At 40.6% G+C, this 108,151-nt stretch overlaps 3 protein-coding genes and 1 long non-coding RNA gene across 4 annotated transcripts; 2 read left to right on the top strand and 2 right to left on the bottom strand.

Annotated features, from left to right (window-relative positions):
- Positions 1-364: 364 nt before the first annotated feature.
- LOC143850681 (uncharacterized) lies at positions 365-1,440 on the top strand. The gene is made up of 3 exons (XM_077359905.1): positions 365-570; positions 843-1,133; positions 1,209-1,440. Exons 1-3 carry the CDS (start codon positions 365-367, stop codon positions 1,438-1,440), a joined length of 729 nt encoding a protein of 242 aa, XP_077216020.1.
- Positions 1,441-17,374: 15,934 nt separating this feature from the next.
- Positions 17,375-53,854, bottom strand: LOC143851530 (flavodoxin family protein / radical SAM domain-containing protein). Its single transcript, XM_077360992.1, has 8 exons — positions 52,775-53,854; positions 52,531-52,646; positions 39,572-39,747; positions 38,294-38,484; positions 38,087-38,173; positions 18,322-18,479; positions 18,024-18,234; positions 17,375-17,943 (listed from the first exon to the last, which is right to left on the bottom strand). The coding sequence occupies exons 1-8, from the start codon at positions 53,705-53,707 to the stop codon at positions 17,794-17,796; spliced, it is 2,022 nt and encodes a 673-aa protein (XP_077217107.1). The 5' UTR covers positions 53,708-53,854; the 3' UTR covers positions 17,375-17,793.
- Positions 53,855-54,784: 930 nt separating this feature from the next.
- LOC143849298 (uncharacterized) lies at positions 54,785-58,474 on the top strand. The gene is made up of 2 exons (XR_013235637.1): positions 54,785-55,025; positions 57,951-58,474. It is a non-coding gene; the product is annotated as an uncharacterized LOC143849298 (long non-coding RNA).
- A 16,493-nt stretch (positions 58,475-74,967) lies between these two features.
- LOC143850682 (uncharacterized) lies at positions 74,968-92,705 on the bottom strand. The gene is made up of 8 exons (XM_077359907.1): positions 89,652-92,705; positions 77,196-77,406; positions 76,343-77,079; positions 75,956-76,189; positions 75,809-75,893; positions 75,459-75,688; positions 75,143-75,373; positions 74,968-75,060 (listed from the first exon to the last, which is right to left on the bottom strand). Exons 1-8 carry the CDS (start codon positions 92,703-92,705, stop codon positions 74,968-74,970), a joined length of 4,875 nt encoding a protein of 1,624 aa, XP_077216022.1.
- Positions 92,706-108,151: the final 15,446 nt, after the last annotated feature.

Below are 108,151 nucleotides of genomic sequence, written 5' to 3' on the forward strand. Positions count from 1 at the left end.
CCTTTCACTTGGGCGATGTTTCTCACCGAGTTTCTTGTGAAATTCTTCCATCGTAGTACTCTGTACCACATGCATCAAGAGTTCACCCAATTGGTGCAAGGAGATATGACTGTAGAAGATTATGAAGCAGAATTTGACAGACTAGCTCGGTATGTACCTTCTTTGGTACTCGACGAAGAAGCAAAAATGAATAAAATTGAGTTTGGATTAGCCATGTATATGAAGAAAGGGATAGTTGGGCGGAGTGGTATGACGACTTGGTGGAAAGGGCAAAGAAACTTGAGGCAGTTCATCAGGAAGCTAGAGCTCTTGCTCAAGCCAATCAGAAGAAAAGAAAGTGTGGAAAGTGAGATCAAATGAGGACATGCTTCGAGGGGATAAGCCCCGAATCAGCAAGCACCCAAACCTCCTGCTTTTAGAGAGCCCCGTGGAAAGCAAGGGAATCAAGGGGGTTATCAGAATAAGCCAACATCGGATAAATCATTTGCCTCCAAATGTGAACATTGTGGAAAGAACCACCATACTGAGACTTGCAGATGGAAAACTGGGGCTTATTTTCGATGTGGCAAGGTAGGCCACATAATTGCAAAGTGCTCACATGCAACGGGCGATGCCCAATCAGTTCAGAGGACGCCTACTGTTTGAGTTCAGACATTACAGACTCAGACCATTCAAAGTAGAGCTGCACCAGTTAATTCTCAAGGGCAGCAAAGGACTGACATGCCTCGTGTTCCTACACGAGCTTATGCCGTCACTCATTAGGACGCTCAGGCTGCTGGCACTGTAGTATTAGGTACTCTGCCTATCATGTCTTCTTATGGTTATGCATTATTCGATTCTAGTGTGAATCACTCGTTTGTTTCATCAACTTTTGCTACACTACATTCTTTGCCTAATTCACCTCTTGACTATGACTTGTGTGTTAGTACACCAGTAGGAAGAGAAATTGTGACTAATGAAATTAGTAAGATGTGTTCTGTTAAGATTGGAAATAGAGAATTATTAGCAGACTTCATCTTGTTGGAATTGTCCAATTTTGATGTGATTTTGGGCATGGACTGGTTGTCAACCCATTATGCTTTGGTGGATTGCAATAAGAAGATAGTAAACTTTGAAATCCCTGGAGAGGAGAAGTTTTGTTTTGAAGAGAGTGGAGCTCACTCTACTCATGTAGTTTTGTTTGCAATGTAAGCTTTTCGACTTCTTAGACAAGATTGTGAAGCATTCTTGGCATCAATAGTTGAGGTAAATGATAATGAAGTGAAGATTGAGAATATCCCTGTGGTTAGGGAGTTTACAGACGTATTTCTTGAAGACCTCCCAGGTCTGCCACCAAATAGAGAAGTTGAGTTTACTGTTGATTTAGCTTCTGGAACAACACCTATCTCTAAGGCCCCGTATCATATGGCACCTATGGAGATGGAAGAATTAAAAAGTTAGTTGGAGGAACTGTTAGAGAAGGGTTTTGTGCGACACAATGTTTCACCCTGGGGAGCACCAGTGTTGTTCGTTAAGAAGGAAGATGGAAGTATGAGGTTGTGTACAAACTATAGAGAATTAAACAAAGTCACCATAAAAAACAAATATCCGCTTCCGCGGATAGATGACTTGTTTGATCAGTTGCAAGGGGCATGTGTGTTTTCAAAGATTGACCTTCAATCTGGTTACCATCAGCTGATTAAATCAGAAGATGTTCCAAAGACAGCCTTCCGAACTCGGTATGGCCATTACGAGTTTCTTGTCATGCCGTTTGCACTAACCAATGCCTCGAAAACTTTTATGTACCTGATGAATAGGATATTTAGACCATTGTTAGATCAGTTTGTGGTTGTATTCATCAATGATATTTTGGTATACTCTAAAAGTCGGCCAGACCACGAGCATCATCTGAGGGTTTAGAGACAGAGAAAAGAGAAACTATTTGGGAAACTGAAGAAGTGCGAATTCTATCTTGAATCAATTTCTTTCTTGGGTCATGTGGTTTCTAAAGACAATGCGTCTGTGGACCCAAAGAAAATTGAGGCGGTGATATTGTGGAATAGACCGAATAATGTTGTTCTTAGTTTTCTAGGTTTGGCGGGATACTACCGTCGTTTTGTTGAAGACTTTTCTCCTATTACTGCCCCTTTGACCCTTTTGACACGGAAGGGAACAAAGTTTGTTTGGTCTGAGGATTGTGAGAAGAGCTTTCAGGAATTGAAGCAAAGGCTAGTCTCAGCTCCCACCCTAACTTTACCTATTAGCGGAATGGGATTCACAATCTATAATGATGCTTCGAAAAAAGGTTTAGGTTTGTGTTAATGCAAAATGGAAAGTGATTGCGTATGCTTCATGTCAGCTAAGACCTTACGAGGAGAACTATCCAACCCATGATTTGGGATTAGCACCCGTCGTGTTCGCTTTGAAAATTTAGAGACATTACTTGTATGGAGAACCATGTGAAATTTTTACCGATCATAAGAGTCTGAAATATCTTTTCACTCAGAAAGAACTGAAAATGAGACAGAAGCATTGGTTAGAATTGTTAAATGACTACGACCTAACCGTAAGCTATCATCCTGGAAAGGCTAATGCGGTAGCTGATGCTCTAAGTCAGAAGTCGTCTGTGAACTTGTCAACTTTGATAACTTCTCAAAAGCATATTCTGGAAGACCTCCGAAGAGTAGAAATAAGAATTCGTGCTCCAAACTTTAGGGCAATAATGTTAGCACTCCAAGTTCGGCCCACATTACAAGAAAGAATCTGAATAGTTCAAGAATCTGACTCAGAATTTTGTAAAATCAGAAGTAAGTTAGAAGAAGGATTTGAATCCAAATTTTGAATCCACAACGATGACACTTTAAGATTTGGAAATCGTATATGTATTTCGAATGACCCTTTATTTAAAAAATAAAAATTTGAAAGAAGCACACAGTTGTCGTTACTCTGTACACCATGGAGGTACAAAAATGTATAAGGACTTGAAAGAAAATTTCTGGTGGAACAATATGAAAAGGGAGATAGCCCAATATGTATCTCAGTACTTAACTTGTCAGGTAATTAAGGCAGAACATCAAAGACCACCCGGAATACTGCAACCACTTCCCATCCTAGAATGGAAGTGGGAGGAGATTGCGATGGACTTTGTGTAGGCTTTACCTCGTACTCCCCCGGGCAATGATTTCGCGTGCGTAATTGTGGATAGATTGACAAAGACCGCTCATTTCATACCCATTAGAACATGCCTGACGGAGGATTAGATATATTTCAAACTCGATCTATTGTCTATGTTTCATCTATCTAACCCATTTCCTAAGACATACCCAAGACTCGTGCAACCAGGTTCCTCACAGACTAAATCTAGTGGCTCTGATATTGTCTGGTTCTAGACTGCAGCCTTCATGCTTTTGTTTTTCCGCAGAAGATGTCTCTACACAGGGAAGGTGGGGATCTACACAAATAGCCCGAGAACTTTTTCTCTCCGCTTCTGGTGTGGGACCAACACACCCTGCTAAAGGAGATATAGCTTTGATACCAACTGTAACGACCCGAATTTTTACTGCACAAATTGTTACGGGCAACAAAACATAATTATTCCTGTAATTACACAGTGGAAGGTTAAAGTACATCCCGAATTTACAAAAATCCTAAGTATGACATATTTAAAATCTTTTTACATCTGAGGAGATTGACTAGGTTCATCATTTATGTATTTCCTCAAGTTGCTTTCTCACTTCTCATAACTAAGGTTCCTCATTGACAAATATTCCTGCATCCAAATTTTTAAATCCTGGTAGGAAAAAGTGGGTTAGGAGAGCCGGTATATAGAAGCTTCGACAAGTAGCTGAAATCAATAATAAGCGACAGTTCTATAAAAAATATGCAGTATTTGTATATAACATAATGTGAATTTAAAACTAATAATAATAGAATTTTTTATAGAAACAATTTAACAAGATAGTAAAACAAACAAACCATTTAAAGCCCAATAGTTTCCAACTCTTTCTATTTCTGAAGTTTCCTGTAACGATCTGTCTCACCCTCGTATTGTCCGTTTTGGACTTAGCCCGCTTCCTCTTTTGGGTAAGTCGACGGCTAAGAGATACAAATACGTCACACGAGAGAGACTATCTCATATTTACGTCTTTCATTTCTTTCATTTCTCATTTTCGTTCAAACTTTTCGTGCATATGAAATCCAACATTTTATTTCATTTTCCAGAATGAAACACATTTCATCATTTTGAAACAAATATGATTTGATATTTTCCAAATGTAAACGATGAATATTTGAAGTAAAACGGATAAGAAATATATGAATAAAACAACATATAATCATATCTCTATCACTTTCATTGAGAAAAGATACCAGTCGAGTTTAGCTATCACCTGCCTTATCAAACCTGAGAAGTGGAAATTTGAAGATGCTTGACCTTGAAGATGACAACGATCAGGGAGAAGTGATTCTCTTAGCCTTTTCCTTCTTCTCCCTCTCTTCGTCCCTTTTATTTTCTTTTCTTCCTTTTCTCTTCCTGGCTGCTCTATTTATAGGAAAAACTGAGGGGAATAGTAACATGTGAATAATTTTGTGCATACTAACTGTTATTTTTACCGGGTATTACATTATGCTTCAAGTGGGGTTACATCTGGAAGAACTCTAGTGATGCTCCTGTTTTGAAGATAGACAGCTGCAAAAATCGCTTATGCCCAAAACTTATTGGGCATGCCTTTGTCTTTGATCATAGATCTCGCCATCTCCATGACCTTTCTGTTCTTTCTTTCAGAAACACCGTTCTGCTGCAGTGTGTACGAAACAGTAAGTTGGCGATGCACACCTTCTTCACAAAAATTATTGAATTGAGAAGAAGTGTACCCGGTGCCATTGTCACTGCGCAGAGTCTGAATTTGACAGCCACTTTGATTTTCCACCAACTTCTTGAATTTTTGGAATGTTCTGAACACCTCAGATCTTTCTTTTAGAAAGTAGGCCCAAGTCATGCTAGAAAAGTCATCAATGAAGAGGATGAAATATCGGCTGTTGTCCAATGATGAGGATTTCATCAGACCACATACGTCGGTGTGCACCAGTTGAAATTTCTGTGAGGCAGCCATGCCTCGCTTGTAAAGAATGATTGTCAGTGCATCTTTTCGAGTTGGCGGCCTTCGCAGACACCGTTGAAATCGCAGATGGTTGGTAGATCCTTCACCATGGCCTTTTAGGACAACAACTTCAAACTTAATATTGCAGTGCCCAAATCTTTTGTGCCAGAGTGAAGTTTCCACACCAGCTTGTGAAGTCAATGACATTTCAGTGGTGTAGTTCCATTGAATAGGAAATGTCTTGTTCACCATATTGACACTGTTTATCTGTTTCTTGTGGGGATCAAGAATTGCACACGCGTTGCCTTCAAATAATAAAGAATAACCATTTGTCATCATTTGAGGCACACTAAGCAAATTCTGGGCTAGATCTGGAACATAAAGAACAACCTTGATGAATCTTTTGCCTTTGTTGGTATGAATAGCAACAGTTCCTTTCCCTTTGGATTCTACCAGACCTCCATTGCCCATAGTAACCGGTGCTTTGACAGTAGGATCTAAGTGGGTGAAGTAATTCTGGTTCTTCCCCATATGATTTGTGCAGTCAATAAGCCATACATCTTCTCTTTTTGCTGTCACTGCTTGACAAGCATAAAAGAGCTGGTTTCTTTTTTGTTGGTCTCAGAGACGCCGGCTTGTTGTGTTTGCTTAAATCTGCAAGTTTGGTCGATATGACCGAACTTCTTATAGATTTTGCATTGAGGCTTCCCTTTGTACCAACAGTTCTTGTCTTGATGATTGGTCTTTTTACAAACGCTACAAGGTGGGAATTTTCCTTTAATTTCTCCCTCATTGAAGCTGCTTGCATTGCCTTGCTTGTGAGCACCTCCTCTTTGATTTTTTTCCTCCTTTGTTGAGTGGAAATTTATTTTTGTGACTGATAGCTGAGTGAGATCTCGATTCTTCGATTATGTTGACCATTGCATCAAATTTTTCGGTTAGAGAAATTAGAAATTTCTCTACCACTCTTCGTCCCGTGATGTTGTCACCATAAGCCTTGATTTGGTTAACAACTTGAATAACTCTAGAGGACAAATCTTTGATGCTCTCTCCTTCTTTCATTCTAAGATTTTCGAATTCTCTTCTAAGAGTTTGAAGTTTAATGGCTCGAACTCTGACAGTGCCTTGAAATTCGTCTCGTAATGTGTCTCAAGCGTGCTTCGCCGTAGATGAATTCATGATTCTTGTAAAAATTCAATCTGAGATAGCTACGTAAATTTTCGCTAGTGCATCGGCATCCTTTTTGTGCCAATCCTTAATCGAAACCGTCACAGAAATTGGGGAGCTTTCCGACGATGTGGTCGTAGTGGTCGTGCTTTCCACAGTTTCCGTTTTTTCTTTTGACGCATCTGCGGCTTTTGGAATGTCGTTTTCCACTACGTCCCACAAATCGTAAGCTCGCAGGATAGTTTTGATTTTTATGCTCCAAAAATCATAGTTTTCGCCGGTGAAGACGAGGATGAGGTGAGTTGAGCTCGAGAAAGCCATTGAGATGTAATAGTGCTGGAGTAGTGCCGAAATCGTGCTAGGATAGTGCCAGAATTGTGCCTGTCGTGATCAACTTGTGCTTTGATACCACTTTTTGGAGATTTAGTGCATAATAGGACTTTAGGGAAGATGCACTAACAAGTAAATACTAGAAGAAATATAGAGATGAGAGAAATGAGAGAAGCAGCTAATGTATTGGAATTGTAATGAGGATGTAATGAATTTTCCATTTGGTTACAATGCCTATTTATAGCAAAAGAGAAATAATATTCTAATAAAATGCAAAACATGTGAAGCCATTCTTTTTGACAATTCACAAGTGAACACAGCAGCCCCTTTTGATTAAATGATCCGGCAGTATGCATGGAATGCATGAGCAGCCATGATTAACACATGGCCTGCTATGCTTTAGTCTATTTGGGTGCTAAGAGTTAATTTCAACAGAGGTATGGAAGGATATAAATACATGTATGCCGTAATCTATAAATATGGGTTGCATTTGATGGGAACAACACTAATATGTTATAGCTAAAGTTTCATCATAAAAAGAGGGTCCCTAATCTGAGAGGAAAGACGGCGCTTGCAATTCCATCAATCGAGCCATAAGGTCTTCTTAAGATTAGAAAATCTCTCTTGTTCGTGTGCAGTGGAGATCGTGTTTGTGTTCGTGGTTCGCCAAAGCTAGAGGAATTCATGATCTTTGATTCTAATCGTCATGGCCGGAGGTAAGTCCCGCATTAATTTTAATTAAATAAAAATTAGCAAAACAATTTAAACATATAGATAGATTAAATATGAGGTATCATGAGTTTGCAGTTACATTAAATTCAATTGATATTTCCATTTTCCAAATGCCATTGTCACCTCCTCACGGCCTCTCTAAATAATTACTATTGAAATAAGGCCCTCCTAAAACTGAGAAAACCCAATGTGAAGAAAAGCTACCCACTTCATAATAGCTTGCAACGGGGTAGCTTTCTAACTAAAATGGATGAATGGCCACCGACTCCAAAAGTCCACACTACAAGAGAAATTGGGTAGATATTTGCTCCACCTATAATGGCCGACCAGCATTAGTAGTACTTTTTAATGATTTTTGGCAAATCAGGTTGTTAGTTAGTTTCGAGACATAAAGACTAGAAGAAAGCAAGTCAAAACTTCAAACCGAATAACTTCTGATTTCTAGGGGTGCAATTCAGGCGGGCTCAACCCGAACCCGGCTGGTACCCCCGAAAAAACTCGGGTTGGGTTGAGTTCAAGTCGGGTTCGGGTTCGGGTTCGGGTTCGGGTTGAGTTCGGGCCAGGTTCAGGTTGAGGGCTTGGGCATCCCGACTTGAGTTCAACCCGAAATTTTTAATAATTTTTTTAGTTTTTAAGCTTAAAATCTCGGATTGGGTCAGGTTGGGTCAGGTTGAACTTGGGTTGGTCTGATTCGGGTTGGCAAAAAGGGCTGCTCAGGTCGGGTCGGGTTGAACCTCGTCGGGTTGGAACTCGGGTCGGGTTGAGGCCAACCCGACTCGCCCGAGTTGCACCCCTACTGATTTCACCATTGGATTGGGCTTATAATATACAGTCGTATTTGTCTCGTCTCAACCAGCTCCATGAAAGACCCAAACTCCTATTATTTTTTTCCTTTATCTAACAATTTGTCTAAATTCCATTCTATACCATGTTAGAAGATTTTGCATATTTTCATTTAGGGAAGTCTTCTTTTAGCATGCGGAGTGAAACAAAGTGTTTAAATCATTTTAGGGAAATCATTTTAGCACTCCACTCTTTTGATATGTAGGGAAAGCTTCTTGTCATTTAGTATTTAAAGGTTGTCAAAAGGTTATTTACATTTCCCAAAAAGCTACAACACCAATTAAAAACTAAAAGACAAGAAGCTTTCGCTACATATCACGGAGTGCTAAAATCATTTCCCTCATTTTAATATTTTACTATTTTACCAAGTCTAAAGCTTTAAGGCGAGCCTTGCCTTAATGGAAAGGTTGCTCCATTGCGACCTGGTAGTCAAGGATTCGAGTCACAGAAATTGCCTCTCTGCAAAGCAGGGGTAAGGTAGGCTGAGTACATCTAACCCTGCTTAGACCCCGCAATGGCGGGAGCCTCGTGCACTAGGCTGCCCTTTACCAAGTCTAAAATTTTGGAGGGTTTGAGACATATTCCAAAATAAGGTGTGAAATGGTGGGCCCTACTCTGCAAATGACTTGGGTGGAGATGGTGGGCTCCACCACATCAAAACATTGGTCCAAAAAGGGGGGCCCACCCTAATGCATGGGTTTGGGTGAAGATGGTGGGACCCACCCATCAAAATATGGAGTTTTTATATGGTGGCCGACCGTCAAGTACCGTCAAAACGGTACCCCCCTTGATATTTGATCCAACAGCTACCCACTTTTTAAGAGGCTGCTGTTGGATCAAATATTGAAGTACCACCATCGCGTGACTCGACGGTCGGGCATCATATATATATATATATATATATATATATATATATATATATATATATATATATATATATATATTTTGGTGGGTAAGATGGGGTTAGGCAGGATCCCTACCAGATATATAGATATGAAAAAAGATTACATCTAGGAGGGCTCAAAAGCCAACAAAAAGGGAACAAGCTCCGACTTACAACCCACACACCCAAAATAGGCAAAGTAGACAAGATAAAAGCTACAAGCTACAAGCGAGGGTATATAGTCCCATTAGAATCAGCGACAATGATGTCCAGCAAATCTATATCCGCTCCCTCAATGCAACAGGTGGGTTTAGAGAGAAAATCAACAGCAGCGTTAGCTTCCCTCCACACATGGGATAACTTCCAATTATTCAGACAGAAAAGAGCATCCCGAATATCAGCAAGAACCGGGATGGCTTTCTAGAGACAGGTCCAAACTTCATTGATAACATTCACAGCAGTTAGAGAATCAGATTCAAGCAAAGTGAGACCCTTCTCCGCTGCAAGTCTAGCCCCCAGAAGGATAGCCTTCATTTCCAGCACATGTAAGGGGAGGGAAAAAGAGATTTGTGGTCATTGAAAACCTAATTCAGATTAAAACTGAATTAAAAGCGGCAAAAGACAAAACCGAATTTGTAGCCGCCAAAACCTAATTAGTAAATGTAAAACCAAATTAGTAGCAGTAAAACCGACTTTCTAGGGGGAAAAGTTTTTCCAATAAAAAGGTTTCTTGAAAAAAAAAAAACAAATGACAAATGGAAAGAAAAATGCTTAGTATATATTATAGCGAGTTTTTATATGGTGGCCGACCATCCTACGTAAAGGGTAAAGAGAGAGAGAGAGAGAGAGAGAGAGAGAGAGAGAGAGAGAGCTATCCCCTTGATTTTTGATCCAGGTCAAACCTCCTTTTTGACTTTTGAGTTGATAAAAAATCAAACGCGGTGGATATTTTCTCTCTCCGCCCTTTACATATAAAGGGCGGCCACCGTATAATTTCTCATATTATAGATAGATAGATAGATAACCCAAAATGATATTATACGTTTGATAATTCTCCTCGTGGATTCAAGGTTTTTATCTAAAGAACAAGATAAAGAGGAAGACGTGACCTTCTTCAATTGTTCTTGCAAATTTTGCTATACTTTTATTCTTAGAGGGAGGTTTTCCCAAGTTTGATGGTGAATAGCAAATATGATCGTTACAACTATACATATTTGTTCCCAGGGATCACCGCAAGTAGAAACGAGAAATGCAAGCTAGTATCTCACGATTAGTGGAATCCATGGAGAGCGCCAAAGTCCACGACAATTCCAGGTCTCAAATTGTCGAAGAGCGATGTTCTTGTTTGCGGTAACAGACCTAAACCACGATGTAGGTAACAAACCTAAACAAAAGATTCAATGACGAAAAGATCAAAGAGATTATTCTTGGAGGGCTAGACAACATCAATAAAGAACGGGATTCTAGAAACTACATGATAAGAGTAGCTCTCTTAACCCGTACAGGTGTGGCTCTTTGGCTTAAAGTCTTGGGTATGCTCCCAGAGACGAGAGTTCGAATCCCCCTGGGCTTACCCGATGCGCGTGGTTTACGGGTGATTGCGCGGATCCGGAGGGAATTAGTCCCACTCTACAAAGTGGGGTGGGGACACCCTACGTCTCAAAAAAAGAAGAAGAGAGTAGCTCTCTAAAACTTTAATGACCAACGCCACGCATAAGATTTCCTCAATTGCCTTTTGAAGTTTTTTTTTTCTTTTAATGGTTAATTTGCTTTTGAAGGTTATACGATTTTTTTAGGGAAATGATATATCCGCCCCTTTTGATCACCAGGAACACCTCGTTCTCAGTGTAGTTGTACTTATGTCAGAAGAATTCAATGCCCCTGATTGCCACATACACTAAAAGGGGGGGTGTTCCTGGGGATCAAAATGGGCAGATATATCACTTCCCTTTTTTTATTATATTAAAACTCAGTTCGAAAGGTGGTGTTCTATCAATTCCAAAATTGTAGACAGAGGAGTTTGTCGATACGAAAATATGTGGACAGATTTTCCTCACACCAATTTAACGGAAACCAAGGTTCAAGGGCGAATTAATTTTGGTAATCCCAGATCGGCCAGCGACACAATGGATAAATTAGCTTCGGGAAGTGGTTTCAATAGGGTCAATTCATCTCGATCCACAATCCACAGTCGAGGAAAGGTTCCCATGAGGAATCAGTCCAGACCCACAAATTTAGATTCGGGAAGTGGTCACCCTAGCAAAGTAGAGGGCACCCTTTTCAAAGAAAATCAATATGCCAAGCAAGTGCTGCAGGCGTGGAGAACCTGGGCATAGATCTAATTAGTGACTTATAGGAGGATGATAAATCTTGCCGAGGGTTGGCGAAGAAAGAGAACAATAGAAATCCTCAATATGAAAAAGAAGATGAGGAGGTGACATATGTAGATGAAGGAATCTCCCTTGTCTTGCCAAGGGCCCATGGCTGATGTATGCACCAAAGCAAGAAAATTTTAATTCGGAAGGCATCCAATACCATACAAGATTAGTTGGATGAAGAAAGTCAATGAGACAAAGGTACGTAAGCAATGCAGAATTTATTTTTTAACTTATAAATATGATAAGGATGAGATAGTATGTGATGTTCTCGACATAAATGTATGTCACATGTTACTTGGGAGGTCATGCTAATGTGACATGGATATTACTAACAGAGATGGGGTCAATGAATACTCCTTTGTTAAAAATGGATGAAAAACCTCCTAGCCTCAATGAGGGAAGAATCAACCCAAGAGTCAGTGCTTCCTAATTGCGGGTAATGTTTTAGAGTAATCAAACGTGATTAGATTAATATGCCCTAAGACCTAAGGCTCTGTTCACTTCTTTTCCCCGGAAAGGAAAGGAAAGGAAAGGATTTCGTTTTCCTTTCCATTCCAGGTGACATGGCAGAAGGAAAAGGAATCCAGGGAAACTGTCATGGAAAATGTTTCGTTTTCCTTGGAAAGCCTCTTTCCGATATATTTAATCGGAAACCAAATCTCGAGTAACAGGGAAAAAGTCAATTTCCATGTTATTTTCAGCTTTTAAATAAGAAATTCCACATCTGATAATATTTTTCCCTAGAAAAGAAGTGAACACAGAAATTCTGTCTTGTAAAGGTCTTGTCAGGGAAAAAAAAAGGCAGCACCAAGGAAAATAAGTGAACAGTGCGATGGCCACAAACTCACCTGATAAGTCAAACATGTTGATGATAAGGCTTGAGGAGATCATGTGGATTACATCCTATGAGGGACCTCCAACATCACATTGATCTTATCCTGAGTATTAGTTTGTCAAACCTTTCACATTACCGCATGAGCTCAAATGAGAGCAAAATTTTATAGGATAAGGTGAAAGAATTGACCCAGAATGAGATGATTAGGAAGAATATGAGCCCATGTGCATAAACATTTTTTTATGCTAAAGAATGATCGAAGTTGGCATATGCGCATTGTACCTCAGTTAGACGATATGTTGGACACCTAGGAAGGATTTCTAAAATCCATTTGATGATTAGGTAGCACCGGCTCAAATGAGTGGAAAATGACCTTCTAACTAAACAAGGATTGTGTGAGTGGTTAGTGATGCCCTTTAGGCTTTCTAGTACCCCGATTACTTTGACACGAGATGAATCAAGTAGTCAAACCTTTTTTTACCGGTTGGTCCATTGCAGTATATTTTAATGAAGGGATTTGCTAGCGTGTCGATTGCAGAAGGCATTTCGCAGATGGTCTGTTGCATCTGACAGCAGCCACGGAGGCTCACTTTTCAGCAGATTTTGTCTTCATTCACGAGGTGGCTGCTGTCAGATTTCAGCAGATTTTGTCTTCATTCACGAGGTGGCTGCTGTCAGATGCAACAGAACATCTGCTAGATGCCTTCTGCAAAATACTAATTTATGGCCGCAGCGAAGATTACACGTCAGTCACCTGAGAGAAGAGCTTACGGTGTTGAAGGAAAAATAAATTCTTCATAAATCTGAAGAAATTCAGTTGTGCGGAGAATTGTTTTTCTTGGTTATAGTGTGAGCGCGGTGAAGGCTATCAACATTCAAAAAAAAAGAAAAAAACCAAGAAGGTGAAGACTATCAGTGTGTGGCTGACACATAAGAATGTTACTGAGGTGAGAAGCTTTCATAAATTGATGACCTTTAACATATTTGTGCAGAATTTCATTACCATGTCACACACTATTGAGGGTATGAATAAAAGTTTAATTGGTCAGAGGAGATTCATTACTATAATGTCACACATTATGGAGTGTATGAATAAGAGTTTCATTATTCAGAGGAGACTGAGAAGAGCTCTACATTAATCAAAGAAAAATTATCCATGGCGTGTATCCTAGCATTGTTTAACCTTTAAGAAGTTCGTCACAGTAGAGTGAAATGTCGTACATCTAAATAAGAGTTGTCCTATCCCAAGGGAACATGGCAATCGCCTTTTCAGTGAGAATATGAGTGATGCTTGCAAGAAATGGCCAATTTATGAGTTTTATGCTATGCATCTAGCCTTGCAGAACTAGAATAATTATTTGATTTAGACAAAGTATGTTCGTTTCATGAACCATCATCAAGCTTTAAAACATTCACTAAACGTAAGTGAAACTATCGTGAATCGAATACATGCTAGATGGATTTCTTCTCAACATGAATTTACCTTTGTGATGAATCATAATTCAAGGTAACAGAACAAAGTAACATATGCGTTGAGTCGAATGACATTTTATTAGTCATCATGATTAATGAAGTCGCTGACTTTGACTGCTTAAAGACTGCTCATTGTTGGTATACAGGCCGGCTAATAGACTAGTATTGGGAAATCTGGGAAGGAGTAGACAATCTGGGAGGTACAGGCTCGGCACACGAAGCAGTTCAGCAACATAAGAAAGGTTGAAGTGCCTGAACAACTCGAGACCAAGCAAAACGATAATGAACCTGTCACGGAGTTCATTGAAAGGTAGTGAGCCCTTACTTCTGCCTGTCCCTAAAAGTTTACTCAGAAAGAGCTCCTCAAGATGCACATGAACAACTTCGTACACATCTTGTCATTGATACTCTTGCCCCAAACCTTTATGGGATTCGACGACTTGGGCACTACAGCCCACGATGTGAAAGCACATCTTAGCAAATGGCGGCGTCCTCGAGGCGTATAAAGGTTCGAGTCTTCGACAACGGCGGTCGTTGAAACAAATAAGTCTCCTGTGGTCGTTGGAGGAAAGAAGTCAAAAGACACCAAGAAAATGAACCTAAAGGAGCGAAAAGAGAAAAAGAACATAAAGTAGGAAAAAAAGAAGAAACATTCTTTCTCCGATGACATGATCGAAGATATATTCGACGACCTCTTACAACAAAATTGGATCACACTTCAAGAGATTAAGACACTACACGGCGACCTCTTACAACAAAATTGGATCATACTTCAAGAGATTAAGATAGTACACGAGGTTGGGAAAGTTGATGATCCGAAATACACTCGGTTCCATCGCTTGATCAGTCACACACTTAAGGATGGCTTTATCCTAAAGGATAAAAGAGCTGCCTGATCGAGTTAATCAACATGATGGAACTATGACTCGCTCCAACTACGGCAGTAACCCACCCAAAAGAATGTCGTGAACCTTGGAATTGGGCGAGATACTGCTACCTCTCATCAGATGGAGTAATAATAAGAAATTTCTATGGTGTGTGAGAATTCTAGTTTAAAGAGCTTTCTTTTCTCCGTGAGCTTTGCCCCTTCTATATGATTCCATCCGTAAATTCGAGCGTGGTAGTGCAGGGGTGCTTCGGATGCTTCCCCCATCCCTTCACACGGATCGGAATCTGGATGCAGATGGGTTGCATATCGCCCCCCCAATTGTTTAGAGAGAGAGGACATACTATGGTTCAACCCACACAGGTACACCAAAGAGGGGCACACACTAGAGGGTACCTACGAATCTTGAACTGGCACTGGTATTGGAGCTGGCACAAACACTGGATAGAAATCGCACCAGTTCCTAATTAATAGTTACTGCTTGCTCGATCCCCACATACAATACGGATTGTGGTTATACGGGTCCAACTACTTCTTGGTGGCGAAACAGCCCTTCGGAGAGTATGAAACACGGTCAACTACGCAAACTATTGATTCTGGTGCTCGGGCTTATCATATAGTTGGTGATGCTTCCACTCTGGCTAAGGATCTAGTGCAACAGTGGGTCTCCGAGTGGAAAGATAGTTTATTGTGTGGGTTGGGGATAGAAATATCCAGTGGGTTTTTTTAGTTGAGATACTGCAGCCTGCCCAAGTTCATCATCTTCCAATGGTTTTTGCGATGGGCTCATTCTCACCTCGTTAAAGTTAGAGCAGGTTTGTAGTTGCTCTCTCGCCCATGTCAACAGAGAATTGTTGGGCATTTCAGCCAAAGACAAAGTATTTTAGAAAAAATGGGTATTCAATAGAACCATTCCCATCGCTAGGCCTACTAGGCCTTTAGGAAATCGCTTTAGTGACGGAAGATGCAGCCGAAGTTGCCATGATTTCCAAAAAAAAGAAAGAGGATAAGTTACAAATGGAACACACTAAAGAGTTGCACATTCAAGTAAACTAACTTTTCAAAAGAAATCAGCTATGTAGCCCAAGCTGTTGACTCAGAGAGCAGATTCCACAATCTGCAAGTTGACGACTCAAGAGGACACTTGAGATGTGATAAGAGCATTTGCTGTTATGGAGGAGAAATATTCCTGACCCATTTGACGCGAGATATGGGCAAATTTGTGTAGAGGGGTCACGTGTGTCAAGTTGCTAAAGGCCAAGCTCAAAATATTGATATTTACACCCCCTCGACCTCTGCCTAATGTCTCGCGGGAAGGTTTATCCATAGACTTTGTGTTGGGTCTTCTGCGGCTCAATGCGGTATGCATTTCGTGTTTGTAGCGGTTGGCAGATTTTTGAAAATGGCTCATTTCATCTTGTACAAGAAGACTATGGAGTATGGAGTATGGACACATCACATGTATCCAAACTCTTCTTCCCAGGGTTGTTAGACTACATGGGATGATAAAGACTATTAATTCGGATAGTGATAATAAGTTCCTGAGTCACGCTTGGAAGACATTGTGTAGGGGATTGATATATCTTTAAAGTACAACAGTGCATACCATCCACAGACATATCTTCAACAATTTGGAGAACAGGTCCAGGAGAAATTCTCTCTTTGAGCGTGTATGGCTATTTGAGGCATATACTACACTTAATGTACTGGCCAATGCTTTTAGGTGAATACTGCAGAGAACATGGATGATAGAACCAAGTTGTGCATATTGATGTCAAGAAGAATCTTTAAGAGTTTGACACCAAATACAAAGAAGATGCAAACAAACACAACTCGGTGTTGTTCTAGGAGGGCGACTATGTAATAATTCATCTACAAAATGAACTATTCATAGTTAGTACATATAATAAACTAAAGAATTAGAAGTATGGATGATATCAATTAATCATAAGATCAATGAGAATGCTTATGTCCTTGAACATCTTCAGGACATGACTATATCTCCAAGATTCAATGTTGCTGACTTGATTGAATACTGTGTGCCTGAAGATCCAGTTTATCAAGAGATTGACTCGAGGTTGAGTTTTTCTTCTTCTTTTTTTCAAGTGGGGGATACTAAAGAAGAATAGGTTGCTGGAGAGTTTCTAAACATGAAAGATCAAAAGAAGGCAACCAAGAGGGTCAAAGCTTCAAACGAATATAACTAGTTACTATATGAACATTGGATCAGGGGTTATAACATATCATTGAATTTGTCTCGGAGAGCTCTACAGGGGCCCGAACGGACAGAGTTTATCATAACAAAAAAAAAGCCAGGAAGATGGACATACCTTTTTCTATTTATTTTACCATTTATGATAAATTCTGTTCTTAGCCAATTTAGAAGATTTTGAATCTGTTCCTTTTAGGGAAGCATTCTTTTAGAATTTAGTCTGTTCTTTTTAGGGAAACATTCTTTTAGAATTTAGAGTCAAATGATTTAAATGAATAATTTTTTGGGTTCCATACACAAAAAAAAAAATACTACTATGACACAAGTTTAGAATTTTGAGTCTACAACTTGGCCTATTTTTAACGACGACTTCTCAAATATAGAAGATGTGATCTTACTTTTTGCTTGATTCTCCTTGCGGATTCAAAGTTCTTATCTAATGTAAAGATGTGATCTTATTTTATGCTTCTTGCGAATTCCATTCTCTACTCAACTTCCCTTATTCCTATAATTGTGGGAAGGTAAGGGACTTTTATTCGTCAATGAAGAGGCTGAACTACAAAAGGCAATGTACAACTGCCCAATTAAACATTCACTAATGATAATATAGGTATTATATACAAATTATACAGCAAGGTATAAGAACTCAATCGAGAATATTTCAAAAATTCACCGACTTGATTCATCTCAATCAAAATTCTAGTCGAGCTAAGACAATGACTCCATTCATGTAAAACACAGGACTACAAAACCTGCTGGAGTATTAAAAAATTAAGACGAGAAAAACTTGGTTAAGTATTATAAAACAAGTTCCTATTGGACTAGCCCTAAACTCCTCACTGGCGCAAGTTGGCTTCTGAAGGAAAGCAAGGAAAGAAAGAAAAACCTGGATGCTCCATTTTAATCTGCATTTCTTCATTTAGGCCAGCAATTGGTTGTTGGGCTTGGCATGCTGGATATTTGAAAATAAATTCATCTAGCTCTGAATGTTGGCTACTCCATGGCGTCGCTCCTTCCTAAAACGAGACTGATCTGGATCAAAGCCACCCTCCTCTGAACCGTAGACAGCCCAGGAAGGTGTTGCGGCCATGTAATCTCCACTGTTAAATGGCTTTCCTGAAGCTACCTGCACTCCAAATCAAGATATATTTATCATGGAATGGAAGTCATAGACTAGCATCTAGACCATAGGAACATGGAGATTACCAGGTCCTGGAACTTTTCATAATCTATCCATGTGAACCATTGGTTGTTTACTTTAAACTTGCTAACTTTTGCCAGGAGGACACAACAGGAGTGGACATGCTCGCATGCAACTTCATACTCCGCATTGCTTTGCAAGGCCAAACCCTCAGCAAAAGCTTTCACATCAGAATGCCATGGGACGTTCTCCATTGTCAACTTTGAAGTGGCAGACCTGTCAGCATGCCAGAGTATATATTGTATTGGGAGTTTCTAGAAAAGCAAGAAATGAAACTCGATACTAGACAATGAAGAAACTTACGAGCCACAATAGGTGACACCCTTGATTTCAATGAAATCAGGTGCACCAACACTGAGTAAGTTTGAGTATGCATCTACATCTTCTGCATTCCATCCTTTAACCAATGTCAAACGATAAACAGTCCTCTGCTGTTTTTCACGGAGAGCCTTGAGCGAATCCTGAAACATTATTGAAATTATCAGAAGTCAGTATTAAGCTATGATTTGTGGACACGGCAAACCCCAGAATTTAGAAATGGAGACACGGCTAAAATAGAAAGAGTATACAATCATGATTTGTGGATATAGATTCGTGTGATGAGTTTCGACACGAATGCGAGGTGTCAAACATGGCAACACCTAAAAATCTAGAAATGGTAATGTGCCCATACACGTACATACATATAAACTTATTAATTACTATCATAATTTGCAACAATAGCCAATTTTATTGAAAAAAAAAAACAACCGAGATGGTCAAGATACAAAGCATTAAAAGCCAAAAAGAAAAAAAGATACAGGAACTGAAGAACAGGATTAAGGATTAAACAAGATACATATAATTTGCAACAATATAAATACAATATTCATTTAGCAAACTAATAAATCTTAGGATTAATCAACTTTAATAAAAAACAAACATGAGATAATCAAATAACAACACACTCATCAATTTTTTTTTGAAAAATGACAGATATATTCATACTAGTAAAAACTACAATGGGGACCGGTAGTCCCACTAGATTTGCATAGTATGAATTGCCCAGGAGCGATCTCCTTGGCTCAAAAGAAGACCCATTACCCCTTACATTACCCAATAGCCCTAACTGAGAAAAAGCCAACCAAAAATTGCCAATCTATAGTTAAAAAACCTTAGAAGAATATCTACCCTAGCATCAACCCCTTCTAAGACTGTTAGGAGCCTCTCCAAAGTCCTTTATTTCTTGAGGTCCCGCTCCCATTTCTGCAAAACGGGAGGAAGCCAAGGCGATCATCAAAACAGACTTGTCATCACCATCTAGATAGTCATTCAGTTTGTACTTCTAAACAAGTTGCCTAAGCCAAGCACTTTTCCAACTCCTCCATGATATGCTGGATTTGGAAATCTGGCAGATCAAGAAGGTCCTCCGGATTCCGACCCAAAATCCAAGAATTTTTCTAGTCGCAATCCTTTCTTCCTCTAGCCGGATACCCACCGCCTTAGTAGCTTCCCAGTTTTGCCTCCTCTCAACCCTTTCTTCAATCGCAAGTAGCTTAAAGAAAAGGTGGTTGTGCAATGGTGAATGGGTATCTTTGAATGGGGTAAAACCATAGAGGGTATACCAAGTGAACGGCCTGTTTTGAGAGTCTAGCATGAGTAATTTCCAGTACACGCTAAGAAGCTCTTTCGACAATTCTTGTGGGTTGGGGGATTGATGGAAGCCCGCTCTTCATTATAGATCATCGATCTCAACCTCTTAAGGAGGTTTTCTAAAACCATGATCTCCGTGAGAAGCCATCTGCAACGTCCTCCAGAACAAGAAGATTCTCTTGAATCACCGATATTAGTCATTCCTCCTTTGATAATGATAGAGGGAAATAGAACTAGGAGAAATCGATGAAGTCTTTCCTATGGCTTTGTGCCTCCTCAAAAAACTGGACTAAAGGTACCTATTAATACCAATTTCAAAGCCTTGGAACATCCGCTCCTAGGACAGGGCTCAGAAACAGAGAATAAATGAAAAGACGCGTAATGAATAAGTAGAAATCTAACCCACTTCCCAACAACCGAGACGAGATAAGATAGTAGAGACACCCACAAATGCTTTAGTCAATATGGCCTCTCATCTAAGGTAGATATTCGAAACACGGCCCCCCCAACCCATAAAGCCAATATCTATAATCGTCCAGGGGCCAAAATTACTGGCTTAGCCGAAAACGGAGCCAAACCAGTAGATTTGGAGCAAAATTTTAAGAGATTTACCAGCTTGCTGCTTTTCTTTCTTGATCCTAAGTTGTGACCCGAATATTCTCCAAAATCTTCAAAAGAAGATTTTCTTTTGAACTTGGCCCCATGACCAAGAAATTTAAACCATCATGGAAGCCACCAGAGGCTCGATAATCAGGGATTTTCCTAACTTTTGGATGGAGGCCACTTGCCTTGGCAGCTTTGATTGGCAGGTCCATCCAGGCTACTTTTCGTCTAGGGGTAGGATATTTTGGCCTGGCTGTCTCGGGACCCGCCAAGAAAGGACAGGATTGACCTAAATTCCTATTTTCAGGTTCCATCACACCTTTTTCAAGTTGAACCTTAGGATCATCCTTGGGCGGCAAAACCGGAACCTTTGATTGGTTAGATTTGATATTTGAAATCAACACGGGTTCCGAAGGCTAGCCAGGAAACCGCCCCTGGCTCGCCTGGGATCGTTCAGCCGGCGAATGGATGCCGGATCCAAAAGGGCCCAAAAAGATAGAGGGCTCAAGAGAGGACACGCAAGTTTTATTGTCCTAAAGAACAACCTCAATTGTGTAGGTGAGGCCAAAAATCCTGATTTTAAAGCAGGAGTTAAGAAAGTGCCAGCGGGGGCAAGGATTTTGGCCGAGACAAAACTCATACAATTCTGATGGTTACCTTCCATCTTAGTTTCTACTACCTTGCCAAAAAGGCCCCCTATAGCCTCCATTGTTGACACGGCCCAAGCATGCAAGGGGATGCCATAAAAGTGAACCTAATGAGCTTCCCCACCTTGAATAAATTACTTTTTCCACGGCGGGAGGAAGAGCAAGGGATTACCCAAGACCTCAGGCCCCTTAGCAAGGGTCTGTGATGCCTGGGCTTCCGAATCGAACATAAAAAGAATTTCATTTTTTGTCAATATAGGACATTGTAAAGATGGAGTATCCCAGACCTTTTGAGCCCATTTTCAGAGCTCTTGCAAGGTCCCATTAAGATTTTTCTTTATCCCTATCAGGCAAGATTTTAGGGTATCCAATCGCACATCCACTTTGCTACCCGAGATAGATAAAGATGGATTCCCTAAACTCTTGTGATAGTGAATCTTGCCTGAATCAGGCCAACAACCGTCCTCGTCACGATTGGACTCTAGTCGAGAAGTTGAGCTAGCACGAGGTACCCATTTTGAGGGGTTTCTGGCCCGATGACACCAACGGTATCCCGCCATCTGAAATTAAGGTATTGACAAGGAGAGCAAGACCAGACTTTAGGTCTATTATCTTTACTTGTCTTAGATCTCCCTTTGGATCCCCCCCCCCCCTCCAACTCGCATAAAAGATGAGGGGATCGAATTCTCTCCGACTTGTGAGCACCTTCTGCATCTTTTTCGCCATCCAAAGTTGTGGTAGAGACAGTAGGGGCATTGCCAATCCTCTGGCACCAAACCCGCCATTGTTGATTGTTGAAAAATGTTTAGTCTTGCTGCTCAAATCCGGTCGAGTGAGCAAAAGGTTAGGGACACTCGAAGTGGTGGATTGGGTATGTGACCTGCGCCCCCCTCCAACACGCTCATCAATTTAATCTTGTTGAGAATGGCCATGTGATACACCTCACGTTGGAGGGGGTATTTATGTCTTTTTACTTTGAAAGTTGACATATTTTCATTGATATTTGAATTACATTGGGGACCAGGAGTCTCATCCTGTATTATAAAATATCAAAAGACTGGTCTGGACATACCCTGGACCACGAAGTAGTAAGATAGCAACAAAATAAAATAACTGCGGCATGTCTTCCTTCATCATGTCAGTGGCGAAATATATACTTGAGGCTCCAAGGGTGCTTCTCTGTACCAAGCTCTTCCATCAGTCATTTTACAAGCTAACCTCCAATTAAACCTATTAACACTGTTACTAACAAACACCAGGGTTTCAACATGTCTATCATGACCATACCTCTAGCACATAGAGTAGCAAAGCAAAAATATTCAGACAAAAAGCCAGTCTGAGCGAAAGGCATAGTCTCTCAAGCCAAAATTGGTCGGATTATAGCCCATCTGAATACAAACAATAGGTAGATACTTTTGCTATCTATTAGTGGCACCTTTATCCTGGACGATCACAAATGCTACTGACATCCTCCCAAAAGCCTTTCCCCGATCCAGATACACACCCCTAAGAACTATCTTTCCAAACTTCTTAGGGCAAGAACAATTTCGAGGGAAGGATTACACCCTCAGCGAATGACCCTAAAGTCTCTCAAGCCTAGGGGAATCAACTTCCAAACAAATGCTCCATAGTTTCCATTTAAGCGAATCCTGAAACATTATTGAAATTATCAGAAGTCAGTATTAAGCTATGATTTGTGGACACGGCAAACCCCAGAATTTAGAAATGGGGACACGGCTAAAATAGAAAGTATATACAATCATGATTTGTGGATATAGATTCGTGTGATGAGTTTCGACACGAATGCGAGGTGTCAAACATGGCAACACCTAAATATCTAGAAATGGTAATGTGCCCATACACGTACATACATATAAACTTATTAATTACTATCATAATTTGCAACAATAGCCAATTTTATTGGAAAAAAAAAACGACCGAGATGGTCAAGATACAAAGCATTAAAAGCCAAAAAGAAAAAAAGATACAGGAACTGAAGGACAGGATTAAGGATTAAACAAGATACATATAATTTGCAACAATATAAATACAATATTCATTTAGCAAACTAATAAATCTTAGGATTAATCAACTTTAATAAAAAACAAACATGAGATAATCAAATAACAACACACTCATCAATTTTTTTTTGAAAAATGACAGATATATTCATACTAGTAAAACTACAATGGGGACCGGTAGTCCCACTAGATTTGCATAGTATGAATTGCCCAAGAGCGATCTCCTTGGCTCAAAAGAAGACCCATTACCCCTTACATTACCCAATAGCCCTAACTGAGAAAAAGCCAACCAAAAATTGCCAATCTATAGTTAAAAAACCTTAGAAGAATATCTACCCCTAGCATCAACCCCTTCTAAGACTGTTAGGAGCCTCTCCAAAGTCCTTTATTTCTTGAGGTCCCGCTCCCATTTCTGCAAAACGGGAGGAAGCCAAGGCGATCATCAAAACAGAGTTGTCATCACCATCTAGATAGTCATTCAGTTTGTACTTCTAAACAAGTTGCCTAAGCCAAGCACTTTTCCAACTCCTCCATGATATGCTGGATTTGGAAATCTGGCAGATCAAGAAGAAGGTCCTCCGGATTCCGACCCAAAATCCAAGAATTTTTCTAGTCGCAATCCTTTCTTCCACTAGCCGAATACCCACCGCCTTAGTAGCTTCCCAGTTTTGCCTCCTCCCAACCCTTTCTTCAATCGCAAGTAGCTTAAAGAAAAGGTGGTTGTGCAATGGTGAATGGGTATCTTTGAATGGGGTAAAACCATAGAGGCTATACCAAGTGAACGGCCTGTTTTGAGAGTCTAGCATGAGTAATTTCCAGTACACGCTAAGAAGCTCTTTCGACAATTCTTGTGGGTTGGGGGATTGATGGAAGCCCGCTCTTCATTATAGATCATCGATCTCAACCTCTTAAGGAGGTTTTCTAAAACCATGATCTCCGTGAGAAGCCATCTGCAACGTCCTCCAGAACAAGAAGATTCTCTTGAATCACCGATATTAGTCATTCCTCCTTTGATAATGATAGAGGGAAATAGAACTAGGAGAAATCGATGAAGTCTTTCCTATGGCTTTGTGCCTCCTCAAAATACTGGACTAAAGGTACCTATTAATACCAATTTCAAAGCCAAGGAACATCCGCTCCTAGGAAAGGGCTCAGAAACAGAGAATAAATGAAAAGACGCGTAATGAATAAGTAGAAATCTAACCCACTTCCCAACAACCGAGACGAGATAAGATAGTAGAGACACCCACAAATGCTTTAGTCAATATGGCCTCTCATCTAAGGTAGATATTCGAAACACAGCCCCCCCAACCCATAAAGCCAATATCTATAATCGTCCAGGGGCCAAAATTACTGGCTTAGCTGAAAACGGAGCCAAACCAGTAGATTTGGAGTAAAATTTTAAGAGATTTACCAGCTTGCTGCTTTTCTTTCTTGATCCTAAGTTGTGACCCGAATATTCTCCAAAATCTTCAAAAGAAGATTTTCTTTTGAACTTGGCCCCCTGACCAAGAAATTTAAACCATCATGGAAGCCACCAGGGGCTCGATAATCAGGGATTTTCCTAACTTTTGGATGGAGGCCACCTGCCTTGGCAGCTTTGATTGGCAGGTCCATCCAGGCTACTTTTCGTCTAGGGGTAGGATATTTTGGCCTGGCTGTCTAGGGACCCGCCAAGAAAGGACAGGATTGACCTAAATTCCTATTTTCAGGTTCCATCACACCTTTTTCAAGTTGAACCTTAGGATCATCCTTGGGCGGCAAAACCGGAACCTTTGATTGGTTAGATTTGAAATTTGAAATCAACACGGGTTCCGAAGGCTAACCAGGAAACCGCCCCTGGCTCGCCTGGGATCGTTCAGCCGGCGAATGAATGCCGGATCCAAAAGGGTCCAAAAAGATAGAGGGCTCAAGAGAGGACACGCAAGTTTTATTGTCCTAAAGAACAACCTCAATTGTGTAGGTGAGGCCAAAAATCCTGATTTTAAAGCAGGAGTTAAGAAAGTGCCAGCGGGGGCAAGGATTTTGGCCGAGACAAAACTCATACAATTCTGATGGTTACCTTCCATCTTAGTTTCTACTACCTTGCCAAAAAGGCCCCCTATAGCCTCCATTGTTGACACGGCCCAAGCATGCAAGGGGATGCCATAAAAGTGAACCTAATGAGCTTCCTCACCTTGAATAAATTACTTTTTCCACGGCGAGAGGGAGAGCAAGTGATTACCCAAGACCTCAGGCCCCTTAGCAAGGGTCTATGATGCCTGGGCTTCCGAATCGAACATAAAAAGAATTTCATTTTTTGTCAATATTGGACATTGTAAAGATGGAGTATCCCAGACCTTTTGAGCCCATTTTCAGAGCTCTTGCAAGGTCCCATTAAGATTTTTCTTTATCCCTATCAGGCAAGATTTTAGGGTATCCAATCGCACATCCACTTCGCTACCCGAGATAGATAAAGATGGATTCCCTAAACTCTTGTGATAGTGAATCTTGCCTTAATCAGGCCAACAACCGTCCTCGTCACGATTGGAATCTAGTCGAGAAGTTGAGCTAGCACGAGGTACCCATTTTGAGGGGTTTCTGGCCTGATGACACCAACGGTATCCCGCCATCTGAAATTAAGGTATTGACAAGGAGAGCAAGACCAGACTTTAGGTCTATTATCTTTACTTGTCTTAGATCTCCCTTTGGATCCCCCCCCCCCTCCAACTCGCATAAAAGATGAGGGGATCGAATTCGCTCCGACTTGTGAGCACCTTCTGCATCTTTTTCGCCATCCAAAGTTGTGGTAGAGACAGTAGGGGCATTGCCAATCCTCTGGCACCAAACCCGCCATTGTTGATTGTTGAAAAATGTTTAGTCTTGCTGCTCAAATCCGGTCGAGTGAGCAAAAGGTTAGGGACACTCGAAGTGGTGGATTGGGTATGTGACCTGCGCCCCCCTCCAACACGCTCATCAATTTAATCTTGTTGAGAATGGCCATGTGATACACCTCACGTTGGAGGGGGTATTTATATCTTTTTACTTTGAAAGTTGACATATTTTCATTGATATTTGAATTACATTGGGGACCAGGAGTCTCATCCTGTATTATAAAATATCAAAAGACTGGTCTGGACATACCCTGGACCACAAAGTAGTAAGATAGCAATAAAATAAAATAACTGGGACATGTCTTCCTTCATCATGTCAGTGGCGAAATATATACTTGAGGCTCCAAGGGTGCTTCTCTGTACCAAGCTCTTCCATCAGTCATTTTACAAGCTAACCTCCAATTAAACCTATTAACACTGTTACTAACAAACACCAGGGTTTCAACATGTCTATCATGACCATACCTCTAGCACATAGAGTAGCAAAGCAAAAATATTCAAACAAAAAGCCAGTCTGAGCGAAAGGCATAGTCTCTCAAGCCAAAATTGGTCGGATTATAGCCCATCTGAATACAAACAATAGGTAGATACTTTTGCTATCTATTAGTGGCACCTTTATCCTGGACGATCACAAATGCTACTGACATCCTCCCAAAAGCCTTTCCCCGATCCAGATACACACCCCTAAGAACTATCTTTCCAAACTTCTTAGGGCAAGAACAATTTCGAGGGAAGGATTACACCCTCAGCGAATGACCCTAAAGTCTCTCAAGCCTAGGGGAATCAACTTCCAAACAAATGCTCCATAGTTTCCATTTAAGCTTTAAGCCTAAGGTGGCCATAAATAGTGGAGATCTTCAACGTATTTTCCGCTAACTTACATCCTCCAGAAAACTAAGATCCATCTTCTTTAGAATTTAACTACCTTATGGACTGTCTAACCACCTTCTTTTAGAAGTTAAAAAACTAACTATCTACAGGGGCCGGAAGATTCTTCCTTTAGGGTTTACAACCCTCGGCCCCCCAAAACTTCCGCCTGCTTCCCAGACTTATGATCCTTACAGACCTCCCTTTTTTCCTTCAAATCTCTTATCGCCTTTGTCATAAACATTTTTTTTTAAAGCTTCAAGGTCATCATCATATCCTATTCCAAAGACATCTCCTATAGCCAGCATCTCATCAAACTCCTCAGAAGAATAACCATTATTTTCTGCTTCCCCTGAACATTCCCCAATCATTTTTCTTTTCCTTTGTCTTCATTTTCCTTTCCCATCTGTTCCTGAATTTCTTGACTTCTCTATCTAACAAGTCCCAAGATTGTTTAGATTCCTCTACTGAAGCTGCTACCAGTTTTTCTAATCTCTCTATCTCAGGCGCTTTCTCCTCTTCCCACCGTCGACGAAGAATCCTTCTGTCCTTTTCTAAAGCTTCCTTATAGAAAGGGAGCTAATAGATCTGAACATATACATCCTTCGGATCTATTGACCCTGAAACTTTTTTGAGTTCCTCCATTTTTGCTTTGCATCCTTTTTGAACTGCTTCCACTGTTTCTTCCAAATCCCCATCGAGATTTCTCGCGGAGTTGGGAATTCCTCCGAAGCCATTTGCTCATCGTACTCCAACTCCTTAAGACATCTAAGGTCTTCAGCATCAAAGGAGATGTCCTTCCTCTTCCTGATCTTGGATCCGCCTTCATCCGACATATTAGGGGAAAGCGGTTTATCAAAATCTTTCAAGAGAAACTTAACTTTGGAGGCTAAATTTTTCTTATTACTTTCTTCTCTTTTAAGATGACCCAGGAGCCTCCTTTTAAAGAGGGAAAGACCGCCCCTAGTGGCCAATAAGTGTGATTCGATGCGCGCGACTCTACCAGCTTGACCGAGTTTCCCAACACAGTTTGAGTTACCTATCTGATGAGTATTGACACGAATCCCACTGCCCTGCCATTTATAGGATTTCAAACCCCTTGACCTTCCTTTGTTCTTTTGCTGCTATTGAAAAAACGATTTTAAATTTTACAGCCTTTCCATCTATCGCCGTCTGCAGGTTGAAATTGTCAATGATATCTTTCCTGATGGCTTTTCCCGTTATGGCACGTGTCCCAACCTTAAACGATTTTTGCATCGCTCCTTTCCCATGGCCGTCTACCTTCCCTTTCGATGATGATTTCTTGTTAAAAAAAAAAAAAAAAATCTGACAATTTTTCCATTCCCAAGATAGAAGACAATTCAAAAAACGATACGGGTTCATCCAACGGCTCCCCTTTACCAATGGAATTGACAGTTTTACGCTCAGGATTTTCTAGAATCGGTCCTTCCATTTCCATGGAAAAATCTTTCTTCGGCAACTTTGTTTTCGAAACCCTTTTGGCTGGGACCGATGAATCCCCTACCACCGACAGATCCATAAAGGAATTAAACTCCTCAGCTACCGCTTTAACTCCCACTGGATTGATGTTGGAATCTACCTTAAGGTTTATAAATGAGGGTATGCATTTCTACATCGTTGTGAAAATCTTGGTGGATGTGAATTCCAGACAGTGGTCATGGGTACCAAACATCTGGGTTTCAAGGACATGACCGAAGTGCTGACCCAAGGCCTCTACCGTGGAAGCAGACCAGGCGTGAAGCGGGATATCATAAATCTAAACCTCAAAGTTCTCACACCAGAATTAAGAGCAGGAAACTAGGGTTGAAGAGAGACAAGGTATCCTCCCAAAGCATCACCACAACGCCTGAGGATGGACGAGGCTTGACCTTGCAACTCAAAGCAAAATAGCACCATCGAAGGGCTGATACAAAACGGCTTGTTAAGCAAGGGAAGATCCCAATGTCTTTGAGCCCATCCCCAAACCTCTTCCAACACTGAACAATTGTTTCTTAAAGTGTCAACAAGACAGCTTTTGAGAGTCCTCTTCCTATCAGAAACTAGGTCTATTGGGACATTGATCACCGGATTGTCGACCTTCTTATCAGAACAAGAAGGATGAACATCCTTCGGAATTTCCTTAGGCTCCCAGGCTTTTGCTACCTCAATTCTTTCTTTTGGTCTAGAGCATTTTCTACAAACATTGCGCGAGCCAAAAATTTTATATTTGCACCTCAAACACATCCAGTCACTTTCATGTTGATTTGAGAGGTTTACCCTTTTAGGATTTGAATTTCTTCTTCCACGTGATTTTCTAGTTCCAAATTCAAATCTTCGAACCATCGTGTCCATATCCTCCTAGCTTCCCAGGGAACAGGGGAGGGATCTTGGGGGGACCCCAAATGATCCCTCCCGGATCCCCCTTGACTCAACAAGATCAAGGATCTACGGCAACAACTGTTGAAAACTCCTAGAGAATGGAATACTTTCTGGGCTGAATACTTTCTACAGAAGCTAGAAAGGGGTCAGCCAACCGGTCAATATTGAAACCACAACTACAAATGACCGGACTGGGAGGATTATCAAAGCAAGGCAGGGGATTATCCCGACGGTGACTGTAATATTGCCTAATGGTCATCGCCTCCCCTCGCCACCCCCACTTCTCTTTTTATGTTCTTTTTTTTTTCATGGAAGCCATGACATTTTTTTCCTGTGCTTGCATGGTTTTTCAGCCAAGCATCATCTGCTTTTGTCTTTTTATGTCTCTCACATATATAAAGATATATTTATGCATGAGAGTGAGATAGAGAACTCTCTAACGCATTCTCCATCCCTTCTCTCCTATTCTCTATTCTACTTTCATCTCCATTTAATGTAACATGGTATCAGAGCATAAGGCTGAGGATCAAAAGCATCCACCTTGAAGATTACTCCTTCACCAACACTAACCCTAACCAAAACTCATATCCATTCAAATCTATCCTAACCTTAACAGTACCCTAACCCTAACCAAAACCCAAATCCTATCTTGCGCATATCCCTAACCCTGACCAGATCCATTCCAATCAACCCTAACCCTAATAGTACTCTAACCCTAACCAATACCCAAATCCTACCTTGCGCATATCCCTAACCCTAGCCGTTCACACTACGAAACTCAAAACCCATACTATTCCCATCCTAGACCTAGCTGACACGCCTAAACCCTAAATCGCACTCCATAAAACAGCTGCACATCGTATTTTCCCTTTTACCTTTTAGGTTGATTCTTTGATGACATAAATCAAGACTATTACCTCTTCTTCTTATGTTGATGGCACGGATGGAGATTATCATGGATTCCCTATTGTTGGAATGCAATTTCTTCGTTATTATGGTCTCTCTCTTTTCATGGGCCTTCTGATGGTCTTCGAGAATATTGATGGTTGCTGATTTTAGGTGGTATGTTGCTGATTTGTTGGTGTAGTTATGTCATTTAATGGTTATTGACTAATCGAATTGATCATATATGCTGGTAGCCCATGTTGGTTGTTAATGGTGTTGGGTTGAATCGATTTGATGTTGTTCTTGTGGGTGGTTCAATTGATATTGTTGGTTGATGTCGATGGATCAGTTGATGTCGTGGGTTGATGTTGGTGGATCCGTGTGAGATAATTTATGTTCTTGTGTTGATTGGGTGATTTGTTGGAGGCGTGATTCTGTATCAGTGATTGTTCTGTTTATAGTGGTTTGTGTGTGGCATTTTGTGGATTGTGGATTGTTATGTGATCACTGTTTAGGATGTTAGTGGATGCTAGTTATGTTGTTGGAGCTGACTAAGACTGTTCATGGTATCTCGTTGATTGGGTGAGTCGTTGGTGGATCATTGGTGTGTGTTTGTGCCATTACCACTTTTTGCAGTTCCTTGGTGATGCGGTTTCGTGTAGATATTCACAACAATGACCACCCCCTCCAATTCATCTATTGTTTTTAGCCTTTCCCTATCACTTCTATGACTTACATTAAGCTTGATGGATCAAATTACCCTGCATGGAGTGAATCTGTTAAACTTTCTCTGTCGCCAGGGCAAGTTGAGTTACATAACTTCGGATCCACCATCACCTAAGGACTCCACCTATGACAAGTGGAGCCAGGACGATGCTCTTATTCAGTCCCTGTTATACCAGAGTATGGAGCCCAAGATTGCTAGTCATATGTTGCTCCTGGGGTCTTCGAGAGTTGTCTGGCTACGTGCAGAGACACTCTACTTAGGAACCAACAACCTTACAAAGATTTGTGATGTTTATTCAGACCTTCTCAAGTCGAAGTGGGGCGAGCAGTCTGTTTCTGATTACTACTCTGAGTTCGTTGGTTTGTGTGAGCAGCTGGACTCTTACTTGCCACCCTCTACAGATTTTGCTGTGCTGGCCAAACAGAAAGAGGAGTTATGTGTTGTTCCCTCGTGTTTACTTGCCCTTACAGATTTTGCTGTGCTGGCCAAACAGAAAGAGGAGTTACGTGTTGTTCCCTCGTTTCTGGATGGCCTAGGAAGAGAGTTTCTTCCTATTCAGCAACTGATAATGGGTAAGGGCAGTTTACCATTTCTTGATGTGGTTTTCCCTTGTGTTTAGCGAGCACTTCGAGTTGATGTTCCTGATGATTCTGTTGGTGAGCGATTTGCTCTAGCTGTTCAGTCTCGTTATGGCCGCGGTACCCGTGGTGGTCATGGTCGTTGCGAATCTGATCGAGGTTTTGGTCGTGACTTAGGGGGAGGCCGTGGTAATGGTGGCCATGGATTCCGTTATTGTACACATTATGGCATGGAGGGTCACGCTGCAGATTTCTGTTATGATTTGCATCCAGAGTTACGGCCCCCATGGGCTGCACATTACATTTATGGGACTCCCACAGCGAGTTCGACTGTTGTCTCTTCCGCGCCTAGTTCTTCTAATACATTGGTTGTTTCCCATACCGAGTACGAGTCTCTACCGTGCCTACTGGAGAAAGGGAAACAACCCACTGCCACTCTCGCGACAGAAGGTAGCAACCCATCCTGTTCTCTCAGTCGCTCCAGTTCATGGCTCATTGACTCTGGAGCCTCCCATCATATGACTGGTAAGAGTAGTCTTCTTAGTCCCTTTAAGCCTACATCCACTTCTACATTAGTCACTTTGGCTAATGGGGCTATGTGATGTATCTCTAGTGTAGGGGACACATCTCTTAGTTCTCATTTGTCTATCTCATTTATTTTACGTGTTACTAGTTTCCCTTGTAATCTACTTTCCGTTAGTCAATTTACTCGTCGCCTTAACTGTTATGTGGCCTTCTTTCCATCTTATTGTTATTTTCAGGATCTTGCGATTGGGAGGAGGACTGGAACGGGCCATGAGGTAGATGGACTCTACTACTTTGACGGTGATACTCCACCCACTGCGTTGCGCACTTCGGTTGATTCGTTAATGTGGCATTGTCGTCTTAGTCACCCCCCCAGTGGATCGTTTGCAGTATTCTTTAGTTATGTCAAGTCCTGTTAGTCAGTTTCCTTATGAGTCTTGTCAGTATGGAAAACACCATCGTGTTTCCTTTCAGTCACGTTCAGTTAGTCGTGTTTCGAGTCCGTTTGAGTTGGTCCATTCTGATATTTGGGGTCCATGTAGAACTCCTTTTATATTGGATATCGATATTTTATTGTATTTGTGGACGATTATTCAAGGATGTGGTGGTTATATGTAATAAAAGATCGTTCAGAAGTTTTTTCTGTGTTTAGTTCTTTTTATGCTAAGATAACTAACAAGTGCTCATGTTCCTCTTAAATACTTGCGTACTGACAATGCATGCGAATATTTCTCGGTTTCTAATGGGTTTCAGGAGTTTCTATCTAGCCGTGGAATCATTCATCAGTCATCTTGTGCTCATACCTCTCAGTAAAATGGTGTTGCAGAAAGGAAACTTAGGTACCTTGTAGACATGGCTAGGAATCTCTTTTATCATATGCGTGTCCCAAAGTCATATTAGGCCGATGCCATTCTCACATCTTGCTTCCTAGCCAATTGTCTTCCATCATCAATTCTCTAAAATCGTTCACCAATTTCAGTTTTACATCCATCAGGGAATCCCTTTCCATTCTTCCTAGAGTATTTGGTTGCACATGCTTTGTTCATGATCTTACTCTTGGACTCGACAAGTTGGATCCCCGTGTTATCAAATGTGTTTTCTTGGGCTATTCTCGTACTCAGAAGGGCTATAGATGCTATAGTCCTCAACTTCGTCGTGTCTACGTGTCCGTTGATGTTTCGTTCTTTGAGGATACCCCTTATTTTACTGAGTCTGTTCCTATACCAGTTCCTATTTCTCAGGTTTTGCTGCCATTGCCCATTCCAGTTTCATCCTTGTCACTTGTGGAACAATCGAAGCCATTGCAGGTTTATTTTCGACATCGTCAGCAGTCTCTATTGCCTTCATGTCCAGACGACACCTCATGCCCACAAGCTCCCCCACAGCTCCCCCACCAGCTCCCTCACTCCCCACTACTCCAGAGGTAATTGTTTCTATTGACGAAGCTCCTATTTCATCTCGTACACGTTCTTGATCTACACATCATCCCATTTCTGATGTGGTTTCTTATGCTCATCTGTCACCCTCTTATAGTTCATTTCTATCATTTGCGTCCTCTATTTCTGTTCCTCGTTCTATTGCAGATGCTATGGCTCATCCGGGTTGGCGAGCAGCAATGGATGCAGAGATGGGTGCTATGGAGTCAAATCTTACATGGCAGTTGGTCCATCTTCCTCCAGGGGCACAGGTAGTAGGCTGTAAGTGGGTGTTTACAGTAAAATACCTACTAGATGGGACAATAGAAAGAATGAAGGCTCGATTGGTTGCAAAGGGATATACACAGACTGACGACATTGATTACACGAAAACTTTTTCACCAATGGAAAAAATCCCTTTAGTACGTGTTTTGATATCCCTTGCAGTAAACATGTCATGGCCTCTTTATTAGCTAGATGTCAAGAATGTCTTCCTGCATGGTGATTTGCAAGAAGACGTATACATGGAGCAACCTCTTGGATATGCTGCTCAGAGGGAGATGAAGGATGCAGTCTGCAAGTTACAGAAGGCAATATATGGTCTTAAGCAATCCCCTCATGCTTGGTTTGGAAGATTTAGTGAGGCAGTGATACGATTTGGATTGAAACAGTGTGTCGTAGACCATTCAGTGTTCAGCTCTCAGGGTAAAGATGGTAGGATTTGCCTGATTGTGTATGTTGATGATATCATAATTACAAGGAGTGACAGTGTGTATACAGAGATTGAAGGATTTTCTTCATAAAGAATTTTGTACCAAAGGCCTTGGTCGTCTGAGATACTTTCTAGGGACAGAGGTAGCACATTCATGTGGAGGGCTATCTTTTTTAAAGAAAAAAAAAAGGTAACAAAATTTTATTCCAAAAGACCGGAAAAACCGGAAGGGGACAAGATGTCCCCGAGTACAATCAAAGACCAAAATCCCCAATGGGATTACAAGTAAAATTATAAGCAGATCTGAGGAGATAGAAATCCTCGCAAAGAGTATCCCGATTACACCCTCTTTTGCAAGCGCATCCGCCGAAGAATTCACAGATCTTTATCACAAAGAAAGTACGCACTGGATATATTGGAGGAGATTGATCTTCTTGGAGCAAAGCCAGCTGAGACACCCATGGACCCAAATATCAAGATTTCACTTGATCAGGGGGAGTTACTAGAGGATCCATGTAGATATAGATGTTTAGTTGGAAAGTTGATTTACCTCACGGTCACACGCCCAAATATTTCTTATGCAATCAGCGTGGTTAGTTAGTATATGAGTGCACCACAGACACCTCATTGGTCGGCAATTGTCCAGATAGTGAAATTTCTAAAGAAAGCTTCTGGTAAAGGTCTCCTCTTCAGAAAACAGTCATATGAGGATTGAGGGATATTCAGATGCAGATTGGGCAGGATATCCTGCAGATAGGAGGTCTACAAATGGCTATTGTACTTTTGTTTGAGGCATCTTGGTGTCTTGAAAAAGTAAGAAACAAGAGGTTGTATCAAGGACAAGTGTAGAGTCAGAGTATAGAGCCATGGCACATACAGGCTGTGAGTTGATCTGGTTGAGGTCATTTATGTCAAAGATTGGTTTGCCCTACTCATCACCTGCTTCACTCCACTGTGACAACAAGTCCACCATTCATATAGCCATGAATCAAGTGTTTCATGAGAGGGCAAAACACATAGAGGTGGATTGTCATTTTATTCGTCATAGGATTCAAAAAAGGGAGATTTGCACAGTGTTCACAAGGTCAAACGACCAGATAGCAAATATGTTTACGAAACCCCTAAACTGGGCCATATTAAGTGACTTATGTAACAAGCTCGGAATGTATGGCATACATACTCCAGCTTGAAGGGGAGTGTTGAGAATGGTCGTGTGATACACCTCACGTTGGAGGGGTATTTATGTCTTTTTATGTATCTCACATATATAAATATATATTTATGCGTGAGAGTGAGACAGAGAACTCTAACGCATTTCCATCCCCTTTCTCTCCTATTCTCTATTCTACTTTCATCTCCATTTAATGTAACAGATCTAATCTCTTCAGTCTCTAATATTCAGCAAGAAAGGGACACCAATATGATACAGCGAATATAATATTGGAAAAAGAGTTTGTTTAGGGTTTTTAGGTTTAGGGGATGAGATATAACAACAAATTTTAGTTAAATAAGAGTTAAAAGAAGAGTTCATAATAAAAAAAAAGAGATAAAAGAGGTAAACATAATATTTAAAACATAATGACACACTTATCATGGCACAAAAAACGTGTCGACACGCCTACAGTAAGTCTGACCTAGCAGAATATTTAAAAGTGTCGAAAGGAGTGTCGACACATGCGGACACATGCGCCGTGTCTTAAACTACACAACACATGTGTCAGCAATAAATTTAAATTCAAAGTGTCAGCTAAATCATAGGTATTGAGCTTTGGGGATCAACAACTCAACAGTCAAGATCATTGGCTAGAGTCACAAGGGACATTGATTCATCAGAGAAATCATGAATAGCAAATGCCATGTCAATCGGAAAACTTCCCATGAAAGACATTTTAAGTCAGGCAGCTCATATACGAGTGACTCACATGCTTAAAAATAAAAGTTCCTATCAGTAAATAAAAAAACAATCAAGTACTCAAAGTATTCACTCAGAATTCAATTCAGTCGAAACTCGGGTCAACTAAGAAGATTCAATTTCTTAGAACACCAAAAAAAAAAATCTAACACCTATAAATCTTAAGCCAGTGCCCATGAAAACTAATTACTCAAAAAATTTAATATTATATTGTATCATATGATTTTCAAAATCCAAAACTTGATCAAATGCTTGGAAGAATTTTGATGTGGTTGCGTCCAAGCGAAATTCTGAGTTCTTAAACCTTGGCTTTTAAATTTTTAATCCACATTTAGCAAGGGCCTCATATTGCATTCCTTGTTCTGATAATGGCACTCCCCTCTTTATTTTAAAGTTATGTAATTGGTTGATATAGGTTGTTCCAATTCCCAAAAAGCTCTCAACCGTAAATCAATTAAGTATAAAACAAGGAGAGAGTGTACATATTATGAATATCACTTCCTGCAAGAAGGTAACGGTGTTTAATTGAACCCTACATCCTAAACTTCAAATTTAGAAGTGCAAATTTCAGAATCGTAGCAATGATCCAGAACTCCCATTATAAACTGCAAAGGGCAAAAATGTCTAAATAATAAATTGCCATTATTTGGAACTAGTCCACTTTCTGTAAAATAGAAGGAAGAAACAAATGGAAAGAATGGAAGCTTGAGAATGTCTCGTATGCTTGGAGACATCTCTCTTTCATTAGTTATGCTTCTAGATATCTCTCTTTCATTAGTATTCAATATAAAACTTAAAGAGTTACAAGAATGACTTTAATGAGGGACCTTAGTGAAAACATAAAGAAAAGAAATTGCAAGATTTAACTATGGTGGAGAAGCAGAGGCCCGCTTGTTAGTTTATTGGTATTTGGAAGGCACAGCTTCCCTACGGAAACTGATTTTAAATTAACTCTTATCTAAGACAAACGAAAACAGAAAAGAAAAAAGACTCCTTTTTCTCAAATTCCAGTCAGTCTTTTTATCTTTTCAGGGATAAGATTGATCTTTTAGTCACACACCGTCCAAACCCTACCTCACGCAACCTCAACCACACTCCTACCACATTATTGAACCTTGGATCTAAGTCGTCTCATCATGTTTTTCTACCCTTGTAAGAGGAAACTGCAAAAGATTCTTTTTTTCCAAATTTCTCAACTTTTTCTCTATAACTCTTTTGAGCATTAGGGGAACTTTATTTTATTTTTTTTCTTAAGTGTTTACATTAACTTTATAAAAAACAGAAAACAAAAAATAAATTGCAAAAATAAAGTATAAACACAATTCACGCCACAAAAGGGTTTTTTATTATTGATTTGTAAGGGAATCCCACCTATGTGACAAATATCGTTCTCGGAAATTTCTCAGCAAGGGAAAATCTCGGGATGTATTAATTTTATTTTATTTTTCTGGGTTTATATCGGAAAAACTATAAAAATAAAATTATTTAAAAATAGATAAAAAATATATAAATTAACAAAAAAAATCGTGATATTATCGCGATAAATGAAAATATCACTATGTTTTTTAAGTTCTCGAGATTATTTCGGGATTTTGGTATTTCATCAAAATAACGCGATAAAATCGCTATATTATGAAAATATCGGAGATATTTGTGACATAGAATGCCACTCCAAATGCGACTACAATCTTAATTACATAGCTCGTTAGTGGAGACAAGACCTTATTTTAATCTCAAAGAGCTACCATTTTAATCAGATAACTTCTCCATAAGAAGGTTCTTCAAAGGTTTAACACCCCTTTTGATGCCTACTTTTCAGTTAGGGAGAAAGCATGAAATCCCTTCAGATGATTATTTCCCATCTAGGGAGATTAAATCCCTACTACAAGCTTAATCTCTTGACTCTTAGGAAGAAGGGAAGAAAGGAACAAGTCTCATTTAATTACTTTATCTCATTTAGCGTGAATGCATGAATTCTCATGAAATTTCTTCTATTTAATAATTTCTTTCAATAGATTAAATGAAGAAAAGAAGTAAAAGTTTTAGCCCAATCAGAAGAACCAATAAAGTAGCCAAAATAAATCATTTAACCATTAATCTCATCCAGGTAGAAAAAATAAACCATTAACCTGGAGGCATTATAAAACAATTTATCATTGGTCTTGTTTTCTCATGAATATGAGCCTTTACATCTACATGCTTAATAAGAACCAATTGGCCATAAGTATGCTCACAAGTAAATAGACATCTGAAAGAGAGAAGTAAATGCATGGAGAATTAGAGAGTACTTACAATGAAACGCTCCCAGAAATCCCCAAATAGTGGTCTATCAATTGCCTTCAAGTGCTCCTTTGTTGCAGCATCTACACTCACGTATAGCTGTGATTATCAGAAATATGTCAATGAACTATATTATCTGAAGGGCTGGAAATTCTAAAGCTTTCATTCAGAACCTGACTGCATGTATCAATATACAAAGAAGAAAATGAACTTCCTAACCTGGGTGATAGGCTTCAACATCCTAATTCTTTCAGGGAACTGGGCATTAGTAACAAGGAAAGTAGAAATGCGCCTCCTGTGCAGCTCATCGACGAGTGAATTTATCTCCGGATACATGATCGGTTCACCAACAAGGGATAACGCACAATGCCTAGGAGAAAGACCTTCTGACAGACGTTCCTGCTTTACTCCTGCAGACGATAGAAAGTCCATATCAACCAATTAGTGGGACCTTGACCGATCGTCTCTATTTCATTATTCATTAATCATTAGAACATCACAGTTCATCACCAATATGGAACTACAAATGTGCAAGAATATGTTTAAGAAACTGATAGGAGAAAAAAAATCTCTGGTCATGCTTCCTTGTGTTCAGAAATTTTCCGGCGATCAATTTCTGGCTATCGGGCCAGCCAGGCAAGCCAGCCAAACAGCCTATGACTAAGTCCGGCAATCATCAAGCAAAAGTCTCTCTGGTCACGCACTTAGGCGTCCGACAATCTGCCGGTGATGATACCATCAAGCAAAAGTCTCTCTAATCACGCACGTGTGCACGTTTCCTTGAGTGTGGGTTGATACCACCAAAACCAATCTCGATGACCTATGAGTCAAACTGTATGCCTCTGCAGTCTACCAATTCATCCTTGCACCCAAACAAAAGCCTTTTTGAGGTTTTAACATGTGCTCTACACCAGACAGTACAGACCGTGCAGTCCTCATCTTCATCTATTAGATTTTTCTATTCATGACACCAACATAACGGTGAGTTCCAAAACAAATGACCATGGGGGCAGTGATACATCATTACATCAACGGTCCTGGATTGATCTCCTGGTCATCGTATCAAAGGTTTGAAGTTATCACTCATTTTATCTTTATATATATTTATAACTGCACATTTTTTAACCTAAGGCTGTATTAAAACAAGTGCTTATCACCTGTCATTTATTCCCGGCCTTGTTTATTTAGATGTCTTTTTTCTAACTTATTTGGCGCCTTCCATGTTAGACTTATGCTTTTGGCTCTGCATATTTCTGGTATCACAAATAATTTCCTGAGAAGTGAATAAATGTCCAATCCTTGAATGCTTTAGACAGTGTGAGATGTGCAAACTAAGTACTTGACTCAGCTAGTCACCAATTCCCTCAGAAGTGGAACTGTACCATTCTAGCTATTCATTAGTGGGCTCACAAGCACTTATTAAACTAAAATGCAGAGTAGTGCTAAATTGGCACATAAACACACTTACTAGAAGTACTAGTTTATACATGAGCCTACCTGGAACTCCTTTCATTTGCTTAATCATTTTTGTATGCTGGTCTATGGCAGCACTCACTATCTCTAAAGGATCATCCATCTTCCAGCGCCAGCTCTTCCCTACAGGGTTTGTATGATGCCTCCAACAGAACACACATTTATTTGCACATGCCAAACTCGGGGTTGTTTCCATACACCTGTTTCATAGGAAAAGTATACAATCTTAGGAAAATAAAATAAAATAAAAATCATAAAAACAAAGCAAATGATGATGCGAAGTCAACAACAAATGATGATGCAAAGTCAATAACAAAGAAAGGCATTAGAACCAATGACTAGGAATGGATTCGTTCTTCGTAGATGAATCCTAAGCTTAAATTTGGCTGACGTGGAAAAGTAGTCTATATTTCTCTGTTATTCGACTAATGCAACAGGTTGTCAAAGTTTCTGTATTGTATAATGGCTATCAGATGTTTACTACTTACACTTTTGTGCATGTCAATTGTTCCATGACCCACCAATCAAAAAAAAAAATTGTTCCATGACCTTAGTTGTAAATATCATTCCAGTGACCATTTCGTTTTGGCCACCGGAACGAAATGTATTGGTCATACCAGTCATTTCGTCCAAATTTTTTAACGAAATGTACCCGGCCAGAGAAAAAAATTAGTAAAAAATTCCAAAAAATCTGAAATTGCTAGAAAAATATAAAAAACAAGTAAATGAATGAAAATATGTAAAAAAAAAAAAGGCATCTTTAACTTAAACACTAAATTGTCTTCCATAAGTGCAAGTGATACATAGAAAAAAGAAAATACATCTAAAAATAAAAAGATATCATATCTCATACATAATAGCTCTCAAGAGCAACTCTCATTTATACCCTAGATGACCATACTCAATGTCTTTGTTGTCGTCGTCGTCGCCGCCACTACTAGAAGTAGGAGGAACATCTTCTTCAGGAAGTATGTCATCGTCGGCCAAAACCATAGTAGGAGCTTGAAGATTTTCCAAACCAATAACTTCTGGTGTGAAATTAACATTATCCTCTTCTGCAACTCAATGCATCATAACATCCATATGACCTACACTCAAAGGGTCGCTAGTGGTATCACTAGTGGTAGAAGATTGTCTCAACAAGTCCTTAAAAACATTAAGTTTAATGTTTAACTTAAAGTCTAAAGTTATGAGTTGAGAGTTGAAAACATTAATTTCAATTTCAATTTAAATTAAATTGTATATCTTTGCCGAAACTGGAGGTTGTAATGGACAAACACCAGGTCATTCAACCTCTGGTGCTCCAACATGTATCTCTTTGCGGAGTGGATGTGTTCGAAGGTGCTCCAGTTCCTTTCACATCAAGTTGCACTACAGGTCTAATTGTGTCACCTTCGAACTGATTCCACCATGCAATTGAAAAGTAACCAATAGTTAAGCATTTATTGGTTGAAAGTTTAAATGAAATAAAGTTAATTAAGCGAACAAATCAAATATACATGGTCCCAACTTCGATCGATTGCGGATTGCAAGCTTCATTCCAAACATACAGGTAGCATCTCGATAACTCTCAAGTTGATTGCTGGTTAGGTCTTATGTAGCTTCAGACACTAATTGAGTGACGCATTCCAACAATCCTTTGGGGTAAGAGTGAAAAGAAAGCAGGGTTAATAAAGTATCCTGCTCCATAGAGGGAACTGTGAAGTTGTTTATCCTATCTTTGGTCGATAATCCTCCAGATGGGCATATAATCTGTTTTTTTCTTTAACCTCTCATTTATGTTCTCTTTGACCCTATCCATGGCCTCATATGGGTAAACCATCGCCGATTTGTCTAGGCGGTCTACCAAACGTAGCACTCTCACTAAAGGCTCGTTGACGTTTAAAATATACCTGCACTGGTACCAAAAAGATTTGTCCAACATAGTATGATACCTCTTCACTAAATGGGTGTTGGACAAACCTATTGGTACTATACTCGTCAAACACGAACATTTGTTGAAGTGCTTTCTTAATGAACACCAGACTTTGTATGCTTATGAAATTTGTAGCAAATCTAGTCCAAGCTGGACGACAAAAGTCCCTCCCACCTGTGAACCTCCTCATCAAATTCAAGAGGGCTATGTGGTTGTAGATAAACTTTGTAATCTTTTGAGCCCTTTTAATTGTGTTTCCCATGTGAGGAAATACAGTCGGTTTGCCCAGGTGCTCTAAGATTAGATCTAAGCAATGAGTTGCACACGTTGTCCAGAAGAATGTGCCATATTTGGCTTCTAATCTTTTCCCAGCAGCTTTATAACTTCTGCGACAATCTGATCAAAGATATTGAATAATTCATCGGCATTCTTCACTATGCCAGATGCATCGGTATATTTTAGGAATATTACTCATCTAGGGCAGTACACAAAAAAGTTGATTAAGGAACATTGTTTGGTGTCTGTCCATCCATCGGTCATAATGCTACAGTTAGTGGATCTCAATGACATCTTAGTCTCCTTCAAGTAGCTGTCTACTTCATCCACTGTATTCTTTAATATGGTCCCTCTCAAATCGTGATAAGCATGTGCCTTATAACCCGAACCTACAGCATTCACAGCATCAAACATAGGTTGCCAGAAAGGTCAATTGACAACATTGAAAGGGAGGTTGGCATCATAGCAAAGCATGCCAACCTCCATGTTTGCCCAATCTATGGTTTCTTTTGTTAACAAAACACTTCTAATGCTTGGCTGAGATCCGGGGGTTGTTCGTGGTGGAAAAAAAAATTCGGATCCCTCTAGTGATTCCCTTCTTTTTCCTCTTTGTACCACTTGGTTCTACAACAACTTCCTTTTCCTTTTGCCGACTCACAGGTGGAGGTGGTCTACTGCCAATGTTTTCTTCCTCCTACCCATCCTCCTCTTCTTCTTCTTCTGGCGTGCCATAAAAACTCTCAACCTCTATTCTATATAAGTTCTTCCTAGCCATTTCTTTTCTCTTTGTTTCTAAGAGTGTCTTCATTCTCCATTTTACATCTTCAGACACTTTTTTACATCCCGCTACTTCACTAGGAACACCCGCTAGATATTCTTTCAAACGGGTTATACCTCCACCCGCTATGACTTTCCCATAACATGTGCAAACTATTTTGCTTTTTTACCCGGAATCAATGATACGTAAGCCCATGCCGGGTCATCCGATCTAGCGGGTGCCGACCCAATAGAGGATGCTCCTCCATAAGGTCCCGAACTCATATTGTATTTTAAAATGAAGTAGAATAGGGGGAGAATAAATGGAATATAATGAAAGAAAGGAAACGGAAACAAATAAAGCTTTAACTCTCATGGACTTGAAGCCTTTGGAGGAGAATAGAAGCCTTTGAGTTGAAGAGTAAGCCTTTGAACTTGTGTTGAAGCCTTTGAATCGGAGCCTTAGGAGTTGAAGAGTAAGCCTTCCCTTTATTTGAGAATCCAAACAAAAGTGCTGAAGAAGAGTGTAGTAGACTTAGAAGAGTGTACAAACTTGAAGTGTGTAAGAAGAAAAGAGAAGGAATGAAAGATGTAAGTGAAGGCGGAGGAGAAGTTTGTGGGAAAAGGGGTATATATAGAGGTTTAATGGCTTGTATATGTAAAAATGATGAAAATACCCTTCCCAACAGCCATAAAACGGCTATAAACGATCACAAAATGGGGCTAAAACAGTTTAAAAAAAACCCAAAAATAGTCGTTGGGTGGCAGTCATAATTTCTGGGAAAAAGGTAAAAACTACTCGCTTGGAACAATTTCGGGCGAAATTGTCAATTTCAGCAATTTCATCCGAAATTTCTGGTTTAGACAGAAATTTAGAACGAAACAAAATATTTCGAGTTTCGTTCGGGTTTCTGAATGAATCCGGTACGTACATGCAATTTCATTCGGAACAAAACGAAATTTACAACCAAGGACATGACTGATCAAAGAGCCCTTTGGGAGAATTTGCTTGACATTAGTAATAATATTAACTCTAAATGGCTGGTTGGAGTCGATTTTAATACTCTCCTTAGCATTGAGGAGAAGGCTGGAGGTAGATCCCCTTGTCTCATATCTATCAGTGATTTCCAGGGTGCTATTGCTGTAGCTGGAATTTGACGCAGGCCGAAACTGACAAAGTTGGCTAAGATCAAAGTGATCTCAACCAAAGGAAAGAGGGATAGATTCGGGAATCCTCAACCGGAGGCAACGGATGTCACTCAACGTTGCTAATCGCGGAATCACTCGATGCGACCAAGCCACAAGCTTGATTCGTAGGAGGAATCAGTCAACTCCAAAGAAAGAAAACTCGTAGAGAATATTTTTAAAGCAAATCAAAAGTCCCTCCCCTTCTATTCCCATTCATGTTTATGGAAATTACATCAAAAGACTTGTAGTCAAAGACTCCATAAATGTTAAACACATCTCCTAGACACATACAAGTTACTAGCTACTCAAAGCACTCTTTCAAGGTAATTAAACAAACCACAACTTACTAAGATACTATTAAACACAAGGACTAAATATTAAAGACTCAAAGACCAAGTGATAGATGTGTAGCATGTGACTTAATTATGCTCCTGCATCATTCTCCTTTGCTTGAGAAAAAAACTCGGCATCAAGTTTGAAGTCAAGTCTTGCTAAAGTTGCTCATCCATCTTCTTTAATTCTTCAACTGAGACCCATGCGTCCTCCGTGCTAGGCTTTCCCTTTCAATGAACTAAATATTGAATATAAGTTCCACGGCAAGTAGTAATGGAACGTGTATCCAACACATCAAATGCTTCACACGAAGAATTCACGGGTGCAGCAGAAAAATCATCAACTTCAAGTGAAGTTCTGTCTGAATCACCATGATATGAATACAAATCACTCACATTGAAAACGGGACTGATTGATACCCATCTGGCAGCTCTATACGATAAGCAATTGGTCCCAACTTCTTGAGTATTCGACACGGCCCAAATTTCCTTTGCTTGAGCTTATTATAAGTTCCAGTAGGAAATCTTTCTTTCCAAAGATAAACCATGACAAGATCACCATCTTGAAACTCCTTATTTCTCCTATGAACATCAGGACTAGATTTATAAAGTTGAGAAGATTGATTTAACTTCTCACGAACCTGATGTGGACAGCAAATTCTTCAGCATCCATGCTCACTCGGGACTAATTTGGCAATGGCAATAAGTCCAAAACTTGACGAGGATTTCTGCCATAAGTTACTTCAAATGGACGCTTCTTAGTAGACTAATGACGAGATCTATTATATGTGAATCCGGCTTGAGGGATGACAAAGTCTCATTCTCTTTGGATTCTCTCTAACCAAACTTTGCAACAAATTACCAAGTGATCTATCCACAACTTCAGTTTGGCCATCAGTTTGTAGATGGTAGGCAATAGAAAATTGCAATCGAGTTCCCAAAAGCTTACAAAGTGTTCTAAAAAAATGACTCATAAACCGTACATCACGATCAGAAGTAATGGACCTTGGAATTCCACATAAATGAACCACTTCATAGAAGAATAAAGTAGATATATGAGAGGCATCAATAGTCCTTGCATCGTATGAAGTGTGCCATTTTTGGGAGAACCAATCAACAATAACAAAAATACAATCATTCTCATGCTGTGTTTTAGGTAAACCAAAAACAAAATCCATAGATATATATCTTCCCAAGGTGCTTCTGAAGTAGGAAAAGGCTGATATAAACTTGTATTTTGAGAACTTCCCTTGGCCTTTTGATAAACAAAACACCTTTGCACAAACCGAGCAACATCACGCTTCAAGGTAGGCCAAAAGTAACTCTCCTTTACAAGTGCTTCTATTTTATCCCTCTCAAAATATCCACCAAGTCCGCTACCATGCAACTCATTAATTGCAAACAACCTTAGTGAACCCTCTTGTAAGCATTATTGGTTTCCTTTAAAAAAATAGCCATTAATGATCATGAAATCACTTTTGTTCCCTTCATTCAATCCCTACAAAACTTTAGAAAAGAATGGATCTGCAACATAATGTTTCGGTAAGAGATCAAACCCAACAATTTCATAAGATAAAGTGACCAATAAAATGTGTTTTCGGCTTAGTGCATCAGCAACCTTGTTAGAAAAACCAGCTTTATGATTTAAAACAAAACTGAAATTTTAAAAGTAGGAAACCCAGCCCGCACGACGAGAATTCAACTTCTTTTGTGCATTAAGAAACCGCAATGCCTCATGGCCAGAATAAAGAACAAACTCCCCTCCAATGAGGTAATGTTCCCAATGCTTCAAAGCTTGCACCACTGCATACAACTCCTTGTCATAGGTTGACTATTTCAGCGTGGTATCACTTAGCTTCTCACTAAAATAAGCATTCGGCCTTCCATCTTGCATTAAGACAACACCTATGCCCACATTAGAAGCATCAAATTCCATTGAAATGTTTTTTTTGTAAAATCGGGCAAGGCTAACACTGGAGCTTCAACAAGCTTTGATTTGAGAAGTTGGAAACTCTTTTTCACTTCACTAGTTTAATGGAACTCCTTTCTTTTCAAAACATCCATCATAGGCACGACAATAGTACTGAAACTTTTGATGAACCGACGACAAAATGAAGCTAGGCCATGAAAGCTTCGCACATCAGTAATATTTTTAGGGGTAGGCCAATCAAGAATTGCTTGAACTTTCTCTTCATCCAATTGAATTCCTCCCGCAGTCACAACATAACCTAAAAACACAATTTTGTCAACCATAAAACAACACTTTTTAAGGTTGATATACAGTTGGTTCTCATGAAGAACTTGAAACACATTCGTCAAATGCTTTTTGTCCCGGCTGTAAATCAAGATGTCGTCAAAATAAACAACAAATTTCCCCAAAAATTTCTTCAAGACCTGAGTCATAAGCCTAATGAAAGTATTTGGGGCATTAGACAATCCAAATGGCATAACAAGCCACTCATAAAGGCCTTCTTTTGTTTTAAAAGCTTTTTCCCACTCATCACTCATTCGAATTCAAATTTGGTGGTAGCCACTACATAGGTCAATTTTAGAAAAGACCTTCGCACCGGCAAGCATATCAAACATATTATCAAGGTGAGGGAATGGAAACCTATACTTCACAGTTATTTTATTCACAGCCCTACTATCAATTAGGGATGGACATGGTTCGGGTCCAACCCAAAGAACCGAACCGGCCTATTTGGTTAGGTTCATTCGGTTCTGAAAATATGTGGTTTGGTTCTAGGTCCAAAATTTTGGAACCGTCAATTTTCAGTTCATATATATATATATACTAGTTAAAAACCTCGTGCGATGCACGGGCCGACAAAGAACTATACGGACCACATCATGGGTTGATCCAAACCGTCCATGTGATGGAACACTACATAAATAGATTGTGCCCCAAAAATCATTTCCATAGGCTGATCCTAGCCCTTCAATCTATAGAGGTTTCCATAATATGTTGTTCCTCTTAAATCGGATGGTCAAGATCACCCTATAGATTTTTTATTAAAAAAGCATAAAGGAGAGGGGTAGGATTGAAATTATTTGGCTTTAATGGGTGCCTTTGTTAAAAAGCATAAAGGAGGGGGTAGGATTGAAAATATGTGTGTTGAATGAGTGCCTTTGTTAAAAAAAGTCAAAAAGAGTGATGTGTAATTCTACAAAAAATTCTCTTATTTTCTCTTCTACTATATAAATATAGACTAGTAAAAAACCCCGTGCGATGTACGGGCCGACAAAGAACTGTACGAACCACATCACGGGTTGATCCAAACCGTCCATGTGATGGAACACAACATAAATAGGTTGTGCCCCAAAAATTATTTCCATACGCTGATCCTAGCCCTCCAATCTATAGAGGTTTCCATAATATGTTGTTCCTCTTAAATCGGATGGTTAAGATCACCCTATAGATTTTTTATTAAAAAACCATAAAGGAGGGGGGTAGGATTGAAATTATTTGGCTTTAATGGGTGCCTTTCTTAAAAAGCATAAAGGAGAGGGTAGGATTGAAAATATGTGTGTTGAATGGGTGCATTTGTTAAAAAAAGTAAAAAAGAGTGATGTGTAATTCTACAAAAAATTCTCTTATTTTCTCTTCTACTATATATATATATATATATATATGAGAAAATGGTTCCTACACATATGTGTAGATAAGTTATCTACACACTAGCTTAAAATACAGTGGGGGCCACATTATTTGGGTGATCCAAACCATTCATTTTTAAGGCCCTCACATAGATAGGGTGTCCATAAAAAATCAGATCCATAGGATCATCCTAACCATTCGAACTGTGGAGGCAAAAAATGGACTAATTTGTGAAGGTTTAAAGACATCCATTTTACCTCCACAAATCATAGGGTTGGGATGATCCTATGTATCTGATTTTTTGTAGACAACCTATCTATGTGAGGGCCTTTAAAATGGATGGCTTGGATCACCCAAACAATGTGGGCCCCCACTGTATTTTTTAAGCTAGTGTGTAGAGAACTCTCTACACATATGTGTAGGAACCGTTTTCTCTCTCTCTCTCTCTCTCTCTCTCTCTCTCTCTCTATATATATATATATAGAGAGAGAGAGAGAGAGAGAGTTAAGTGAGGAAGCTACACATACGTGTAGCTAACTTAGCTACACCGATGGCTTAAAATACAGTGGGCCCACATTGTTTGGGTGATCCAAACCATTCATTTGATAGGCCCTCACATTGATAGGGTGTGCCCAAAAAATCAGCTCCATTGGATGATCCCAACCCTTCAAACTGTGGAGGAAAAAATGGACAGATTTGTGAAGGTTTTTACACGTCCATTTTTGCCTCCACAAATCGTAGGGTTCGGATGATCCTATGGAGCTGATTTTCTGGGCACACCCTATCTATTTGAGGACCCATCAAGTGAATGGTTTGCATCACCCAAACAATGTGGGGCCCACTTAATTTTACGCCGTCAGTGTAGCTAAGTTAGCTACACGTATGTGTAGCTACACTTTTCTCATATATATATATATATACTAGTAAAAAACCCCGTGCGATGCACGGGCCGACAAAGAACTATACGGACCACGTCATAGGTTGATCCAAACCGTCCATGTGATAGAACACAACATAAATAGGTTGTGCCCCAAAAATCATTTCCATAGGCTGATCCTAGCCGTCCATCTATAGAGTTTTCCATAATTCCTCTTAAATCAGACGGTTAAGATCATCCTATAGATTTTTTATTAAAAAACCATAAAGGAGGGGGGTAAGATTGAAATTATGTGGCTTTAATGGGTGCATTTGTTAAAAAGCATAAAGGAGGGGGAAGGATTGAAAATATGTGAGTTGAATGGGTGCATTTGTTAAAAAAAGTCAAAAAAAGTGATGTGTAATTCTCATAGAATTTTCCAAAAATTCAAAAAATTCTCTTCTTTTCTCTTCTCCTATATGGTATATAGATATATGGGATTTGCTATTCTCCTTCGTAGAAGCACCTTCGTGCTCCGTCCTCCTTTGCAAGTGATGACAGCCATGTAAAATGAATTAAATGAATAAAGCAAAAGTCAACATATGCGGTTGTCATCACTTGCAAAGGACGGAGTGCGAAGGTGCTTCTGCGAAGGAGGCTAGCAAATCCCATATCAAATTTTATATTTTCAAACTTAAGCAAGTATAGGCCATTGGATTGAGCGAGGCTGGAACGGAGTGTTAAAACTAAGTCTTTTTTTTATTTTCACTAAAAATAAGAGAAGAAGGGCTGAATTTGGAAGAAAAGGGAGGCTGAAAATAAATAAATAAAAAGTTGGGTAAACCCAGAACTGAACCGAACCAACCCGATCAAGATCGGTTATGGTTCGGTTCCAAGGTTCCAAGGCTCCATGGTTCAGTTCCGATTCCCAATATTGGGAACCGATAGGGATTGGCTCGGTTCTGGGTTTACCGCATAACCGAAAGAAGGCATAAGCCACCTTTTCTTTCATACAACCATGCTCAAAAGCTTTGACAGCAAGCTTACTTGATTTTCAGAGTGCAAAGTGGTAGGTATATCCTTCAACGGATTCAGCACATACTTTACCCCATGCTTGACAAGAAAGTAGGTGTTCTTCCTTCCATCATGATGAGCATTCCAATCAAAGTGCCTCATCCTCCCAAGGAGTAGATGACAAGCATCCATAGGAAGAACATCAAAGTAGATCTCATCTTCACTTTTTGATTGAGAACTTAATTCGGCACCTTTGTGTTATTATTATCTCACCTCCCTTCTTGAACCATGACATTTTGTGGGGCTAGGGATGACGTTCACATTTGAGCTTCAACCTATCAAACAGTGTCTTTGAACCATGTTTTCACAACTTCTAGAGTCAATCATAAAAATATATTTCTTCCCATAAGACAAGCCATAACTCCGAAAAATATTATGCAATAGCCACTGGTCATCTTCTTGAACCGTCATCACCCGAAGAATTACCAGACTTTCAGCATCACAATCTGGTTCACAATACTCCTCTCCTACTTCTCCATCGAGTTCCTCATCATAAATTGGTTCTTTTTCCTCTTCTTCAATTTCCTCTTCAACAAGGTTCACTTCAGCCTTCTTTGTTGAGCACTCATAAGATCAATGGCCTGGTTCAAAAGTAGGTCCTCTTTCCTTGTGCAACTGTCTTTTTCCTTCAAAACTTTAGAACTTTCACCTCTTTTGAAAGAACTCCATTTAATCTTATCTTCTGCTTTGAGTGTCGTTTGATATGCCTCTTCAAGAGATTGAATTGAGTGCGTCATTAGTTCACCACGAAGACTAAATTTCAAACAACTTCTATAACGAGCTATAAGCTGGTCATCACTTTAATTCAGATTAATTCGACTCATTAGCTTGTAGGCATGTATAATAAGCCAGTGATTGATCATTACGCTAATGCAGTTGATAAACTTACGATGAAGTGTTTATAGTCCAGTGGAAGAAACTTCTCATCTAAGACGAGCAATAACTCCGAAAAATATTATGCAATAGCCACTGGTCATCTTCTTGAACCATCATCACCCAAAGAATTGCCAGAATTTCAGCAACACAATCTGGTTCACAATACTCCTCTCCTACTTCTCCATCGAGTTCTTCATCATAAATTGGTTCTTTTTCCTCTTCCTCAATTTCCTCTTCAACAAGGTTCACTTCAGCCTTCTTTGTTGGGCACTCATAAGATCGATGGCCTGGTTCTCCACACCTAAAACATTTACTTGAGGAAGAGACACCCTTCCCACGATCCCTGTTTCCTCCCCCATCAAGTGGGTTTGGATGTTCAAAGTAGGTGTAGAATTTTTCTTTCCTTGCACAACTGTCTTTTTCCTTCAAAACTGTAGAACTTTCACGTCTTCTGAAAGAACTCCATTTAATCTTATCCTCTGCTTTGAGTGCCATTTGATGTGCCTCTTCAAGATATTGAATTGAGTGCATCATTAGTTCACCACGAAGACTAAATTTCAAACAACTTCTATATCGAGCTATAAGCTGGTCATCACTTTCATTCAAATTAATTCGACTCATTAGCTTGTAGGCGTGTATAATCAGCCAGTGATTGATCATAACGCTAATGCAATTGATAAACTTACGATAAAGTGTTTATAGTCCTGGAAGAAACTTCTCATCTAACTTCAATTTCATTTCTGCCCATGACCTAATCCTTGGAACACCTCTTCGATCTCGATTTCGCTGGTATTGTTGCCACCAAAAAAGAGCACGTCCTTTCAATCTTATAGCCACAAATTGCACCTTCCTCTTGTCCGAGAGATCCTTCCACACAGAATGCTTCCAGAGATGCTATCCAATCACGGTACTCATCCGGATTGAGTTTTCCTTCAAAATCAGAGACGTTAAGTTGAATGCTTCTATCTGATCCTTCAAGTTTTCTAGGCAAGCGTTCCACATTCCATCAATCATTTGGTTCATTTGGTGGAGCTGCTGGAGCTTCAATAGAACTAGAGTCACCATCTTCATTCGTAATCACCCTTTCATGACCAAATGATGGACTTCTCCTACTTTGGGGAGAAGAGGGGGCCGGGCTCTTTCTAAAAGTTCATTCACCATTTGTCGAAGCTCTTGATTAGATTGATGGAGTTCAGCAAGTTCAGCTCACACATCGTCATCATATATTTCGGTCATAGGTCGTCCACGAGGCATTTTATAAGTTTGAAAAATCAAGGAAACTCGGATTTGCAGTCCCCTCTGTCGGCCTTTTGTAAAACACAAATATCTCAATGTAGAAAACTCCGATTTATGATTCGTTTGTTGCGTTGGAAACTAGACTCGAAGATCTTTTCATTGGTATATCATTTGCTCAGATCGGATACCGGTAACCCTTTTAAATACAGTATGAAACAGACCTCAACTTTCTGGACTGGTAAAATTATGGGTCGTGTTGATGAACAAAGTGCTCAACAGGTTCTTGTAGCTCAGATACCACTTTGATGTAGGCCGGAGCCTACAAAGATGGCCAAGATCAAAATGATCTCAACCAAAGAAGAGGGATAGTTCTTGGAATCCTAAACCGGGGGCAACAGACGCCACTCAACGTTGCTAATCGCGGAATCGCTCGACGCGACCAAGCCACAAGCTTGACTCAGAGGAGGAATAACTCAACTCCAAAGCAAGGAAACTTGCAGAGAATGTTTTTACCGCAAATCAAAAGTCCCTCTCCTTCTATTCTCATTCGTGTTTATAGAGATTGCATCAAAAGACTTGTAGTCAAAGGCTCCATAAACGTTAAAACAAATTTTCTAAACACACACAAGTTACTAGCTAGTCAAAGCACTCTTTCAAGGTGATTAACCAAAGCACAACTTACTAAGAAACTATTAAACACCAAAGACTAAATATTAAAGTTATATGGTCAAGATGCAAAAAACAAGCCAAGTAAACAAAGAAGAACAAATATTAAATATCATATCCATCTAATAAATAACAATCCAGAAACAAAACTCAATCATTCAGTGGGCAAAGAATAATAGAAAACAGAGATATGAGATTAACAACAATCACCTATGACTTTCTATGCCATAAAATGAGTGCTTGTAGCAACCCCCCCGGCCTCGGAGCTGTGACTTTGTCCACCTACAAAGTTTAACACCACTATGTGAACCAATAATTTTATATCCCTGCACATCACCCGAAGTAGAGAATTTATTTGTTAGCTACCCATTATGAAGCTTATTAATAATGAAATTCAAATGCGGGCCAAAATTAGAAACAGAAGCAAAAGATAAAGTGAGAGACATAGAATTACCTGCTTCACTAGGCTCGCGCGAATAATGGGAGTAACCATCTCTCTCTTGCCATTCTCCTCTCCATTGGTTGAGGAAATACCATTAGACTTGGGCAGCTTTGCAGAAGAAGATCTCCTCGATGGAGCTTTACCAGCAATATCTTCCAGATCAACAACAACATCAACAGATTCAGAGCCAATGTCTTCTTCTTCTTCTTCTTCTTCTTCTTCTTCTTCTTCAGAGCCTTCAAAGCTCTCACTTTCACTCACACCTCCGCCGTTGTTCTCTGACCTAGATACTCCTAAAAATCCCTCTCCCGAATGTCCTCCTCCTTTCAATACTCCTACTAATTTATGACTCCACTGATCGAAGACATCATCCAGATCACCATGGTCAGTGTCACCCTCGCAGAGAGGTAAGATCTCGGAGGCTCCGAGTGCCCTCATCTGCCGTGAGAAATCGCGGCCAACCCTGTTGAAGGTGGGACCATAGGAACGGCTTCCGACACCGAAGACTGCGAAAGAAGTAGAGCGGGAGAGAAGCAGAGAGCCGACTCTGAAGTCTTCCGCGCTCTCGGAGAGCCAGCGTGCCAGGAATTGGGCGTTGGAAGGGGGTTTGCCATCTTCCCAAGTGGAAGCGACGATGAGGACGATATTTTCTTTGGGAAGATCTTCGGGCTCGTAGTTGTTGGGATCGACCAGATCGAAGGGTAGGTTGTTGGAGGCGAGGAGGCGGGAGAGACGTAGAGCCAGGATCTTGGAGGTGCCTGTTTGGGAAGCGAAGAAGAGTTTGCATCTCAATGAGGAGGGTTTATTATTAGGGTTTAGGGAAGAGGAGTGGGAGAGGAGCCTCTGCTTTCGGAGGCGTCGAGATTTCCAGAGGCAGAAGGCAGAGGCAGATACAAGGGCAACCACTAGGGCGATTCGAACGCCAATAACCGACTTCTCCCCCATACTAACAACGCTTTTCTACTCTCTATCTCTCTATTTTGAATCTTTATCATCTAAATTCTAAACCTACGGAACTCTCGAAGAAGGTTACGGGTTAGCGTACATTTCGCATGGAGCTCATTTCAAGGGACAGTGGCCACCGTACCAATCTGTGGCTCTGTGCTACTATAACATTTCCCTAACTAAATAAATATACAAGTTAGCAAGTTACATAAATCGGCCCCTAGTATCTTAAATCGACCCCAATATCTCTCTCCTCTCTTGTCTGTCTAATAATAGGTCAATTTATCACTGTCCATGAAGAATAATTAGAGAGAACAAAAAAAAAACAACTCTTATTTGTTGGATTTTTTTTATTTTTTTCCTGCAAGTAGATTTACATCCTTCAATTTACTGAAATTTTTTGTTGGTCCGCAGTTTTATGAAAATTTATGGGAAGTGATATTTACACCCCTTTTTTATCACAGGGACACCCGGCGAAAGTGTATCAATGACTATAAGGGCGCTAATATACTTGACATCAGAAGAATATAGTGGGCTTGACTGCCACATACACTGGCATTGGGTGTCCCCGGTGATGAAAAGGGGCTTAAATATCACTTCCCAAAATTATCTAAAATAAATGGTAGAGTGAAGCAAACCTTGCAAAAAGCCCGAGGACAAGCGAGCCTCATTGAATCAGCATCACTCACTGCAACCAGCTGTAGACACCCACATTTTGCTTTACTTTAACCAACAATAACCTAATATATGTTTTAGGTCATTAATATCTTGATCTGACTTTACGGATCATCAATCGGGACAAAATAAGATAGGGTCACTTCATAGCCCGAACCCTGATTCCATTCCGAGACCCGATTTCCGTAAATCGTTAGATCAATGGCAGATCTTGACCTGGGTCTAACCATCCAAAACCACCTAACCTCTCCTCTCATCCTAACCATCCAAACCTCACCTAACCTCACCTAACCTCTCCTCTCATCCTAACCATCCAAACCTCACCTAACCTCACCTAACCTCACCTAACCACCTAACCTCACCTAACCTTACCTAACCTCACCTAACCTCACCTAACCTCCTATCCCATTCTCCTATAAATACCCTCTCATCCCACCATCCAACAGAAAAGAAGAAAAAGAACCCCTCTCTTAGAAAATTCATCCCTCTCCCTCATCTCTTCAAGGGTTCGGCCATCCTTGCCGGATCGGGTGATTTTATACGTTGGGTGATATATATCAAAAGCAGTCATTATCAAGCAAGGAATCATCTTCAAGGAATTACCATCAAAGAAAAATCAAACACAAAGTGGGTTTCCAAAGAGGTAGGCATTTATTTCAATTCTATGTAGGGTCTGTTTTCATGCATATCTTTTACTTTAAAAGAAAAACCATGTTAGGAAGCATGTAGGGTCTGTTTTCCCCCTGGTTAGCCTCTGGTTAGACCCTGGTTGCACCCAGGTTCGCTGCTGGTTGCACCCAGGTTCGATGCTGGTTGCACCCTGGTTCCCTACTGATTCGCACCCTGGTTCCCTGCTGGTTGCACCCTGGTTCCCTACTGGTTCGCACCCTGGTTCCCTACTGGTTCGCACCCTGCTTCCCTGCTGGTTGCACCCTGGTTCCCTACTGGTTCGCACCCTGGTTCGATATTGGTTCGCACCCTGGTTCCCTGCTGGTTCGCACTCTGGTTAGACCCTGGTTGCACCCAGGTTCGCTGCTGGTTGCACCCAGGTTCCCTGCTGGTTGCACCCTGGTTCCCCTGCTGGTTCGCACCCTGGTTCCCTGCTGGTTCGCACCCTGGTTCCCTGCTGGTTCGCACCCTGGTGCACCCTGGTCCGCACCCTGGTTTGTACCCTGCTTCCTCCTAGTTAGACCATGGCTAGTCTCGGGTTTGCTCCTAACTTAGACCCGACTCACTTGACCCTAACCATTAACCCAATCCAACCAAGTCATATCCCAACACAATCCGAGTCGCATGTCTGAATCCATTTGGCCGAATCTCATAAGCCCGCCCACTTTGAATTCCGAAAATTCAAACCCTTGATGATTCCAATATGCTCAATTCTTTGATGCAAATTCCCAATTCCAAAATCCCATTGCTATATCAATGTTTTTGAATCTCAAGTCCAATGCTCAAATACAAACCCGATTCCTGATCCAAATACCAAACCTGTTTTCCAAAATCCAAGCAACCTCCCCAGTGGAACTACGTGTGGCTTGATCCCCATCACGGGGTACGTAGGCAATTTGGCACTCCCAAGTTCAGTCGCACCTTTCTCTATCTTTCCCATTCCCTCACACTATTCATCATCTCGATTCATCTCGTGTCTCTCGGAACCATTGGATTATGGTTTCCGTCGTAAGAACCTTTAGAGCCCAATTTAGGAACAATGGTGTCGTGTCGTGTTGTGTCCTAAGTTTTAGGGAGTCCTAGAGTTAGGAGTCCAGCCTCATCACGGACGCTTGCTATGTATAGCAACCGTGCCATAGGTCAAGTTACACTAGTCATCCAGTTTTTTCCTAGGACAAGCCTAGTAAACTAGGATGTAGGCTAACCTGCATTAGTCTAAGGGACAACTTGCATTTAGATAGGATCATATAGCATCTTTGATGAAATCCTAAGATAATAAAATCCTCAACTTGAATTAAATAACTTCTCTTAAAACTGTTGAAACAGTCAATCCCGTCTAGATCGGTGTCCTAGTTGAGTTAGGCATATGTAGCTTAGCTTAGGTGCACCGAACTACGTCGACTCTGATCCCAGTGAGGCTTGGGTACGTAGGCAGCTTGGATGTCTGACGGCATACCACCCGCGAGTCGGCACCACAACAAATTGTGGTGTTTTGGATATTAATTTTCTTGTAAATGCTTAATCAAATCATTTAGGGCTTTCCATGAAATTAGAATTCTAGGAGAACTTTCACTTAGAATGAATCCAGACAAATTAATAAATCAAGATACACATCTAGGATTCACATTGAAATTAGATCATAGGATGCATGTCACTTAGTTCGCACATTAACATAGAGTTGAATGAGCCATTTAAAATAAATTTAAAAGAGTTAGCTTTTGGAATCGAAGACCGATTATCGGGCAGGAATGGTGCATGTGGCGGATAACTCCCCATACCTTCCATTCTCGTAACCAGGTAGCGAGTCTAGATTTCTGGTTAATTTCGGGTCCTAGATCCCACATCTAGGTGGCGACTCTGTCAGTCTCTTTCGTGTGGAATTCGGATTGCCTTAGTGATCCCAAGTTCACATGAAAGACGAATTCAAATCAATAATTAAATGCACACGCCAATCGCGTGGATACAGGAGACCAAGAGAGAGAGCGCGGCGGCTCGCGCCCCACCCCTCTCGCGGGATTCGGGTACCACAGTTTGGCGACTCTGCTGGGGATCACCTAACTTCATTAAAATTTCAAAAGATAATTCATTTGAATTTAATTTAACTGGCTCATAAAAACTCTATACTTGTTAGATTAGTTTGTCTTGTTTTATTTTCTCTCATCACATTTTACTCGAACTTAATTTAACAAAACCTGAAGGCATCATAGATTGCGCGAACTTATTGCACACACTTACATCACTTGCATCTAAACCCTTGCATCTCACGTGCACACACGTCCTATTTTAGGAACCCGGAGTGTTATCTAGCATGGTTGACTGGGATTTCATCACCTGGTGCCTCTGTGCTAGAGAAACATTCCACCCTTAGCCTAGTACCTTTATGGTACGTAAACGGATCTCTTGTTCACGTACTGATACGCCGGACACTGGTACAGTATATCGAACAGGGATTCGCGCTAAGGGAACTCTTGGCCTTACCCCTAGATTAACCCACACATGCATGTAGTATACGAACACATGTGCATCACGTGTGTGAGCCTAGTTTAGGATATCCTACCTATTTGTGTCTAGATTAGGCCGTAGACCATCTTCCAATGGCTACGATCGGTCCTAGGTACACAAACAAAGTCATGAGTCGAGATCCTCTCTCCACTCCGATAGATTAGGATTAGGGTTGATGCCTTCAGGTAACACTGTTAAAATGTGTGAAGATTAAAAACTTTCCCTTTGGGGTTAGGATATAAATCCCATCATTTCCAAAGATCTCATAGGATTAGTCATTCATGATCTATCCGTTGAAAGCAATCTTATGCTATCTCATCTAATCTCTTGATCGTGCGTCTTTTATTCTTCTATCATACAATTCAATCGTATCTTCATGCCATCCCCTAACTGGCAGGAGCAGAATCTCACAATCTTTCGATTATGCAATCTCATGATCTGATCATGCCTGGTCCAGATGATCTGATCATGCCTGGTCCAGATGATCCAATCTTGCTTGTACCCTTGGTCTTTTCTTACTCTAAGGGCAACCTTTTTCAAGAATATTTTGCTAAGTCCTTCAGAGTTCACTCTCAGAATCATTGAGCTAGGGGCATTTCCCTATGCGAATCAGTCATCATTGTCCAAAATTGAAAGTATCAGCCATGATGATGTTCAGAACGAACCAGCCTTCGCCGAGCCTTCAACGCCAAACAGTTGCAGCAGTTAAAGTTTTAGTCACTTACTATTTTATGTTGAGTCAGTCATCATGGTCAGTATAATTGTTGAGTCCGGTCTTACAGTTAAAGGTCAATGCCTAGTCCAGGCAAGTTATCTTCTGTTTCCCTTTCTTATTTAGAGTTGTGAATCCTGAGCATGTTCAGGATAGGTCGTCTGATGTAATAGCTTTTGTTTAAATAAAATTTCAGTCAGTTCCAAAAAGTTCACTTGTGTCTGTTCTTAAGTGTGCTTCTGATCTTAAAATAAGACTCCCTCTTCAAATGAGGACAAAATTGACGAAACTCCACTTGAGTCACAGCAATTACTTGAACGAGAGGAGGAGCGCCAATCCCAACCTTTCAAAGATGAAATTGAAATGATAAACACTGGCACTGAAACTTTGATTCAGTGAATGCCGATTGAAAATACATTACCCTCTAAAGAGTGTGAAGAATTGATAAAATTATTTCAAGAATAAGAAGATTGTCTAGAAAAGCTACAACCGATACCAGGGGCAAGACATAGATGGAAAGCTCAAAGAAAATGAAGAAAGTGAGAAGATATATGCTATACAAGGGGCATAGAGTGGAAACAACTTTCATATTTCCAATTAATGACCTTGGTTCTCAAATTCATAACATAAAGCCAACAAATTCAAGATAAGAAGTTCAAGAGCAAGCATTAAAAAGTGATCATCAGAACGAATCCATAGATGGAGGATGTCAAAGAACAAGTTTCGCTCTATGAAAGTCGAAAGCACACTTTAGAATCTTGGAAGAAGAAGATCCATTATCTCTTACCTGGAAATGCCGTCAAACTCCGTAAAAAAAAAAAAAAAAAACAAAACAAAACAAAAAAGAAAAAAATAATCAGTACCAGACGGACTCTAGCCAATCTGAACATCGGAAGGCCCCCTTTGGCCGAATAAATCCCAAAATTAGAACCAATGTCAAAAGAATACCGGTTTGCAAACCCTTCGAGCCTGAATAAAATTTTCTTGAAAACCCATCAAACCAGGGGCATTTCCCCGAACTACGCGAGACCTGATCCCTACACTGGGGTACGTAGGCAGCTCGGTTAAACCGAGTTCGGTCGATTCAAAAAAAAAAGAAAAAGAAAAATCAATCGTTCCAGAAAAAAAAAGATGGACAAGTTCCAAAAGAAGAGAAGTTAATTGTTCCAGAAAGAAAAGAAAAAAGAAAAAAAATCAATTAACCTTCAAACAATTGATCTTCAAACTAGGGGCATTCGCCTTGACCTACACACGACCTGATTCCTACCTTGGGATATGTAGGCAACCTGTTCACAGGTTCGGTCGAAATCTTTGTTGAACCTTAAGCCATTCTTTGAAAAGCCCTATCCTACCTATAAAGTCCTTCTGGTGTTCAGAACTAATGAGCTAGGTCCCGAGACACAATAAAAAAAAATGATGAATAAGAAAACGAACGGAGTTTGAAGATCTGCTAGACTGAAAACCTGAAAGGGCGGTCTAGGCAAAATTTAAGATCATTCCCCTGCTAAGTTGAAAACCCGAAAGGGCGGCTTAGGCAAAAGCTAAGGGGATAGCCTGCTGGATCGAAAACCTAGAATGGTGGTTCAGGCAAAAGTTAAGGCTAGCGCGGTCCGCCAAGTTAAAAACCCCGAAGAGGTGACTTGGTCACGGTAAGAGAATCAGTATAAGAAGGCAACAGCCGGTATCAAGACTGAAGATCAACTGAAGTTCAAGCAAATTCAAGTGATATCCTCAAAACTGGGGGCATTGAAGCTAAGCAATCTTAGGGGGCGTAATTAAATCCTTGAGGCATTACTGTTTTAAGGAAGAAGTCCAGTGTTTACCAATTGAAAAACTATTCCTCGAAAGGATAGACTTACCAAACAAAATATTAACTAAGTCAGAAGCATCACTGTGTTTGTCAGTATAGTCAGTCAATCTTTGTTATTCTAAGTTCACTCCTTCAGGGCTGCTCAATCCTTTGAGTAGTGCCTTTCATCTAAGTTTTCTCTTTAGAAAGAGTCAATCGTCGTTCCTATGTCCAAATGATGTAACTGTCTTGGTGAAGGAGGCCCGGCCTAGGCAGCTCCCTGCAATTATACCTGAAAGGGTTCGAGAATATAGTCAAACAGCTACATTTCAAAGAAGATCAACTCAGAAGAGTTCAGAAGTAGAAACATCAGAAAGCCCAGCTTCCGTAAAAAGATCATACCCCAGGAAGGCACCTTAAGCTTGGAAGAGCCCCAGATGCAATGGTGGTTGAGCCAATTTCTCAGAAAGATGAACCATTAAAATTCAGAATTTCCTTCCGGTTAGTTAAATACTATCCTGGTCAAGAAATGTTCATCTAAGCACCTGTCAAAAAACAGATCCCGCTTTTCCATGTTAGAGAGCCGTTGTTCTAAATTACCAATTTCAAGTATCTTGTTCAAGGTTTCAGTTATCAAAATCCCCAGAAGACAAGACCAACAGTCTCATTGAGAAAAATCTTGTTGAAGTTTCATAAAAGTGTTCCTAATCCATTCTTGTTACTAATGGTTCTTCGTTCATAAGGTTGGTCGTCTCATCATTCGTCAAAGTCTTGGTTTCCAATATCTTTACTGGGCACGATCTATAATGTCCCCGATTTCATTAAGTTCAAATCCAAAATTCATCAAATCCAATTCTACGTCAAATTCAAATTCATGAAAACCTCTAAATTCTTCGAGCCCGTTTGTGAACGGTGCCTCTTTTCTCGAGGCCATTTGTGAATGGTCTCGTCTTCTCCTTGAGCCCGTTTGTGAACGGTGTCTCATTCTCTGAGTCCATTTGTGAATGGTCTCATCTTCTCCTTGAGCCCGTTTGTGAACGGTGCCTCATTTTCTGAGTCCATTTGTGAATGGTCTCGTGTCCTCTTTGAGCCCGTTTGTGAAGGGTGCCTCATTTCTCGAGTCCATTTGTGAATGGTCTCATCTTCTCCTTGAGCCCGTTTGCGGACGGTACCTCATTTTCCAAAAATAAAAAATTTATCAAATCCAAATCCTTAATTAAAAAAAAAAAAAAATCCAATCCTACGTCAAATTCAAGTTCATAAAAAATATCTAAATTCTTCGAGCCCGTTTGTGAACGGGGCCTCATTTCTCGAGTCCATTTGTGAATGGTCTCGTCTTCTCCTTGAACCCGTTTGTGAACGGTGTCTCATTCTCTGAGTCCATTTGTGAATGGTCTCATCTTCTCCTTGAGCCCGTTTGTGAACGGTGCCTCATTTTCTGAGTCCATTTGTGAATGGTCTCGTGTCCTCTTTGAGCCCGTTTGTGAACGGTGCCTCATTTCTCGAGTCCATTTGTGAATGGTCTTGTCTTCTCCTTGAGCCCGTTTGTGAACGGTGCCTCATTTCTCGAATCCATTTGTGAATGGTCTCGTCTTCTCCTTGAGCCCGTTTGTGAACGGTGCCTCTTTTCTTCGAGTCCATACAACTATGGTCTCTTATCCTCTTTGAACATCATACATCTATGATGTCTCATTTTCTTGGAATCCGTACAAATACGGTATTTCATTCTCTTCGAGTCCATACAACTATGGTCTCTTATACTCTCTGAACATCATACAACTATAATGTCTCATTCCCTTGGAATCCGTACAAATACGGTATTTCATTCTCTTCGAGTCCATACAACTATGGTCTCTTATCCCCTTTTGAACATCATACAACTATGATGTCCCATTCCCTTGGAATCCGTACAAATACGGTATTTCATTCTCTCCGAGTTCATACAACTATGGTCTCTTATCCCCTTTGAACATCATACAACTATGATGTCTCATTTCCTTGGAATCCGTACAAATATGGTATTTCATTCTCTTCGAGTCCATACAACTATGGTCTCTTATCCCCTTTGAACATCATACAACTATGATGTTTCATTTCCCAAAAATAAAATTAAAAAAAAAAAAAATAAATTAAAAAAAAAAAAAAATTCATCAAATCCAATCCCCGATTCAAAAAAATAATAATAAATCCAATCCTATGAAAAATCTCTAAATTCTTCGAGCCCGTTTGAGAACGGTGCCTCTTTTCTTCGAGACCATACAACTATGGTCTCTTATCGTCTTTGAACATCATACATCTATGATGTCTCATTTCCTTGGAATCCGTACAAATACGGTATTTCATTCTCTTCAAGTCCATACAACTATGGTCTCTTATCGTCTTTGAACATCATACATCTATGATGTCTCATTTCCTTGGAATCCGTACAAATACGGTATTTCATTCTCTTCAAGTCCATACAACTATGGTCTCTTATCCCCTTTGAACATCATACAACTATGATGTCTCATTTCCTTGGAATCCGTACAAAAACGGTATTTCATTCTCTTCGAGTCCATACAACTTTGATCTCTTATCCCCTTTGAACATCATACAACTATGATGTCTCATTTCCTTGGAATCCTTACAAATACGGTATTTCATTCTCTTCGAGTCCATACAACTATGGTCTCTTATACCCTTTGAACATCATACAACTATGATGTCTCATTTCCTTGGAATCCGTACAAATACGGTATTTCATTCTCTTCGAGTCCATACAACTATGGTCTCTTATACCCTTTGAACATCATACAACTATGATGTCTCATTTCCTTGGAATCCGTACAAATACGGTATTTCATTCTCTTCGAGTCCATACAACTATGGTCTCTTATCCCCTTTGAACATCATACAACTATGATGTCTCATTTCCTTGGAATCCGTACAAATACGGTATTTCATTCTCTTCAAGTCCATACAACAATGATCTCTTATACCCTTTGAACATCATACAACTATGATGTCTCATTTCCTTGGAATCCGTATAAATACGGTATTTTATCTTGCCCAAGCCCATTCAAAAATGATGCTGCATTTTCATTAAGAATCTTTCAAAAGTCATCCATTATTCTCTCTGAGACCATTTGAAAATGACGTCTCATTTCCTCTGAAGCTGTTCAAAAGCGATATTCCTTTCCCTCCGAAAATCCATTTGAAAATGGTATCCCATTTCTCTCGTTGCCAGCGGCACCGCAGCGGGTTTGTTTTATTGCATTCCAATTCTAGGATTTCATCTAAGGTCTTGCATTATATTAGGTTGCATTGTGTTTAGGGGGTTCCTTTGTCGATTAAAGTTACGCAAAATGGTTCTGTCATTTTAACTTTGGTATTCGATGACTACGTCGTCTCTACCAAAGAGGGGCATCTGTAGACACCCACATTTTGCTTTACTTTAACCAACAATAACCTAATATATGTTTTAGGTCATTAATATCTTGATCTGACTTTACGGATCATCAATCGGGACAAAATAAGATAGGGTCACTTCATAGCCCGAACCCTGATTCCATTCCGAGACCCGATTTCCGTAAATCGTTAGATCAATGGCAGATCTTGACCTGGGTCTAACCATCCAAAACCACCTAACCTCTCCTCTCATCCTAACCATCCAAACCTCACCTAACCTCACCTAACCTCTCCTCTCATCCTAACCATCCAAACCTCACCTAACCTCACCTAACCTCACCTAACCACCTAACCTCACCTAACCTTACCTAACCTCACCTAACCTCACCTAACCTCCTATCCCATTCTCCTATAAATACCCTCTCATCCCACCATCCAACAGAAAAGAAGAAAAAGAACCCCTCTCTTAGAAAATTCATCCCTCTCCCTCATCTCTTCAAGGGTTCGGCCATCCTTGCCGGATCGGGTGATTTTATACGTTGGGTGATATATATCAAAAGCAGTCATTATCAAGCAAGGAATCATCTTCAAGGAATTACCATCAAAGAAAAATCAAACACAAAGTGGGTTTCCAAAGAGGTAGGCATTTATTTCAATTCTATGTAGGGTCTGTTTTCATGCATATCTTTTACTTTAAAAGAAAAACCATGTTAGGAAGCATGTAGGGTCTGTTTTCCCCCTGGTTAGCCTCTGGTTAGACCCTGGTTGCACCCAGGTTCGCTGCTGGTTGCACCCAGGTTCGATGCTGGTTGCACCCTGGTTCCCTACTGATTCGCACCCTGGTTCCCTGCTGGTTGCACCCTGGTTCCCTACTGGTTCGCACCCTGGTTCCCTACTGGTTCGCACCCTGCTTCCCTGCTGGTTGCACCCTGGTTCCCTACTGGTTCGCACCCTGGTTCGATATTGGTTCGCACCCTGGTTCCCTGCTGGTTCGCACTCTGGTTAGACCCTGGTTGCACCCAGGTTCGCTGCTGGTTGCACCCAGGTTCCCTGCTGGTTGCACCCTGGTTCCCCTGCTGGTTCGCACCCTGGTTCCCTGCTGGTTCGCACCCTGGTTCCCTGCTGGTTCGCACCCTGGTGCACCCTGGTCCGCACCCTGGTTTGTACCCTGCTTCCTCCTAGTTAGACCATGGCTAGTCTCGGGTTTGCTCCTAACTTAGACCCGACTCACTTGACCCTAACCATTAACCCAATCCAACCAAGTCATATCCCAACACAATCCGAGTCGCATGTCTGAATCCATTTGGCCGAATCTCATAAGCCCGCCCACTTTGAATTCCGAAAATTCAAACCCTTGATGATTCCAATATGCTCAATTCTTTGATGCAAATTCCCAATTCCAAAATCCCATTGCTATATCAATGTTTTTGAATCTCAAGTCCAATGCTCAAATACAAACCCGATTCCTGATCCAAATACCAAACCTGTTTTCCAAAATCCAAGCAACCTCCCCAGTGGAACTACGTGTGGCTTGATCCCCATCACGGGGTACGTAGGCAATTTGGCACTCCCAAGTTCAGTCGCACCTTTCTCTATCTTTCCCATTCCCTCACACTATTCATCATCTCGATTCATCTCGTGTCTCTCGGAACCATTGGATTATGGTTTCCGTCGTAAGAACCTTTAGAGCCCAATTTAGGAACAATGGTGTCGTGTCGTGTTGTGTCCTAAGTTTTAGGGAGTCCTAGAGTTAGGAGTCCAGCCTCATCACGGACGCTTGCTATGTATAGCAACCGTGCCATAGGTCAAGTTACACTAGTCATCCAGTTTTTTCCTAGGACAAGCCTAGTAAACTAGGATGTAGGCTAACCTGCATTAGTCTAAGGGACAACTTGCATTTAGATAGGATCATATAGCATCTTTGATGAAATCCTAAGATAATAAAATCCTCAACTTGAATTAAATAACTTCTCTTAAAACTGTTGAAACAGTCAATCCCGTCTAGATCGGTGTCCTAGTTGAGTTAGGCATATGTAGCTTAGCTTAGGTGCACCGAACTACGTCGACTCTGATCCCAGTGAGGCTTGGGTACGTAGGCAGCTTGGATGTCTGACGGCATACCACCCGCGAGTCGGCACCACAACAAATTGTGGTGTTTTGGATATTAATTTTCTTGTAAATGCTTAATCAAATCATTTAGGGCTTTCCATGAAATTAGAATTCTAGGAGAACTTTCACTTAGAATGAATCCAGACAAATTAATAAATCAAGATACACATCTAGGATTCACATTGAAATTAGATCATAGGATGCATGTCACTTAGTTCGCACATTAACATAGAGTTGAATGAGCCATTTAAAATAAATTTAAAAGAGTTAGCTTTTGGAATCGAAGACCGATTATCGGGCAGGAATGGTGCATGTGGCGGATAACTCCCCATACCTTCCATTCTCGTAACCAGGTAGCGAGTCTAGATTTCTGGTTAATTTCGGGTCCTAGATCCCACATCTAGGTGGCGACTCTGTCAGTCTCTTTCGTGTGGAATTCGGATTGCCTTAGTGATCCCAAGTTCACATGAAAGACGAATTCAAATCAATAATTAAATGCACACGCCAATCGCGTGGATACAGGAGACCAAGAGAGAGAGCGCGGCGGCTCGCGCCCCACCCCTCTCGCGGGATTCGGGTACCACAGTTTGGCGACTCTGCTGATCCATTATCTCTTACCTGGAAATGCCGTCAAACTCCGTAAAAAAAAAAAAAAAAAAACAAAACAAAACAAAAAAGAAAAAAATAATCAGTACCAGACGGACTCTAGCCAATCTGAACATCGGAAGGCCCCCTTTGGCCGAATAAATCCCAAAATTAGAACCAATGTCAAAAGAATACCGGTTTGCAAACCCTTCGAGCCTGAATAAAATTTTCTTGAAAACCCATCAAACCAGGGGCATTTCACCGAACTACGCGAGACCTGATCCCTACACTGGGGTACGTAGGCAGCTCGGTTAAACCGAGTTCGGTCGATTCAAAAAAAAAAGAAAAAGAAAAATCAATCGTTCCAGAAAAAAAAAGATGGACAAGTTCCAAAAGAAGAGAAGTTAATTGTTCCAGAAAGAAAAGAAAAAAGGAAAAAAATCAATTAACCTTCAAACAATTGATCTTCAAACTAGGGGCATTCGCCTTGACCTACACACGACCTGATTCCTACCTTGGGATATGTAGGCAACCTGTTCACAGGTTCGGTCGAAATCTTTGTTGAACCTTAAGCCATTCTTTGAAAAGCCCTATCCTACCTATAAAGTCCTTCTGGTGTTCAGAACTAATGAGCTAGGTCCCGAGACACAATAAAAAAAAATGATGAATAAGAAAACGAACGGAGTTTGAAGATCTGCTAGACTGAAAACCTGAAAGGGCGGTCTAGGCAAAATTTAAGATCATTCCCCTGCTAAGTTGAAAACCCGAAAGGGCGGCTTAGGCAAAAGCTAAGGGGATAGCCTGCTGGATCGAAAACCTAGAATGGTGGTTCAGGCAAAAGTTAAGGCTAGCGCGGTCCGCCAAGTTAAAAACCCCGAAGAGGTGACTTGGTCACGGTAAGAGAATCAGTATAAGAAGGCAACAGCCGGTATCAAGACTGAAGATCAACTGAAGTTCAAGCAAATTCAAGTGATATCCTCAAAACTGGGGGCATTGAAGCTAAGCAATCTTAGGGGGCGTAATTAAATCCTTGAGGCATTACTGTTTTAAGGAAGAAGTCCAGTGTTTACCAATTGAAAAACTATTCCTCGAAAGGATAGACTTACCAAACAAAATATTAACTAAGTCAGAAGCATCACTGTGTTTGTCAGTATAGTCAGTCAATCTTTGTTATTCTAAGTTCACTCCTTCAGGGCTGCTCAATCCTTTGAGTAGTGCCTTTCATCTAAGTTTTCTCTTTAGAAAGAGTCAATCGTCGTTCCTATGTCCAAATGATGTAACTGTCTTGGTGAAGGAGGCCCGGCCTAGGCAGCTCCCTGCAATTATACCTGAAAGGGTTCGAGAATATAGTCAAACAGCTACATTTCAAAGAAGATCAACTCAGAAGAGTTCAGAAGTAGAAACATCAGAAAGCCCAGCTTCCGTAAAAAGATCATACCCCAGGAAGGCACCTTAAGCTTGGAAGAGCCCCAGATGCAATGGTGGTTGAGCCAATTTCTCAGAAAGATGAACCATTAAAATTCAGAATTTCCTTCCGGTTAGTTAAATACTATCCTGGTCAAGAAATGTTCATCTAAGCACCTGTCAAAAAACAGATCCCGCTTTTCCATGTTAGAGAGCCGTTGTTCTAAATTACCAATTTCAAGTATCTTGTTCAAGGTTTCAGTTATCAAAATCCCCAGAAGACAAGACCAACAGTCTCATTGAGAAAAATCTTGTTGAAGTTTCATAAAAGTGTTCCTAATCCATTCTTGTTACTAATGGTTCTTCGTTCATAAGGTTGGTCGTCTCATCATTCGTCAAAGTCTTGGTTTCCAATATCTTTACTGGGCACGATCTATAATGTCCCCGATTTCATTAAGTTCAAATCCAAAATTCATCAAATCCAATTCTACGTCAAATTCAAATTCATGAAAACCTCTAAATTCTTCGAGCCCGTTTGTGAACGGTGCCTCTTTTCTCGAGGCCATTTGTGAATGGTCTCGTCTTCTCCTTGAGCCCGTTTGTGAACGGTGTCTCATTCTCTGAGTCCATTTGTGAATGGTCTCATCTTCTCCTTGAGCCCGTTTGTGAACGGTGCCTCATTTTCTGAGTCCATTTGTGAATGGTCTCGTGTCCTCTTTGAGCCCGTTTGTGAAGGGTGCCTCATTTCTCGAGTCCATTTGTGAATGGTCTCATCTTCTCCTTGAGCCCGTTTGCGGACGGTACCTCATTTTCCAAAAATAAAAAATTTATCAAATCCAAATCCTTAATTAAAAAAAAAAAAAAATCCAATCCTACGTCAAATTCAAGTTCATAAAAAATATCTAAATTCTTCGAGCCCGTTTGTGAACGGGGCCTCATTTCTCGAGTCCATTTGTGAATGGTCTCGTCTTCTCCTTGAACCCGTTTGTGAACGGTGTCTCATTCTCTGAGTCCATTTGTGAATGGTCTCATCTTCTCCTTGAGCCCGTTTGTGAACGGTGCCTCATTTTCTGAGTCCATTTGTGAATGGTCTCGTGTCCTCTTTGAGCCCGTTTGTGAACGGTGCCTCATTTCTCGAGTCCATTTGTGAATGGTCTTGTCTTCTCCTTGAGCCCGTTTGTGAACGGTGCCTCATTTCTCGAATCCATTTGTGAATGGTCTCGTCTTCTCCTTGAGCCCGTTTGTGAACGGTGCCTCTTTTCTTCGAGTCCATACAACTATGGTCTCTTATCCTCTTTGAACATCATACATCTATGATGTCTCATTTTCTTGGAATCCGTACAAATACGGTATTTCATTCTCTTCGAGTCCATACAACTATGGTCTCTTATACTCTCTGAACATCATACAACTATAATGTCTCATTCCCTTGGAATCCGTACAAATACGGTATTTCATTCTCTTCGAGTCCATACAACTATGGTCTCTTATCCCCTTTTGAACATCATACAACTATGATGTCCCATTCCCTTGGAATCCGTACAAATACGGTATTTCATTCTCTCCGAGTTCATACAACTATGGTCTCTTATCCCCTTTGAACATCATACAACTATGATGTCTCATTTCCTTGGAATCCGTACAAATATGGTATTTCATTCTCTTCGAGTCCATACAACTATGGTCTCTTATCCCCTTTGAACATCATACAACTATGATGTTTCATTTCCCAAAAATAAAATTAAAAAAAAAAAAAATAAATTAAAAAAAAAAAAAATTCATCAAATCCAATCCCCGATTCAAAAAAATAATAATAAATCCAATCCTATGAAAAATCTCTAAATTCTTCGAGCCCGTTTGAGAACGGTGCCTCTTTTCTTCGAGACCATACAACTATGGTCTCTTATCGTCTTTGAACATCATACATCTATGATGTCTCATTTCCTTGGAATCCGTACAAATACGGTATTTCATTCTCTTCAAGTCCATACAACTATGGTCTCTTATCGTCTTTGAACATCATACATCTATGATGTCTCATTTCCTTGGAATCCGTACAAATACGGTATTTCATTCTCTTCAAGTCCATACAACTATGGTCTCTTATCCCCTTTGAACATCATACAACTATGATGTCTCATTTCCTTGGAATCCGTACAAAAACGGTATTTCATTCTCTTCGAGTCCATACAACTTTGATCTCTTATCCCCTTTGAACATCATACAACTATGATGTCTCATTTCCTTGGAATCCTTACAAATACGGTATTTCATTCTCTTCGAGTCCATACAACTATGGTCTCTTATACCCTTTGAACATCATACAACTATGATGTCTCATTTCCTTGGAATCCGTACAAATACGGTATTTCATTCTCTTCGAGTCCATACAACTATGGTCTCTTATACCCTTTGAACATCATACAACTATGATGTCTCATTTCCTTGGAATCCGTACAAATACGGTATTTCATTCTCTTCGAGTCCATACAACTATGGTCTCTTATCCCCTTTGAACATCATACAACTATGATGTCTCATTTCCTTGGAATCCGTACAAATACGGTATTTCATTCTCTTCAAGTCCATACAACAATGATCTCTTATACCCTTTGAACATCATACAACTATGATGTCTCATTTCCTTGGAATCCGTATAAATACGGTATTTTATCTTGCCCAAGCCCATTCAAAAATGATGCTGCATTTTCATTAAGAATCTTTCAAAAGTCATCCATTATTCTCTCTGAGACCATTTGAAAATGACGTCTCATTTCCTCTGAAGCTGTTCAAAAGCGATATTCCTTTCCCTCCGAAAATCCATTTGAAAATGGTATCCCATTTCTCTCGTTGCCAGCGGCACCGCAGCGGGTTTGTTTTATTGCATTCCAATTCTAGGATTTCATCTAAGGTCTTGCATTATATTAGGTTGCATTGTGTTTAGGGGGTTCCTTTGTCGATTAAAGTTACGCAAAATGGTTCTGTCATTTTAACTTTGGTATTCGATGACTACGTCGTCTCTACCAAAGAGGGGCATCTGTAGACACCCACATTTTGCTTTACTTTAACCAACAATAACCTAATATATGTTTTAGGTCATTAATATCTTGATCTGACTTTACGGATCATCAATCGGGACAAAATAAGATAGGGTCACTTCATAGCCCGAACCCTGATTCCATTCCGAGACCCGATTTCCGTAAATCGTTAGATCAATGGCAGATCTTGACCTGGGTCTAACCATCCAAAACCACCTAACCTCTCCTCTCATCCTAACCATCCAAACCTCACCTAACCTCACCTAACCTCTCCTCTCATCCTAACCATCCAAACCTCACCTAACCTCACCTAACCTCACCTAACCACCTAACCTCACCTAACCTTACCTAACCTCACCTAACCTCACCTAACCTCCTATCCCATTCTCCTATAAATACCCTCTCATCCCACCATCCAACAGAAAAGAAGAAAAAGAACCCCTCTCTTAGAAAATTCATCCCTCTCCCTCATCTCTTCAAGGGTTCGGCCATCCTTGCCGGATCGGGTGATTTTATACGTTGGGTGATATATATCAAAAGCAGTCATTATCAAGCAAGGAATCATCTTCAAGGAATTACCATCAAAGAAAAATCAAACACAAAGTGGGTTTCCAAAGAGGTAGGCATTTATTTCAATTCTATGTAGGGTCTGTTTTCATGCATATCTTTTACTTTAAAAGAAAAACCATGTTAGGAAGCATGTAGGGTCTGTTTTCCCCCTGGTTAGCCTCTGGTTAGACCCTGGTTGCACCCAGGTTCGCTGCTGGTTGCACCCAGGTTCGATGCTGGTTGCACCCTGGTTCCCTACTGATTCGCACCCTGGTTCCCTGCTGGTTGCACCCTGGTTCCCTACTGGTTCGCACCCTGGTTCCCTACTGGTTCGCACCCTGCTTCCCTGCTGGTTGCACCCTGGTTCCCTACTGGTTCGCACCCTGGTTCGATATTGGTTCGCACCCTGGTTCCCTGCTGGTTCGCACTCTGGTTAGACCCTGGTTGCACCCAGGTTCGCTGCTGGTTGCACCCAGGTTCCCTGCTGGTTGCACCCTGGTTCCCCTGCTGGTTCGCACCCTGGTTCCCTGCTGGTTCGCACCCTGGTTCCCTGCTGGTTCGCACCCTGGTGCACCCTGGTCCGCACCCTGGTTTGTACCCTGCTTCCTCCTAGTTAGACCATGGCTAGTCTCGGGTTTGCTCCTAACTTAGACCCGACTCACTTGACCCTAACCATTAACCCAATCCAACCAAGTCATATCCCAACACAATCCGAGTCGCATGTCTGAATCCATTTGGCCGAATCTCATAAGCCCGCCCACTTTGAATTCCGAAAATTCAAACCCTTGATGATTCCAATATGCTCAATTCTTTGATGCAAATTCCCAATTCCAAAATCCCATTGCTATATCAATGTTTTTGAATCTCAAGTCCAATGCTCAAATACAAACCCGATTCCTGATCCAAATACCAAACCTGTTTTCCAAAATCCAAGCAACCTCCCCAGTGGAACTACGTGTGGCTTGATCCCCATCACGGGGTACGTAGGCAATTTGGCACTCCCAAGTTCAGTCGCACCTTTCTCTATCTTTCCCATTCCCTCACACTATTCATCATCTCGATTCATCTCGTGTCTCTCGGAACCATTGGATTATGGTTTCCGTCGTAAGAACCTTTAGAGCCCAATTTAGGAACAATGGTGTCGTGTCGTGTTGTGTCCTAAGTTTTAGGGAGTCCTAGAGTTAGGAGTCCAGCCTCATCACGGACGCTTGCTATGTATAGCAACCGTGCCATAGGTCAAGTTACACTAGTCATCCAGTTTTTTCCTAGGACAAGCCTAGTAAACTAGGATGTAGGCTAACCTGCATTAGTCTAAGGGACAACTTGCATTTAGATAGGATCATATAGCATCTTTGATGAAATCCTAAGATAATAAAATCCTCAACTTGAATTAAATAACTTCTCTTAAAACTGTTGAAACAGTCAATCCCGTCTAGATCGGTGTCCTAGTTGAGTTAGGCATATGTAGCTTAGCTTAGGTGCACCGAACTACGTCGACTCTGATCCCAGTGAGGCTTGGGTACGTAGGCAGCTTGGATGTCTGACGGCATACCACCCGCGAGTCGGCACCACAACAAATTGTGGTGTTTTGGATATTAATTTTCTTGTAAATGCTTAATCAAATCATTTAGGGCTTTCCATGAAATTAGAATTCTAGGAGAACTTTCACTTAGAATGAATCCAGACAAATTAATAAATCAAGATACACATCTAGGATTCACATTGAAATTAGATCATAGGATGCATGTCACTTAGTTCGCACATTAACATAGAGTTGAATGAGCCATTTAAAATAAATTTAAAAGAGTTAGCTTTTGGAATCGAAGACCGATTATCGGGCAGGAATGGTGCATGTGGCGGATAACTCCCCATACCTTCCATTCTCGTAACCAGGTAGCGAGTCTAGATTTCTGGTTAATTTCGGGTCCTAGATCCCACATCTAGGTGGCGACTCTGTCAGTCTCTTTCGTGTGGAATTCGGATTGCCTTAGTGATCCCAAGTTCACATGAAAGACGAATTCAAATCAATAATTAAATGCACACGCCAATCGCGTGGATACAGGAGACCAAGAGAGAGAGCGCGGCGGCTCGCGCCCCACCCCTCTCGCGGGATTCGGGTACCACACCAGCACAGCACCATCTCACGAAAATGGCCAAAATACCCATATTTCATATAAAGTGTCCAAAATGTACTTATAAAAGGGTATTTTGGTCATTTTATGACATGAACTGTAGGATTTTTTTTCATATTATGATAGTTTAATTTTCTTATTATTTTTTTTTCTCAATTTTCCTACTTTTCTCAAATTTACCGTGTATAGGGGAACTTTGTGGTATTTTTGCAATAATCTATAATATATAAGTATTTTGGTCATTTACTATGAAGTAGATGAGTTGTGGCCACTTTGATGAGTTAGGGTGTGGCCGTTTTCTATAATATATGAGCATTTTGGTCATTTACTATGAACGGGATGAGATGTGATCACTTCGATGAGTTAGGAGTATTTTGGTTATTTTTTACAAGGTTGGGTATTTTAGTCATTTCATAAGTAATATGGGTATTTTAGGACTTTTAAAAAGAAAATCTCATTTTTTCTAAGGAAAATTATTTAAAAAATGCAAAGTTTTTGTTAAATTGTGAATGAAGGGTGGGGTTTTCAAATTCATCAGAAAATGGCTGTCAGGTACGGTTGGGAATGAAAAATTACTAAAATACCCTTCCATCCACTTTAACCTCTCGTTTTACCCTTTTACCCCCTTTTACCCTTTTTCACTCGTTTTCTCCATTTTTCACTCGTTCTCTCTCTTTTACCTCGCCGACGGATACTATTCTTGCCGGAAAGTGTAGCTCATCTTGCCAAAACCACTACTTCAACTCTCCCAAGGTATTTTTTAAACCATTTAATGTAGGGTTTCATTTTTTGGGTTTTCTTCTTGGGTTGTTGGATATGAAATACTTGGAACCATTATTGAAATTGTATAAAGCTATAATTAGTTCTTGTGTTAGGGTTTCAAAATGTTTCACTTGATTTCTAGTTTATCCATGGTTTGCAAAGGGTTTCATTTTGTTGATTTTCATTTTTTTAGGGTTTCGATGGATTGAAAGAAATATAATTTAGAAACCAAATATTTTCTTAGTTTCCATTTATTTGACTATGGTTTCGAAGGATTTAATTTAGGGTTTCTATGTTTTGAAGGGTTTCATTTAGGGTTCGAAATGGTTCCATTTGTTTTGAAAGGTCTAACTGTGGTTTGTTAGGATTTCATTAAGGATTTGTAGGTTTTGAAGGGTTTCATTTTGGTGGCCAAGGGTTTTATTTTTGTTTTCAAAGGGTTTCATTTGATTTTGTTGGCAGAATGACTGTTACCGATTTTGTTTTGCACTCTTTTGACAGAAGGGAAAGAGGCAGAACCATTATTTTTGAGATTTTTGAGACTTTAGAACCCTTGAAACCAGTAAGTATGGTTCCAAGGATCCTTGTAAGCAGTTATTTTGATTCCAACTGTCTAATACTGTGTTTGAAGTGGTTCCAAGTCTGAAAATAGTGGTTCCTATTGTTCCTAAAATAGTGGTTCCTATTGTTCCTTTTGTGGAAATAATTATCCCAATTGTCAATTTTGGTTCAATTGTGGTTCTAACTATGTAACTCCTGGTTCGAACCCTCATATTTGTGGTTCCAAGGATTGTTACGTTCTTTCTCTTAGATTTTCCTATGGTGAAAAATGGCTACTTCGAGGGAGCCAACCTCTAGGAAAGATTATACTTTTTAGGAGAACAAAGTTATATGTCTTTCATTCATGAGAAAAGAGTTTAAGTACAATACAATTCTCCAAATGACAACTACCACCACTGACTCCACGTACTAGTAATAGGACTCCATAACTGACACCACAATGACTCAAAACCAACTCCATTACATACATGGGACTGACCCTACAGACACATAACAGAAAAGAAAATAACTAAATAACTGCTACAGATTGTGCACGTAACACTCCCCTCCACTTCAACCAACCTTGTCCTCAAGGTTTGAATCTGGAAACCTCTTCAATAGATCATGGTAGCGCTCCCAGGTTGCATCATCAACTTCAGCTCCTTGCCATTTCACTAGCACTTCAGTCATGGTTCGATTCCCACGCTTCAGAACTCGACGATCTAAGATGATTTCAGGTTGAAGTTGGATTAATCCCTCATCAGTAACTGGTGGCAGCGAGGTCTGGGTTGGAATGCTCTCTCCCAACTTCTTCTTGAGCAAAGAGACATGAAAAGAAAATACTGGGTTAACTGAAGAAGGCCAATGGCCTCCCTTCTTGCATGAGGACACCACCCACCCCTTTTCCTGAAGCATCACACTCAATGGTGAAAGGTTTGGAGAAGTTGGATAGAGCCAACACTGGGGGTTTAGCCATTGCCTTTTTGAGGTCTTCAAAAGCTTCCATTGCTACATCGGACCATTTGAAAGAATCCTTCTTTAGCATAGCCGTCAAAGGTGCTGCGATTTTACCATAATCTCTTATAAATTTCCGATAATACCCACTTAACCCCAAAAACCCGCGTAATGCTTTAGTTGAAGTAGATAAAGGCCAACTAAGTATGCAAGAAATCTTGTTTGGGTCAGCAGGTACTCCTTCTCATGATATTACATGACCAAGGTACTCCACTTTGTCACAACCGAACCTACATTTAGACTCCTTTGCATAGAGCTTGTGAGATCTTAATACTCCAAGGTGGTACGAAGATGTAAAAGGTGTGCATCTCATAATTGGCTGTACACAAGTATGTCGTAAAAGAAAATGAGAATAAACTTGTGTAGGTAGGGTTTGAATACCTCGTTCATCAAACCTTGAAAAGTTGATGGTGCATTGGTGAGCCCAAAGGGCATTACAAGGAACTCGTAGTGGCCTTCATGAGTCCTGAAGGCTGTCTTAGAAATGTCGTTCGGATGCACTCGAATCTGATGGTAGCTTGAACGAAGGTCAAGCTTGGAGAAGATTGTGGCACCATGCAACTCATCCAACAATTCTTCGACTACAGGGATTGGGAACTTGTCTTTGACAGTAGCCTAATTGAGAGAACGATAATCCACGCACATACGCTAGCTTCCGTCACTTTTTCTCACTAGCAAGACAGGTGAGGAAAAAGGGGCTTTCGCTTGGTCGAACTATACCATGTTGTATCATCTCTCTTACTAACTTCTCAATTTCTGATTTCTGACAATGAGGGTATCTATATAGCCTAACACTGATTGGCTGAGTTCCAGTAAGCAAAGGAAATCTGTGGTCATTTGGCGTTGAGGTGGTAGTCCTTTTGGTTCTCCAAAGACATCTTGGAATTCAGCCAGCAATGTCTTGAGATGTGAGTTGGGATTTACTTGCGGCAGACTCCCCTCCACACTAAATAATTGGAGAAGTACTCCTCTTCTTTCAGTTTTAGAAGCCTTCTTGATGCCATCCCCACTAGTGACAGTTAGCTCTTTTGTCACCTCACCCTTAAATTGGTGAGTCTTCCCATCAATTGTAAATTGCATAGAGAGATTAGCAAAATCCCACAAGATTGGGCCAAGGGTCCTCAACCAATGGGTTCCAAGAACCACATCACAACCTCGTAATTGTAATAAATAAAAATCAGTGGTTATGGGAAAACCTTGTATGATTATAGTAACTCCCAAACAATAGCGTTCACTTGCAAGCTTTTCTCCATTCGCCACCATCACCCTGAAGTGGCCACCCGAACTAATTGGTAGTCCCACCTTACGAGCAATACTCGGATCAAGAAAGTTATGTGTACTACTGGAGTCAATCAAAACCACCATTTGATGTTGACCAATAATACCCTTCAGTCTCATAGTTTGAGGCGTTGGTGCACCCGCAATGGCATGTACTAAAATTTCGGGGGTGGGATCTCCTTCAACATTTGCTGCATCAATGGCTTCGAAATTGGCATCTTCTTCCACTTCCTCCAGTAAAGGTTCCTCGGGATCAGCACCATCAGTAGAAAAAGTTTTTGAGTTTTACATCGATGTCCGGGTGAGTTTTTCTAATCATAATTATAGCAAAGTCCCCGATCACGTCGATCCTTCAGCTCGGCTTGGGTAAGCCATTTAATTGGTGGTGTAGAAGGTTTAGGGAGCAATGCACCGGTTGACAAAGAGCCTCTGCTTCCATCAATTTGGGCTCGCTGGCGACGGGCTATCATCTTTTCTTCTTGTAATCGAGCCAATCCAAAGGCAGCTGAGAGGGAGAGCGGACGAAACATCTGGACGACCAAGCAAATTTCATCCTGAAGGCCACCAATGAAGCAACTTATCATAAATGACTCGTTCAAACCTTCGGTGTGGTTCGCGAGCGCTTCAAATTCTGTTTCGTACTCAAATACGCTTGTGGTTGTGGACCCCGATCCGAGAGAGGCGGCGGTGGAGGACGTGTGCCCCCACGCGAGTCAGTCTCAGGATCATCCACGTGAATGGAGAGCTCTACCAAGGAACTCTCGAAAGAATAATGCCCCTCACAGCATGAGTGGCGATACAAAGGTGAGATACCTCTCGATTCGGGGACTAGCCCAGATTCGAGGCGTACCTTAAACAAAGAAGAGTCGCCATCCAAGGAAAAAGGCAAATGGGCCCTGGATCCCATACTATGCTCTGTTGCAACGGATAACCAGAGATATAAAATAAGGTTCGTGCCTGGTTACGAATTCGGAAGGTCTAAAGAGCACCTCATCCGCCCAAGTGCAAACACCTGGTCTCTTATGCCATTTACTTAATAATTTTGAAGAGCTTTGGGCGAAAATCATATGGAATGGGAATGAATATCTCCGAGAAGACGTCTATCTAATCATGCATGTCTCGGAGATGAAATCAAAGGCACACAAGATAAAATAAAAGAAACATGTGTCACCTAAGCATAGCTAGGTTATAAGTGACATTGCCTAATGGGTGTCTAAGTTCTGATGAACAAACACATGCACGACACACCAAAAAAGTATAAGGTCTGCGCAATAAAGTAAGAAAACACTGCAAAACATAGAAAAATGACTCGATACTATACAACCCTAAGACTCTAATCTATACCTAGGCCCGAGTCTTTAGATGATCTGATGTTCATCCAAAGAAGCCTACGTATCCCCGCCTCCACGAGAATCAAGGCAACGTAGTTCTTCGCACCTATTCTAAGCTATGATGCCTAAGACATCTAGACCTCTATCCTAGACTCGATCTAAAGACCGGACTAGTTCTTAAAGCTTCTTGTGTGATTATTTAAATTCCAATGGATTGTAGATTTTAGGACACCCTATATGCCTTAACTAAATGCAGGTTAGCCCTAAGCTAATGCAGGTAGTTCCTATAATCTATGTGTAGCTAGGCTGTACGCCCTAAGGGAAACAATGGGATCACTAGCGTATCCAAGACTTAATCATCAATCGGCGATATGAATCGCCGACTGACTAGACGGAGGCGCTCCTATAACTCTAGGACAAACTCCTAACTCTAACACAAACACAAACAAACCACACAACACATCAAAGACAAACTCAAAACTCTAAAACTCTTTAACTAGGACAAACTCCTAACTCTAGAGGAAGATCTTGTTGAAAACAAGGTTTTGAAGATTTTTGGTATTTTTTCTTAAAATGGGTAAATGATTTATTTACAAAGGTTTGGCTGGACCTGAGATAAGAATCTCAAGCTGCACTACGTACCTCGTGGAAGAGGATCAAGCCAACGTAGTTCGAAATAGATTTCCTAACTACTCCTAATGACTCAAGATTTTTGAGATTTTTGGTTTTTTAGATGTTTTTATTGTTATTAAGTATTTTTGACTCAAAGGGAACAAATCCTATCATCATAAGGGGAGGACAGACTCCCGATATCCCGCAAAGGTTGGACAGCATCCTATGCTTTGCGGGGGAAAAGAACAGAAACACAGCATCTGCAAGGGTTGGACAGCATCCTATACCTTACAAGAACGGATAGAAAAACACAAGATTTGATGAGAGGTTGGATAAAATCCTAACCCCTATGATGATAGGACCGACTCCTGAAAGAAAGACAGACTCTCTAGCTAAGGACAGACTCCTAGGCTAAGGACTGACTCTGAAAATAGGATTCTAAGAAGGAGGTGCTAATGAGACAAAGCCTGTCTCCTAAAAGAAAAAGAGATAAAGAAGGGTGCTAGTGAGACTATCAAGCTAAGATAAAACTCACAAGTAACAAGGAAAAAGAGACCTTGCGCATATTTAGCAAAGGTAAAACATCCAGCCGGGCCGGACAGCTACCTAGCCCTAGGGTGCAACAAATGTGCAACCCAATACCCATAAGGGTAAGGGGTATGATGCCAAGCCGAGTAGGATGTTCTCCCAAAACCAAATGATGCACAAAGAGGAGGGTTTAAGACCTATGAGACTAGAGGTAGTCTTCTAGAGGTTAACTCAGGTTGATTCATTAATGAGACAATGCCTGTCTCCAAAGATTTGGATCTAAAAGACTAGGCAAGTCTTTTGAGAAAATAGAATGCTATTTGGACTGTGCAAGTCCCCCTAGAGATGGGCTTGGGCTAGCGCCTTCATCGCCCTTGCAACGAGAGGGATTCTAATATCTAAAGAATCTTAACAGAAATCTATAAGACTGTGTTAGTCTATCAAAAAGAGAAGAAAAGGCTATCAGATAATCGCAAATTTTATTCTAAAAATAAATCAATTGCCAAGCAAAGAAAAATATACAATCTAATAGCAATCATAAAATGATAAATAACATTAATTAGTCCAGACCAGCCGCTGGATAGCCTAATAAAGTAAAAACAACATCAAACACTTCAAAACCATTCACAAACCCCAATACGGGGACTCCAATGAAATCAGATGATGCCAAAGTAATCATCTGATATCATATACACATGATAATATTTCTAATCCCGCCTTGAGATCAGACAGTACTCATCGATAATATCGAATAGAGTAGTCATCTGATCTCCTTCTTCATATTTAAACAATTTATAAAAAACTTTGAAAGAAAAAAAAAAAAAAACTGAACCTTAGAGCTTTTAATCATAAGGAAATAGAATTCTTCCCAAAAGGAACATTCACATATATACGCGTTATAGTACCTAATGAAGAATTTATGTACAATACGCTAGGAAACAAACTCAACAATGAGACTTCTTACGAGATATAAAAGAAAGTAACAAACACATAGTAAAGAAACACTGATTTTATGACAATGATTTCAGCATGTTGTATGCTCCAAAATTTGAGGATTCTCCTAGAGAAGAATTGATCAAGATGAAGAAAAGATGCTAGTCTAATATAAACATATGAACTAGGTGATGGTAATAACAAATCAAAGTGCTTGAGCTAAGGAATTATAACCAATCTCTATAAACATAAAAGAACAGCATATCTGCCCCACCTCACTTGGGCTACTCGATGATAATACAAAAATGACAAAATGAGGCATTGACACATTAGAAATAGTTGGCACAATGAAAAATTAAGAGTGAATAAGTCCATTCTAATTCAAACAACTCTTAACCGGTTTCCACAATTTTCTATAAAAATTACAATCAACCGAAATAGGGAAATAATATGAACCCCTCCATGTGGAAAGAGATGGCTGCCACTTACACCCAAACATCTTATCTTTTACTATTTAAAGGGCTGCCAATATCAGGGGTGTGGTTTCTTAAAATCAAAGGTATATGTTGGCTGCCAATACAAAGGAAGTGAGGGCTGTCAGTTATCAAATGTGATAGGGATTGTGTATATCAAATGGAGTAATGACTGTGCATTTACAAATAAGAGTGGGGTTGTGCATTCATTATAGAATAATGGGCAGGCAAATAATGAACTATCAATAGGCTACAGCTATATATTTGAAAGAAACAATCAAAGGGGCAGCAGCTATATATTAAAAACAACAAGGGGCAGCAGCTATTATCATTGTGGAGAGATGGCTACCCAAAACCAAATCATAGAAGGGCTGCCATTACCAAGTGTATGAAGGCTGCTATCATTACAGGATGTATGGGGGCTGCTGTATAAATTTTGTGTCAAAAACTGGGTTGAAACTGATTGAACTGTGCGCAAAACAAGATTGGTTTGTTACATCAAGATGGGGGTTATTATCTCTTAGTGTCAAATTAATAAAACCAAAGCTATACATGCTTAAAAAAAATTGATCAATCATTAGAATGGATTATTGAACAGGGGCAGCGGATATGTATTTGAAAAGAATTAATGAGCAACATTTTAAACAACGTATTTTAAACAACAGATAGCAAACCAATCAATGGACAGCAACTATATTTTTTTTGAAACAACCAATGGGCGACAATGTATATAAAATGTACTAAATCAGTGTCAAGGCACTAGAGAAATGTGCAGAAAATGGGCTGAGTTAGTGCCAACACAGTGCAGAAAATGAACTGATCATGTGCCAAAACAGTGCAGAAAATGTGTGTAAAATGAGTTGAACCAGTGTCAAGTATTGGCAAATTGAAAAACTAGTGTAGTCACTGCCCTATTTTAACACTCTTATAGACATACATGTTCATGGACACACACACACACACACACACACATACATATACACACACAATCACACACCAACCCGTACATATATAGACATATACCTACTTACGCACGTTTGTACACACACACATGTACAGACACACATGCATATACACAGAGAATGAATGTTAAATAGCAGGCAATATCTAACTTTCACTTGATGCAGGTATATTTCAAAACTAGAATTTCAATCATTAGCTTCTTATCAAAGCATGGGAATAACATGTACAGTCTATTATCCCTTGAGAGTAGTTAAATTTCCAATCCTTTTCTCTAAAAAAAAATCAAATTATGCCTATATATATTTAACAAAAGAAATAGCTAGATAAAGTATATGCTCGCAAGAAAAAAAAAAAAATTTAAAACACCCCATATAATTAACCAAAATATAAGAGACACATATGATTTATCAAATCTCTAAACTGAAAATGATTCAAAAACATAGACAAAACTACTAAGATGAGTATGATCAATACAGGTAACAAAACAGATCACACGATTCATGAAAATAATACCTGGAAATAGCAAATCCAATATTTCTTCCTTGCTCGATCTCCTTTTTCTTTGTGCAAGCTTAAAAGCAACAGATTCCAGCAGAATCGCTTCGGTCGGAGCTCTGTCAGTTTCACCGGAGAAGACGATCGGAGCAGTGGAGGAACGACCGGAAGGATTGCCGGAGGAATCGGAGAAGAAGAAATCCGCCGGAGGAGGATCGGAGCCGGTGGAGGTGAAGGAGGAGGATCGGAGAAGATGATCGGAAGAAAAGGGTTTGAGATTTGGGGATTTCTGAGGTTTCTAAGGCTGGATCTAGGGTTTGGGAACTGATTGAAGGAATTTCGGGAGAAAACAAAATATAGTGGTGAAGATGACCGGCCGGAGTTTGTGATCTTGTCGGAAAAAAATCAAAATCGATCGGAGAGGAACAGCAAGAAGCTTAGGGTTTGGTTTTTTTTTCTCTAAAATCCCTCTCTCTAAAACGAAAATGAGATCTCCCTGCAACATCTATGCCATGCTCTGCACAGATAACCTCCCGAAACTTGGCTCTGAACTGGTTCCCACACTAGCCACCCGGAGAAGATGAGCTCGCCGGAGAAGAAAAGGTACAGGTAGGGTATGAGGAGAAAAAATGGGAAAAAAAAAGAAGAAGAATGACAGAGATGGAGGTTTAGGTGAAGGGAAGAAGAAAGAGTGGCTGACCAGAGAAATGACCGGATTTTGGCCGGAGTTAAACCGGAGAACGATCGGAGAAGGTTTGGACGAGATCTGGTTCCTCTCTCCTCAGAGTCTCTCTCTCTAAAAAAATTAAGAAAAGCTTAACCTTTGTAAAATGAGGCTTAAGCCTTTATTTAAAGGAAAATGAGTGGTTGATATCAGCACTCCAATTTGATAAGCGCACACATGCGCGACCCCAGCTGGCTAATGCACCCTCCCCACGCTTGATAACTGCACTAACTCCACTTGTCTTTTCCGAATTTTTTTGTCGGATTTTTCTGAAACTTTGCCGGGGCATTTCCGAGGTTTTAAGGCTTCTAAAAATGTATTCATGGGTATTTAGGGGCTTGATTTGACTTGGATTTTTCTTAAAATACAAGGATTTTAGGGGAAAATGAAAATTTAGTGGGCCACCCTTCATTGCACTATACATGCTCTCTCAGCCCGATTGCTGGGCAAACGAGCTCAGATCATGATGAAATTTTGCAGGGGGTTAGAAGAGACCCTCATCCAGCCTAGGGTGAAGTTTTGGAACCCTAATGCTGAGATTCGGATGGATTTGGCACGAGCCGGGAAGGTTTAGGGCTTAGTCAAAATGGGGTGTCTACAGATGCCCCTCTTTGGCAGAGCGTGCTTGTCGCGCGAATGTCAAAGCTGAACAGACGTCACATTTTGACTAGCCCCAAAATTGATTTAGAGAAAAGGATGGAGAAAATGACTTGGTGAAGGTTGGATTATTAAAGGGTTGGTTTGTTAGGAATGTTGGTTTTCTGCTCAGAGGCGGATGGTTTTATGCTCAGAGGCAAATGGTTTATGCACGGAGGTTGAAAGGTTTTAGCTTAGATGCTAGGGAATTTTAGCTCGGAGGCCTGAGTCTTTGCACAGAGGCTTGTTTCTATGTTCAAAATCATGGTTTTATGCTCAGAGGCGAGGATTTATGCTTGGAAGCAAAGTTTTTTGCTCAGAGGCAAGGTTTTATGCTCGGAGGCAAGGAATTTATGCTCGGAGGCAAGGAATTATGCTCGGAGGCAAGATTTATGCTTGGAAACAAGGAATTTATGCTCGGAGGCAATGATTTATGCTCGGAGGCAAGGATTTTATGCTCGGAGGCTGGGTTTTATGCTCGGAGGCAAGGAATTTATGCTCAGAGGCAGAATTTTATGCTCGGAGGCAAGGATTTGTGCTCAGAGGCAGGGTTTATGCTCGGAGGCAAGGTTTTATGCTCGGAGGCAGGGATTTATGCTCGGAGGCAGGGTTTATGCTCGGAGGCAGGGTTTATGCATAAAAGCTTGATTTTTTAGCTCGGAGGCTAGACGGTTTATGCACAGATGCCGATGATTTAATTTGAATGCTTGGTTTATTTACATTTTGTGGATAGAAACTCCACTGGGGATTATGAGATAGGTTTTCAAAAAGATGATAAGAAAAACTCTCAAAGGAATTTGACTAAAGCTCTACTGAAGTTCTTCTTATCTTCATTTAATGAAATTAATTATCTCAATTATCAGAGTTCACTTGATATCTTTTATAACCTGAACAGGTTATAAAAGATGCCCCTAGTACGAATTTACTTCCATGACAAATTCATAGGAGAACAAACATAGGGAGCATTGTAGAAAAGGTTTTCATTTCCTGAATTTTTGAAGTTACAAATCTTTTCAAATACAAAAGACTGAATCCGATAATTTTCTTCTATTTCTGTCCGCTGCCAATACTTCGAATGGTCTGAGTACTATCCTTCTGAACTCTGCTCTGCTCTGTATCACTTTCGAGAATCCACAACCTCATCATTTTTTCCATTACTCCAGTCTTAAAGAGACATTGACCACACAGGATTCCCCACACAAGATTTTGGAGTTTAACCTTGACTTGATAAGGAATGAACTGTGGCTAACAACAAAGGAGGGCTTTGACTATGACATGACTTGGGTTCTAAGAGAAACTGAATCTGCTTTTCAGCCTGATAATTATTTTAAAATGGTACAGTCTACCACTTCTTAGAATCTTTCGAAAACCGTATTTAAAGGTATTTCATTCCTCTTTTCAGGTTTTCCGTCATGGTTATTATCCCTTTGGTTTGCTTAGTCTTAACTCCTTAGCTTATAGAGTGTCAGAAGAATCTCTACTGGCGCTTACTCAGACTTCAGAGTAATGCCTCAGAAGAAATGAAAGTCTTGCCGGCATTCAGAGGTTTTGTCCTTTTGAAGTCACTGCCATGACCAAATCGCCTTTTCAGGTTTTTGATTTGGCGGACCGCATGCCTTATTTTTTTTTGCCTGGACTGTCTGCCCTTGCAGATTTTCCATCCAGCAGGCTCTGCACCTTGATTTTTGCCTAAGCCGCCCTTTCGGGTTTTCAACTTAGCAGGTGAATGACCCTAATTTTTGCCTAGACCGCCCTTTCGGTTTTTCAGTCTAGCGGGTCTAAGACTCCATCATTTTTTCTTTCTTTCTGTTTCTCTACAAACCTGGACCTAAAATACACCAGAAGGACTTTTAGGTAGGCTTGGGTTCAAACAGGTTAAACTTTTGGTTTGTTTTATGTATTTAACCGAATCTGGCCCTCCAGACTGCCTACGTATCCCCAAAGAAAATGGGAATCAGGTCCGCGTAGTTCGCCCATTTTTGGGGTTTCAAGGATTTTTTTGTTTTGTTCTTTCTTTCATATTTTCAAGGATTTGAAAGATTTGAAGGATTTGAAAATTTTGACCGAACCCGAATTAATCAGGTGGCCTACGTATCCTGTAGAAAGGAATCAGGTCAGAACGTAGTTCAAGCTTACTATCTTTTATGACGCAAGTCATAAAAGATGCCCCTGGTTTGTGTTTGTCAAGAAAAAGGGATTTTTTTTTGTTATAGGCCCAAAGGGTTTGCAAACGGTATTTTGACTTTTGGGTTGTTAGCTTTTGGCTCTGGTCGATCAAGGATGGCCTCCTTGTGTATTTAAGCATAATACTTTTTTAGTTGGTCCAGGTTTGTAGGTTCTGTTAATTTTTCTCCATTTTCATTGAGGAGTCTTACGGCTTTTCCAGGCAGGACTTCATCAACAATGTATGGACCAGACCAGTTTGGCCTAAATTTTCCTCTGGGATCGAACACCGGTGCTCGATAAGATTTCAAGACGAGATCTCCTGGTTTCAGGTCTCGAACCTTGACTTTCTTATTGAATGCCCTTTCGATTCTTCTCTGATAACCTTGGATGTGGTATAAGGCTCTGAGCCTCTTTTCATCAATCATCTGCAATTCATCATGTCTGGCTTTGGCCCACTCAGACTCTGGCAGATTCGCTTCCATCATAACTCTTAAAGACGGGATTCTCACTTCAACAGGGAGGACTGCTTCCATTCCATACACCAGAGAGTACGGAGTTACACCTGTAGAGGATCTGATCGACGTCCTGTAAGCCCACAAAGCATACGGGAGTTTATTCGACCAATCTTTATAAGTTTCTGTCATTTTGCTAATAATAACCTTGATGTTCTTATTAGCTGCCTCTACAGCACCATTTGTCTGCGGTCTGTAAGGAGATGACTTATGATGCTTGATTTTAAATTCTTCGCACAGGTGCACTACCTCTTTCTTGAAGTGAGATCCATTGTCAGAAATCAACTCATGAGGTACTCCATATCTGCAAATGATGTTTGCACGGATGAACTTCGCAACTGTATTAGAAGTTATGGAAGCATATGAAGCAGCTTCTATCCACTTCGTGAAATAGTCAATGGCCACCAAGATGTACTCGTGCCCACTTGACGACTTAGGATAGACTTTGCCAATGATATCAATCCCCCATACTGAAAATGGCCATGGCGAGGTCATAGAATGCAGCTCTGACGGAGGCACATGAATAAGATTCGCATAGACTTGGCATTTATGACATTTCTTCACAAATGCGAAACAATCTGTTTCCATTGAGGGCCAATAGAAACCGAGTCTAAGGATCTTCCTTGATAGCATTTTACCATTCATGTGAGGACCACAAACACCTTCATGTGTTTGTTCTATGAGCTCTGCAGCCTGATCTTCATCAACACACAGAAGCTGAATACCGTCAAAGGATCTTCTGTACAATTCTTCACCACAAATGATGAAGTTAGCGGCGAATCTCTGAAGAGTTTTTCTCTCTTTGCTGGAAGCTTCAGGGGGATGCCCCTTGCCTGAAATGAGATTTCGGATATCAGTATACCACGGTTTTCCATCTGGACATCGCGCTGATATTTCAATGGCATTTACATGCGCTGGAGCCCATTGTGACCTCACAGCTAAAGGCTGGACCTCCATTGTCTCAGAAATATCCAACATCGAGGCTAAGGTAGCCAAGGCGTCTGCAAAATGATTTTTGGTTCTCGACAGATGGGTAAATGTGATACTCTTGAATTTCTTGGCCAGAGATTCGAGATAGAAATTATAAGGGATCAATTTTGATTCTCTTGTCTTCCAATTACCATTGGTTTGACAAATTATCAGAATTGAATCTCCAAATACATCAATCTCTTGGACTTTCAAAATTAAAGCTGCCTCAAGTCCTGCGATACAAGCTTCGTACTCTGCCATGTTATTTGTACATTCGAATTGTAATTTGATGGATATTGGGATGTATTCTTTCTTGGGAGATACAAGCACTGCTCCTATTCCTTGTCCTCGATTGTTAACGGCTCCATCAAAGTACATTGTCCATTTAGTACTTGGAATTTCTTCTTCAAGTTCCATGATCTCTTCATCAGGAAATTCAGCCTTCAGAAAACCATTCTCCTCAACAGGAGCATCAGCTAGCTGCTCAGCAATAACCCGTCCTTTGACAGATTTCTGAGTGACGTATGTGATGTCAAACTCAGATAACAATAGTAACCACCTTGCAGTTCTTCCTGTAAGGGCGGGCTTCTCGAATAAGTACTTCAACGGATCCATCCGTGAAAGCAAAAATACCTTATTCGATAAGAGATAATGTCTTAGTCTTTGAGTCGCCCAGACTAATGCTAGACAAGTCTTTTCCAAGATAGTGTACTTTATCTCGTACTCTAGCATTTTCTTGCTGATGTAGTAGATAGGCTTCTCCTTCTTAGATCCTACATCTTGCTGAGCAAGCATACAACCCATTGCTGTATCTGTGATGGACAAATACATCAACAATGGTTGACCAGGAATGACTGGGGATAAGACAGGAGGCAAAGACAAACACTGCTTGACCTTTTCAAATGCTTCCTGACATTCTTCATTCCATTTCTTGGAGGAATTCTTTTTCAATAATTTGAAGATGGGTTCACATGTCATAGTTAAATGAGATATGAATCTCCTCAAGTATTGCACCTTGCCAAGGAACCCACGAATTTGCTTTTCCGTCTTTGGTGGTTGCATTTCTCGGATAGCCTTGATTTTCTGAGGGTCCACTTCGATTCCTCTTTCACTGACCATGAATCCAAGCAACTTCCCTGACGTGACCCCAAATACACATTTATTTGGGTTTAAGCGAAGTTGAAACTTTCGGATTCGCTCAAAGAACTTTCTCAAAGCGACTGTATGCTCTGGCCGAGTCCTGCCTTTGACAATCATGTCATCGACATAGACCTCGACCTCCTTATGAATCATGTCATGAAGAAGAGTAGTCACAGCTCTCTGATAGGTGGCACCAGCATTCTTGAGACCAAACGGCATCACTCGGTAACAGTATGTACCCCATTGAGTAATAAATGCCGTCTTCATCATATCCTCAGGCGCCATCTTGATCTGATTGTAGCCTGAAAACCCATCCATGAAAGATAACAGAGCATGTCCAGCAGTGTTGTCTACCAGGATATCGATGTTCGGAAGAGGAAAGTCATCTTTTGGACTCGCCTTATTCAGATCTCTGAAATCAACGCACATCCTGACTTTTCCATCTTTCTTGGGCACAGGAACTATATTTGCAAGCCATTCGGGATATTCCACTACTTCAATGAATTTTACTTCAAGTAGTTTCTTCACCTCATCATGAACCTTTAACTCCCATTCTGTCTTGAGTTTTCGGAGTTTTTGCTTCTTCGGCTTGATGCCCGGAATTAGAGGTAATTTGTGTTGCACAATGTCCTCACTCAATCCCGGCATGTCATCGTAAGACCAAGCAAAAACCTCCTTAAACTCTTTTAGCAAAGTGATTAATTCTTCGCGTTCCTCAGGAGATAAAGTTTTGCCAATCCGAATCTCCCGAATTAAGGTTTCATCACCTATATTTACAGTCTCAATTTCTTCTTCGAGTGGTTTTGCTCGGCGAATCTCCTCTTGTTGAATCATGTATTTGATTTCAAGAGGAGTTTCGTCGGCTTCCTCGTTTGAGGGGGAGTCTTGATTATTATTATTATTATTTATTTGATCAGGCTTTGAAGCAGAATCAGAAACAGAATTAGAAATAAAGACAGGATCGTACACAAATGAGTCTTTTATTTCTTTTGCAGAATTGATGATTACATCGAATGATTCACCCACATCGGGCGTTACAGACTCAGAATTCAAATGAAATGACATGTCGACATCAGTATCAACATAGACAGGACTATGTACAAATAAAGAATCAGCGAAAACACCCTCTGACTGAGACTTGACAGGGACTGACTCTTCACCATCTTCGAGAACCACTCCAACCCCTATGGTACCTTCATTAAAAGAAAAGTTAGAAATGACAGACTTTGGGTTGAACTCAGAAACTGACACGTTTTTTGAAATGACTGACTCTTTTGAAAGGACTGGACTATACTGGAGGACTACTTGGGGTATAACCTGTGCGGTCCAATTGTCTAAAGGTCCAGTAGCCGGAGTAATGCAGCTTTCGGGGCTCACGAAAGGCACATCTCCTCCAATCATAGCGATGATTGGGGCCTCGACCTGATATAGGGAGTCTAGGAGATGCGGCTCAATATTTTCTACCCAATCTGTAGCTGATTTTTCTGCTATCACTGGCAAGGTAAACTGCTCACTGTAAAAGTCTTCTGGTAACTCATCTGTGAAGAAGATCTCTAACCCTGGAAGCCTTTTCCCAGTCTTATCGCACCAGGTCTCAGAAAAACCATAGAACGGACAGTCTGCCCCTTCTCTTCTGAATCGGCCGTTCATAATCATGCTGTACGGTCCTGTCGAAAATTCTATACCCCGACGACGGCATTCAGCCCTCTTCAACATATACTTTCTCATTTCTTGAACCTCTTTTCGGGTTGGCTGATATCCTAACCCGAATAAGCCATCTACTGCTTTCAACTCTGGCCACTCAGTTGGGCCCTGTAGATTTCTTCCCAGGCCAGCTCCTGGGACATAACCATATTTTCTCATTATCTTTACTACTTGAGTGTTTGTGCTTGAGAGGAACATTATTTCTTCATTCATTGCTTCCCCAAAGGAAATAGTAGAGACTTCTAAAGAAAAGCCGGTTAAACTAACATCTATTGATTTTTCAGTGATCAATTCAGATGTTATTTGACCAATTTCCGGTTCAGGGTCGCCTCGCACTGTGATCACCCGATTGTTTCGGACGAATTTCAATTTTTGATGAAGTGTGGAAGGAACGACTCCAACTTTATGAAGCCACGGCCGGCCAAGCAGGAGAAAGAAAGATGTTTTGATGTCAAGAACCTGAAACTCTATCTCGAAAGTTTCACCTCCTATTTCGACTTCTGTGGCGAGTGTCCCGATGACATCTCTTCTGGTTCCGTCATATGCCAATATCCCCTGTTCCGACGGGATAAAATCGGCTGGCCCAAATCCCAGGGTAGTGGCGGTGCTTAAAGGACATACATTTAAAGCTGACCCATTATCCACTAATACCTCGGGGACCCTCTTCTTGTTGCACAGTATGGTGATACGGAGAGGTCTTGTGTGATCTCTTCCTTCTTGAGGCAGATCCTCATCAGTAAATGACAATGTTCTAGAAACCCTGGCCATTGCCACGAGATTGACCAACTCATCGGGGGTAATTTCAACTGATACTTGAGAGGCATTTAATTCTCGAAGCACAACTTGTCTGTGTTTCGGTGATGCCATTAGTAAACCCCAGATGGACACGTTAGCTTGTGTCTTCTTCAGTTGTTTCAACAAATTTTCTTCCTCTTCATCCACAGTCTGCTTCTGTTTCAGATTCTCTGCAGCTCTTACAACTTCAGCAGGATTTTCTGCTCTGAGTTCTGCAGGCTTGAAGACACGACCACCTCGTGTGACATGGCGGAGCTCGTCACACTGATCTTCCAGAAGCAACAAGTCTTCTTCTTCCAATCTTAAAACATAAGGGATCTTTTCTTTCATCTCTTCCTCCTCCTCACTCTTGAGGACATAAGAACAAGAACACTCAGAGGATCCTGTTAATCCTTCGTCTAGAGGGGATAGTATATAAGGTTTCTTGTTTTCGATCGCTTCATCTTCATCATCCCATCTCAGAACATACGGTCTATCAGAAATAACCGCACAAATACGGGAGTGATCTAAGAGGATTTCTTCAGTGAAAATGGCATACACGTTCGGGGGAGGCATTGCATGTGTAGGCAATGGGTTTCGAGTGACGTTCGGTGCTTCAACGGCAAGATCCTTTGCTTCTATCATGTCTTGGATCTTGTGTCTTAAAGCCATGCATTTGTCAGTCAAATGCCCTGAATTCTGATGATAATCGCAGTATTGGTCCTTCCTCCAATACTTGGGCAAAGGGTTAGGAAGCTCTCTAGGTTCCAACAAAGTGATTTTTTTATCTCTCAGTAACTTCTTCAAAGCCACTGATAAGGAGTAAGGGAGAGGGTCGAACTGACGAAAGACCTTCTTTTCCATCGGCCTCCTGACCTCGGTCACCGTTCTGGATGGTGGTCGGTCATAACCTGGTGGTCTGGCATAACTGGGAGGCCCGGTATAGTTAACACTGTGCACCTCCTTCGGTGCCACAATAGGTCTTTTTCCCTCTCTCACATCAGACGAAGGTCTTGATCTCAGCCCCTTGGACAAAGCATCTTCGATTTGAGTTCCGGTTTTGATTAGAAAATCAAAATCAATGAAGTACTGGATTGCCATGTGGTGATAGTATTGAGATGATAAGTTTTTCACAACAATCTTGATCTGCTCTGAGTCAGGCAAACGGTGAGTCATCTGCGCTGCCTTTCGCCTCCATCGGCGAATGAAAGAAGTGAAGGTTTCATTGTGCCCTTGTTTCAGCGCCTTCAGATCTCTTTTTGTCACATCTATTCCCTCCTCCATGGAGAATTGCTCAACAAATCTATTGGCAATATCCTCCAGAGTTCTGATCTCTTCGGTTTTCAAGCTTAAAAACCATTTCTTTGCTGTTCCAGTAAGAGATCTAGGGAAAAGAAGAGCAATCTGCTCTGGAGTAAGCCCATGCTGCTGTAAGAGAGGAATAAGGGCTTTCAGATGACTCTTGGGACATCCTGTCCCATCATACTTATCATGATCCGGCATCTTGAAATTAGGAGGTAGCACAACTCCCGGTATTATCATATACTCGGCCATGTTTAATTTTTTCGGACCCTGCATTTTCATGCTCTCCATCTCCTGGGCCATCTTATCCAACCTATCGACTATTCCCTTGCCTTTATTCAGATGGGGGAGACAGTTCTCTTCTTCATACTGCTCGTCATCAGAATTGTCAAAGACTGGCAACACAGGAGGCTGAGCCATCATGGGAGGTGGGCGAGGCATGATTGGGGTTTGCTGAGGTGCAGGATTTTTGGTAGTAGATTCTCTGTCATTCTTTAATCGGGCTATTTCTTCATTAATGATACTCAATTGTAACATTATCGCTTTCATCATCTCATTGGTGTCCATACTATTTTGCCCATTCTCTGCCATCGCTTCAGGGGTTGGTTGGACGGGTGAAAGTATTTCTTGAAAATTCAAGGAAGGCGATAAAGGAGAAGTAAAAGAAAAAGGTGACAAGGATTGTCGGCTCAGCCTGGAATCAGATGTCTGACGGGACCAGGTTGGTTTTGAAACGAGGATTTTCTTAGGAGCAATGGCTGCTCAATCAAGAATCCTGAAATGGAAGTATAATCACTAGATTAAAATTTTGATAATCGAGATAAACTATCTTGATCAAACAATGACAAAAGAAACAAAAACACACTTTCATTAATAAAATCCAAATTGTGATTACAACGGATGAAAAAAATTAATCTCTGATCACAGCTGGATAAACAGACTGACAAGAATGGGAAATGCAGAAATCGGAATAACAAAACATGATATGGATCTTCAAGGTTCCTCAATCCGAGCTCTCCGGCTTGCGGGCTCTTCCGATATTTCTCCACGTCGGAATTTGCGAGATAAACCTAACCTCCTTTCTATATTTTTGTTTCCCCAAGCAGCCACAATGGATCGGACGAGATCAGGAGTAAGATCTTCACAAAGAGGAGGGACTATGATTCCGGGAGGACATGGAATTCCCGTAATCTGATGGATAATTCGAATGGGTGCATAAAAAGAAGATTTCTCGGTACCCATGAGGTAAACAAATGAATGCGGGTAAGTGCTAGTAAAAACATGGAAACATGAATGACTTACCCAGCGAAACTGGCTCTCCTCTACATGTTGTAACCAATTGTGCCATTCATCAATGGACTGAGGTTGGTTGGCTATTGGTTTCCATGTATTGAAATTCTTCAGGGTATACGGATTTTGTTTTTGTCGCTGAAGAATTTGAAATTTTTCACCAAGCCAGACATACAACAACTTCACACACCCACAGAAATTGTCTTTGATATTTTGGGAAGCAATAAGATCTAGTCCCAAAAAGGTCTCTGCTAACATGGTAGGAATGGGATTCCTCCCTTTGTTAATTTGGTCTACCACGGTTAACAAGGTTAACGGAGCAACACGAGGGTTTTTCCGAATGACATATCGCGCAAAGACACTAAAAATCAAAGCATTGCGTCGACAACTCTGAAAACGAGAGTTAGTAGGATCGACGTTTTCAGAAAAAAGGGTGATGAGGTTTTGAACTTGCACACACGTATCCGTTAAGCATGAAAGTGCATCAACGGTTTGATTTTTGAATAGCTTGCAAAAAATGGAATGAGAGGAATCTATGTTCGAAGATTGTATCCAAAGTCCATCTGTTGGGAGCTCTAATAAAGCACACCAATCTTCGAATATGGGACAAAGCTCGAATGATCCAAATCGAAAAACATGAAGATTAGGATCCCAGGATCTAGCGGCTGCTTGGAGAAACTTCCAATTTATATCGGAAACACTCAAATGACTGAAGGCACAGATGAACCGATCAGCCATACTCCTATCCGAGGATTCTAGCGGAAGAGCCCCAATAGTCTCGCTTATCCAGCCTTTCAACAAATTATTCGCCATGATTTAACCTAAACACAAAGAATAGGATGGGATAATTAGGGAATGGAGAATAACTTGGAATAAACAAAGAATAAAGATGGACTTAACCAATAATCACAAGAAGGATATAATTGGCGACATCAAATGTTCCATTGATGATCAAAGATGATCAGAAACTCAGGGAAGAGACCACGGTCATAAAATGACAAAAGTAGATCATGGACCGGATCTAAATCTGAAAGGTGGACGGCAAAAATGTACGATCAAGAAGATCAATAATGATAGACTATGGTCATAGAGACAGCAGACAGGCTATCGACCATATCTAAGACAGGACGAACAATAATCTGAGTAATACAACAAAAGAATGGATAAATGAGGTTTGCATTTGAAGGATGAAAACAGGTAATATTTATCATCACTGGGTCGAGGAATAAACCATAGCTATGAGTGTGACAGGTAGAAGCCACTAGCTAGGTTTAGATCTGAAAAATGAATATACACGATTGATTGATTCAAGCCCAGGAATCTCTACTAGAAAGTAGGTCCTGATCTTATAATCAAAAGATATATGGACAAAAATCTCAATGAATAGAGCAAAAGATAGGCCACGACCATAAGAGGGCAAGTAAAAGCCACTGGTCGGGTCTAGATCCGAAGAACGGACTGATATGACTAATTTGATTAGATAAGGAAGCCTCACTAATGAGTAGGCTCTAATCTGATAATCAAAATATAGATATATACATATATATCCTAATCAGGGGCACCAGCCCTAAATATGATCCCATAGAGTCAAGAAGCTTGACTCAAGACAGACATGTGAGTGTATTAGGACTGCGTCTGTAGCCACATAAGGTGAACTGCAATAATCTATGGATAGGACATGGCTCCTAAATCTAAGCTCCAACATGTGTAAGCAACACATGTTTCGTCCTTATATGAATGCAATATATATATAAGCACATGCAGATCCTAATTGGGTTTTACTAAATCAACATATATATCCATGTACATAATATATGTAAAAATAAAAGTAGAGCTCCAGACTCAATATCAGGTACTATGCATATGATCCATACTTTAAGTATATAACACAAGTACACCGAGTGTTATATACAGTATGCTTCATTGCTCACCGGCTGCTGTAAACACAAGTACACCGAGTGTTTACGACTGCAGCACTGGCGCATAGCTTGGTAATAGATACAACAGCACCATCTGGATAGTGATATCCCATGAGGCACGCATTATATCTATCCCGTGGAGCCAATAATAAGAAAATCAATAAAAGAAAATAAAGAACAAAATGATGTATGCTGTGCAGTGTGTGAATCCCTTATTTTAAACACCTATCTGGTGCCCCTGGATTTTAAGCGATTAAATTCCCATTTATAATGATTTTAGCTCAAAATTCTTCAAAATTAATGACAAATGGCATTTTAACAGAGTTAGGCAATGTTCCAAGAACTCCCCAGCAGAGTCGCCAGCCTGTGGACCCCGATCCGAGAGAGGCGGCGGTGGAGGACGTGTGCCCCCACGCGAGTCAGTCTCAGGATCATCCACGTGAATGGAGAGCTCTACCAAGGAACTCTCGAAAGAATAATGCCCCTCACAGCATGAGTGGCGATACAAAGGTGAGATACCTCTCGATTCGGGGACTAGCCCAGATTCGAGGCGTACCTTAAACAAAGAAGAGTCGCCATCCAAGGAAAAAGGCAAATGGGCCCTGGATCCCATACTATGCTCTGTTGCAACGGATAACCAGAGATATAAAATAAGGTTCGTGCCTGGTTACGAATTCGGAAGGTCTAAAGAGCACCTCATCCGCCCAAGTGCAAACACCTGGTCTCTTATGCCATTTACTTAATAATTTTGAAGAGCTTTGGGCGAAAATCATATGGAATGGGAATGAATATCTCCGAGAAGACGTCTATCTAATCATGCATGTCTCGGAGATGAAATCAAAGGCACACAAGATAAAATAAAAGAAACATGTGTCACCTAAGCATAGCTAGGTTATAAGTGACATTGCCTAATGGGTGTCTAAGTTCTGATGAACAAACACATGCACGACACACCAAAAAAGTATAAGGTCTGCGCAATAAAGTAAGAAAACACTGCAAAACATAGAAAAATGACTCGATACTATACAACCCTAAGACTCTAATCTATACCTAGGCCCAAGTCTTTAGATGATCTGATGTTCATCCAAAGAAGCCTACGTATCCCCGCCTCCACGAGAATCAAGGCAACGTAGTTCTTCGCACCTATTCTAAGCTATGATGCCTAAGACATCTAGACCTCTATCCTAGACTCGATCTAAAGACCGGACTAGTTCTTAAAGCTTCTTGTGTGATTATTTAAATTCCAATGGATTGTAGATTTTAGGACACCCTATATGCCTTAACTAAATGCAGGTTAGCCCTAAGCTAATGCAGGTAGTTCCTATAATCTATGTGTAGCTAGGCTGTACGCCCTAAGGGAAACAATGGGATCACTAGCGTATCCAAGACTTAATCATCAATCGGCGATATGAATCGCCAACTGACTAGACGGAGGCGCTCCTATAACTCTAGGACAAACTCCTAACTCTAACACAAACACAAACAAACCACACAACACATCAAAGACAAACTCAAAACTCTAAAACTCTTTAACTAGGACAAACTCCTAACTCTAGAGGAAGATCTTGTTGAAAACAAGGTTTTGAAGATTTTTGGTATTTTTTCTTAAAATGGGTAAATGATTTATTTACAAAGGTTTGGCTGGACCTGAGATAAGAATCTCAAGCTGCACTACGTACCTCGTGGAAGAGGATCAAGCCAACGTAGTTCGAAATAGATTTCCTAACTACTCCTAATGACTCAAGATTTTTGAGATTTTTGGTTTTTTAGATGTTTTTATTGTTATTAAGTATTTTTGACTCAAAGGGAACAAATCCTATCATCATAAGGGGAGGACAGACTCCCGATATCCCGCAAAGGTTGGACAGCATCCTATGCTTTGCGGGGGAAAAGAACAGAAACACAGCATCTGCAAGGGTTGGACAGCATCCTATACCTTACAAGAACGGATAGAAAAACACAAGATTTGATGAGAGGTTGGATAAAATCCTAACCCCTATGATGATAGGACCGACTCCTGAAAGAAAGACAGACTCTCTAGCTAAGGACAGACTCCTAGGCTAAGGACTGACTCTGAAAATAGGATTCTAAGAAGGAGGTGCTAATGAGACAAAGCCTGTCTCCTAAAAGAAAAAGAGATAAAGAAGGGTGCTAGTGAGACTATCAAGCTAAGATAAAACTCACAAGTAACAAGGAAAAAGAGACCTTGCGCATATTTAGCAAAGGTAAAACATCCAGCCGGGCCGGACAGCTACCTAGCCCTAGGGTGCAACAAATGTGCAACCCAATACCCATAAGGGTAAGGGGTATGATGCCAAGCCGAGTAGGATGTTCTCCCAAAACCAAATGATGCACAAAGAGGAGGGTTTAAGACCTATGAGACTAGAGGTAGTCTTCTAGAGGTTAACTCAGGTTGATTCATTAATGAGACAATGCCTGTCTCCAAAGATTTGGATCTAAAAGACTAGGCAAGTCTTTTGAGAAAATAGAATGCTATTTGGACTGTGCAAGTCCCCCTAGAGATGGGCTTGGGCTAGCGCCTTCATCGCCCTTGCAACGAGAGGGATTCTAATATCTAAAGAATCTTAACCGAAATCTATAAGACTGTGTTAGTCTATCAAAAAGAGAAGAAAAGGCTATCAGATAATCGCAAATTTTATTCTAAAAATAAATCAATTGCCAAGCAAAGAAAAATATACAATCTAATAGCAATCATAAAATGATAAATAACATTAATTAGTCCAGACCAGCCGCTGGATAGCCTAATAAAGTAAAAACAACATCAAACACTTCAAAACCATCCACAAACCCCAATACGGGGACTCCAATGAAATCAGATGATGCCAAAGTAATCATCTGATATCATATACACATGATAATATTTCTAATCCCGCCTTGAGATCAGACAGTACTCATCGATAATATCGAATAGAGTAGTCATCTGATCTCCTTCTTCATATTTAAACAATTTATAAAAAACTTTGAAAGAAAAAAAAAAAAAAAAACTGAACCTTAGAGCTTTTAATCATAAGGAAATAGAATTCTTCCCAAAAGGAACATTCACATATATACGCGTTATAGTACCTAATGAAGAATTTATGTACAATACGCTAGGAAACAAACTCAACAATGAGACTTCTTACGAGATATAAAAGAAAGTAACAAACACATAGTAAAGAAACACTGATTTTATGACAATGATTTCAGCATGTTGTATGCTCCAAAATTTGAGGATTCTCCTAGAGAAGAATTGATCAAGATGAAGAAAAGATGCTAGTCTAATATAAACATATGAACTAGGTGATGGTAATAACAAATCAAAGTGCTTGAGCTAAGGAATTATAACCAATCTCTATAAACATAAAAGAACAGCATATCTGCCCCACCTCACTTGGGCTACTCGATGATAATACAAAAATGACAAAATGAGGCATTGACACATTAGAAATAGTTGGCACAATGAAAAATTAAGAGTGAATAAGTCCATTCTAATTCAAACAACTCTTAACCGGTTTCCACAATTTTCTATAAAAATTACAATCAACCGAAATAGGGAAATAATATGAACCCCTCCATGTGGAAAGAGATGGCTGCCACTTACACCCAAACATCTTATCTTTTACTATTTAAAGGGCTGCCAATATCAGGGGTGTGGTTTCTTAAAATCAAAGGTATATGTTGGCTGCCAATACAAAGGAAGTGAGGGCTGTCAGTTATCAAATGTGATAGGGATTGTGTATATCAAATGGAGTAATGACTGTGCATTTACAAATAAGAGTGGGGTTGTGCATTCATTATAGAATAATGGGCAGGCAAATAATGAACTATCAATAGGCTACAGCTATATATTTGAAAGAAACAATCAAAGGGGCAGCAGCTATATATTAAAAACAACAAGGGGCAGCAGCTATTATCATTGTGGAGAGATGGCTACCCAAAACCAAATCATAGAAGGGCTGCCATTATCAAGTGTATGAAGGCTGCTATCATTACAGGATGTATGGGGGCTGCTGTATAAATTTTGTGTCAAAAACTGGGTTGAAACTGATTGAACTGTGCGCAAAACAAGATTGGTTTGTTACATCAAGATGGGGGTTATTATCTCTTAGTGTCAAATTAATAAAACCAAAGCTATACATGCTTAAAAAAAATTGATCAATCATTAGAATGGATTATTGAACAGGGGCAGCGGATATGTATTTGAAAAGAATTAATGAGCAACATTTTAAACAACGTATTTTAAACAACAGATAGCAAACCAATCAATGGACAGCAGCTATATTTTTTTTTGAAACAACCAATGGGCGACAATGTATATAAAATGTACTAAATCAGTGTCAAGGCACTAGAGAAATGTGCAGAAAATGGGCTGAGTTAGTGCCAACACAGTGCAGAAAATGAACTGATCATGTGCCAAAACAGTACAGAAAATGTGTGTAAAATGAGTTGAACCAGTGTCAAGTATTGGCAAATTGAAAAACTAGTGTAGTCACTGCCCTATTTTAACACTCTTATAGACATACATGTTCATGGACACACACACACACACACATACATATACACACACAATCACACACCAACCCGTACATATATAGACATATACCTACTTACGCACGTTTGTACACACACACATGTACAGACACACATGCATATACACAGAGAATGAATGTTAAATAGCAGGCAATATCTAACTTTCACTTGATGCAGGTATATTTCAAAACTAGAATTTCAATCATTAGCTTCTTATCAAAGCATGGGAATAACATGTACAGTCTATTATCCCTTGAGAGTAGTTAAATTTCCAATCCTTTTCTCTAAAAAAAAATCAGATTATGCCTATATATATTTAACAAAAGAAATAGCTAGATAAAGTATATGCTCGCAAGAAAAAAAAAATTTAAAACACCCCATATAATTAACCAAAATATAAGAGACACATATGATTTATCAAATCTCTAAACTGAAAATGATTCAAAAACATAGACAAAACTACTAAGATGAGTATGGTCAATACAGGTAACAAAACAGATCACACGATTCATGAAAATAATACCTGGAAATAGCAAATCCAATATTTCTTCCTTGCTCGATCTCCTTTTTCTTTGTGCAAGCTTAAAAGCAACAGATTCCAGCAGAATCGCTTCGGTCGGAGCTCTGTCAGTTTCACCGGAGAAGACGATCGGAGCAGTGGAGGAACGACCGGAAGGATTGCCGGAGGAATCGGAGAAGAAGAAATCCGCCGGAGGAGGATCGGAGCCGGTGGAGGTGAAGGAGGAGGATCGGAGAAGATGATCGGAAGAAAAAGGTTTGAGATTTGGGGATTTCTAAGGTTTCTAAGGCTGGATCTAGGGTTTGGGAACTGATTGAAGGAATTTCGGGAGAAAACAAAATATAGTGGTGAAGATGACCGGCCGGAGTTTGTGATCTTGTCGGAAAAAAATCAAAATCGATCGGAGAGGAACAGCAAGAAGCTTAGGGTTTGGTTTTTTTTTCTCTAAAATCCCTCTCTCTAAAACGAAAATGAGATCTCCCTGCAACATCTATGCCATGCTCTGCACAGATAACCTCCCGAAACTTGGCTCTGAACTGGTTCCCACACTAGCCACCCGGAGAAGATGAGCTCGCCGGAGAAGAAAAGGTACAGGTAGGGTCTGAGGAGAAAAAATGGGAAAAAAAAAAGAATGACAGAGATGGAGGTTTAGGTGAAGGGAAGAAGAAAGAGTGGCTGACCAGAGAAATGACCGGATTTTGGCCGGAGTTAAACCGGAGAACGATCGGAGAAGGTTTGGACGAGATCTGGTTCCTCTCTCCTCAGAGTCTCTCTCTCTAAAAAAATTAAGAAAAGCTTAACCTTTGTAAAATGAGGCTTAAGCCTTTATTTAAAGGAAAATGAGTGGTTGATATCAGCACTCCCATTTGATAAGCGCACACATGCGCGACCCCAGCTGGCTAATGCACCCTCCCCACGCTTGATAACTGCACTAACTCCACTTGTCTTTTCCGAATTTTTTTGTCGGATTTTTCTGAAACTTTGCCGGGGCATTTCCGAGGTTTTAAGGCTTCTAAAAATGTATTCATGGGTATTTAGGGGCTTGATTTGACTTGGATTTTTCTTAAAATACAAGGATTTTAGGGGAAAATGAAAATTTAGTGGGCCACCCTTCATTGCACTATACATGCTCTCTCAGCCCGATTGCTGGGCAAACGAGCTCAGATCATGATGAAATTTTGCAGGGGGTTAGAAGAGACCCTCATCCAGCCTAGGGTGAAGTTTTGGAACCCTAATGCTGAGATTCGGATGGATTTGGCACGAGCCGGGAAGGTTTAGGGCTTAGTCAAAATGGGGTGTCTACAGTGGTCTGAAGCAATTTAGCAAGCGCTGTTGTAGGATCTTCATACTCTGTCGGCCCAAATCGAACCTCAAGAGCTTCGGAGAAAGAGTCTCAATCTGTAAGAGCTCCGCTTTTTCCATCCATTGGACCCATTGTAGCCCCTTTCCTTCTAAATGGAAAGAAGCTAGTTGCAACTTTTGATTGGGGGGTGTTTGATTATAACAGAAGAACTGTTCCGCATGATAAACCCACCCTGATGGATCCACGCCTTCGAACCGAGGAAAGTCCAGCCTGGTAGACCGCGTTTGGATCCCCCCACTCCCATCAGTTGGTGAACTCGCGGTTTGCCTATTCACGGATTGGCGGTTTGAATCCTCCGGTCTATCTTGAAAAGGCTCTCATGTAAGCTGTTCGTACTTGGAGTCTGGTGTAGAAAATGTTTGAAGGAAATCATTCATCAGTTGAAGCTGTAGAGTAGAGTCCCCCTGTATTTTCATGGTGGTCTCCTTCAATTGTGTGACTGGCTCATCCAATTTCGTTAAGCGGGTTCCTTCCGCCATATCAGAACCGTTTAGCTCTGATACCAAATATGTTACGTTCTTTCTGTTGGATTTTCCTATCGTGAAAAATGGCTACTTCGAGGGAGCCAACCTGCAGGAAAGAGTATACCTTTTAGGAGAAGAAAGTTATTTGGCTTTCATTCATGAGAAAAGAGTTTAAATACAATACAATTCTCCAAACGACAACTACCACAACTCCACAACTGACTCCACTTACTAGTAACAGGACTCCATAACTGACACCACAATGACTCAAAACCAACTCCATTACATACATGGGACTGACCCTACATACACTTAACAGAAAAGAAAATAACTAAATAACTGCTACAGATTCTGCACGTGACAAGGATCCTCTATTTCAGCATTTTTCAATGGGTTCATCTTTGGTTTCTTTTTTGTATATAGTTGGAACCATTTTTAGTTCCAAAGGGTTTCAATAGTTTAATTTTTGGTTTCAAAGGGTTTCAATGGTTTAGGGTCGCATTTATGGTTTCAATGGTTTGGCTGGTTTCATTTAGGGTTTCAATGGTTGCATATAGGTTTTCAATGGTTTGAAGGGTTTCATCTGGGGTTTCCATGGTTTTCAATGCTTTTCAATGGTTGCAATGTTTTGAATGTGTTTAAAGGGTTTCAATTAGGGGTTTGAAAGTTAGAACCGTTATTCCATGGAAGTTGGATCCATGAAACCACATATTCTGCCCAAGTTGGAACCAGTATTCCATGGACCCTGTATCCAGTAATACTGGTTCAAACTGTCTAATTTGTGGTTCCATAGTTCCTCTATCCAGTTATTGTGGTTTGAATTTTCTAATATGTGGTTCCAATTTTCGTATTTGTGAACTTTCTAATATGTGGTTCCGTAGTTCCTCTATCCTGACATTGGTTTGAAGTGGTTCGAATCTCTACATAGTAGTTTTTGTACGAACTATCTGAAACATGGTTTTCTTCGAAGTATCTTTATTTTCAACTTTTCAACTATCTTCTACTTGAAGTATCTTCCCCTCCAAGTTTATTCTCCTGCTTTCTGCAGATAAGGACCGAAAGCGGCTCCCTTTTTACTTTGTGAACCCCACTAAGCACCTAAGCCAAAACCCCTATAGTCATGCGGCGCGCGAAGCAAAGAAAGAAGAATGTGAATGTAGATGAAGGGTCTTCCACCCGCAAACGACGTGGGAAGGCTATCCGTGAGCCCTCCCCTAGTCCTCCTGCCTCTGACGAGGATATGGGCGATGACGATCAGGACGTAGAGGTCGGCTCCTTCAGTCGTATAGAAACGAAGGGCATACTCCGAGGTAGGAAAGTCATTTTTAAAGACCTCACAAGCTTTGATGTTAAACCCTTATTTGTGGCCTTTGGATGGGTGAAATTTCTCGAAATCCACTGTGACTCGTACCCGACTCTCGTCAAGCAATTCTATGCTAATTACAAATTCGACAGAGATTCCAAGATCTTCCAATCCAGAGTGAACAATAAAACCATCAATATGACAATTGAAAAGTTTTGTGAAGCCGTCTCTCTTCCCACCATAGGCGACGAAATCTACTTTTGGCCCGGTATTATGGATGACATTAGTGCCTGTATAGATGATCCGGTCGTCGCCTATAGGGAGCTTGGTTGTGGAGGCCCACCTACTGACGGCTCAACCAACGTATCATACAATTCCCTCAGCCCTAAGTGCAAAGTCCTACACAAGATTCTGATGAGCAATATCACGCCTTGCAGAGGCAATGCTGACATGGTCCGGCCTTTTGAGGCTTTTATTATGCGCAGACTTCTTTGCGGCAGGGCCCTTCACCTTGGCTATATCCTCCTTAGGTTCATGGAGGACACCAGGACGAAGGCCTTGGCTAGTCTACCATTCGGGTTTCATCCTTGGCTAGTCTACCATTCGGGATGCTTCTCACACATGTCTTCAACCATGAAATGCTGATACAAGGTGGTGAAGAATGCCGTAGTCCCTCTATTACGTTCAATGATAAAACTATAAAGGCCATGCGGCTTAATGTACAGGGCCCTACTCCCCCCCCCTCGTCAGCCGGGTCAGCATTTTGCATCACAGGAGTTTCTTGCGCAGGAGCTTCGTGCACATCGTCAATACCTTGACGGGCAGTTTGTCGCGGTTCATTAGCTTGTACAATCTCATCATCAGGACCAATTGGCGACTCAGCAAGCTTTGACTGGGCTACACACCGAGGTCTCCAGCCTCCGCCAGGACTACGGCACGACGGTCACCTCACTCAGCGAACAGGTTTCTTCACTCAGCGAGTTGGTCCGCCGTCTGTTGCCCCCAGATCATTAGACCGTTGCTGCTGACGAGAGGTTTATGTGATGACTGTGCAATTTTTTTATTTTTATTTTTGTTTACTGTTTCTGGCATGTATATGGATTGGTATGTTATTATGGTTGTTGTGGTTGATATCATGGATGGATGGATGTTATGTTATATACGGGTTTCATATGTTATTATGGATGGATGGATGATATGTTATTATGGTTGTTTTATTTCTCTGTCTTGGATGCATGGTATGCTTGTCATGGTTGTCCAAGTATCTATATAGGCCTAAGTTGTTTGAAGTGAGTTGGAGAGCACGTGTTTCAATGGAGTAATACTATGTTTCAATGGACTAATATTGTGTTTGAAGTAATTGTTGCCGGTTTCTACAGATACGGACCAAGTTAAGGAAATTGTGGATCTTTTCCATCAATTATTTACATTTTCGTCATGGTGAGTAACTGTTCTATTTTTCGTTTGCATCTCCTCGTGTTTGTACCTCAACTGTTTCATGTGCCATTTTTTGTAGGCGAAATATGTCTTATCAAGATGCTGTCCGTCACGCTTTCACGAGTCCCTAAAAAATATTTGGTTACGAGATGCACATAGGGATTTGATAAATGAGACCTCATTTACAGATTTGATTCTACATGAGGGCCTCGAAGATGTGGAGTTGCGGAAGAAGATTTTGATGACATGGGTAAAAAAATAGGATCCGAAACGGAAAGCATTTCGTTTGGGTGGCATTGTAGTTCCGTTTCTAGTTAGTGATGTAGCAAAAATACTAGGTTTAAGTATGATTGGGGATAAGCTGCAATTAGATTGGTCTAGCATGTATAGTGTGGATGGTTGGAGGTTTGGGGCTCCAACAGCCACCTTTGACGAGGTGGTAAAGGTTATTCATGCCGATATGGATTCAGACGAAGAAGACTTGGTTAAATCGATTGTGAAGCATTTGATATTGTTATTCTGCAGCACTGTCTTGTTTGCGCAGAGGGACCAGAAGGCATGTTCTTGCCTATTCCAGTATATTGATCTGCAGACTATAGGAAATGTTGCATGGGCTTATCCTGTTCATGAGTTCTTGGTCAGATCATTAAATTCACATGCTGCACTCCGTGGAAAGGGACATATATTGGGTTGCTCTGTCATTTTACATGTATTTTTCCATTCATTGCATATAGTTTTTTGTTTCTATCTTATACGGATCCAATCTAGTTTGATATCAGGTATGGCTATTTGACCATACCACGTTATGGGCACCTAATTGTCCTAATGCGTATCCGCGTCTATTTAAGTGGACCGCTCAGATGGATACGAAGAAGATGGAGCATAAACAGTCGATTAACCGTATTCTTCATGGGACGGTGAAAGCCTCAGAGGTGAGAGTATAATACATGTTGATCGTTGTATGTCTTTCATCTGATCTTTTTATAGTCGTATTTGTAATGAATAATATGGAATGTATTCCAGGTGGTTAGGAGGGTCGAAGCTGTGGCAAGGGAAGAATCTCTACTTGTTGTCGATGATCAAGACGACGTTGCTACTATTCCTTGCGATTCAGTCAGTTCAATTGTCCTTGCAGTGGGGGATTGCATGGGTCCAATTGTGCCTGTACTGAGGGATCCAATGAGGCCAATTGCGACATATCAAAGGAGGGAACAAAGGAGGAGGAGTTGGAGAGAAAGAGGGGAACATGGGAAGTCTGAGGTACATGAATCCGTTACAAAGAGGTCAGTGGGGGATGGCATGGGTCCAATTGTGCCTGTAGTGGGGGATTCAATGGGGCCAACTGCGGCAGAGCAGGGGAGGGAAAGAAGGAGGAGTAGGAGAGGAAGTGAGGCACATGAGAACCCCGAAGTAGATGAATCTGTTACAAAGAGATTATTGTTGGAGAGGATAACCAAAGTTGAACGTGAAATGAGGGAGATAAAAAGTCATTTGTTCGGGAGAGATTCGAGAAAGAGGGAAGGTTTGGAGTCAGGGAATGATATCCCAACGAAGATAACGACAAAGAGGGAAGGAGAGGCCGAAAATAAGGATGGGGAAGCCGAAATAGTGACTGCCAAGGGGGAAGTAGGGGATGGTGTTTTGTAGATGATATGGGGAAATATTTGATTGATGATAGCGTAGAACATATCTCTATTGATAGCCTAATTACTCGGGATGTCAGGGATGCTGCAGCTAATATGGTTACTATCTTGCTTGACAGTCCTGATATGAACCCCAGTCAGAGTAAGAAATCAAATAAGAAACAAGATAAGAAACTGATTGGGAGCATTGAAAAAAATGTGAAGCAACGTCGAAGGAGGTTACAACCTAGTAGAGCACTCAGTTCACCGTATGTCATAAGAAGGCGGAAAAGCAATGATGCTCTTCGCAATGTCACCGGGCCTGCAGCGATGAAGGTGGATGCATTGGCAGCGCTACAACCTTGGTAAATTTCCATACAACCTAGATTGTTTTGGAATTCTAATTTGTCCGCTTAATTTCATAGATAGGTTGTTTCAGAAGAATTATATGAGCTAAGGTCCATAGAGGGAGATGACGTTTTACTGGATTTGTAGTGACAGAGTCATTCACAGTGATGGGTACCACATGTGTAAAGAAGACTTGCTTATACTAACCGATCGTAGAGGGTGGTTATCATCTCCGGTAAGATGTTATATGGTTCACTTAGTAACGTAAAGAGTGAATAATGCGTTGCTATACATTTCTTCTTAAGTTCCTTCTCGTTGACCTATGGTCTGTTCTGTAGATTGTTAATGTATATACGGACTACTTGAACTTGCGGGACGAATGTTTACGAACAAAACAAAAGGGAGCATGCATTTGCCTTACTACTCATCTAGCTGTGAGATTAAATTGACTTATAAGTAATGCTTTTTGTATTTGAAGCTGCAGGCAATTGTAACATTTGTTTTTGTGGTTGCAGCAAGTTATACTTCACGATGTGAACGTCCCGATGCATGTTCCAGATTCGTAAATCGTCTACAGAACTTCCCACTTGAAGAGATACGAAAAGTATTCATTCCAATTAACATAGATATGGTTCATTGGGTTCTTTTAGTGTTGGATATGGGGCATTGTACCTTCCTTTTTTACGATTCTCTAGTCAGTCACTCGGATTGTAGAAGGGTGCAACCCCTTGTGAGTACTACCCTAAACTTGATTCGTAGGCCAATTATTAATTAATTTGTGCTGACTACTGGCCTAACATACGAAATTATTGATTTATAGGTCGATTACCTTGTTCAATGGTTCAGAAGGGTGAAAGACAGTGATATAAGTGCATTCCCCATTGATGTAGTGGCCGATCGGCCCATACAAGCTAACAGGTATGTTACGTGCAATTACTTAAGTTTAGGAAACCTCCGTAAACAAATAATTCTTATTGTTGCATATATTCTTCATGTTATGCAGCCACGATTGTGGGCTTTTCGTTTTGAAAGAGATGGAATACATCAGCCGTGACGCTAGCCTCGATTTCACCCATAAAGATATTATGGCTATGCGAGCTTCTCTACTTTCCAAAATGTTGAATGGGGTGTATAGGACATCCCTGTAACTTGTCGACACTCTTACCTGGGATAATTGTGCAATTACTTCATTTGTTTCTCTCCTTCGCCTGAAATGCTGTTCGTTTTACTTATTTCATTAT

Source organism: Tasmannia lanceolata, unplaced genomic scaffold (assembly GCF_043159265.1).
Source record: "Tasmannia lanceolata isolate RefF3 unplaced genomic scaffold, GAP_Taslan_0.1 ptg000018l, whole genome shotgun sequence".
NCBI classification, from domain to species: Eukaryota; Viridiplantae; Streptophyta; class Magnoliopsida; order Canellales; family Winteraceae; genus Tasmannia; species Tasmannia lanceolata.

Excerpts from the sequence above, each read along its gene's own strand:
- LOC143850681 (XM_077359905.1), top strand. The coding sequence starts at position 365 with ATGCTTCGAGGGGATAAGCCCCGAATCAGCAAGCACCCAAACCTCCTG. Across the intron at positions 571-842 it reads CTTATTTTCGATGTGGCAAG|TGTGAATCACTCGTTTGTTT; the intron begins GTAGGCCACATA and ends ATTCGATTCTAG. Across the intron at positions 1,134-1,208 it reads GAAATCCCTGGAGAGGAGAA|ACAAGATTGTGAAGCATTCT; the intron begins GTTTTGTTTTGA and ends TCGACTTCTTAG.
- LOC143851530 (XM_077360992.1), bottom strand. The coding sequence starts at position 53,707 with ATGGGGGAGAAGTCGGTTATTGGCGTTCGAATCGCCCTAGTGGTTGCC. Across the intron at positions 18,480-38,086 it reads ATTTCTGGGAGCGTTTCATT|GATTCGCTCAAGGCTCTCCG; the intron begins GTAAGTACTCTC and ends ATAATGTTTCAG. Across the intron at positions 17,944-18,023 it reads ATGAAAAGTTCCAGGACCTG|GTAGCTTCAGGAAAGCCATT; the intron begins GTAATCTCCATG and ends TTTGGAGTGCAG.
- LOC143850682 (XM_077359907.1), bottom strand. The coding sequence starts at position 92,705 with ATGGCAGAGAATGGGCAAAATAGTATGGACACCAATGAGATGATGAAA. Across the intron at positions 77,407-89,651 it reads TAGACAATTGGACCGCACAG|GATGAAATTTGCTTGGTCGT; the intron begins GTTATACCCCAA and ends GGTGGCCTTCAG. Across the intron at positions 75,689-75,808 it reads CTATGCAAAGGAGTCTAAAT|CATTACGCGGGTTTTTGGGG; the intron begins GTAGGTTCGGTT and ends CTTCAACTAAAG.